Source organism: Cupressus sempervirens, chromosome 10, assembly GCF_028749045.1.
Source record: "Cupressus sempervirens isolate cs-2001-9-10 chromosome 10, ASM2874904v1, whole genome shotgun sequence".
In the NCBI taxonomy this organism is placed as follows: Eukaryota; Viridiplantae; Streptophyta; class Pinopsida; order Cupressales; family Cupressaceae; genus Cupressus; species Cupressus sempervirens.
The window spans coordinates 116,162,821-116,306,999 of NC_143127.1; positions in this window are offsets into that span (position 1 = coordinate 116,162,821).

A 144,179-nucleotide genomic window follows, 5' to 3' on the forward strand; every position below is an offset into this window, starting at 1 on the left:
TAAGAATAAGAGGTAATGTTTCTTAATTGGACCCTAAAAGGATGACATTTTTTGTTTCTAAAGTGGATAATAGTTGGTTATGGCATAAGAAATTTTTTCGTATTAATTTCAATCACCTTATGAAGGTGAATACAAAATTTTTAGTTAGAGATTTGTGTAAAATTGTGAAACCTTTTAGTGTGATTAGCCAAAAAAGTGTGTTGGTAAAGAAGATTAAAAGTCCATTTCCAAGAAAAATATTTACTACTACAATGAAGTTAGAGATTGTGCATATAGATCTTACTTTCCCTTAAAGAACAAGAGAATTTAATGGTTTAAGGTACTTTATTCTTCTTATTGATGATTTTACTAGAATGATGTCAGTAGAATTTGTTAGAGAGAAGTCTGAAGCTTTTTAGAAATTCAAGATACTCAAGATTAGATTTTAGAACAAATCTAGTTTGTGGTGCAGGGAGAATGGTAGGGTGAAGGTAGGGGGGTGCACCCTTTCCTATAGAATGGTTCCTACTACATTGAGTCAGTCATATGACATATGTACATAATAGGTTATAGAGAAGTGGTCAATGAATGAAGTTGGTGATTCATTCCTTCTGCATTCCAAGAAGTCGATGATTTCATTTTGCACTAGCACACCTTGTTTTTCCCTACTTGCATGTGAATGCATGTGCCCCTAAATAATTTCCAAAAAGAGAACTAGATATGTTATGTGGAGAAGAACTATCGTTTTGAACTATTGGCTAGCCCTTTGCACCACCAACAACCAACTCAATAGAGGTGGAGAATTTATTCCAAATTAACTTAACATCTTTTGTGAGGATAATGGTATTAGGAGACAACTTTCAAATCCTAAAACATTCAAAAAAAATGAGATAGAAGAAAGAAGGAAAGGATTAGTGACTGAAGTAGCTAGAGAAATGATGTTTAAGAATTATGTATTACATATCCTTTACTGAGAAGGATTTAGTACCATAGTATACACAGTGAAGATATTTAAGATTATAGAAGGTGCTAGAAGTTCTTATGAAAATAACACTAACTTGTATTTAGTAAATTACAAATGGAACCACAGGGAGAAAAACCAAGAGCTTAATCTAGATTAGGACTAAGTGAAGAAATCAAAATTGAGTAAAGAATGCCTAACATGAATGTTGCAAAGAACCAACTTGCAAATAAAATAATTGGGAGTTTGAACAAAGGAGTTATGACAAGAAATAAGGTTAGTGAGTAATTATGTTTGGTATCTCAAATTAAACCTAAGAATAATGATGAAGCTTATAGAGATTATTTTTGGATAAAATTTATGAATGGGGCATTAGAAAAAATTTTAAAAAATGAAACTTGGAAATTGGTTACTGTACCTAAAGACAAGAAGTTCATTAGAAGTAAGTGAGTATTAAGAAACAAAATGAAATGAAAAAAGTAAAGTGGTGTTAAACAAAGAAAAATTAGTTTTTAAAGGACATTTACAGCAAGGAGTTGATTTGAAGAAAATTTAGTACCTATTCTATATTAGAGCTAGCTAGAATACTTTTTTGCATATGTCACTGACACTAATTTCAAAGTTTATCAAATGGATATTATGTTATCTTTTATAAATAGAGAACTTGAAGAAGAGGTTTACATTTGACACCCTAATAACTGTCCTTTGATATAAGAAAATGATATGGGGTAGAAGCAAGGAGTTGGGTCTCAATTCCAAAGAAGTCTGTGCATTGAGATCGTACTCTTTTAGAAATGGGTACCTATTTTAGGCTCCCAAAATTTAAGAAATGGGCACCCATTTTTTTAAAAATTGGGTACCCGTTTTGAGTTTTCAAAAAATGGGTACTCGTTTTTGAAAACATAAAAAAATTGTATTTTTTAGAAACGGGTACCTATTTTTTACTTTTAAAAATCAGGTACCCATTTCTAAAAATTTAAAATTTTGCTTTTTGGGGGGGATTTTGTATGTCAATTCGACTTTTTCAAAATGGGTACCCATTTTTTGAATTTAAATAATGGGTACCCATTTCTTACAACATTGGGCGGGATCGTTTTCTCCTACCTTCGATTTTGGTTTGGGATAAGCTTGGTGAGACCAAGCCTATGCCTTGACCTCTCAAGATTTGGCTAAGACATTGAAGAAGTTGGGTCTCACTTTTCGACAAAAAGTGGAAGTGTTTTTCGTATTTTTGAAATTTCTTGTCAATTGATGTCAAAATTTGAGGCATTTAGAGATTGAATATAAAAAAACTTTAGAAACAAAAAATTTTGTGTTCAGAATCTAGTTTTTGAATATGTAATTTATTTGTATACCCATATGATAGATTTTGTTTTTGGTATGGATCTTTAAAAACCACTTTTTCAAAATGCTTGTTTTAGGACCATACCACACTCATGTACGGACACCATAATTTGACACAAATAAATGATTTCTCATAAATCCTTTTAAAGGGAGTTACCTAATACATGTAAGATTGATGAAAATATTTTTCCTTAATTTTTAATTGAATAATTTTATTATTATTAATTATTAATAATAATGATGACTTAATGATGTCCCTTACAAACTAATAATATTTTTCTTCAATCCACTAATTAATGATGACTCAAGAAAAGACAAGATCCTCTAACTATACTAAACCAAGCCATAAGTAAACCTAGAAAGTGGAAATTAAATAAACACTCACATTAAATACACCTTTAAGCCACAAGTCAACTTGGCAAAAGACATTAAATAGGAAATCATTAAATACTAGGAAAAGCCCCAAGTCTACAATGCATAACTAACTCAAAAGGCCACATAAGAATCTAGGCTCTTAGGAATAGGTCCAGGTGCCATCGAACCATCCAAATCTAAGAGTGCACATACTAGATCCCTCAGATCAAAGCTCACAAAAACAATATCTAGAGTCTTCTAGTAAATTACAAAGACATGACCAATAGTCACTAAAGTGAATCTAACTCCTAGACTATAACTTCAATCCTTATGTGTACACTTAGGAAAATGTTTCCCACTATGTCTCAAACATACTCCTAATTGTGCAGATCATAACTCCAAAAAATTGAGGTTGAAGCCCCTCCATAAAATATTTCTAACTTCCCTACGATGTTGCTACATTAGGATAAACATTTCCTCAATTTAAAATTTGTAAAAGGTAATATGGATGCTAATTTATACTAGAGAAAGAATGAAATTGACTTTCTAACTGTTGTAGTAGTTATGGATGACAATATTTTTAATGGAAATGATTAAATTAACAAGAACATTTTAGAAGACATAAGGAAAATATTTGAGATGAGTATGATTGGTGGGATGAAATAATTCTTTGGATTGTAGATTGTTCAAAATTGAAGGATGGAATTTTCATATCATAAGATAAGTATCCTAAAGACTTGTTTAAAATATTTGAACTGAAAAAGTGTAAGCCTGTTGGAACACCTGTGGTGGTTGGATGTAAGTTATCAAGAAAAAATGAATCCCTTATTGAGGAATAAACAAGATAAGGATCTATTATTGGAGGATTATCATGATTGAGACAAACTAGAACTTATATAACTAATGCAGTTCAAATTTTGATGATATTTCAAAAAGATGCTAAAGAGACACATATTTCAATAGTAATATGATATTTAATTTATTTATTTAAAAGGAACTCAAAATTATGGATTATGGAATGGCATATCACAAGATTTCACACTATGTGGATATACTTATAGATGATATAAAAAAACACTAGTTATAGAGCATTCTTCTTGGTACAAAGATTGGTATCCTGGATAAAAAAGAAATGGAATTTCATTTCATATAGTACAACTGAGACACAATATGCAGCAGAAAGAAATAATTCTTATAAGATAATTTGGATAAAGAAAATGTTGAAGGATATTGGAAATAAGTTTATATAGCCTATTATGCTACATTTTGATGCAGGAGCATCCTAGGGTAATTGACTATCATGCATGATTAAGAGATATTGATGGGGTTGAGTGGACCTATTTGGGTCTCCCATAATTAATTTCAATGTATTTAATAAGTATTGTAAGCCTTCAAAGGCATTTGGTATTTAATTTCTATTGGAGGCTGGCCTTTGACTCTTCAAGTAGTTAATGTAAGGGATATTTATTTTGTTGCTTACTAGGTTGGCTCGTGGCTTAGTTGGGTATAAGTAGGGGTTGTGGTGAAGTCTTTATTCATTATTCATCCATCTTGGAGAAGAGGAGATGGTAGAGGCGAGAATTTTGAGAAAGGCTAGTAGCTGAGGCTTAGGAAACAAGGAGATTGTTTGGTGGGCTTGCAAGTACCAGTTGGATTTTCCTTGGAGGATTCTACCAAATTATGGATTAGGGCTAGCTAGGGTTTGGATTGGATCTTGAGGGATCCTACAAAACTATTAATTTCTTTATATTTGGCCATAACCAAGAAGGACATACAACCCAACACATTGCATGCAATTAGTTATATGTATGACAAAATTATTGTGACTTGGCTTCAAATCTTGCATTGTTAATTAACTTTCATTATGTAATTATTTTCTTGAGGCTAGAAAATCTCCTTTGGGGATTCTCCTACCTTGCACTGCATCAAGTGGTATCAAAGTGAAGGTTGTTCCTGAGTGTGTAGACCAAGCACTAAAGTTGAGGCTATTTGCATGAGGGTCTTGTGAATTGGGTTTATTAGGGTTTGAAAAAAAAATTCTAGGAAGATGCCTCTGAAAATATTGGACCCTAGGATGATTGATCATCTTAATGATGGTGCACAAGAAAGGATTTTAGAGAAACTTAAATCACATTTTAGATATGAAATAGAGAAGGTTAAAGCTAGTTTTAGATCTAAGATGGCATTGATGAAAATTGATATGATCGCTGAGATCATAAGTGCATATAAGAGGTCTACCTTGACATGTGGGTATTGAAGGTGGTTATGAGGAAGCTACTGAAGACTTTAAAGTTGCTTGATCAAGCAGTGAGGCTAGGACTAATCATGTGGAGAGACCTATGGGAAATAAGGTTGGTCAATTTGCTAGACTTGGATCTTAGTTGAAGTTGAAGCATAAGATGGAGGTTTCTAATTTCTTAGGTACTTTAAATTATGAAGACCTGATTAATTGAATTGGTGAATTTGAAGACTACTTTGAGATTGAGGATGTTGACAATCCACTCAAAATGAGGTTGGCACAAACTAAGCTGAAGGGACATGATGCTCTTTGGTAGAAAGAACTACAAAGAGATAGAGATGAAAAAGGTGAAATCAAGATCACTCGATGGAGATTGATGGTGATTAAATTGAAGGCTATTCATAGTGATTATGAGCTTGAGTTGTTTAAGAGGTTGTAGAATTTGAAGTAGAAGGATATGATTGTGAAAAAATATATTGAGGAGTTAAACTATTTGGTTTGGGCATAAAGAATTGTCAAAGGAGAAGGTAGCTTGGTACATTAATGGTTTGAGATTCAATATTCATGATGAGGTTTGTATGTTGAAAATTTTATTAGTTGAGGATGCTTATTAGTATGCTTTGAGAGAAAAATAAAAGATGAAGACGAGGCATGAAGGAAGTTTGAGAGGGAAGGAGAAGCAACACTACATTGCAAAGGCTAAACTGAGCATAGAAAATGAACCAAAACCTATTGATAAGAAGAGAAGAATAGGTAGAGGTGAGTTTAAGGGTACTTGTTTCAAATGTCATGAAGAAGGACATAGACCATTTGAGTTTCCATAGAAGGCTAGTGACAAAAGAGCTAATGTTGCAAATTAAGTTGAAGATAATGAACCTAAGAAAGGAGAGAGTTTGCTAGCTTGACAAGTACTTTTTGGTCAAAGGATAGATAAATCTAGTCAAAGGAGTAATTTCTTTAGGACTCATTCTAAGTCTAGTGGTAAAGTCTACAATGTGATTATAGATGGTGGTGGTATTGATCACATTGTTACTAAGGAGATGGTTTAAAAACTTTCTTTGAAGAGAGTGAGACATCCTTATCCTTATAGGATTTTTTGGTTGCAAGGTGAACATGCTTTGGAAGTGAGAAAGAAATACCCTGTTGATTTCTAGATTGGTGAGTATAAGGGTCAAGTGTTGTGTGATATTGTGGATGTGAATAGTTGTCATGTATTGATTGGTAGACCTCAGTAGTATGATTGCAAGGATGTGCATGATTGTATCAAGAATGTGTTTAGAATTAAGAAAGGTAGGAAGAAGCATTCTCTAATTCCTTTGTAGAATCAAGAGGTTGGTAGAAGGAACCTAACTATTGGTAGCCAAGTTGAGCTGGTAGATTCTAAAAAGGTTAGCAATCAATGTGGATAGAAAACTTGTGGAACACTAAGGATGGAGGTGAACCAACATAAAAAGAGAAAGGGAAAGAGTGTACATGTTGAAGACATGGGGAACATGTATATAAAGAACCAATTTAGGATTTGTGTGTTTAATCCTGGAAGATTCTCTTCTACGTACTGAGAACATCTTTTCACCCCTAGGTATTTTGATGTAGGAGAATCCTGGGGTAGTTGGCTAGATTACATAATTAAGGGATTTTGGTGGAGTTGAGTGGATTTATTTGGATATTGAATAATTAATTTTTATGTATTTAATAAGTATTGTAAGTGTTTAAAGGAATTTGGTATTTAATTTCTGTTGGGGTAGGCTTTTGGCTCTTCAAGTAGTTAATGTAAGGGATGTTTAATGTGTAGCTTATTGGGCCAACTTGTAGATTAATTCAGTATAAGTAGGGGTTGTGGTGAAGTCTTTGGTCATTACTCATCCATTTTAGAGAGGAGGTGGTGGTAGAGGAGAAAATTTTGAGAAAGGCTAGTAGCCAAGGCTTGGGAAACAAGGAGATTGTATAGTGGGCTTGCAAGTACTAGTTGGATCTCCCTCTAAGGTTTCTACCAAAGTGTAGATCTGGACTATCTAGGGTTTGAATTGGATCTTAAGGGACATTGCAAATCTATTATTTTCATTTTATTTGGTTGTAACCAAGAAGGAATTACAACCTAGTACATTGCATGTAATTAGTTATATCTATGAACAAATTATTATGATTTGGCTTCAAATCTTGCATTGTTACTTATCTTTTATTTTGTGATTATTTTCTAGTGGCTAGGACATCTCCTTTGGGGATTCTCCTACCTTGCACTACATCATATTGTGATAATAAAAGTACATTTAGCATATTAACTAATCTTTTTTTACATTTAAAGACAAAGAACATTTCAATTAAGTATCACATTTTGAGAGAAAAACTACCAAATAAAGAGATTAGATTAGAAAATGTTAGCATAAAGAAATAGATAGAAGATATTTACCAACACTTCAACCAAGGATATATTTGAGTATTTGAGATGTATGCTTGGGGTTACCTCCCAACCTTCATTAGATTAGTAGGTATAGATATTGTATCAATCTAATATGAATTAGAGCTCTACTCTTTTGTCTAGATTCGATGCTTTATGCTTCTCACGTAGGAGAGTATTTTTATTTGAGTTTATTCATTAAGGAATCTTGGTAGTGATATTCAATAGTGTTGTTGGAAACATGATCTTTTTGTAGATTACAATGGATATAATTTAACTTTGAGAATTGGCATAATAGTACCTTAGTGATTGATTTCAATGGGGGAGAGCCACTTACATAAAAATTAGTAATATGGGAGAGAGTAATACATAAAAAATATTGATTATTGATATCAATGAGGGAGAGAACCTTCTCATTGTATGTAGAGATTTACACATTTTATATGCATGGGAATAATATAGGAGGATTAGAATATGAAAAAACACTTTACATCCTTTCTAGGATAGAGATGCATGTTTACATTCATGAGGAGCATGAATGAGGGAGTAAAGGAAGACAAGGAAGAACTATATTTTGGTATTCATGATACATTGATATTTTTCATGATATGTTGTCATCAATGCTAGAGTGATATTTTAAAGAATGAATTCTTGATTCAATTATATGGAGGAGTTTATCGATATGTTAGAGATGATTGAGTACTTATGTATTACATTCATAATATTGTTTGTCATTGATTTGAACATATCAATTTTTTTGACAGTTCTACTTGAGTTGCTAAGGAAGATTCATTTGGCAAGGTTTACGGTTAGTGATTTACATTATTTTTACTTAGCAGAATATTAAGAAATGTTTTATGATAATATTCCTATGTATATAGAAATAGATATTTGTATTTGTGTATGTTATAGAAAGTTTTGTCAAGATTGATCTCAGAGAGGGTTTGTGGTTTGTAAATTATGTTAAATGTGTTGTATCCTTTTGATAAAAATGAAGATCATTCAATGCGATTAGATTATAGTAGAAGACATGTTTAAGATTCCATGGTTAGTTTGGAAGAAGTATATGTTCATTCTATGACGAATTATGAAGATTGTTTAGCATGTTGTTTTGAGGAAGAAGACTTGTTAATATCTTTATGGGAAATATTATTTGTAATGTAATGTGTAATTTAATATCTTAATGTGGTCCTATACTATTCATTTTAAATTCAGAGTTCCTCAATTCTAGCTCAATACCTATTTTAGGAATTGGTATAAAGGGATGTTTATTTCCTTTTTGTAATCACGTGTGAGATTGTATATGTGAGCTTGAATGGTAATTTGGTTGTGATCAGAGAATAGATTGATGTTGAGGTTGTACTATGAGCTTCAAAGTAATTTTATTGGTGAAGAATTTATATTCAATAAATTGGATATGTTATCATGAAGATTTTTTAGTAAAGATAGTCTGAGGTTATTTGAATAGTGGGTTTAGTTGTCCTCCTTTCAACTCCAAGTAGGGTTGGCACAACTCCTAACAGGATTGGAATCTCTTAATAGAGAATAAAAGTCTCCTAATAGAGACTCATATATACTAGTTTTATTTATTTTTGGCTTCTAGTAGAGTACAATATTTCACAAGGAACTTTTATATTAGTATATCATCTTGTTTTCATTGTCCCCACTAGGGTATTCCCTTTCATTAAAGGTTTCCTAGTTCAAAAATCTTTTATTATTATCCTTTGTTACCTTTCTATATTTGTTTCATCCTTTGATTATATATTTAAGGTTTTATAAATTTATTAAAAGATTTTTTTCAGAAAATAATTGATTCACCCCCCCCTTAGTTATCTTGGCAGACTTTTCTTTCTAATAGATTATCAAAAGAAGGTATGGGGTGAACTATTAACCAAGACTAAGATTATTTTGAAAGACATACAATGTAAAATCTATTCAATTTTCCTAGCAAAAAATAATTTTTTTTCCAAAATATAGTTCAATAAAAATCCTAAGTTACCCTATCACACACCCTCATCATGCCAAGCTTTCAAACCATAGATGATTATTATTCTACCACTAGTGGGTGTAAAATTCATGTACTTAAATAGCATCATGTGGTATCTTCTTCCTGAGAACAAACCTCATTTTTCTTTGTAACTAACATGATGCTTAATTTTATCTATTAGAAGAGAAATAAATTTAGTAAAAAATCTATAAACAACAATGTGTAAAGCTATTAGCCTAGAATATTTAAATCCTTCTAGGTGATCTACCTTAGGTATAATAGTAGTGAGGGAACCATTATATTTTTTAGAATAGTGTAACTCCTAGACTATTTAAGAGCCAATGAAATATCATTACCAACAAAATCATAATACTTCTAAGAGAATAAAATTACAAACCCATATAGATCAAAAGCCTTGTCATGTAGAATAGAGCACACAATCTCTTTCAATTCTTGTAAAGATAATTTAGCCATCAACATGCAATTGTACATCTATGAAACACAAGTTCTAATAACATCCATGATCAAACTCCCAATTTTAGCAGACATAGATCTTAATTATTGGAAACTATAATTGGAACAATTTTTATGTCTTCATTGATGTCAAACTTAATGGAGAGATATCTATGAACAATGAAAAGCTCCATATCTATTGATTGTTGGAGAGGATTCAAAAATAGAAGATAACTAGATGAACTAGTAAAGTTTTTGACTATAGAGAAGAATATATATTGGAATTAAAATGGGAACTTGATCAATTAGTCTCTAACAAGATAATGTGTTGTTTAATCATTATATGAAGTGAACTAGATAGTTGAGTTGAAGTGTAGAACAGAAAACCAGAAGTTGAAAAAATAACTAAGTTTGATCGAGTGAGAGTTTTACTAGACTAATGAAGAAAAAGATTTAGGAACTTGAGAGTTATCCAAGTAAATAGTATTAACCCAGTGATATTTATGTCCAACAAAGATGAAGATGAAATTATAGTAGCAACCAAGAATAGTCAAGAGCAAGCAAGCTAGTAAAGAACACACTAATGACAAAGTGTTAGAAAATTAACAGTTTGTGAAGAATCAAGTTTGAGGACAACATAGTTAAATTTTTGGATTAGTCAAAATATGTAGATGACAAGGATTGATGAGCTAGCATATCTAATAAAAAAATTAAGTTTTTTATGTACTCAATGATGAGGATTAAGTCAAAGTTTCTAGATGTACCAAGAAAGGAGTAGAAGGAAAAATGATTGATAGAGTCGTTGAATCTTATCCAACCCTAAGATTTGCAGTGTTTCTTAGGAGACACAATATCATAGATACATATTTAAGGAGGCATAAGAGATATTTTCTAAGGCTAGTTCATTGTTCATAATAAATATAGTGCATAACTTATGAAGAATAGAGTGTAGAGGAATAGTGAGATGTAATGACCTGTACCAATAGGCCACTAAACAAACCCTAAATTTAATACACTTCTAAAACATATAACTGAAATAAAAGAAATAATAGTGCCAATGTATTCATTCAATGAAAACCAAATGTTTTTACAAATGATATGGAAAATTTCAGCACGAAAACATTATGACATAGCACATTACAGAGAAACCCTAACTGGCTGTATACAATTGAGAACTTGTTGCAACTACATATTGAAATGAAGAACCTGGATTGATCAAATGGTAGAGACTGAATGTTGAAGATGATATGATGAAAGTGAAACTCCAACTAAAACTCCAAACCAGAAATTAAGCACAAGTGAAAGGACTGAAATATCCTTCCCACAGCTGCAATAATTCAGGTGATCTTTCACACCCTCAAAATTGCATACCAATTGAGAGTTTTCATTGTCAATGGCCAATTATGACTACTTGCAGAAACCCTAGGCTCCACAATGCACATCAGAAAAAAGAAATAATAAATCTCAATGATAGGCAATGAGCCCTCAATGCCTATTTATTCTTTTTTCCTTGATAGGTCAGCCTCCTTTTTAATTTTTTCTCCACTTCTTCCAGCAACCTCTAGAAGATTTTTTTATTTAATTTATGAAGTTACCTTGTAATATATTTTTTTAAATTGATAACTTTATAATTAACTCCTCCAAAAAAAATGGGACATTACAGGTCCACCCCTCCTAAAATTGTTTGGCCTCAAGCAATATTAATGCTGGATGCTGTAAAATCACTTCTCCCTCCCAAGGAGCATCTTCAATAGGTAAATCTTTCCACTTAACTAGATACTCTCTGATTACTCTCCTGTGAAGCTACTTCTCTCTACTATCCAGAATGGATTCTAGCACTAAGATCAGTTTCCCCTCATCATCCAAGGGGGGTAATACAATAGAAGGCATCACATTCTGAACCAACACCTTTTTGAGGCATGATACATGAAACACATTGTGCACTCTACTGTCTGTGGGAAGCTCCAACTCATAAGCCACCTCACCAACTCATTTGATGATCCTAAATGGTCCATAATAGTGTGGCTTGAGTTTCTCTACACTACTCTTCTTGAGAGTGGATTGCTTATATGGCTGCAACATGAGGTAAACCATATCATTTACTTCAAAACTACGCTCAGTCCTCTTCTTGTCTGCATACTACTTTTGTTGATTATGAGCTCTAGCAATGTTGTCTCTGAGAGTAGCAACTATAGCCTTACTTTCCTATAATAGTTCACCTGCATAGGGTACTCGACTGTCTCCCAACAACAAATCTAAGAAACTAGGTGCCTCATGACCGTAAAGTGCCATGAAGGGTGTCATTTGTATAGTCATATGATATGTAGTATTGTAACAATACTCACAGAGATATATCCATCTAACCCAAGATCGTTGTTGATTTGCCACATAATTCCTTAAATACCCTTCCACCCATTTGTTTACAATCTCTATTTGACCATCAGTCTGTGGGTGATAACTAGTACTAGGTGTAATCTTAGTACCACACAACCGAAATATCTCCTGCCAAAAGTGACTCATGAAGCGATTGTCTGTGTCACTCACAATGCTCCGAGGAAAACTGTGTAATCTAAAAATCTCCCTGAAGAAAATCTCTACCACCTGAGTTGCTGAGTATGTAGTAGTGATAGGGAAGAAGTGAGCATATTTTGTTAGCCTATCCACCACCACATAGATGCAATTGTGCCCCTAGGCCCTGAGCAAGCCCGTAATAAAATCCATAGAGATGCACTGCCACTTCCTATTAGGAATAGGAAGTGGTTATAGGAGCCCTGCTAGATAAGTGTGCTCTTGTTTATTCTGCTAGAAAACATGAAACTCTTGCACATACTGAGAAACATCAGCCTTAAGTCCCTTCCAAGTGAACCGTTCCCACACTAACCTGTAAGTCTCGAAATACCCAAGATGGCCTGCTATAGGTGAATTATGGAATGCTCTCAAAATCAACTACTTCACTTTTGATCCTGGGACTAAGTAAATCATGTTCTTGTAAATGATCAAATTATCTATGAGAGTGTATCTGGTGTCAATTATTTTTCCCTCCACTATAGCAGAGGCCCAAGTGTCTTTGGCATATTCTGCTACAATCAAGTGTCGCCAATCCTCTGATATCCAAATCATAGAAGTGAGGTGTGGCCTATGGGATGAAGCATCTACAACAATATTTTGTGTCCCCTTAACATATGTGATATCAAAATCATATGCATGTAACTTACTCACCCACTTTTGTTGATGATCATTCAGGTCCCGCTATCCCAAAAAGCCCCTCAAACTATTATGATAAGTTTTAATACAAAATTTGTTACACACAAGATACTGCCTAAATTTGGCCAAGGCATGCATGATGGCCAGCATCTCCTTATCATATATGCTAAATGATGTCTTAGCCCCTCTAAGTTTCCTACTCTCATAAGCTATACTATGCTTGTCTTGCATGAGTACAACACCAACTCCCTCTCTAGAAGCATCACATTAAAACTCAAATGGCTTTGTAAAATTAGGTGATGCTAATACTGGGCATGTAGTCATTATTTCCTTGAACCACATAAAACACTCCTATGCCTCCTGAGTCCATAAAAATTCCCCTTTCTTCAATAAATCTATCATGAATGCTGCATGTCATGAGTAGCCACTAACAAACCTATGATAGAATCCACATAGACCAAGGAACCCTCTTAACTGTGTAAGGTTCTCTAGTGGTGGTCAATCAACAATAGCACAAATCTTTTCAAGATCCATTCACACTCCTTCTGCACTGATGATGTGTCCAAGATACAACAATTTTGTCATCTCCAAATCACATTTGGACTCCTTGGCATACAAGGACTCACTCTGCAAAATTCTTAATACTATCTCCAAGTGCTCTAAATGTTCCTGCCATGTCCTGCTATAGATCAAAATATCATCAAAGAACACTAGCACAGATTTCCTCAACTGATGGTGGAAGACCTTGTTCATAGTGGACTGAAAAGTGGCAGGGTGCATTAGTCAAACCAAAAGGCATCACTACAAACTCGAAATGCCTGTAATGACATCTAAAAGTAGTTTTTTCAATATCCTGCTCTCAAACTCTCATCTGGTGATAGCCTGATCTCAAATAATCTTTTGTGAAATAACAAGCCCCATCCAATTCATCTATCATCTCATCAATGTGTGGGATGGGATATTTGTTCTTTATAGTTCTCTTATTCAACACCCTATAATCAATACACATTCATAGAGTACCATCCTTCTTTTTGACCAAAACAATAGAAGATGCAAAGGGTGACTTACTTGGTCTAATGTGTCCCATTGCTAGCAACTCATTGATGGTCCTCTCAATCTCATCTTTGAGTCATTTTGGGTGCCAGTATGGTGTGATCATGATAGGCTTAGCACCTTCCTCCAACTCGATAATGTGCTCAATACCTCTATCTAGTGGCCTGCCTGGTGGAATCTCACTGAATACCGTCCCATGCTTGATTCTCAATTTCTAAATATCTAGATGATATTTAGTCTTGTTTTGCCCCTCCTAGGTAGGCATCAAAGCACATATTGCTGCCCACTCTATATTATTATGTTTGGCTAATCTCTCCAACTGCCTAAATGAGATAGTCCTAACATCACCATTACAGATAGCCTTTAGTACATGAGTCCTGCCATCCACCACAAATCGTATCTCCATATCCTCCAATCTCAAGGTAACCTCATTCAAAGAATGTAACCATTGCATCCCAAGTACTACGCCCATGTCACCCATGTTGACCACATGATAGTCCACCTTAAACTCATAGTTGTTCAAGTGCAAAGCTAGATCTTGCACCATCATATCATAAAGAAGAGTATATCCATTAGCTACCTTAACTCTCAGTCCCTCGAACTCCCTAGTAATGAGTCCATGCCTCTCCACAAATTGTGCATCAATGAAATTATGCGTGGTACCTATATCCAATAGAGTAATAATCTTTTGTCTTACCAAGACTCCCTAAAACCTAAAAGATCCCTCTCTTTGAATACTAGATAGACGTGCCTCCTGTAAATGTATCTCTGGAGCCTCTTTTTTCTCAGCACTATCTACCTCTTGGTCAGCCTCTACCTCATCAGGATCGTCATCATGGTGCTCTAAGATGTCTAAATCTGAACCTTGGTAATAAGCCCACATCACCCAGTTAGCCTTCCCCTTAGGCTTCATAGAACAATCATGACCAAACTCATAGGGACCTTTGTAAAAGAAGCATAGCTTCTTCCTACATAGGTCATTAAGTGTTTCCTTATCCCAAGGTGCAGCTAGCTTGTCTTTTGAGTCACTAACCTTCTCTTTACCCTTGCTGAATTCCCCTTTGTTATCTCTAAATGATGAAGAACTCTTTGAACTAAACTGGTTTACTGGAGCTGCAAGTTCCATACTGCCAGCTTTCTTCATGGCTTCCTATAATGTAGGAGGATCAAAGGCCTTTACCCACTCCTTGAGTGGTTCAATTAATCTCTCTTTGAATAAAATGACTAGCCTCCTTTCTGAAATGTCAGGCACCATCACTGCAAGCTTCTGGAAGTCATTGATAAATTATTCGAAGCCTCCTGATAGTCTCAACTAGGCTAACTCTCAGAAATAAACTTTAGGATTTTTTTTATCAAACCTTTCTATCAATCTATCCACAAACTCCTGATAAGTGGTTACCTAATTGTGTTGGAATGTGATCATGCCATGTGTCCACCAATCATGTGCTGCCGCATCGAAGTGTAAAGTGGCATACTGGAGTGCTTCAAATTCTGTCACCATCTTCAAAAATAGGAAAGTATCCACCTTATGAATCCAAGCACGAGCATTCATTTTTTCCCTACCATCCAATGTGGGTAATACCAACTTGGTGGTGACCTGTTGCAACTCACTATGTTTATCTACTTTCTTCTGCCTGGCAACTCTATAGTTCACGTACCTGTCAAATGTCCATCCATCTTGTACATATTCTGGTAATGAATCCCACTCATTCCTCACTTGTAGGAGTTCATCCACAATATCTGTTACCATAGCATCAGGTGTGTGTGCTGGAGTTTCTATTCTGAATGTAGGACATGTGGGACTGTCAACTATTCTAGACCATGTCCTATGTTGTGATCTTGCTATGCTCCTGTCATCCTAGTCATTATTATGATTATTCATCCTATTTTCCCCAATCAAATGTTGCATCATAACCATCATTTCTTGTGTACTTGCCTCTATTTACTATAGAAGCCTCTCCTATTGCTGTAAAGTCTCATCATCTTGCACACTTCTAGATGGGCCTTGAGAATGTCTCTTAGCCATATTCTCAGTTACGTTGGTTCTTTTGTAAACTAAATTAAATGGTGGCTGAGTAACCCTATCAGGCTGGCAAGAAACCGCTCTGATACCATTATAATGACCCATACCAATAGGCCACTAAACAAACCTTAAATTTAATACACTGCTAAAAGATATCGCTGAAATAAAAGAAATAATAGTGCCAATGTATTCATTCAATGAAAACCAAATGTTTTTACAAATGATATGGAAAATTTCAGCATGAAAACATTATGACATAGCACATTACAGAGAAACCCTAACTGGCTATATACAATTGAGAACTTGTTGCAACTATAGATTGAAATGAAGAACCTAGATTGATCAAATGGTGGAGACTGAATGCTGAAGATGATATGATGAAAGTGTAACTCCAACTGAAACTCCAAACCAGCAATTAAGCACAAGTGAAAGGACTGAAATATCCTTCCCATAGCTACAATAATTCAAGTGATCTTTCACACCTTCAAAATTGCATACCAATTGAGAGTTTTCATTCTCAATGGCCAATTGTGACTACTTGTAGAAACCCTAGGCTCCACAACGCACATCAGCAAAAAGAAATAATAAATCTCGATGATAGGCAATGAGCCCTCAATGCCTATTTATTCCTTTTTCCTTGATATGTCAGCCTCCTTTTTAATTTTTTCTCTACTTCTTCCAACAACCTCTAGAAGATTTTTTTATTTAATTTATAAAGTTACCTTGTAATATTTTTTTTAAAATTGATAACTTTTTAATTAACTCCAAAAAAAATGGGACATTACATGAGAACATTGGTGAAGTGTGATTGCTTGAAAGGTTGTCAAGTACATTAGAGAAGGCGATGATAATGAAGTCTAGTCATTGAACCAGTAAATGAGCCAAATAGAGACCTAAATTCTCAAAGTGAGTTGTATCTAAATAGATGAAACCTAGTTGTTACTTTATAACCATTGTGGTAATAAAAATACTTTAAAATCAAGGTTAACCTAGCAGTCATTTTGTAAATCCTTTGTTCAAGGTGGAATTCTAATGGAATGGTCCAAATTCCTTTAACCAAGCCACTCCTACTAGGGTGATTAAATCTTTTAATAGGATAAGACCTAATAGTGTGTTTTGTAACCTTTAATAGGGTTCACTCTTTAGTGAGCTCACTTTAGAAGAGTAAAAATTGGTAGCATTATACTTTGTGATTTTTCTAAAATTGTGATGTAGTGAAATTTGTAGAGTACCCCTACTAGGGGTAATCTAGATTCCTACAAATAAAAATATAGCTGAAATACAACATCAAAGAAATATATGATACCAAATAACAGTACTTTATTAATAGGTATAACCAATTATATGCAATATTTTTGATTGTAAGGCCTTTCGGGTTAAGGATAAATACAACAACAATTAAAATAATAGTTCTTCAAGATCCCTCATGGTCCAATCAAAACACTAATCTCAGCTAGCCCAAATCTATATTATAGATGAAAAACCCAAGGAAATCTTAAATTGTGCTCTTAATCCCATCAATCAATTTCCTGGTTTTCGAAGCCACAGATACTAGCCCTTCAAATTTCACATCCTCTTCTCCAAGATGGATGACCCTCCTAACTAAAATACTCCACAAGACCCCTTATTTATACCTAACTAAGCCACAAGTTAGACTAGTTCATTACAAATTAAATTAAAACCCGTACATTAAATATATGTTGAGCCAAAATTTAGCTACAACATAAATTAAATACCTCGAACTCGACTACAACATGCATTAAATACCCAAATTTGGCTAACTGACAACACAACACCTACAGGAGTGAAGGTTAGACCCTAGGATGCTAAAAAACCCAAAATTTTCTTTATAATACCTCCAACATGTAGGATTGCTAAAAAATGCTAGGATGCTCATGAATCAGACACCCTAGGTTCAAAAACATGTTCTTAGTAGCTAGAGGAAAATCTTCTAGGATTGAACAGATAAATCCCAAAGTGGTCCTTCACATACATGTCCTCCAAGGCATCAAATTCCACACACTTTACCTTCTTCTTCTTCCACTTCATCACATCCATCCTTGGTGTGCTACACATTTTCTTTCCATGTTGATCTCCAACCTTCTTAGAATCCTTCAAATCAACTCAATTACCAATACTTAGGTTCTTCTTGATGAGCTCATCATTCTACAAAAGAACTAGGAAAGGTTTCCTATTATCTTTCACAATTGTAAACACATTCTTTAGACAATTATGCATAGCCCTGCAATCATACTACCAAGTTATACCGAGCAACACATGACAACTATTCATATTTACAATATCACATAACACTTGATCCTTATACTTTGCAATCTAAAAATCAACAAGGAATTAATTCCTCACCTCCAAAGCATGCTTACCTTGCAATTAGCTAATCCTATAAGGATGAGGATGTCTCACTCTCTTCAAATCAATTTTTTCAACCATCTCCTTAGCAACAAGGTTATCACGACTACCACCATCCATAATCACCTTGCAAACTTTACCACTATACTTACAACAAATCCTAAAAAAATTAGTCTTCTGACAAAATTCTAGTGTCCTCTAACCAATCAAAACTTGGGAAGCCAATAAATTATCTCCTTGATTAGGTTGACTCTTTTGGATTTCAACTTTATTTAGGACACTAACTCTGCTAACATGAGGACATTCAAAATATCCATGCCCTTCTTCACTAAATTTGAAATAATTACATCTAAACTCATGATGCAGGAGCATCTTGGTTTTTCTTGGTGGCTACTTTGGATTTCATGGGAGGAGGCTCAGTAGTTTCTTTGGTGCATGCTTGGACTGGTACTCAGTTGAAGAAGGAATTGGTGCTTGGCATGTTCTTGAGACTCGCCATGGTCCTTGGTTTCTCAGCATGGTCTATGGTTGCTCAGCATGGTCTTGGGACTCAGCATGGTCCTTGGTTTCTTGGCATAGTCTATGGTTTCTTGGCATGGTCTTGGGACTTGGCATGGTCTTTGGTCACTCGGCATGGTCTTTGGTTACTCGGCATGGTCTGAGAGGAGCTTGGCTTTGCTTAGGAATTTGGTTCCTATTGTATGACGTGTATCTAATTATCTAAAATTAGTTAGAGGATTAAAATTTCAAGGATGGAAGAAGGCCTAGACTTCTACCTATGTTTTGAAGCTTGAGTTCTAATTCATTTGGAGCTAGGAGATATCACTATTTCACCAAGACATCAATTTTGGGAATTTAATTGTTGTATGAGGCCGACTTTGGAATTTAATTTATGTATTTGTATTTAGTTTGTGTTCTGGGCTGACCTGTGGCTTAGATTGGTATAAATAGGAGTTTTTGGAAAGTCTTTAGGCATTATTCATCCATGGAGGAGAAGTAGAGGAGCTTGGAAGAGTGAATTTTGAGAAGGGCTAGTAGTTGTGGCTTGGGAAATAAGGAGATTTCTTGGTGGGCTTGTGAGCACAAGTTTAGATCTTCCTTGGAGGTTTCTACCAGAGTGTAATCTAGACTAGCTTGGCTTTGGATTGGATCTTGAGGGATCTTGTAGAACTATTACTTTCTTTGTATTTGGTCGTAATCGGGAAGGCCTTATAGCCTGGCACATTGCATGTAATTAGTTATATTTTATGAATATATTATTATGATTTGGTATCAAATCTAGCATTGTTGCTTCTTGTTATTATCTTTCTACTATATGGTTGTATAGCTAGGGGATAGGACATCTCCTTTGGGGATTCTCCTGCCTTGTACTGTGTTAGGTGGTATTAGAGCGAAGGTTGTTCCTGAGTGTGTGGACAGATCGCTGAAGTTGAGGCAGTTTGCACCAAGACTTGGGTTGGAGAAGTAGATCTGAGTTGATCTTGATTTGGTGGTGGATTTTCTTTCTAGAGTCCTAGATCTCTTGGTTGTGAGGTGGCAGATTTTGTTTCTGGCTTGCAATTGCAGAGGGCTTATAGATGGGTCGATGGATGCAAAGATGAATGAATAATCTTGTTGAGGCATGATCGTAGAGAATTTTGGATTGCAAATCCATGGTCCTAGACTTGTGATGTAGTTCTTTATTGTTCATGCAAGGTGGAAGGTTGTGATCTAACTTGTAAAAAATTCAAGGTTGTCACAAGGAGCGTGGGAAGGATGTGTTGCAAAGGGTTTTTGAAGATCTTGGGAGATGGCTCTGAGAGGATTGGATCCTGAGATGATTGCAAAACTCCATGATATAGTGGAGAGGAATTTTTCTAAGATGTTTTCTCGGTTGGATGCTAGATTGGCTGATCAAGGTGGTAGAGTTTGGTTTTGTTGATCAGTTTATGGAGTCTGATATAGAACCTGCAGAATAGCTAAAAGTTGTTGCCCAAGATATTCCTAACCTTGTTGATGCTGGGATGGACATTGGTTTTCATGATCAGTTGGATGAGTATAACATGGAAATTACAGAGCACTTGCTCGTGGATGGTCTGGTTGTTGTTGGTGGTGAGTTGTGTGCTATAGAGCATCTTGTTATAAGCAATGAGATGGTTGGTGTTGAGAGTTTGGCATGTGTTGATGGAGATCTTCATGTTGCTACTGATGTGGATTTTGTGGCTGATATGGAGTTCCTTGTTGCTAGTGTGAATTCACTATTTATTGTTGTGGATTAGGATTTGATGTCGAAGCATTATGTTCATTTTTTCTTGGGAGTGAGCATTCTAATTAGATGGTTGAGATTCTAGTGTTTGACATAATGATGTGGATGTGGACGATGTGCAGATTGGTTTTCTTATCCCTGTTGGAGTGGAAGACTTTGGTGAAGATGAAGTTGGTTGTTGCTCTTTTTTTGGGCATCAAAGTGTGGGACACACTTTTCTATTTACCTAGGGAGTCTGATGCAGGAGCATCTTGGTTTTACTTGGTGGCTACTTTGGAGTTCATGGGAGGAGGCTCGGTAGTTGCTTTGGTGGATGCTTGGACTGGTACTCGGTTGAAGAAGGAATTTGCTGCTCGACATGGTCTTGGGACTCGGCATGGTCCTTGGTTGCTCGGCATGGTCTATGGTTGCTCGGCATGGTCTTGGGACTCAGCATGGTCCTTGGTTTCTCAACATGGTCTATGGTTGCTCGACATGGTCTTGGGACTCGGCATGGTCTTTGGTCACTCGGCATGGTCTTTGGTTACTCGGCATGGTCTGAGAGGAGGTCGACTTTGCTTAGGAATTTGTTTCTTGTTGTAGGAAGTGTATCTAATTTTTGAAAATGAGTTAGAGGATGAAAATTTTAGGGATGGGAGAGGGCCTAGACTTCTTCTACAGTTCAAAGATTGAGTTCTAATTCATTCGGAGCTAGGAGATATCCCTATTTTATCAAGACATTGATTTTGGGAATTTAATTGCTGTGGGAGGCCGACTTTGCATTTAATTTATGTATTTGTATTTAATTTGTGTTCCAGGCCAACCTGTGGCTTAGATTGGTATAAGTAGGAGTTGTGGGAAAGTCTTTAGGCATTATTCATCCATGGAGGAGAAGTAGAGGAGCTTGGAAGAGCAAATTTTGAGAAGGGCTAGTAGCTGGGGCTTGGGAAATAAGGAGATTGCTTGGTGGGCTTGTGAACACAAGTTTAGATCTCCCTTGGAGGTTTCTACCAGAGTGTAATTTGGACTAGCTTGGGTTTGGATTGGATCTTGAGGGATCTTGCAAAACTGTTACTTGCTTTATATTTGGCCATAATTGGGAAGGCCTTACAGCCCGGTACATTACATGTAATTAGTTATATTTTATGAATATATTATTATGATTTGGTATTAGATCTTACATTGTTGCTTCTTTTTATTATCTTTTTGCTACATGGTTGTATAGCTGGGGGCTAGGACATCTCCTTTGGGGATTCTTCTGCCTTGCACTATGTCAACTCATCTTAACCTTTCCTCCTTTTCTAACCAATAGATTTTGGTTCACCTTCTACACTTGGTTTATCTTTTTCCAAGTTATCCTACCTCTCTCTTCCTCTAGAATCACCTTGACATTTCTTCTTCAACTTATCTTCTACCTTTAGGGCATACTGGTAATCATCCTCAATCAAAGAAATACTCAACATAACAAACTCATCTTGAATATTGAATCTCAAGCCATTATTGTATCAAACTTGTTGGATACAATTAAGTAATTGTGTATTGTCTTTGATGTTACACAAATGCCATATCAGTTATCAGACAGAGTCTACCGAGTTCTATCGGTCAGGAAAATAGTTTACAGAGTCTACCGAGCTCAGTCGGTTAGTAAAGCCTTTTGCAGTGTATACCGAGCGTTCCTGTATGTCACATGGTGAGTTAGTGATAACCGAGTTCGCACGGTAAGCTAAGGAAAGTTTAGTTCTTACCGAGATCACTCGGGTATCAAAGGATTTTGTATCGAACGGTTAGTGTTAACCGAGTTCGCACGGTAAGCTAAGGAAAGCTTAGTTTTCACCGATCTCACTCGGTAATTGAAGACAGCTTTTACCGAGTCTAGTCGGTTTCCAAAGGAAGTGGCAGGTTTACCGAATTCCCCGGTAACTGTAGTTTTTACCGAGTTCTACCGGTTAACACATGAAGCAGTTTTTTTTTTAGCAGAGTCGGCCAGTGAAGAATTTTGTTTTGATTATTAGTTCAAGCTAACTTTTGGAATATGTTTTGTCAAATTGGTTGGGCCGACCTGGTATCATGTATAGTATATAAAGAGAGGCTCAAGATGCAGAAAAGTGTGGAGGAAGAGTGTATACGAATAGTGCAAGGAAATGCAATGAAGAGACTTGTGTGTGCCTAAGTAGAGTTGAGCAGAAGGAAATCTTGGAGCTGTAAAGATATATTTAATTAGTAAGGATCTTGTGGAGCTAAACTGAGATCTATATTCAGCAAGATAAGTTGCATGTATTTTCAGATCATTCATTGTTTCTTTCTAACCATTGTAACAGTGATTCCAAAATCTCCTAACAGAGTTGGTTTAATAGCCATTCCATAAATCCTTTAACAGGGTGGCAATTCAGTTGAATTGTTCTAAAGACCTCTTACAAGGCCACTCCTAACAGGGTGATTAAATCCTCTAACAGGGTCACACCTAACAGTGTGTTTTGTAACCTTTAACAGGGTTGGCTCCTAACAGGGCTCACTTCAAAAGAGTGAAAATTGGTAACTAGTTGCTAGTGGTTTTTCCCATATTGGGTTTCCACGTAAATTTGGTGTCTACTGTGTTCATGATTACTTTCTTTTGCATGGTTTCTTATTACATTAAATGCTTAATAAATTAACTAAATATCTATCAAGTTTTAAGCAGTAATTTATGTGTTTACCTAGTAGCAGCAACAACTAAGTTTAAGGCATCTTTGGGACTGTTGAATATGTTTTTGGGGTAACTGATTCACCCCTCCCCTCTTAGTTATCCCATCTTCATTTTCCAACAATTGGTATCAGAGCTTTTGGTGCTTGCAGGAGGAGATTTCAAAGATCTAAGCCAAAGATCAAGATGTCTTACAAGAGGGAAATCTCAAGGCTTAACCGAAACAACTTCTCAGCATGGCAGGGATTAATGAGACTTCATCTAGCTTCCATTGATGACACTGGTCTAAAATATCTTGATGAGAAATATGTAGAACCATAAGGTATATTATTAGTCAATGACATTGCTATAAAGAAAACTCATAACATTATGATGATTGATATTGCATCTGCCTTGAGTTATGAAGAGTTTGATGATGTCAAGGACTGCACTACTACCTATGAAATGTGGGAAAGACTGAAAGAGATCTATGGTGGAGATGAAAATGTCAGAAGAGCCAAAGCTGAAAGTCTAAGAGGACAGTTCGATCAGATGAAAATGAAAGAAGATGAAAACATTGCCAAATATGTTGAAAGAATTAAAGCATGTGTCAGTGCTATCAAAGCTTCTGGAGGAAGTATTAGTGAAGAGACAGTCATAAGTAAAGTTCTTAGAACTCTACTTCCAGTTTATGCCATCAGGGTATCAGCCATTCAAGAAAGAAGGTGTGAGGCCAATCACAAGATAAACCTAGAGGCCATAGTTGGAAGATTGACAGCATTTGAACTAGATAATTTTGATAATCATGTTCTAGCTGCAAATAACATTGAGTCTGCATTTGAAGCCAAGCTTTCACTCAAGGACAAAGGCAAGAAGAAGAAGGAATCTCAGTCAGAGAGTGAAGATCAATCAGATCAGAGTTCTGACAGCGACCTTGAAGTAATTGAAGCTCTACTTGCAAGGAAATATTCAAAAAGAAGAGGCAAATACAGAGGTAAAGTACCCCTAATCTGCTTTTTATGTGAAAAAGTCGGTCATATTGCTGCAAGGTGTCCAAAAAAGAAAGATAAAGATGAAAAGAAAGATAATAAATGGAACAGTAAGAAAGATCTCAAATCATTTAAGGATAAAAGTAAGAAATCATGTTTTATGGCTAAAGATTCTAATGATTCTAATGATGAAGAAGAGGATGAGATTGTTTACATTGCTGTAAAAGATGAATCTGACAATGAAGAAATGGCACTCATCTCTCACATAAGTAAGAATGATACATGGATCATTGATAGTGGCTGCTCACATCATATGACTGGAGATAAAACAAAGTTTGATCAATTTGAAGAGTATGATGGTGGCAGTGTAAGATTTGGAAACAATGAACCTTGTTGCATCAAAGGAAAAAGAAGAATCACTCTAACCCAGGAACTTGTATGTGATAATACTTATTGGTTAGAAGGCCTAAAGCACAATTTGTTGAGTGTGGCACAACAATGGACTCAAAGTAGAATTCATCCAAGGCAAAGCAAGACTGCTGAACGGTAAAGGAAAGCTGATTGGATCTGGTACTCAAACTAAAGGTAACTTGTTCTATCTTGAACTTGATGAACATTCATGTTTTATTGCTCAAGTAGAAGAGAGTTGGTTATGGCATAAAAGGTTGTGTCATGTGAATTTTGACAATCTGGTAAAGATAAGCAAATTCAAGAAAGTGAGAGGCATTCCTGATTTAAAGAAACCAGAGGTCGGTTTATGCAAGAATTGTCAAATTGGAAAGATGGGTAAGTCTAGTTTCAAAAGCAAAAATTATCAGTCTGAAGATTTATTAGAAATTGTGCATACTAACTTATGTGGACCTATTGAAACTGAAAGCTATACTGGTGAAAAATATTTAATTCTTTTTGTTGATGATTATTCAAGAATGATGACTGTCATGTACCTAAGGAACAAATCAGAAGCATTTGAAAAGTTCAAATGGTATTTGGCAAGAGTAGAAAAAGAAACATGGAAAAGATTGAAATGCCTAAGGTCAGACAGAGGTGGTGAATTTATTTCACATGAATTCAATAACTTTTGTATTGAAAGAGGAATCAAAAGACAGGTTTCAGCACCAGGTACTCTTGAACAAAATGGCATAGCTGGAAGAAGGAACAGATCCATCATGGATTGTGCAAGAACCTTGATGATAGAAAAGAATGTTGCTATCAAATACTAGAAGGAGGCTATCAGTACAGCAGTTCATACCTTAAACCAAGTATAGTTAAAAAAACACTCATTCAAAACTCCCTATGAAATATGGTATGGCTATAAACCCAATGTAAGTTATCTGAAAGTATTTGGAAGCAAATGTTATATCTTGAAAGAATCTAGAAAAGGTAAATTTGATGTAAAAGGTGATGAAGGTATATTTCTTAGATACTCATGCAAGAGTAAAGCATATAGATGCTTGAACTTATCTACTCACAAAGTCATAGAAAGTATACATGTGAAAGTTGATGAGTTTGCAGAAAAGACTGAAGAAGAAAGCAGAAAAGAACCAGAAGATTACAAAAGATTCGTCTTCAGTGATCCGGATATAATATCAACTGCATCTGAGAATTAGAAACCTTCTTCTACCGAGTCATCACTAACCGAGTTGCAGGAAACATCTACCGAGCCAACGTCTACCGAGTCAAAAAATACCGAGTTAGAGATTACCGAGCCAGAGGTAACCGAGCATGTGCATACCGAGCCAGTTGATACCGAGCCAGACCAAACCGAGCATGAAGGAGAAATGCAAGAAGATAACGACAAGATTCATCCAAAAGGAAAAGAACCTGTTCTAGCAAAATATGTCAGAAGACATCATTCAGCAGATTAGATCATTGGAAATAAATCTGAAGGAACCATCACAAGAAGTAAGTTGAAAGGTACTTGTTTACTTGCTGATTTTGAACCTAGAACTGTCAAAGATGCATTAGAAAATGATAATTGGATTGAAGCAATGAATGAAGAAATAGAGAAGATAGAGAAAAACAAAACATGGACTCTTGTACCCAGGCCTAAAGACAAAAATGTAATCGGTACAAAGTGATTTTTCAGAAATAAGTTGGATGAAAATGGTAAAGTATCAAGAAAGAAAGCTAGATTAGTGTGCAAAGGATATTCTCAAGAGGAAGGCATAGATTATGGAGAAACTTTTGCTCCCATTTCTAGATTGGAAGGTGTTAAAACCTTATTAGCATATGCTGCTTACAAAGGATTTAAAGTTTATCAGATGGATGTCAAGTCAGCATTTCTAAATGGTATACTGGATGAAGAGGTCTACATTGAACAACCTGAAGGTTTTATAGATCCAGATAAAAAGAACATGGTTTGCAAATTGCACAAGACATTGTATGGTCTAAAACAAGCCCCTAGAGCATGGTATGAAAGATTGCATAGCCATCTTATTCAAATTGGATTTCAAAGAAATAATGATAACAGTAGTTTGTATATCAAGGAAGGACCAAAAAATAAGATTGTCCTGGCAGAAATATTTGTAGATGATACTATTTTCACAGGGAATGATGATCTTTGCAAAGAATTTTTAGAACAAATGAGCAAGGAATTTGAAATGTCAATGTTCAGTGAAATCAAATTCTTTGTTGGACTTCAAATTCAGCAGAACAAGAATGGCATCTATATCACTCAAGCAAAATACATCAAAGAGATATTGAAAAAGTTTGGTATGGAAGACTGTAAACTAGTTGGAACTCCCATGTGTACTGGACTAAAACTTACCAAAGAAGATGATTCAAAGGAAATAGACCAGACATTGTACAGATCTATGATTGGAAAGTTGCAATATGTAGTTCATACTAGGCCAGATATTGCTCTCGCAGTTGGAATTGTGGCAAGATTTTCAGCCAAACCAAGAAAAAATCACATGATGGCAATCAAGAGAATAATGAGATATCTGAAAGGAACTGAAGATTATGGATTATGGTATAAATTTGGAGGAAACCTAGACTTAAAAGTGTTTACTGATGCTGATTAGGCAAGAAACCTTGACGACAGAAAAAGCACAAGTGGAGGTGCATTCTTTCTTGGAAAGAGGTTGGTTTCTTGGACAAGCAAAAAGCAAAATTGTACAACTCAATCAATAGCAGAGGCAGAGTATGTTGCTGCAGCAGTAAACTGTTCTAATATTGTTTGGTTCAAGCAATTGCTACAAGGCATGAATATGGAAATCAAGGAACTAGTCATCATGATTTGTGATAATACAAGTGCAATCAACATATCTAAAAATCCAGTAATGCATTCTAAGACTAAGCACATTGCAATCAAGTATCACTTTGTCAGAGAATTGGTGCAGGACAAGGAAATCAGATTGGAATATGTCCATACAAAGGAACAGATTGCTGACATATTCACAAAGCCTTTACCTAAGGATGCATTTTTATATCTCAGAGGTAAGTTAGGGGTTATTCCCCTATCTGAAGTTCACTAAAAATAAGTTTTAGTGATGCATCAGCTCTTACAAATTGAACAATCATCAGTTGATGCAAAAAATCAAGGAAATATTGCATATGAATCAGTACTAAAGGTACAATGAAATTCATTGAAATTGGATTGTCTTTGGCATGTGTTGTCAAAGAGGGAGAATTTTACTATCATATCTTTTTTGAAATTTGATTATGTAATTTCTTCACAGAGGGAGATTACTGTAAGAGGGAGAGTTCTCTATCTTAGAGGGAGAATTGTTAATTGTGTTGTGTTGCTGTAGACTTGCTTTCAAATTTCATTTCTGCTATGACATGTTGTGTTGCCATCAATGCCAAAGAGGGAGATTGTTGGATACAATTAAGTAATTGTGTATTGTCTTTGATGTTACACAAATGCCATATCAGTTATCAGACAGAGTCTACCGAGTTCTATCGGTCAGGAAAATAGTTTACAGAGTCTACCGAGCTCAGTCGGTCAGTAAAGCCTTTTGCAGTGTATACCGAGCGTTCCTGTATGTCACACGGTGAGTTAGTGATAATCGAGTTCGCATGGTAAGCTAACGAAAGTTTAATTCTTACTGAGATCACTCGGGTATCAAAGGATTTTGTAGCGAACGGTTAGTGTTAACTGAGTTCGCATGGTAAGCTAAGGAAAGCTTAGTTTTCACCGATCTCACTCGGTAATCGAAGACAGCTTTTACTGAGTCTAGTCGGTTTCCAAAGGAAGTGGCAGGTTTACCGAATTCCCTGGTAACTATAGTTTTTACTGAGTTCTACCGGTTAACACAGGAAGTAGTTTTTTTTTTAGCAGAGTCGGCCAGTGAAGAATTTTGTTTTGATTATTAGTTCAAGCCGACTTTTGGAATATATTTTGTCAAGTTGGTTGGGCTGACCTGGTATCATGTATAGTATATAAAGAGAGGCTCAAGATGCGGAAAAGTGTGGAGGAAGAGTGTATACGAATAGTGCAAGGAAATGCAATGAAGAGACTTGTGTGTGCTTAAGCAGAGTTGAGCAGAAGGAAATCTTGGAGCTGTAAAGATATATTTAATCAGTAAGGATCTTGTGGAGCTAAACTAAGATCTGTATTCAGCAAGATAAGTTGCATGTATTTTCAGATCATTCATTGTTGCTTTCTAACCATTGTAACAGTGATTCTGAAATCTCCTAATAGAGTTGGTTTAACAGCCATTCCATAAATCCTTTAACAGGGTGGCAATTTAGTTGAATTGTTCTAAAGACCTCTTACAAGGCCACTCCTAATAGGGTGATTAAATCTTCTAACAGGGTCACACCTAATAGTGTGTTTTGTAACCTTTAACAGGGTTGGCTCCTAATAGGGCTCACTTTAGAAGAGTGAAAATTGGTGACTAGTTGCTGGTGGTTTTTCCCATATTGGGTTTCCACGTAAATTTGGTGTCTACTGTGTTCATGATTACTTTCTTTTGCATGGTCGCTTATTTCAGTAAATGCTTAATAAATTAACTAAATATCTATCAAGTTTTAAGCAGTAATTTATGTGTTTACCCAGTAGCAGCAACAACTAAGTTTAAGGCATCTTTGGGACTGTTGAATATGTTTTTGGGGTAACTGATTCACCCCTCCCCTCTCAGTTATCCCATCTTCATTTTCCAACAAAACTACCTTTTCCTTTGACAATTCTCTATGTGTAGACTAAATTGTCAAGTACTAGAATTTCTCATTATAATATTTCATAGTCATATCCTTCAAATTTTACAACGTCTTAAACAACTCAAGTTCATAATCAGCAGGAATGAAGTCATCCTTGATCTTAGTTACATCAACCTCCATCTAGTGATCTTCATTTCACCTTCCTCTTCTCTATCACTTTATAGTTCTTTCCCCCAAAGAGTAGCATGCCCTTTCAGCTTAGATTGTTCCAACCTCGCTTTGAGTAGATCCCCAATTAACCAACCCAATCAATTAGGTATTGAGGAGTCAAAGTACAAGAGAAATTAAAAAACTCCATCTTATGCTTCAACTTCAATTGAGATCCAAGTCTAGCAAACTGACCAATTCTAGTTTGAATAGGTCTCTCCACACAACCAGATCTATCCTTTCCACTCAATATAACAATTTCAAAGTACTTAGCAACTTCCTCATAACCATCTTCATTACCCACATGCCAAGGTACACCCCCTAATGCACTCCTAATTTTAAAAATCACATCACTCTTCATGAGCACCATCTCAAATATGAAGCTGGCTTTAACCTCCTTTTTTTCATATTTAAAATCTACTTTAACCTTCTCTAAGACCCATTCCCACATTCCTAGGCACTCCCCCTAAAGCACTCACAATTTCAAAAGTCATGTCATTCTTCATGAGCACAATCTCAGATCTAAAACTAGCTTTAATCTCGTCCATTTCATATTTAAAATCTATTTTAACCTTCTCTAAGACTCATTCTTCCACAAAATCACTAAGATCATCTATTACCCTGGGGTCTAATCTTCTTAGAGGCATCTTCCAAGATTTATGGTAACCCTCTACAATAGATTCACAAATCTAGAACATTAATCAACTCCACTAGATCAACTTTCACTTCCAACCTTGACCCAAGTCCTATTGTAAACTACCTTAACTTTGGCACTTAGTTTACACACTCAGGAAAACCTTCACTCTCATACAACCTCATACAATAAGAATCCAAGGGTACCTCTACTATAGCTAATCTAGATTCCTAAAAAATAGCCATATAGTGAAATCACAAAAACAAAACAAGATCTGATACCAAATCAAAATACTTTATTCATAGATATAACTATTTATGTGCAAAATGCCTAGTTGTAAGGCCTTTTAGGTTAGGGCCAAATAAAAAAAATTACCATAACAATTCTATAAGATCCCTAAATATCCAATCTAAACATTGATCCTAGCTAGCATAGATCTACACTTTGGACAAAAACCCCAAGGAAATATTAACTTGTGCTCACAAACCCACCAAGAAATCTCCTAATTTTCTAAATTACAGCTAGCAGCCCTTCGTAAATAACATCCTCTTCTCCAAAATGGATTCGTTTCTTGACTAAAAGACTGCACAAGCCCCCTTACTTATACCCAACTAAGAAACAAGTCCTCCTAGTTCATTACAAATTAAATTAAAATCTATACATTAAATATATGTTAAGGCATAAGCTAGATAGAACAAAAGTTAAATATCCCAAAGTCGGCTACAAAATGAATTAAATACCTAAAGTTGGCTTACTCACAACTCAACACCTACAAGAACCAAGACCAGATTGGGTGTTAGGAAAACCAAGCCAAGAATTAGTGAATCCACAAGCATTGTTGAGCTCCTAGTGCATGCCATGCTCCAATGCATGACAAGTACTATAATGAATATCGAGCAACCCATACATGTCAAGAAACAAACACTCGCTAAGAACTAGAAGATTTCAAGCTCCAAAAATGATTGAGCCTCCTTTAATGACCAAGCTCCTTGAACACAACTACACACTTTAGCAATTGAGCACTAGTGCTTGGTGGCCAAATCCATAACTTCTAGTCAGAATACCCTGAAGATGTAGGATTTCTCATAAACCATAAAATGCTCCAGCATTAGACACCCCATACTCAAAAAATGTTCTCAATAGATGGAAGAACTTCTTCTTAGATTTAGCACATAAATCCAAAATTGGTTCTTCACATACATATCCTCTAAGTCTTCAAATTGGACATTTCCACACTTGTTCCCTTGTTCTTCCTCTACTTCTTCACATATATCCTCACGATGCTACAACTCTTCTTTCCATGTTGATCTCCAACCTTCTTAGAATCCTTCAACTCAACTTAGCTGCCAATACTAATGTTCCTCCTACTGAGATTGTCACTCTATAAAGGAATTAGGGAATGCTTCATGTGACCTTTCACAATTATAAACACATTCTTGACACAATCATGCATAAACCTACAATGATATTACCAAGGTCCATGTAGCACATGACAAGTGTTCATGTCTAGAATATCACACAACATGTGAGCCTTATACTAGCCAATCTAAAAATCAACAAGGCATTGTTCCCTCACCTTGAAAGCATGCTCTCCTTCCAACAAGCCAATCCTATAAGGATAAGGATGTCTCACTCTCTTGATTCAAAGTTTTTGAACCATCACCTAAGCAACAAGGTTAACAATACTACCACCATCCAAAATCACCTTGCAAAATTTACCACCAAACTTACAACAAGTCCTAGAAAATTAGTCCCCTAACAAGATTCTAGTGTCCTCTAACCAATTAGTACTCACTAAGTGAGTAAAGTCTCTTCTTGCTCAAGCTCTCTATCTTGGACTTCAACCTCATTCACAATAATAGAAGCTCTCCTACAATGATAACATTCAAAATATCTATGCCCTTCTTCAATACATCCAAAACAATTACCTCTAAACTCACCTCAATCGATCCTCCTTTTTTTTCTCAACAAGTTTTGGCTCACCTTCTGCACTCAGCTTAGCTTTTGTCAATCTATCTTGCTTCTCCTTTCCTCTAGCATTACCTTGACTTTTTATCTCCAACTTATTTTATTCCTTCAGGTCATATTAATAAGCATCCTCAACTAAATATATACTTAACATACCAATCTTGTCTTGGATATTGATTCTCAAACCATTAATGTACCGAGCTACCTTTTCCTTTGACAATTCTCGATGCCTAGACTAAATATTTAACATTGTTGAATTCCTTGCTATCATATTTCACAATCATATCCTTTTGTTTCAAATTTTGCAACCTCTTAAATAACTCAAGCTCATAATCAATGGAATGAACTTAGACTTCAACTTTGTTACCATCAATGTCCATATAGTGATCTTTATTTCACCTTCCCCCCCTCTCTCCCTCCCCCCCCCCCTGCCCCACCCTCTCTCTCTCTAGTTCTTTGCAGAAAATAATAGCACAAGCTTTCAGCTTAGTTTTTTCCAACCTTGCTCTGAGTTGATCCCCAATATCATCAAGATCAATGTAGTCTTCTAATTCACCAAATGAAGAGAGAAGTTCTTCAGGAGTCAAAGTACCTAAGAAATTAGAAACCTCCATCTTATGCTTAAGCTTCAACTAAGATCTAGGTCTAGTAAACTAACCAAGCCTAGTTCTAATAAGTCTGTCCACATGATCAATTCTATCCCCACCACTTGAATTAGAAATTTCAAAGTCTTTAACAACTTCCTCATAACCATATTAAGTACCCACGTGCTTAGGTACACCACCTAAAGCACTCACAATTTCAGCAATCATATCACTCTTCTTTAGTGCCATCTCATATCTAAAACTAGCTTTCACCTCCTCCATTTTGGATCTAAAATCTTCTTTAACTATTTATAAGATGATTTCTTCCACAACATCACCAAGATCATCAATTTCCCTAGAATCAAAAATTCTTGGAGGCACCTTTTACCATTTTTACAAACCCTCTATAATAGATTCACAAATCTAGAAGATTTGAATAACTCTACTAGATCAACCTTCACTTCCAGCCTTCACCCAAGTCCTGGGGCAAACTACCTTAACTTTGGCTCTTGGTTTACACACTTAGGAACACCTTTTCTTGATACCACCTAATGCAACAAGAATTTGTAGGTACCCCTATTAGATGTAATTTAGATTGTTGAAAATAACTACATAATGGAAACACAAAAATAAAAAGAAAAATCTGATACCAAATCACAATACTTTATTCATAGATATAAGAATTTACCTGCAATATGCCTTCCTAGAAGGCCTTCCAAGTTACGGCCAAATACATCAAAAATTACAATAATAGTTCTAAAAAATCCCTCAAGACCCAATCCATAAACTAATCCTAGCTAGCCAAGATCTACATTGTGAAAGAAAACCCCAAGGAAATCTTAACTTGTGCTTGTAAGCCCACCAAGAAATTTCCTTGTTTTACAAGCCACAACTACTACTCCTTCAAATTTCACATTCTTTTCTCCAAGATATGTGACCTTCCTAAATAAAAGACTCCACAAGACCCCTTACTTATACCTAAATAAGCCACAAGTTAGCCCAATTCACTACAAATTAAATTATAACAACTACATTAAACATATGTTGAGCCACAAGTTAGCTACAACACAAATTAAATACCCCAAAGTCAACTACAACATGAATTAAACACCCAAATTCAGCTCACTGACAACTTGGCACTTACAAGAGCCAAGACTAGACCAAGTGTTAGGAAAACCAAGCTAAGCATTAGCCAATCCACAATCATTACTAAGATCCCTTTGCATGATGAGCTCCCAGTGCATGTCAAGCACTGCAGTGAATGTCAAGTAGGCCATAAATGTTGAGCAACCAATATCTGCCAAGAAAAAAAAGATTCTAAGCTCCAACAGTTACCTAGCCTCCTTCAATGTTTGAGCTCCTCGGACACAACAACACCCTTCAGCAATTGAGCACCACTATTTGGTAATCAAGTCCACAAATCCTAGCCAAAATAGCTCAAACATGTAGGATTTCTAAAAAACCCTAGGATGCTCCTACATAAAATTGGGTTTCCACATTTGATCCTCATATCATAAATGTGTGATGCATGTTATGTATTGTTATTTATTTACTATTAGCCAACATATATTAAATAGAGATCAAAGTGATGAATAAATATGTTAAGTTTCTCAAGTGTTTCTATATGGACCAAGTGGTTTTTTAAGTTTTAATATGTTGTTTGAAGTTAGTAAAAATTAAATTGGTATATTTGGACCCAAGGATAATTGATTCACAACCTTCTCAATTATTTTGAATATTCTTACAATTATTATTAAAACATTTTTGCTTGTAAGAAAAGTTTGAAGGCCTTAAGCTAAAGACCAATATGTACAAGAGTGAGCTACCTAAGGTTAACAAGGAGAACTTTCTCGCATGGCTACAATTGATGAAATTACATTTATGTTGAGTTGGAGATTATGCATTATATTGCCTAGAAATTGAATACATTAAAGTTACTAGACCCATGATTATTGAATAAATGATGATAGATATAGAATTTTCCATGAGTTATGTTGAATCAGATGATGTGAAGGAATGTGCAATTATAAAGAAAATGTGGTAGAATTTGGCACACATATTTGGATGAGACAAAAATCTATTGAGTGCTAAAGCTGAAAATTTAAGAGGCAAATTTGATGACATGAGAATGAAAGAAGGTGAGAATGATGCACAATATTGTGGCTAAAACAAGTAGGTTGTGAATTGTATACGAGGATCTAGAGGCATCATATCTAACAAGACTATAATAAGTAAGGTATTGAGGACTTTAGCTCTTATCTATGCAATTAGAGTATCTACAGTTCAAGATTAAGATGTACATCTAATATTGATTTAACCTTGTAGAGCCTAATTGGTAGACTCATTACATTTGAATTGAATTTTTTTTATAACTATACAAGTCTCATATAATCCTTGGCAGCTCTAAAAGAAAGGAGAGAAGACATATGGATAGTGATAGTGATAGTTAATGAGAGGATGATCTTGAAGCATTATTGGCAAGAAGGCTACAAAGAGAAAGAGGAAAATACAAAGGTAAAATCCCTATTATCTATTTTACGTATAAAAAATTTAGTCATATTGCTATAAGATATCCCAAAAGAGATGAGAAGAAAGAAAGGAAGGAAAAAATGTATCAAGGAAACAAAGATAGCAAAGACAACCAAGGTAACAAAGAGAAAAAAGGAAAAAGCTGTGAAGTCATGTTATATTACTAGAGGAGATGGTTCTAATAGTGATGTTGATGAAAATGATGAAGAATTTTTTTATGCTACAATGAAAGATGAATCTGATGAAGATGAGAAAGCTACATTGGTTTCACATTTGAATAAGAACAATAGATGGATAATTGATAGTGGTTGTTCACATGATATGAATAAGAACAATGGAATCCCTAGTATAGTAAAAAATTGTATAAAAAAATTTATTTTTGGACACTGTACCTTTTGGAAAAAAATTGGCCTCCCAAAAGGTGGTATGGATGTGAATTTTCAAAAAAAATCAAAAAAGGGCATTTTTTTGCCCTTCCACCGAGCAACCACCTAGGTGCCACCCCATCACCACTAGAGCACCACCTATGCTCAACCAATGCTCTATCCTAGTTAGTGCACCACTCGTGTATGGCCCATGCCCCATCACCATCAACAAACTATCCTCTAGTTACCTCCATCAGTGCAATGCCACCCAACGAAAACCACCAATAGTGCTGCTCTACCTAGTTGTTGCTCAATTGTTGACATGGGATATTGGTGAGCTAAAATTACCTTTGTGATAGGTGACATCAATTTTCCATCAATGACATAATTTTTATGCCATCGATGTCATCATTTTGGCCAGTAACTTCTGCCCCTACAGACATCATTTTTTGATCTAATGATGTCATATTCTAGCTGCTGATGTCATTTTTTAGTAGTCAAATTCTTTTTTTCTGACAAAGGGCTATTGATGGCCATACAGATGTCAAATTTTTTCCCATTACTATATTTTTCCAGTGAGCTCAATTTTTAAGGAGCAATTCATTTTTTGGCCATAACTTAAGTATACAAAGGTCCATTCTTGATCTAAAAGAAGTGTCAAAAATTTGGTTCCAAGATAGAGATGATGATGTAGGTTTCATTTTGTTCTAAGTCCATTTGAGCTCCCATTTTTGGTGTTGAAGTAGAGTCTTCAGTTTCCTCCCTCTTTACACCTGGCATCCAAGTTTTTTACTTAGTTTTTGTGCTTTTAGTAGTTGTTTCTTTGGTTTTTGAGGGATACATTTATATGTTGTAGAGGGCAGAATTTTCTTTTCTATAATTTACTTCAGAATTGACCCTTCTACTTCTATCTTCTTCTCTCAATGTCAGACCCCTTTGTGGCTTGGCTAATGCCACACAACTATCACAATTGGAAAGCACACATGACATGGCTTCTTATGTCATGTGGCTTATGGTCATGTCTAGATGAGAAACAACCTATATTGTATTGCCCTTTTGAGGTTCTTTATCTCAGGAACAAAATGGATGAAGCCATGAGCTTGACTGCACTGAGTATTTCAGTTAGTCTCATGTTTCACTTGGATAGTTTGACCACTCCTCAGGTTATTTGGACAAAGTTTCACAACTTGTTTGGTACAATGAATGACTTTTGGGTACTTTAGCTTGATGTAGAGTTGAATCCTTTAATACCTACTAGCTTCCCCATGATTGAGGATTTCTTGATGAAGTTCAAATCTCTGCGTATAGTTTTGCAAGGATGTGGGAAAATAAAAATAGATGATGAGTGTATTTATTGATACTCTTAAAGTTGTGAGGATAGTATTGGATCCTTTCTTCCACTTTCTACTCCACTATGGATGCTTTGGGTAATAGACATTAGATGCCTTCTTTTGAGATATTTTATGATTGGTTGAGATGGGAATAGGATATGATCTAGAAGGTGGATACCTCTAGCTCTTCCAACCAAGCATTGGTTGCTCAAACTTCTCAGGGGAAACCAACACATAAATCCAAACTAAAGAAAGTTACACCAAAAATTGATTCCAAACCTCTAGCTAACCCTTCCAAGGGTAAATTTGCTTTGAAGTCTACGGAGTCTACCTCCAAGACTAAGAATAAATTAACTAAGACCTAAAATTTTTGTGGAAAGAATGTACATCCCATTTCTAGGTGATGGAAATGTTTGGAGGCTTTAGAGGAAGCCATGTATGAGCATCACATTTTAGCTCCTAAATCTTCATCCCCCCTATAGGGAAACATCACACTCTTTCTCCATGAGCTATTACTTTTGGGCCTACCTAAATTCTTGATTCTTGTGCCTCTCACCATATGACAAACACTTAGTAGCTAGTCTCCTCACTTGCTCCTTGTGCTACTTCATAGATTGTTGTTGGGAACTCATCACATCTTTTAGTCATGGGTTCTAGTTCTATTGCATTAACTGGGGTTCCTCTTCAAGATGTTCTTTTTGTCCCTAACATCTTGATGAACCTATTGTCTATTTATCAAATTTTCCACTCTAGCTCTAGTAAGATAGTTATGTTCTCACCACATGATGTGGTTATTCGGGACTTACTCAATTCTAAGTTGATTGTGGCTACTAGGAGTGTTGACTTTGCATCTCACCTCTATAGATTTGATGGATTTGAGTCTTCTAATGATACATGTTCTTGTCTTATACCACATGTAGATTCAGTAAGAAGACTTTGCCATAAGTGTTTAGGTCTTGTCAATTATAGATATCTTTAGCATATGAGCACATAGGCACTTTTTCTTAGGCTTCACTAGATTTCCGCACAAAGGGTGTTTGTCAGGGTTTTGCTCTTGGAAAAGAACATAGGGATCCTTTTCCACATGGATGAGACACTCATGCTTTGGAAGCATTGGAGTTGATTAATAGTGACCTCATGTCATTTTCCACTCCTTTTTCTAGTGCTAGATGTGTGCTTACTTTCATTGATGACTTCTCCAGATGCACATGGGTGTACTTTTTGAAGTACAAGTTTGATGTCTTTGATTCATTTCAAGTCTTCAAGACATTTGTAGAGAACTGATATGGTCTTTTCATTTAGAAAATATGCACAAATAATGGGGGGGGGGTATGTGGACCAATCTTTTAGGGATTTTTTCTCTAAACATGGTCTTTAACATTAGTTTTTAGTGCCCTACACCCCTCAACAGAATGGTGTGGAAGAGAGAAAGAACAAAATAATTTGAGAGATGGCTAATTGTATGATATAGTTCAATTCCATGGATTTGTCTTTTTGGGTAGAGGTAGTCAATTGTGCCAACTATATTTAGAATCAAATTCCCATGCATCATATGTTGAATGACCTTGTGAAGCATCTGATTCTAAATATAGTTGATGATCGAAAGTCTACTTCTAGCTCTGTTTTTTGTCTTGGATCTAGTCCTATCACATGGTCATGCAAGAAGCAGCATTCTCATGCACTTTTATCTATAGAGGTTGAGTATAGAGTAACAATGCTTACTAGTTAGGAGATTTTATGGCCTTGGCAGTTGATGACTAAGTTTGGTTTTCCTCCTAATCATCCCACTATTTTTCTAGTGTGATAATTAGAGTGCTATTCATATTTCTCACAACCTAGTGGATCATCAACACACTAAACAGATTGAGTTTCATATGCTTTACATCTATCAACTGATCTACAATGGTGTTCTCTCTTTGGAGTATATTCCTACTAATGCCAAAGATGCCAAGATCTTCACCAAGTCATTTGCATCACGTTGCTAACTTTAGTTATGATCTATGATTGGTGTAATGAAATTTTTCCTTGGGGAGTCTTGTTGAGACCTTCCTTCCTTCATGTTTGTTCTATCTCTTTTTGGAGTGGGGTTTTTCCCACTGGGTTTTTTCCTTTGTCGCCAATTTACAAAGATTTCCTTGTTTTTGGCTACTTGATCAGGCCTTGTTGCCAAGACTCATTTTCCTACTTACATAGCTTTGCTAGGTTAGCTTACTTCCTGAGCTTTGCTTAAGTAGGGGTGTTAGAGTAATTACTTATTTATTTTTATTAATTAGATTGTGTTGATTTAATTAAGTTAGGTATTACTCTAGACTACCTAAGCTTTCTCTTAGGTGAATATAATTAATATTTTCTATTAACTATAATATGCAAACCTAGTTTTCTTTCCATTTAGGGTTTCATTCACCTTTAAGGTTGAACTTTTACTCTTCTTTTTTTTTCATAACTTGGAATACAATTTTGCTTTCACACTATTGATATTTTCCAAGCTCTACTTTTTCCTTTTCTAGTTTCTCTTTAGCACAAGTTATTTGCATGCAGGTGTTCTTGGCGATCTGTAAAGTTGGATTTCATAACTTCTACAGCTTTATCTAAATCTATGAAGGAGAATATAGTACTTTACCTAAACTAAAGAAATAGGGTATCGAGCATCACCAACCACACATTATTTAGGTTTAGTAGAAAAGCTCTACCAAGCATCAGGCTATAGGAGTCAAGTCACATACATAAGAATCCAAACATATGAGAGTGGTAACTAATCACCAGATAAACCATGTTGAGTCACAACCATAGATACCTAAAGGATATGAACAAGAAATAAAAAGTTAGATAAATGAAGAAGAAAGAAGACCTAAATCTATCTTAGAAAACTACATAAAGAGGATTCATACAACTAAACAAATCATTGGAAGAAAATATTTAGGAATCATGAAAATAATTAAGTTGAATAATGATATATGTTTACTAGGTGAGGTGAAACCTAAGTTAGATTAAGATTCTTTAGAGAATAAAGACTTGATTAAGGTAATAAATAGAAACTAATCAAATAGAGAAGAAAAAGACATGGACATTGGTACCAGGGCCAAAAAATCAAAATGTAATTAGGCCCAAGTGGGTATTTAGAAGAAAGATGAATGACAAAACTGAAGTCAATAGAAACAAGGAAATACTAGTTTGCAAGTGATATCCACCAGAGGAAGGAGTTGACTATGGAGAGATATTTTCCCTAGTTACAAAGTTGAAAGGAATGAGAATTTAGGTTACATATATTTCTTGCAAAGGTTTCAAGGTTTACCAAATGGATGTAAAATTTGCATTTCTAAATAGAAACTTAGGAGATAAAGTCTACGTTGATCAACCTGAAGGATTTTTTGATCCTCTCAAGAAGAATATGGTATGATAATTGCACATTTGAAGTATCATATGGTTTAAAATAAGCCCGTAGAGCTTGGAATGATAGGATGCATAAGTTTTTGGTAAAAAATGGTTTTACAAGAACTAATGACAATAGCAATTTGTAATAGAAAAGTGAATCTGGGAACAAGATACTACTAGCTGAAATTTTTGTTGATGGTATCATATTTGGAGGACATGATGTGTTACATTAATCACTTTCTAATGAGATGAAGAAATCATTTGATATGTCAATGTTTAGACAGATCAAGTTCTTTTTTGGTTTGTAAGGTTATTAGATGGAGAATGATATTTACATTAATCAATCAATGTACATCAAGGAGACATTGAAAGACCTATGGAATGGAAGACTCAAGGCTAGTTGGAACACTTATGGCTAATAGTTATAAAATCTCAAAGAATGATGATTCTGTTGAAGTGAGTGAAATATTTTATTGGTCAGTGATTGGAAAATTACAATATTTTTTACATACTAGGCTTCACATTGCATTAGTAGCCAGTATTTTTACTATATTTTCTACTAATCCTAGTGAAAATCATATGATGGCTATGGAAAGGGTACTAATATATCTGAAAGGAACATAATAATATGCATTATGGTACAAAAAGAGTGAAAAATTTGAGCTAAAATTTTATAGAGATAGTGACTAGGAAGGAAACATTGATGATATAAAGAGTACAAGTGGAGGCACTTCCTTTCTAGAACAAAGATAGATTCATATCCATAAAACCATATTATGCATTTATCCATTAGATCATCCAATACCTTCATCTAGTAGGTCACTTTCCTTGGTCAAAAAATCTTTGCAAAAATCTAAACATGAAATACTAAAAACTCATTCACAATATCTGATACAAGGATTTTATGTGGAAACCAAATTTGGGAAAACTACCAAGAACATGCTACCCAATTTTACTCTTTTGAAGTGATGTGTCCTTAAAGGCCAACCTTGTTAACGGTTACAATACATAGGATTAAATGTGGTATGGTTAAAGGATTTTAGTCACCCTATTACGAGTGAGCCTTGTTAGAAGACTTTAAAATATTCCATTAGAATTTCACCTGGTTAAAGGATTTACAAATGATTGTTAGGTCAAACTTAATCCAAAATATTTATCCAAAATGATATAATTAGTAGAGAGTAACAACAAGAGTTGATCTGATAATAAAATATAACTCACTTGCAGATTACAAATCTCTAGTTTAGTCCTCCATTCTTTTTGGTATTCATACATTTCATCTCTGATGGCTTCTTCACCCTTCAAGAATTGAACCCCTTAAGCATTTTTCCTTTGTATGTAAATTAAAATCTCTTCTATTTGGCCACTATATGAAGCAACACCCTAGACTTCTTATCTTACTTAGGTTCTTACACATGACAACCTTTGCTTCTAGCCCTCTAGCTCTATAAATAGAGAATTTAGGTTTTTTTTCGTTTAATCAAAATCTCCCATTTTAGTCTTAGGTAAGATTCAATGAATCTACCCATTTTTCCATTTTAGTCCCTCTAGTAACTTCTTCTACAATCTTCCTTGAATTCTCCTAAAAAAGGTTTACCTTGAATGTTGTACCACAATACCATCATACTTATCTTCCACACACTTCACATAATTCAATAAATAAAATTAGTCAGCTCAAATTTGTAAAATATTTGATTTAACACTTTTTCTTGTCACTCATCATCTACATTGTTCACTCGACAATAACAATCTTCTAATGCCCGGCCAACACTAGGTTGCTTGGAACCAACTATGTATTCTTAGCTTGGTCACCATTTTTATTTCTCTAATATTTGACACTTACTAAATTTTACTGACACTCAACATATACTAACTTTTTGCTTGACCTGAACTAGAATTTGCTTGGCTTATATATTTTTTTAGGACCAGGCTTAGAATACACTTTTAATGAAAATACTTCTTCTTGGCTTAGCTAAAGTAACCATTTACTTTATCCTTATGTAGATCAAAAATACATAATATCATCAATATCTCACTATATCTTAGTCCTCCTTTTATACACTCAATAACTTAACCTTTCTATAGGTTGTATTATTATCTTTTGTTTTCAAATCCTCTTCATTAATCAAACAAATGATAACATTTAGACCAAAAAGGAATTTTCTAACTAGTAAGTAATAGATTTGACATCATTGAGAAAATAATGATTATTTTATGATAAGTTCTATACTTCAAATAATTTCTTTTCAATAATCTCCCTCTTTGGCATTGATGGCAAACCAATACAAACAACAATCCCAAAAAAGAACATTAATATCTTTGAAATTTCTCCCTTTATTAGTATATGTGACCCTCTTTTTTTTTGTTTTCTTTTGATATCTCCCTTCACCTTATATCTCCTTCTTTGATCTCTCTCTACTATCTCCCTCTTCCTTATATCTTCTTCTTTGACAACAATGCCAAAAACTTGATATCTTTTCATGGAGATATAATCAATTTAGGTTCTTCCTCTATCACCTTGCATGTGACTACAAATCTTTTGTTCAGCTCCTTCATTACTTTAGGCAACTCTTAAAGTAAGATTCAATAAACAAAATCCTAAAATATGACATTCAACTTATTTGATGCAGGACACTGCTCTTTCTTCTTAAGTAGCTTTGGATAGGGGTATTAGCCCTAGTTTACCTCTAAGATATTCATTGGCATCCTTAGGTAAAGATTTTGTGAATATATACCCTATCTATTATTTTGTATTCCCATATTCCATTCTCACTTCCTTGTCTTGAACCAACTCTCTAAAGTAGTGATACCTAATTGCAATGTATTTTTTCTCTGTTTGCATTACATGGTTCTTGGATATGCTTATAACACTTGTAATATCACAATAAAGAAACACAAGCTCAATAATTTTTTCCTTCATTCCTTTGAAAGATTGTTTGATCCATACCACATTTGCACATAACATTTCAGCAACCACATATTCATCTTAAGAAGTAGATTGAGATATAAAATTTTGTTTCTTACCAGTCTAGGTAACCAATCTCTTTCCTAAGAAAAATACTCCATCACTTGTACTCTTTTTGTCATCAATGTTTCTAGTTCAATCAACATCTATATAGGCTCTTAATTAAAACTTATTGTTCTTCTTTTAGTATAGACCATAGTCATATATTCCTTTCAATTATCTCATGATCATTTTAACAACCATCAAATGATTCTCCTTATGATTTGTAGAAAAGCTTGCAACAATCCCATAAGATAATGAAATGTTAGGTCTGTTATGTACTATATATTTTAATTTACCAATCATAGACTTGTAAAATGTTTGATTTACTTTAGCAGAATCATCAGTTTGGGATAGTTTGTGTCCTATCACCATAGGATTACTAACAGGTTTTGAATCATCCTTACCAAAAGTTTAAATATTCCTTTACATAATTAGATTGAGTGATGCAAATACCATATTTCATGTGATATACTTGCAAACTAACAAATAACTTTAACTCTCCAAACATAGATATCTCAAATTCTACAATAAGATAAGTAGCATCATTCATGCCAAGGTAAAATAGATTAACTCTAGTCTTATCTCCATTTTCAATTAGTTTTCCATTAGTTTCATAGATCTTTTATTTCTTGTTATGAAATTCAACTTTTCAACCTAAACTTTTCAATTGTGATACACTCAACAAGTTATATTTAAGTCCTTCTACATAGTAAGAATTATCACACATGATCTTTTCTATCAGTTTGAATAATTATTTTCCTTTTATTAGATAGGGCACATCATTGCCAAATCTAAACCTCTTTCCATTTTGATACACAAGGGTAATGAACTTACTTTTATCTCTAGTCATGTGATGTGAACATCCACTATCAATGATCCAACTATCACTTTTGATCACATAAGATATCAATGCAATTTCCCCATCTTCATCAAAATCATCTTTCATAGCAACATACACAACTTCATCATCATGGTTATCAGATCCATGTTTTGTTTCCTCTTATGTAATGAGGAAAAACTTATTTCCATTCTCTTTATAGTATTTGTTGTTCTCACCTCTTTTACCTCTTTATTTATCTCCACTTCTATCGTTCTTCATCTTTGGCTACCTAGCAACAATATGACCAAACTCATTACAATAGAAACATATGATACACAAATTACCTTTGTATTTCCTTTGCCTCTATGAAATCTTCTAGCCAAAAATGCTTCAAGCTCTTCTACATCATATTCATCTAGATCACCATCACTAGAAACATGCTTGACCTTTTTCCTCTTCCCTTTATGTTCTTTCAATGTTAATTTAGATTTGAAATTAGATTCAACATTTTTTCAATTTTGAAATTATCAAAATTAAAAAGTTGAAAAGAAGTGAGTCTACCCATCAGTCCTTCAAGGGTTAGATTACTACCAAGAGCACACCTTAGTTCTTGTATGGAAGAGACTCATATAATATAGATAGACAACATGGTTCTCAATATTTTTCTAATCACACTCTCGTTTTCAATAACACCATTTTCTCCTGTAATAGCATTCACAACATCTTTGATTCTTTTACAATACTAGACTATAGTCTCACCTTCTTACATTCTCATGTCATCAAACTTTCCTCATAGACTTTCATCTTTGTCTCTTAGAAAATTCTTATCTCCTCCATAGATAATCTCTATAGCATCTCATATCTTCTTAGGAGAATTACACCCTTTGATATCATCAAACTCTAATTAGCTTAGGGAAGAGGAAAGATCTAACATTGTTTGATTGTGTTCTTTCTTCTCTTTTAGCTCATCAGCAGCAGGGTCTTCGGTAGGGTCAACATTCTCAGTGTTAATGGTAAATTGTACATAATCTCTAAGACTTCATAGATGTAGCTTCAAACTTTTCCATGTAGGAAATTTTTCCTTATTCAATTTGGGCACCTCCTTTTTGTACATCATGATATTTAATTTTAAGTAGCTTCAAACTATTTCCTTACAACCACAAAAGCTCTTATACCAATTGTTGGAATTCTTTCAAATAACTAAGAGGGGAGTGAATTAGTTATCTGAGGTCCAAATGTACAAGTAAAATATTTCAGTCCTTAACAAATTCATATCCATAAAACCATAACATGAATGCATCCTTTTCATCATCCAATACCTTAACTTAGTAGGTCAGTATCCTAGGTCAAAATAACTTTTCACAAATGTAAACATGAAATATTACAAATTCATTCACAATATTTGATACAAGGATTCTACATGGAAACCTGATTTGGGAAAACTACCAAGAACATACTATCCAATTTCACTCTTCTGAAGTGATGTGTTGTTAAAGGCCAACCTGTTAAAAGTTACAATACACACTATTTCACCTGGTTAAAGGATGTACAAATGATTTTTAAGTCAACCTTAATCCAAAGGATTTATCTAGACTGATACAGTTGTTAAAAAGTAACAAAAGGACTTGATCTAGTAATAAAATATAACCCACTTGCAGATTAAAGATCTCTAGTTTAGTCATCCATTTTGTTTGGCATTAATATTCTTCATCTTTGAAAACTTGTTCATGCTTCAAGCATTCAATCTCTTAAGCCATCTTTCTTTTTATACCAATTGTGATCTCTTCTATTTAGCCACCATATGAGGCAACACCCTAGAGTTCTTGTCTTCCTTAGATTCTCACACATCCCAACCTTTTCTTCTGCCCTGCTATCTCAACAAATCAATAATTTAGGTCTTTTTTTGTTTAAACACAATTGTCCATTTTAGGGTTAGGTATGCTTCAATGAACCTACCCAGTTTTAAATTTTTGTCCCTCTAGAAACTTCTTCTACAATCTTTCCTGAATTCACTTGAAAATGATTTATCTTGAATTCTATGCCACTAGATCATCATACTTATCTTCCACATGCTTCACATAATTTAAGAATACTCTATTAATTTTAGTCAAATCTTTGATTTAAAACTTTTTCTATCACTCGATATCTACATTGATCACTCGTCAATAATAGTCTTCTGGTGCTTAGCCAGAATTAGGTTGCTTGGCATGAACTATGTCTTCTAAGCTCAATCACCACTATTATTTCCTCAATGCTTGGTACTTACTAAATTTTACTGAGACTCAACATTTACTAACTTTATTGTTAGCCTAAACTAGAACTTTCTTGGCTTACACACCTTGCTCGACTAGGCTTGGTAGACACTTTTTATGAAAACCCTTCTTCTTGGCTTAGCTTTTAAGTAATCATTTATTTTTTCCTTAAGTATATCTTATGTAGGAGTATCTTTCATTTGCTCAATGACTACTTTGGAGTTCATGAGAGGAGGCTCAATAGTTGGTTTGGAGGGTGCTTCGACTGATACTTAGCTGAAGAAGGATTGGTGCTTGGCATGCTTTGGAAGCTTGGCATGGTTTGGGAGCTCGGTATGGTTTGGGAGCTCAGCATGGTCTAGGAGCTTGATATGGTTTGAGAGCTCAGCATGGTCTAGGAGCTCAGCATGGTTTATGGAGCTCATCTTTGCTTTTGAATTTACTGGTGCATAGCTTGCTCTTGGTTTCTATTGGTGTCAAGTTGTCTGTGAGCCTACTTTTTGCATTTAATTTATGTATGGTTATTTAATTCAGTGTTGTAGTTGACTTGTGGCTCAACATATATTTAATATGATGGGTTTATTTGTTAGGAATAAGGTGTCTCAACCTTGTATAATTCCTATTCTTATTATTATTTGTTTTCTAAAATGTATTTTTGCAAATAATATGTAAATGTGAGTGTACATGTCTAGTTGGCATGTTGATCACTTACATGTGTCAGCATCTTGAAGTGTGTGGAGGAGATCATGGCTGAAATGGTTATGACAGATTCCTATGACGCTTAAGAGCTATTTAAGGAATGAGCTATGACAAGTGTAAGAGCATCTTATGACATGAGGCCTATTTGGGTGCCCAAGAATGAGTGGTTGGTGTTTGTAAGAGAATATGCCAAAAATAGGTTGGTATGATGGATTCCCTTGTAGTTCTCTTGTGACTGCTATTTTTGGCAGATTCTATTACAAGTTGTCATTGTCTATTCAAGGGATGGATGCCCTTTTCTTGGTATTGGATGTACATGTGGCATTGTGCATGTTTCTTGGTGGTTGAGCCATGAAAAATGCCCAACTCCTTTGTGGGCATTTTGTTGGGTCTAAAGATGTTCATAAAATATGTATTGCATGTTGAAATGCAATAGTGTGATAGATGAAAGTTTGCAGGTACTGAGGTGCTGCTGGAATCTTCTATTGTTGATGTTGAACTTGCATTGCAAGTGTATTGTAATCTTGTGTTGAAGATAATACATTGTGCAGGTTCTGGAGGGGTGGGGTTGTTTTACCGAAAGGCTTTTCCCCACCGACAAATCTTTGTGTTATGTGTTTCTTTCTTTGTCTATTTTTTGTATACATGGTTGGTTGCTATATTTTTGTTTACATGATATTGAATTTGTAAGTGTAGAATATTTTAAAAGGATTTGCACCATACTTTCCTTATGAGATTAGTGTAGGAAGCTATTTCCACACCTGAGTTTCCTTACATTATTTTAGTTTTTAATTGCTAGGCTGACTTATGGCTTAGTTGGGTATAAGTAGGGGGTCTTGTGGAGTCTTTTAAGCATTGATTCAGGGAGTGATTCATTCATTCAGGGAAGGAGTGAGTGTGGAGAGTAGCTAAAGAGAGAGTTTTTTTGCTTAGTCTATGAATAGAGCATTGAATTTGAAGTAGTTTATAGCAAGATTGTGGTGGAGATGTGAGTGTGTGGATAGAGTACTAAATGTGAGGCAGTTTACATTTGGATCTTGGAACAAGTTTGAGAAGGGCTAGTAGCTGCAGCTTGGAAAAAAAAGAGATTGCTTGGTGGGCTTGTGAGCACAAGTTTAGATCTTCCTTGGAGGTTTCTACTAGAGTTTGATCTAGGATAGCTAGGCTTTGGATTGGATCTCAAGGGATCTTGCAGAACTATTATTGTAATTGCTTTGTATTTAGCCATAACTGTGAAGGCCTTACAACCTTACACATAACATGTAATAGTTATTTTATGAATAAATTATTGTAATTTGGTATTATGTTTTACATTTTTATTCTATTTCCACTATGTGGTTATTGCTGGTGGCTAGGACATATCCTTTGGGGACTCTCCTTCCTTGCACTGCATTAGATGGTATTGGAGCAAAGCTTGTTCCTGAATGTGTAGATAGATCACTAAAATTGTGGTAGTTTGCACAAGGACTTGTGTTGGAGAAGTAGATCTGAGAAGATTTTGATCTGGTGATGGATTTTCTTTTTGGAGTCCTAGATCTCTTCATTGTGAGGTGGTAGATTGTAGTTTTGACTTACAATTGTAGAGGGCTTGCAAATGGATTGATGGACGTGAAGATGGAAGACTGATCTTCTTGAGAAATGACCATAAGGACTTTGTAGATTACAGATCTGTGGTCGTAGACTTGTGATTTGGTTCCTAACTGTTCATGTGAGGTAGCACATTGTGACATGACTTGCAAACAATTTAGTTTTGTTAGAAGGAGCAAAGGAAGGATTTATTGCAGAGGGTTTATGAAAATATTGAGAGATGGCTCTGAGAGGATTGGACCCTGAGAGGATTATGAATCTCCATAAAGTGGTGGAGAGGAGGTTTTTTGAGATGTCTACTTTGTTTGAAGCTAGTTTGGCTGATCGAGTTAAGGATAGGTCAAGGAAGGCATTCCATGGATGTTTTTGGAGTTAAAGTCTACTAATATGAAACATATTTATCTTGATGGTTAGGAGACTTGGTCATGAGAGAGGATGGCATGGAAAGGGCGAGGTGGAAGAGGTTGGTTTTGTTGATCAGTTTGTGGAGTCTAATATAGAACCTGTAGAGTAACCTAAGGTTGTTGCTGAGCATATTCCTAACCTTGTTGATGCCGGGATGGAGATTGTAGAGCACTTGGTCATGGATGATCTGGTTGGTATTGGTGAAGACTAGTATGTTGTAGAGCATCTTGTTGTGAGTAATGAATATATTGGTGTTGTGAGGTTGGCATGTGTTGATGGAGATTTACATATTGCTACTGACGTGGACTTTGTTGTTGCTCATGTGGATCCACTAGTTGCTAATGTGGATGCTAATTTTTTATTGAACCATTTTGTTTAGTTTATTCTTGGGAGTGAGCATGCTGATTGGATAGTTGATATTTTAGTGTTTGATAGAATGATGCAGATGTGGATGATGTGTAGATTGGTTTTCTTGTCCCTATTAGAGTGGAAGCCTTTGGTGAAGATGAAGATAATTGTTGATCCTTCTTTTGGCATCAAAGTGTGGGACACACTTTTCTATTTACTTGGGGAATCTGACACAGGAGCATCTTGGGTTTGCTTGGTCACTACTTTGGAGTTGATGGGAGGAGGCTCAATAGTTTCTTTGGAGGGTGCTTGGACTGGTACTTGATCGAAAAAGTATTAGAGTATTTTTTCATTTATACTTATTAATTAAATCATATTGATTTAATTATATAAGTTTCTATTACTCTAGTTACTTAAGCTTCATTTAGGTGCATTATTAATTAATTATTAATTAATAATCTTCAACCTAGCTTTTTAGTTTAGGGTTTCTGTCTCACCTTTATAAGGTTGAGCATTGTACTTTTTTCATTATCTCTTATGCATTTTTCACATTTGAGAGAAACTTTTCTTCTATCTCCATTCTTCTTCTTTTGTGACAAGTTATTGGCTAACAGGTTCTTCTTAGGTTGTGTAGAATTGACATTAATCAATTCTTTCATGGTATCAGAGCTCAGATCTGTGGCTGCTTGTTCTTGATTTAAAGAATTTTCTAGAGGTTCAAGAGTTTGATCTTTCAGAAGTTTTTTTTTTGGTTGGATCTGGGGATACACTTTTGTTGGAGGCCTCTTGAGCAAAAATAGACCTCACCAATGGATTCAGAGGATCGATCCGGAGAATTTTGATATAAAATTTGACCTATTTTAGTTACCGGAGCGATCTGTACAAAAAATTGGCCATTGACACGAATTCCGAGAGGGTACCCTACGTAGGCAGTATGCGTCAGCGCAGTAGCTCTACGCTTATGTCAGCGTCAGTGTACTCCAAGGTACGCATGTCAAGTTTTTGGCATTTTTAAAAAAAAAAAAATTAATTAAACATCTCTTCCTTCTTCCGCCATTTTTGGCGAGAACTTTGGTGAAATCCGCCATTTTTGGAGATTTTTTGGTGAGATCCACCATTTTTGGCAATTTTTTTGGACATCCGCCAAGTTTGGCAAAAAAATTTGGCAGCTTTTTGGGCACGCATTTCAAGGTGCCACATCAGCGCACAGTCAGCCTGTGACATTAGCACCAGTCAACTTTGACATCAGCGACCAGTCAACCAGTGACATCAGCATCCAATCAACTTCCACATCAATGTACTATCAGAAATGATGTCATAAAAATGTCATATGACAGCTGTACGGCCTTCAAAATTTTTTTTGGGTCTGTAATTTTCCAGAGAGCTCCTTTTTTGGACCTACAGTTGGTTTTTTGGCGATAACTTGGGCATACAGAGGTCTTTTTGAGATCCGAAAGAAGTGCTGGAAAGCTGGTTCAGAGACGGAGACATTGGTACTAATTTTATTTGATTTGGAGTTCTTTTGAGCTTCCAATTTTAGCATTTAAGTAGAGGCTTCTGTTTCCCTCTTCTTTGCATCTGCAATCCAGGTTCCTTTCTCAGTTTTTATGCTTCTTATAGTTGTTTTCTTTGGTATTTGAAGGATTTCATTATCTATTGTTGGGGGTGCATTTTTTTTCTATACTTTAATTCAGAGTAAGACCCTTCTTCTTCTGTCTTCTTCTCTTAATGGCGGACTCTTATGTCGCCTGCCTTACACCACACAACTACCATACTTGGAAAGGACAAATGACTAGATTGCTTATGGAAAAGGGGTTATGGTCATGTCTCGATGTGGCTCAACCAGTTCTACAGAGGCCTTATGAGCTTCTTATGCAGCGCAATAAAATGGATGAGGCAATGGGTCTCATTGCAATGAATATTTCAGATGGGTTATTGTTTCACCTGGATGGTTTGAATACACCCAGGGCTATGTGGGACAAGTTTTCAACCTTATTTGGCACAATGAATCAATTCAAGATTCTACAGATAGATGCGAAGTTTACCTCCTTGATTCCTGAATCATTTGCCAGCATTGAGGATTTCTTGATGAAATTCAAGTCTCTTCGATCTATGTTACAGGTTGCTGGAAAGACAAAATCTGATAATGAGTGTATCTTCCTGATACTGTCAAAGCTTCGAGGACCTTATCAAATTTTCACTTCTACCTTCTACTCCACTATGGATGCTCTAGGTGCACGACATGTTATGCCCTCTTTCGAGACCTTTTGTGACCGGTTGACTCGTGAGCAATCAAAGCTCACTCAGATGGATTCTCTTACAGGTTCACAGTCACAGGCATTGCTTGCCAAGCCACCTCAGAGCACACAGAAGCCAAAGCAGATATCAGATTCCTCTTCTTAACAATCTACTGGCCCACCATCTTCTTCTAAGAAGGAGAAACAGAAGACTAAAAGGCCTACATGTTCCTATTGTCAGAAGGGAACACATGATGAGTCACTTTGCTATCAGAAGAAGTTTGATGGTTACGAGAAACAAATAGTGGATTTGCAAGCTCTTCTTCAGAAGAGCAATCTTTCCTCTCCATCCTCTTCTGGCTCATAGGGGTCTTCTTATCAGTCTTCTTCTATCAATCCTACAGCTAGACAGGATCTTGGAAAGGGTCATGCATTACGGGCTTCTTTCACATCCCCTTCACAGGTCCCTTGGATACTGGATTCAGGTGCTTCTCACCATATGGCATCTTCTCGAGAGATCTTCTCTTCTTTTGGGGCTTCTCCTATTCCCCATATTATCATTGGAATAACACTGTTATGACAGTCTGTGGGAAAGGCACTATATGCATTCAGGATGGCACATTCAATGATGTATTGTATGTTCCATCTCTATCTACAAACCTTCTCTCGGTTTATCAGATTTCTCACAGTGGGTCCGGGAAGACAGTTGAGTTCACTCCAAATTCAGTTTTCATCTAGGATAGTATGACATGAGGTATTGTTGCTACAGGGAAAGCTGATCTTTCCACCCGTCTCTACTCCTTTTCACACTTTGGTCCAATTTTTCCAGAGCATGACTCTCCTCCTTTGAGAGAGCACCATGTGGTACAGTTAGATTTCTTGAACCTCTGTGTGGTTCCTGAGACTACTGTTGTGACTACCTTGTCATCTCCTCTTGAGCTTTTTTTTGTTTAGCAGAGTTCTTTTTCAGCACTACTTGATCCTCCAGCTCCATTCATCGAGCCACCAGGTGCAGTTGTTGAGGATTCTACAGAGGATATTCATCTCCTCTTTGATGACAGTGTCAGCACACCTGTCATACCACTTACATTGGGGATTCCCTTTTAGGATCCTCATGTCTACTCCTTTGAGCATCAGCTCGGCCTTTCAGTGACACCTTAGCTTTCGAGGTTCCTTCTATAGTGTCCACTACCTTTCACTCCTCTGCACTGGAGTCATAGTGGTTTGTTCATTGATCCAGGGGTTCTTTCATTCTGGGGGGGCTTTAGAGCTTCGACCCTCTCTCATGGGGGGGGGGGGGGGGGGGGGGGGGTTAAAGTCACGCATTATACTTATGGATTTGAGAGAGTCTCTTGAAGTCATTATATCTCTTTTTGGAGAGGGTTTTTTCCCACTGGGTTTTCTCCTTTACTCTAGTTTATAGAGATTTCCTTGTATTGGGTACTTGATTAGGCCTTGTTGCCGGTACCCACCTATTTTTTGCTTTCATAGCTTTTCTTTGCTAGGTAAGCTTACTCCTTGCTTTCAGCTTAAGTGGGGGTATTAGAGTATTTTTTCATTTATACTTATTAATTAAATCATATTGATTTCATTATATAAGTTTCTATTACTCTAGTTACTTAAGCTTCATTTAGGTGCATTATTAATTAATTATTAATTAATAATGTGCAACCTAGCTTTTTAGTTTAGGGTTTCTATCTCACCTTTATAAGGTTGAGCATTGTACTTTTTTCATTATCTCTTATGCATTTTTCACATTTGAGAGCAACTTTTCTTCTATCTCCATTCTTCTTCTTTTGTGACAGGTTATTGGCTAACAGGTTCTTCTTGGGTTGTGTAGAATTGACATTAATCAATTCTTTCAAAAAGGACTAGTGCTTGGCATGCTCTAGGAGCTTGGCATGGTCTGGCACCTCGATATGCTCTAAGAGCTTGGTATGGTCTTGGAGCTTGATATGGTCTAGGAGCTCGACATGGTCTGGGAGCTCAACATAGTGTGGGAGCTTGGCATTTTCTGGGATGGTTTGTGGTTGCCCAAATTTTCTTGGGAATTTACGGGTGCACAGCTTGGTCTTGGTTTCTATTAGTGCTGAAATTTTTGTGAGCAGACTTTTGACATTTAATTTATGTATGGGTATTTAATTTAGTGAACTATGTCTAACTTGTGGCTCAACATATATTCAATATGAGGGGTTTATTTTAATTTGTAATTGCTAGGCTAACTTGTGGCTTAGTTGGGTATAAGGAGGGGATCTTGCAGAGTCTGTTAGCCATTGATACAGGGAGTGATTCATTCATTTAGAGGAGAAGTGAGTGTGGAGAGTAGGTGGAGAGCAAGGTTTTTTCTAAGTTTTTGGATAAAGCACTAAATGTGAGGTAGTTTATAGAAGGATTTGTGTGGAGTTGTGAGTGTGTGGACAGAGCACCAAATGTGAGGCAGTTTACACTCGGATCTTGGATCAAGTTTGAGAAGGGCTAGTAGCTATGGCTTGAAAAACAAGGAGATTTCTGTCATGTCCCCTTTTCAAATAATTAAAAAAAAATAATCTTTGCTAAGGCAGGCAGGCCCAAGAAAGTGAAGTTTCAGAAAAAGGGGGTTAATCTTTGGAAACCGTTGGACTAATAAATAAAAATTATTATTAAAATATGTTTCATTAACCTCTCTTGGATGTGAGTTACAGTTATGCCCTCTTTTAAGGGGTTTGGAGGCATTTTGGGCGGATTCCAGAACTTGATTTTCGCTCATTCTTTGTTATTCTTCAGAGGCTGTGAAACTTGTGGAGAAGGAGACCCAAGAACGAGAGTTTGCAGGTTTCCAGGGAGACCCAAGAACAAGAGTTTGCAGGTTTCCAAGAAGGCTAAGGACAGGGGTTTGAAGCCATTCCATGTGCATGCTCATACAGAGTTTGCTTTTGTGCTGAACAGTGTAGATTTGTGAGTTTTTGGGTGTGTTTTTTGCATGAGTTTGGTGTTTTCAGTTGAGCATTTCATATCAGTTTTGGTTGCTGCTGTATTTCAGACTTTAAGCTATTAAAATAGAGTTGAATATATGTATTGGGACATGATCAAACTTTTGAGATAGTTTATTAGTGTTTTTGTGGTGTTTCCGAGCATTTTTGTGTTAAGTTCGGGAGCCCGATGAGCATAGTTTTTGTCCTACATTTGTGAGCTGTTGTGTAAAGGCTATATAGATCTGGAAATGTCATTTTGTAGGCTGTTATGCTGCTGAAATTTCTGTAAAAATTTCCATTTTCAGATTTATTAATAATAGGTGAAGCTGTGAAGCTTTTGGCACCATTTCTGGCATACCCGATTTGGGGTTTCTTGAGAAATTTGGAGGATCTTTGTGATAATAGTTGTTTGATCTTAAAGATCTGATTAAAGGTTGGAAATATCATACAAAATCAGAAAAGGGACATTTCAGTGGTATCAAAGCCATGATCTTGCCAGCCTGAGGGTTTGTAGAAGTTTGCAGGTCATTTTTGACAACTACCCAGATCTTGCATTTCAGTTTTGAGAACTACCCAAATCTTGCATGTCATAATTTATGGTTGCATGTTGCTTCTAATCAGCTACATGTTAAAATTTATGGTTGCATGCTACTTCTAATAATTTTCATGTTAGTTCTTAGTGAATTTGGTGGTTGTAGAAGTTTGCATGTCAGTTTTGACAACTACCCAGATCTTGCATGTCATAATTTATGATTGCATGTTGCTTCCAATCAGTTGCATGTCAAAATTTATGGTTGCATGCTACTTCTAATCATTTGCATGTTAGTTCTTGGTGAATTTGGTGGTTGCATGTTGCTTCTAATCAGTTGCATGTCAAAATCTATGGTTGCATGCTACTTCTAATCATTTGCATGTTAGTTCTTGGTGTTTGAAGAAGTTATATCCTATTGGGGTTACACTCTACTTTATCCAGAATGGACAGGTATAGTACAGAGTCTCAAAGGACATGATCTTGGACAATTGATAACCAGAGTCAAAACAGTAGAAAGGATGGTTATTTAGACATTCAAGATAAACTTATGAAAATAAGCCATGACATGTCTGAACAGTTGATTGAGCACCATCGTATAATGAATGACATGTTGTCTGACCCAGCTAAGGTGGATAAGTTGACTGGATTTCTATTTGGCAGATTTTCTCATAAGATAGATGACACAATTCCCAAGAACTTGCATGAGGAGTTTGAGAAACTAGCTGATAGCCAGGTAGAGGTCTTAGATTCTACTCTACCACAGGAGGTGGTTTGAAAGGATATTACACTGATTGATAGTAATGGTCAACTTGATACTCAAATTGAGATAATTGTTTACAAGTCGTCAAAGGGTGATGCCACAGGTATTCAGGATGGTATAGTTACAACAGGCAGTGACTACAGTGTAGTGGGTTCAGATGATGATTATGAGGATGTTGTTGTGCAGGATGGTGAGATACCTGGTAGAGATGAGCAGACATTGAGCATTCATGACTTTGTTGAGAAAGAGTACCAGGCACAGTTAGATGCTTCATCACATGAGGTTGAGGCTGGTAGTACTTCACATGATTTGTCCAGCCAGCTGAAGGTGAACAAAGATAGTATTGTGACTTCATTATCTCATCATGACAGGTATGTGGAGTTAGTTGGTATTGGTCATATTACTCAGGTGAGGATTTTTCTTGAGTTACTAGTTGATTCTAGTTTACGGATATGGACTCGGGATTGTTATATTGGCGTTTGGGATTTAGTTGACTGGAGATCTTTAACACTTTTTGGTAGCAGTGTTTGTTTGGGTGCTATCATGGATTTGATTAGCAGACTACATGGTGTTTTCTTTTCTTGTGCCAGTATCTTGTCTGATGTTGGTATTAGTTTTTATACACTAATGTTGGGCTTTGTTCATATATCCAATCGACCATACTTGCTGGAATGTGTTGATGATATTTCATATTTGGCAGTGTGTATAGATGAGTCCCAGGATCATATTGGCATTGATGACATCCAGGAGGATGTAGTGGGCAGTTTTGAAGACTTAGTTTCCTTGGGTATAGAGGAGTTGGACAACAATGCTAATGTTTTTGATACTCTTTATGTTGATATGAGCTTTAGATTTGATTCACAGGATATGGATGGTAATACTCTAGAGACTAGTAACTTTGAGGATACTCCTTTAGATAGTGCATCAGAGGAGATTTGTAGGAGACAGTCAAGCCAGTGCTATCATGTGTCTAATCAGTTGAGAGTTAGTGACCGAGACATTGCTATCACTTCCCAGCATTTCGATGTTTCTCATTAGTTGTTAGCAGTTTATGGATGGTGTTCTCCTACTAGTGATGAGCAGGGAGGCAGTTATCTTTCCTTGACAGAGTTCCACTCTTTATGGGAGGCTATTCGGATTTTGAGATAGAATTATATGCAGTTGGTAGCTGACAGAGATTATCTTATGGAGTGGGGCAGTACAGCATATGATGCATTGTTGACCAAGGAAGATGAGGTGAGTGAGCTTACTGAGCAGCTTGAGGTGACTTTTGAGATTCTTGAGAGTACACAGTTGGCTTTCAAGGAGTCACAGTTTCATTTGGCTAAGGTGACCATCGAGTTAGAACGAGTATAGTCTTTACTTGATTCTATACAGTCACAAGCTATGGTGTTTGGTGATCCAAGGATGTCCATGGCTGAGATTGTCGGAGACAATGGAAATGGGGATGCATACATCTTTTATACTAACATTGGCATATCAGGTTCATTCTCACTAGAGTCAGGTTCAGTTGAGTTGGGTGTTGTAGCAAATTGTTGTATGCCTGACATGATGGTGGCCTCTAGTACTGATGGCATGAAGACTAGAGATGTATCAAAGATCATGTGTGATGTTGGTGAGTTGGCAATTGGCATGGTTCCTGCTAGTAATACTACTCCCTTGGTGATATCTTCGGAGGTAGTAGTTAGTTCCGACATGGTTAATGATCAATTGCAGATAGTTTCATTTGGATTACAGTCTCAGCCACTGACTGAGATTGGCGCATTCTATCGGCATTACACTATGAGGTACGCTCATTCATTTACCTTTGATGGCCATGTTGATGAGATGATGATACAAAGATGTACTTTGGTTCCTAGTGCTTGTCATCAGTTATGGGATAGTTTGACATCTCAGGATGAGAGTTGTGATGGGCATGACATGGTGATAGGTTCTACAGTTGATAGCTTGATAATACATGACTCAGAGCAGGAGTTTCAAAGTGATGCTTCAGCAGTTGTTGTTATTGATTCTACTCCTTTGGCTATGACATCTCCTGACTTAGCTGGTAATCAGTCATAGTGGGTTGTATCACTTCTTCATGGTGAGCTGTTGAATCAGGTTGGTTTTTTTAATCAACTTTATATTGCAAGGTATGTACATCAGTTAGCATTTTATCCTTGTGTTGAGGAGTTGATGGTAGGAAAATTTGGTTTGGGTTCTAATTCTTGCTATTTATCTTGTGATGGCTTTTCACCATCAGGGGTGCATGGTAGTTATGGTTATGAGATAGTGGTTGGTGATCTACAGAGTTGTGTTGACTGCAGGCATTGTATAGTGTGTGGATTCTCCATACTTGGTATAGTTTCATTTGGGAGCATTCACCATTGTTGCAGAGTTGGACTGTACATTCCGTATAGGCCAGTGGAATGCATTGATGGTATTTACTGCGTTGGTAGTCCACTTTACTTGGATTTTGATGTTCTAAGAGTTTGTGTCTCATGAGTTTCTAACTATGGAAGTTGTGATTTTGGAGTTTGGTTGAGCTATAATTGCCAGTTTGATTATGAATTCCTCTTGGTCATATTGCAGAGGATATTGCAGGAGCCTGTGTTAATTGGTAGTAGTATAGTTCATGACTACATTTGGGATCTAGGTGGATTGATTGGTTTATTGTTCAGCCATTGCTTGAGGACAAGAAATGTTTGGGAGGGGCGGACTTTCCATGTCCCCTTTTCAAATAATTAAAAAATAATAATCTTTGCTAAGGCAGGCAGGCCCAAGAAAGTGAAGTTTCAGAAAAAGGGGGTTAATCTTTGGAAACCGTTGGACTAATAAATGAAAATTATTATTAAAATATGTTTCATTAACCTCTCTTGGACGTGAGTTACAGTTATGCCCTCTTTTAAGGGGTTTGGAGGCATTTTGGGCGGATTCCAGAACTTGATTTTCGCTCATTCTTTGTTATTCTTCAGAGGCTGCCAAACCTGTGGAGAAGGAGACCCAAGAACGGGAATTTGCAAGTTTCCAGGGAGACCCAAGAACGGGAGTTTGCAAGTTTCTAGGAAGGCTAAGGATGGGAGTTTGAAGCCATTCCATTTGCATGCTCATACAGAGTTTGCCTTTGTGCTGAACAGTGTAGATTTGTGGGTTTTTGGGTGTGTTTTTTGCATGAGTTTGGTGTTTTCAGTTGAGCATTTCATATCAGTTTTGGTTGCTGCTGTATTTCAGACTTTAAGCTGTTAAAATAGAGCTGAATATATGTATTGGGACATGATTAAACTTTTGAGATAGTTTATTAGTGTTTTTGTGGTGTTTCCGGGCATTTTTGTGTTAAGTTCGGGAGCCCGATGAGCATAGTTTTTGTCCTACATTTGTGAGCTGTTGTGTAAAGGCTATATAGATCTGGAAATGTCATTTTGTAGGCTATTATGCTGCTGAAATTTCTGTAAAAATTTCCATTTTCAGATTTATTAATAATAGGTGAAGCTGTGAAGCTTTTGGCACCATTTCTGGCATACCCGATTTGGGGTTTCTTGAGAAATTTGGAGGATCTTTGTGATAATAGTTGTTTGATCTTAAAGATCTGATTAAAGGTTGGAAATATCATACAAAATTAGAAAAGGGACATTTCAATTGCTTAGTGAGCTTGTGAGCACAAGTTCCTTGGAGGTTTCTACTAGAGTGTGATCTAGACTAGCTAGGATTCAAATTGGATCTCAAGAGATCTTGTAGGACTTTTTTTGTAATTTCTTTTTATTTGGTTGTAATCAAGGAGGCCTTACAACCTAGCACATTACATGTAACAGTTATTTTATGAATAAATTATTGTAATTTGGTATCAGAACTTGTATTTTTATTTTGTCCTTCAGGGACTCTCCTACCTTACACTGCATCAAGATCAACAATACATAATATCATCAATGTATTACTTGGTCTTAGTGATCCTTTTATACACTAAATAACTCAACATTTCTCTAGGTTCTCTTGTTATCTTCTCTTTTCAAATCCTTTTCATCAATCAAAGAAATGATAGCATTCAAACCAAAATGCAATTGTCTCACTAGTATAGTAGGTTTTATATTATTGAAAAAATAATGATTGTTCTATGATAGGTTCTACACTTGAAACAATCTCTTTTCAACAAAAAAATAGTTGAGTTCATGTATAGAAAAGAAAACAAGAAGTTGAGTAAAATACTAAGCTTGACTGAGTGATAGATTTACTAGGCTAATAAAGGAAAAGATTAAGGAACTAAAGAGTTAGCCTAGTAAATATTATTAGTCACGTGATTGTTATGGCCAAGAAAGATGAAGAAGAAAATATAGTAGCAACCAAGCATAGTGAAGAATGAGTGAGCCAGTTGAAGATGAGTGAGAGAGAACAGTTGTGTTGAGCTACATAGTGATGACCGAGCACATGAACAATGTCATGATCGAGTGTCAACAAATTAACAGTGTGTGAGGAATTGAGTTTGAGGGCACAATAGTTGAATTTTTAGATTAGTCAAAAAACATGGATGATAAGGATTGATGAGATAGTGTATTTAATGCACAAACTAATTTTGTTATGCAATTAAATGAAAATATTTAAGGAGAAGTGTTCATAAGTATCAAGAAAGGAGTAGAAAAAAAATGATGGATAGATTCATTGAATCTTCTAAAACCCTAAGATCTATGATAACTCTTAAGCAACAAAAGATCATAGATACCTATTTTAGGAGGTATAGGAGATGTTTCCTAAGGTTGGTTCATTTTTTATTGGTGAATTTGTTGACATGTGAAGAACATAGTAGAAGAGTAAAAGTGAGAAGATTGGTGAAGTGTGACTTCTTAAAGGGTTGACAAGTAGATCAAAGAAAGATATGATAATGAAGTCCAATCCATGAATTAACAAATAAGCTAAATGGGGATCTAAATTTACAAAGTGAGTTGTATCTGAACAAATGAAACCTACTTGTCACTTTCTTACCATTATGGGAATCAAAATTCTTTAATCAAGGTTGACCTAAGAGTCATTTTTTAAAGTTCTTTTATCAAGGTGATGTTCTAATGGAATGATCCAAAGTCCTCTAACCAGGAAATTCCTAACATGGTGATTAAATCCATTAACAAGGTCACACCTAGTAGTGTATTTTTTACCTTTAATAGGGTTGGCTCTTAACTGAGATCACTTCAAAAGAGTGAAATGTGGTAGCATGTTACTTTTTGATTTTTCTAAAATTGAGTTTTTCACATAAAATCCTAATGTCATATATGTGTGAATGTTACATGTGTGATGCATGCTATTCACTATTGTTTATTTACTATTAGTTCACATATACTAAATAGAGTGTTAAGTGATGAATGAACATGTTAAGTTCTTGATGAGTTTCTATGTGGACTAAGTGGGTTTATGAGTTTGAATATGTTGTTTGAAGTTAGTAAAAGTTGAATTGGTACATTTGGACTTACGAATAACCAATTCATGCCCCCTCCCCTCAAAGTTAGTCTGAATATTCTAACATTTGCAAGGATAAAAAAAATATAACTAATATAAAGGTAATTACATATGAATCATCAAATATATATCCATCCTCATATCTAATAGAACCAATTTCATTCTTTTCACTCCACATTTTGAGAAGAGCATAATTTTTTTTTTTAATCTTATCACCATCACATAACCAAGTTGTGTGAAATTACTTCTTCCATTAATTCTCCTCTTGATGTAACTCTTCATTTAACTCACCTTTAAGACCCTTTTTCATAATCAAAGGATCATTTAATGTATCTCCACTAATTAGTTTCTCACATTAACAAGTACAATTTATTAATCAACTCTAGAATTTTTAGAGAAAATGTACTTAATATGAACTTTATCTTTATTTTTTAGTTCAAAAATCAGAACTTTTTGCAAATCAGATACATGTGTTACCCTAAAAAGGAGGTCTTATTTAGCCACTAATTATTAACATTCAAGTAAACATGTTTGATCCATAATCACACAGGATTCAAACTTTAACGATGACTTACTAGGAACCCTTGCTTCCAACGTTTCAAAGAGTACATGAAAATGGTGAGATCTACCTAATGACAAATTATTTGAGAAAATATCATTATCAAATTCAGAAAAGCTTTGGAAATTAAAAACTAATAAATTCTTTCCACAATATTACATAAATATTTTTTCCTATTGGTCCACGTATACTTATTATATTTTGGAAGAGAGCCAATCAATTCATTAACAATAATATTTTTTTGGAAATCTAAAGTTTTTTATATCTCCCATTTCTAATTGTTATTAAGAATAGAATTTATGTCATTGAGCAAGACAACCACATCACCTCAAATAGACCTAAAAATTTCAAATAAATATTCCCAAAGATGAAGCACACCCTTGATATTAGTGGGTACAAACACATTGATTAACCAAACTTGTAAGAGGAAAATATTTTGTCAGCCATTTCCATGGAAAGCTTTCTCTCTTCAGACAAAACAACATAAAACAATATCAATCATAACCCTCTAAAGCTCTTTCTTTTAAAGATTTTTTTTGGGATTAACCTTAATGCCAACAAACTCTTTCTATAGGCAACTCTTAGTAGCTAAGGATGTAGTTATATGACAATTGAACATCACAAATGTCCCTTTTATAACATATGAAATACATTGATTGAATAGTTGAATCAATTTTATGTGGAGTTTTCAAGCTCATTGATTTTCTTCCTCAACATTTCCCCTAGGAAAATAGACAAGGAGTGGAAGGAGGAGTCCGGTAAATGAGTCAATTGTTCTTATCCTTGCAAGTTTCATTCAAACCATTGTAGACTTGATATCTTCTTGAGGGGAAAGGGACACTTTCAAAGATCATATACTAAGGTAGAAATTAATTTTGGAAAAATAAGTCAACTATGACTATTTAACACTTTTAGTCTAGGAATCAAGCCTTATATGTAATGTTTAAGCCATTCAAGATAAAATCCTAAAATGAATTAGGAGATATTGGAAATGAATGTCTCTTTCTAAAGAGAGACTAAATCGGTATCAATAGGCTAAATCACTCTATCAGTAACATAAGAGATTTGTATGTTATGTTTTATATCTTATTAATCAACTCTTCATCAGGAGCAATATTTTTATTTTTATTTTTGGTTATAAAGAGAAATTTTATATAACATCAACTTTGAACCTTCATGAGGGACAACCTATTGGAAGTCTTAACTTCTCGTTCAATGGGATCTTAATGTGTCATAGCTTGATACAAAGGTTTTGTGCATCCGAATTGTTAACCGCGTAATCTCCAATGAAGGAGATGTTTGAATATTCAGGATAGAATCTGATGAAATATTAACACATCCTAGTGAGGCAGAAGAAGGCAGGCTAAGAACATAACAAGTGCCTTTCATAGAGAGACCTAACCAAATAGAAACCGACAGGGACCTATCATAAGCCTTGGTGAATAATTTTGATTTATTATTAACAATAGTCGTGTCGTCCAAATCATCGACAGTATCCATATTTTGAGGTAAACAATCGAAAGGATTAACAGGAGGAACAATCAATCCATGAATTAGAGTAGCAAGATTATCATTAATAGAATTGATAATGGAAACTTAAGCCACATTAACCTATTCAGTATCCAGATTCATATCAGTTTGTGATTGATTCCGGTCAGTACGACCAAATGTAGCACAAGTTTTATTACTAGAGTTAAGAAAAGACTGCATGTCATCTCGAGACATAAACTCGAATATCATTTGCCTTAAATATTTACTAGCTAAGTTAGGAACAGGGCATGCCCTTTGTAGAGTATGGTCATTTAAATAAGGAATGGGTGCAAGATAATTGATCTGACCACCTTCCTTAAACAACACATCAATCTTACGCAACTCATCATGCTGTAGAACCTTAGATGATTTGCCACGACAGGTCTTGATTTGTAAAGTTTGACAAATAAGGGTGCATCGACGGAGACCTTAGTTTTTGAAAACCAGACAGACTACTTTACTAATTGTTGTTTCCAAATTCCATCACTTGATTTTAAATTGGTTTAATCGAAGCACAAATTTTAAATTTACAGAGACCATCCTGAAAACACAAATGGGATAGAAGAAATTCCCCAAAACGATTGTCATATATACTCTAGGATATTGAAAATTAAAACTATAAAGAAACATGGTAACAGCAGATAACAAAATTATTTCATTGATCTAGTTGCACACCAACAACCAATTACATAACCTCTATAAATAGAGGACTTCCAACTGTTTAGAGCTTACATGTGGATCATCTAATTTGACAGCACTAACACTTCACTTAACAACCTTGCCATGTGTTTGGAGACAAATTCAATTGTGCATACATGTGGTGGAGTTAACTATAGTCCTACAAAACTGATGGCTAGAGAATAGGGAGCAGCAGTCAACTGTTAAACATAATAGCAGATTTGGTGCAACAAACTAGTGACTTATTCCAACATCCTCCCTTAATTTCTACCACTAAAGACTCTTTCAGTGGGAGAAATTACAATAAAAAATTTAAACATGATGGGTCCCCGCATAAAGCCTTTTGAGGTACTCATTTACAATATAGAAATTTTTAGTTTCCCCTATCACTATCACTATGGAAAATTCATTTTTCTTGTTAAGTGGTTTTAGCTTACCACAAACTCTTTTGGAAAAAAATGCTTTAGGATCTTTTACCCAAACAAGTGGTTTTGGTTTACCACAAACTCTTCAAGGCTTTTAGGTTTTTCACCTAAATAAGTGGTTTTGGCTTACCACAAACCGTTCAATAGATTTACTTCAACAAGTGGTTTTGGATTACCACAAACCCTTCAAACTTCACAAAACCATTGATCCAATGATAGGTAAACCAACTCTAAACTTTTCTCTAGCATACTAATATTGAGTCCATATGAAAAATAATCCATCTATCGAGTCACATGGGTACCCAACCGCTGTGCTTGCTAGTTCTCTAGGAATATTTTTCAGATACATGGTTCATCAATATAGTAAAAACTTTTGAGGTGTCGGGTACAACGGATAATGCACCTCTTGCTACAACCATCACTATTTTGATCTTCATATTGCAAACATTGACTTCAATGAGCAGCCTTTCTTTTCATTTGACAACAACATATCTTCTAAAACACATTTAAAACAACAGCTTCTTAAAAAATCACAGCCCAAAATTGCAAACACACCATTTCCAACAATATATTTTCCTTCAACAAAATCCTCTAGCAATATTTCTAGCTGAACTTCTAAATGAATCTCCAGCTGAACTTAGCTAAACTAGGCTCTGATACCATATTGAAAATTAAAACTATAAAGAAACATGGTGACAGCAGATAACAAAATTATTTCATTGATCTGGCTGCACACCAACAACCAATTACATAACCTCTATAAATAGAGGACTTCCAGCTGTTTAGAGCTTACATGTGGATCATCTAATGTGACAGCACTAACACTTCACATAACAACCTTGCCATGTGTTTGGAGACAAATTCAATTGTGCATACATGTGGTGGAGTTAACTACAGTCCTACAAAACTGATGGCTAGAGAATAGGGAGCAACAGTCAACTGTTAAACAGAATAGCAGATTTGGTGCAACAAACTAGTGACTTATTCCAACATAGGAACCCTGCATTAGAGAACTCAAAAGGCAAATCAGACAGATGAAACCATGTCGACGACTGATCGATTACGCATTGAGAAGGGGAAAAAGGGACTTTTGATCTCAATCCAAAAAATCACAAAATTAAAAAATAAATGTAGAAGAATTTAGTAAAGAACTCAAAACATCAAACTGCAAAATCATACCATTAAACTGCAAAACTGCCTCAACGGGAATCAAAGCAGCCAAGGGAAAATCCCTTCAGATTCGTGTTTTCTGATGCTATAACTGATGCTATAACTAATTTTAATTCAACAATTTTATTTTATAAAAGCCATAATAGAAAGAATACAATGATACAGAAATTTCAGCAAGGTAAATTAGTTATTGCAAATTCCTTCAAGTAGCTGACCGTAGATCTCCAATGGGTATCGAGTGCTTTGCTTTTCATTCAATACATATGTACTAATTAGTTTTGCGGTGACCTTCCTCTTCAGTCAATGAATCACTTGTATTACATATATGCTTAACCTATCACATCCAACGTCCAGCTATAACACTTGCATCAAACTCAACGATAGTCGCTTTCAGATAAATGTACAAGTCATCAATTGAACAGAAATAAATCCATCATAGCCAATCCTTTACTCAAGAAATCAACATGAAATTTGGATCCTATTACGTGTGATTATAATAGTTTATTGAGGTTTTCCTCCTTAAACGATGTCTCTCGTGAATGAAATAACCGAAACATCTCACCACAAATATTATTGTATACGCAGAGGCAGAAGATATCATGCCTTATATCGCATTAGGTATGAATCTGATAATATAACAAAGTCAATAGACATCGCATGTTTATTGCTTACTAAAATATAAAAATTCAATAAACATTGCATTGTGCTGCTCGCTAGAATACGACCTGGTCAAGAGACATGGCACGATAAAAACAAGAATTTGGTGTAAAATTTATTAAACCTAAACCACAAGGTGTTCTTACCATGGGTGTGTCCGATCTTGACTGGAAATAAAAGATGGAATCTAAGCAAATAAAAGGTTTTCTTTGTCTCAAGCACTGATGGAATCTAAGGTCTCTTGTGAGTGAATGGGTTTCTCAATCTCTAAATCTTCATAGAATCTCTATTTCATTCTTTGATTTTTGGTGGATTCTTAATGAGTCATTCAACTTTATCAGTAGCCCCAGGACCTTTCCACATCACTCTCCTTTGATTTTGTAGATGTAATAAAAATTTTATCCTATAAAATATAGAAAAACATATAGATTAGAATTAAGACTAAAGAAAAATCATCTCAATCAAATTAATTTCAATTAAATTTTGTACCTCTTGCTTTAGGAGCACTCCGTTATGGTTGTGGTAAATTTGATTGATAATTGATGCTAGTTGCTCATTCTTCTTTCTAAAAAGTCTTAATTTACCAAAACAAACTTGAAAATAAATTGACCAATTCAAACAATTGAGGAAAATCTAATCTCAAAATAAAAAGAGTTCAAATGACTACTTTATCTCAGACCATAGAAAAGGAATGTTTTCTTCCTTTAGGAATCTTTATCATGGGAATCTTAATAGCCTATTGGTCCTCTAGAGGAGCTGAAAGTTTTTAAACGAGTTTACTAAGACTCTGATATGATAAGGTTGGGGTCTAGATCCTTCATAGGAATTTTTTTTAGGTAGTTTCTATCAAGTTGGTAAAATATTTCTATGGTGATCTTCGTTGATTGGTAGCTGACAAACTTTGTAGATCTCAATGAAGGGCTCCCAAATTTGAACCTTTTATTAAAAATGTAAACCCTCTACTAAAAAAGTAAACCCTAAAATAATATTAAAAAAGGGATAGAGTCAAAATTTGTGTATTATAGGAGAAGATAGTCGATACATATAGAAGCAAATGGATGTTTATTCAACAATGAATGTGTAGACATGAGTTGACTTGAATCTGAAGGAGCTGGATGGAGTGGATCAAAGAAAAACACCAACTAAAAGATAAGCATTGAATTCTATATGTAAAATACAAAGACTATCACAATGTGCTACAACACTTCATACATAACTAAAATCTATTGCAAGTCCTTAGAATGCTACAACATTCTATCCACTCATGATCCACAACAAGAAACCCAAAATGGGCTCTACAGATCATAGGCCTAGTTCATTGTATTCATAGAAAATACATAGTAAATGCTATCTTGACTATGCATGGAGTTAGCTATTACAATTATTATTGGATAGTGTGGCTGGTGTGTTGGACGATGCTAGGATGGCTCATTGTTTGCTACTTTTGGCTATTTGTCTGTGGTTGTGGATGGCAGGTAGGTGGGAGAAATTGCTCTGCCAACACTCCCCCTTAATTTCTTCCATTAATGCTACTACATTTATATTTTTTTCCCTTGTCATAATTACTTCGAGTTTTATGGCTTAACCCTTACAAATGGAATACAAATGGTTCCTAGTTGCCCAAAAACTTTACATTTGAATGGTTTCGACTAACCAAAAACCTCACAAAATAGTCGTTATAATTGACCGCCAAACATCACAAAAATGGTTTCAAATTACCACTAACTCACATGATGGGAAAAATATCATCACTTTGGCTTTTCTCCTTCTTGACCTACATCAGACTAATTATTGAGTCCATATAAAAAGAAATCCATCTACCAAGATACATGGGTGTTGAGCCACTGTACTCGCCAGTTCTATAGGAATCCTTTTTGAGTACATGGTTCATCAATATGTCAAACCAAACTCTAGGGTGTCAGATACAACCAATAATGCACCCCTTGCAATAGCTCAATAAAAAAAAATTCTAATTCAATCTCCATCACTTGATTGGGGGATATCTATGTGGAAAACTTCTATTACATTGACTACTATCAAAAACAACATAGCCTTCACAATTGATTAAACATTTTCTCACGTCTAATCCTAGCACTTTTATCCAATTAGCACACACGTAGACCTTTGCATCATTACATACCTTGGAATTTCTTTGAATCATGACAACCACCTCACCACCAGTCCAAACTACTTTCCCTTTCTATTCTATAACATCAAACAAATATACTTCAAATACGAAGACATAATAAACATTTTCATGATCAATATCTTCCATGTCATGTGTATGCATTCTCTTGTACTCCCACTTGTATAGAGATGCTCCACATGCTTCTAATCTATGAATAATAGTGTCACACAATGTTAACTCAAACACACTTCAACTTTGGCTTCCTTCTTTTCATGGCTTTTTTGTTTCTCATAGCAGTCTCTTGATTTGTTCTTCTCTTTATTCTTGCAAAAAATAATTTCAAATGCCATTTCCTATTGGGCTACGATGCCACAACACTCTTCACCAGTTCTAAACTCTTTGACCTCTCCACAATATCGAGGATCATCTCCCATTAGCTCTGATACCACTTGAAGGAGGTGGATAGAGTGGATAGAATGTTGTAGCATTCTAAAGACTTCCAATAGATTTTAGTTATGTATGAAGTGTTGTAGCACATTGTGATAGTCTTTGTATTTTACATATAGAACTAAATGCTTATCTTTTAGTTGGTGTTTTTCTTTGATCCACTCCATCCACCTCCTTCAAGTGGTCTCAGAGCTAATGGGAGCTGATTTTAGATATTGTGGAGAGGTCAACGAGTTTAGAACTGGTGAAGAGTGTTATGGCATTGTACCCCAATAGGAAATGACATTTGAAGTTATCTTCTGCAAGAATAAAGAGAAGAACAAATCAAGAGACTGCTATGAGAAACAGAGAAGCCATGAAAAGAAAGAAGCCAAAGTTGAAGTGTGTTTGAGTTAGCATTGTGTGACACTGTTATTCATAGGTTAGAAGCATGTGGAGCATCTCTATGCAAGTGGGAGTACAAGAGAATGCATACACATGCTTCTAATCTATGAATAATAGTGTCACACAACACTAACTCAAACACACTTCTACTTTGGCTTCCTTCTTTTCATGGCTTCTTTTTTTCTCATAGCAATCTCTTGATTTGTTCTTCTCTTTATTCTTGTAGAAGATAACTTCAAATTCCATTTCCTATTGGGCTACGATGCCACAACACTCTTCACCAATTCTAAACTAGTTGACCTCTCCACAATATCTAGGATCATCTCCAATTAGCTCTGATACCATTTGACATAGGTGGATAGAGTAGATCAAAGACAAACACGAATGCAACGATAAACATTCAAATCAATAAGCAAAACACAAAGACATCAAGTTGTGCTATAGCACTTCATACTTATTAAAATAACTAAAATATATTACAAATCTTTAGAATGCTACAACATTCTATCCACTCATGATCCACAATGAGAAACCCAAAATGGGCTTTGCTGAGCACAGGGCTAGCTTATTCTATTTATAAGAAAATGCATATTAAATGCTATAGGAAAGAGTTGGCAATACAATTAATGCTCGAGGTTGAGGTTGGTGTGTTGGCTAGTGCTTGGACGGCTGAGGACTGCTACTAATGGCTGTTTGTCTGCCACTTTTGGCTGTTTGTTTGTGGTTGTGGATGCTACGTAGGTGGGAGAAATTACTCCGCCAACATAATCTACCCACATTTAAGATCGAGAGAGATAGACTAACTTAAACTTCATAGTAAACCGAAATGTGGCCAATCTGATGTATGGTTAATAATCTATTGAAGTAGTTGCGACAATTCCATAAAGACGTCATAACGCAAGCATCAAAGTTGAATACCGTCCATTACATGACAAGGTTTTAGAATTTATATGCGTTTTTGGCCGTCCTTACATTTTTTGTGTTATTGTAATAAGTATAAGCAAATGGTAGGGAATATGTTGGGGTTCATTCCCCTTACATGCAGTTCCATAAATGGGGAATGACAGAAATTTGTGCCTCGTTTTGAGTTGAACCGACCAATTTTCATATTAAGCCTGAAACAACCTCTATAATAATTCACTTCCTCGTCAAATGTGAAATATCCATAATCAATTCAGAAGTTAAAAAATTAGGTTAATGATAAGGAAGCTGTTTAATATAAGATGCAGAGCATTATAATATGTATTTTAAGGTTCATTGGATATGTTAATATATTTGAAGGAAAAATTAAATGTGTTGAAGGGATTCTAAAATTTGCATAAATAAATATATCACATCAATAGCTATAAATAAATATGTCACATCTTTCTATGATAAATTGAGAACTTAAAAAATAGTTGATAAATATTTTTTTTGGTCATAATAACAGTGAAATATAGATATTCTAATTTGTAAATCAATAAGAAATAATGCATTAAAAATGTATATTTTGAAAGATAAGAAAAATCCTATAGAAACAACTAAAGAATACTTTGAGCATGTACAAACAAAATCATCAAATAACAAACATCCAACTAGTTACTAAAAATTAAGATTTTGATAAAAACTAACTATAAGGAAAACCTACCAACACAATAACATAAAAGAAAGGAAAAATGGATTATACAGGAAGATGTAACTTTCTTATTTATGAAACTATCTAAGTATCATCCTCCATTGATATAAAGTGTAAGAGACATGAGGATATATATATATATATATATATATATATATATATATAACATAAAAGAAACAAAAAATGGATTATATAGGAAGATGTAACTTTCTTATTTGTGAAACTATCCGAGAAGTATCATCCTCCCTTGATATAAAGTGTATAGAGACACGAGGACAAACCATCATATATATATATATGGTGGTAGTGTCACGACGAGTGAGTCCCAAGGATTAACTTTTATAATTTATTATTTAATATAATTTTATTTCATTATATAGAATCGGTCTCTATCAATTAAAATTCATTTTCATCATATGATAAAATTTTGTTTATGGGTAGGATGCAATAGGATATTTTTAAAATGTTATATTTGGATTAATGGTTATATTTGGAATATAATTTGTCCAAATACTAAATAATGGAAAGATTAGACTTCATTTTTTAATTTTCATTTAGGTTACAATATGATATTTTTTAAGGTTATATTTGGGTTGATGGTTAGGTTTAGGTTATAATTTGACTTACTATTCAAATATGAACAGGGTTAGACTTTATTTTCTTCTAACTTTCTCTATTTCTCCCCCTTTCTAACATCTTTTCTCCTTTATGACTAATTATCTCTACCATATGCCTATCACCTTGTCCCTTTTCTCAAACTCTTTGTTGTGCATTTGTTTCCATAATCTCTCTCTCTCTCTCTCTCTCTCTCTCTCTCACACACACACACACACACACACACACACACACACACACACACACTTCCCCCATTAACATTTGTCCCATTTAATTGACTCGTATCTCTACCTGGTGACCTAATTACCCTTATATTCAATTTCCAACACATCTCTTTCCCTCTTCTCCTAATCTCTCTCTTCATCTCCTCTACATTTCTATAGGTTTAATGTACCTTTCTATTGGAAATGGAAAGGATTAACTGAGAGGGGTGGGCTGAATCAATTACTAAAAAAATAATTCCAAAAGTCCCTTTTAAGATGTTAACACAATATACAACTAAATCTTGTTCTAATCTAGTTAACACTAAATATTTCGTAGTAACTCAGTTAACACTGAATATACTACTTCCACTCGGTAAGCATAGACACATTAAGATATTAATATAATTATCCTTTATTAAATTAGTTGCAAAAACATAAAGGAAATAAAATAAACACAAGAGATGCCAAGATTTAACGTGGAAACCCAATTTGGAAAAACTACCAATCGTAACTAGTTACTATTTTTCACACTTCTGAAGTGTACCTTATTAGGAACCTACCCTATTTAAGGTTACAAAACACACTATTAAGTGTGACCCTATTAGAGGATTTAATTCACCCTTTTAGGAGTGGCCTTGTTAGAGGTTTGTAGACACTTCAATCTACAAAAACCACCTTGTTATAGGATTTGTTAAGTCACTATTAGGATAACTCTATTAAGAGATTTGATTCACTATTACAATTATTAGAGAATGACAATGACTTGACATAGATGAATTAGTACATAGCGCTCTATAACTTCTTCATACATTCCCTCCCACTTGATTGGTAATTTAAATTTTGATACTTGAGGGTTGCCCCCAAGGGTTGGGGTTGGTCTTGGATTCTTGCCCAGACCTACAACTTGTCCTGATTGCATCTGGGGTAACCTAGAAAAATGTGAAATTCATTTGCCATGATGGTGGAGTGCCAATGGAGTCAACGATGGTACCAATGGTAGGCCATAAGGATTCAGGGAGCCATACAGTGGCTCTAGGATGGAAGGAAGCAGTCCTTGGAGAGAAGGTGACTCATTACCCATTAGAAGCACCCAATATGATTAGTGGTGATGAGGGGGTGGAAATTGTTGTTCCAAATAGCTTAGTTGACAATGTGTCAGCCAACCTGAAGCTCTGCCTAATTGGTAGGTTTGTTTCCTTTCACCCATCAATTGAGATGGTCAGGAAGTGGGTTAGTCAGAAATGGAAGTTTAAGGGGAGTGTGATAGTTTTAGCCATGGTAGGGGGTCCATTCTAGTTTAATTTCGAAACTGCTGAAGATATGACAATGGTAATGGTCAAGTCTTAGTCTTATGGGAAACATAGCCTGGTGGTGGCTAAGTGTCACCCAACACTGGATCTAGCAAAAAGAGTTGAGCAAGATGGCACTAGTCTGGGTCAGGCTTTCAAAACCCCCACTTGAGTTCTGGGATGAAAGGATCCTTCAAACATTTTGTTGCTACAAATATAGTCACTATAAAGAGTTCTAGGTTAGTATATGTGAGATTCAATGTGAATGTGGTTGTAGGTACTTCCTTACCTAAGTCTATTACTCAAAGTTTGGAGTAGGAAAAAAATGTACAACCCATCATTTACAAAAATATTGGGTTGTTCTACTAGAAATGCTTGTCATTTGGGCATTTGATTGTGGATTTTAAAATAATCAATAAGTTAGTAGAGGTGGTGATAGCAAGGAAAAAGGAAGTGGAGGTGGCTCCTCTGGACACAAAGGAAGAGAGAGATGTGCTTCTAGTTAAAGGAGATAAAGAGCTGGAAGAGAAGGGAAAGACTTCTTTACCCAGCAAGGTGCTAGAAGATAAGAACATTAACCGTCAAGTAGAGATGGTGAAGGTTAGGAAAGACGCTTTGGAGCCCCACTAGAGTCAGGGAGAGTCCTATAGGATAAAGGTCTCTTAGAAGCCTTGTGTACTGGAAGGACTATTGGGTGGGTTAGAGGAAGGGGAGATTTCCTTAGAAGAAGAGATCCTACCCTCTTTGCAGAGACCCTACCCTCTCTACAAGGTATTGAAGAGCTCCTAAGTACTCATTAGAGAAACTTGGTGATTGGGGAGGTTCTTGTGGAGGAGAGAGATAAATGAAAGCTGAAAGACTTGGTAGAAATGGGATAGGTGGCTAGAGTTCTTTGCTAGAGTAAAGAGGTTTTTCCATGTCCCAAGAGGGTGGATTATTTGGCCTCATTGGAGGATGGGGAAGGGAAGTGGCAAACTCAAAGAAGGCAAACTAGAGTCTTAAAGAAATCTAAGGTGCTAGTGGTGTTAAAGATGGATGTAGGGAAGTCTAGGAAATAGAGTAGAAGAATGAAGAAGATGGCAAGGGATGTGGCCAGTTGTAGGCAGCCCACGTTGGAGTCCCTAACAAAAGGTAGAAAATGATTATTCTATCATGAAATGTGAGGGGGTTGAATAGCCCTCAAAAGTAGTTTTCTCTCGAGTAGCTAGTGTCTAATCTAAATATTGATATCCTTTTGATCCAGGAAGTTAAAATAACCATGTCTAATTTGAAAAGTATTGCTAGTTATCCATGGCTAGGGGCTGATTTTTGCTATAGTGAAGTGGAGGGGGCATTAGGAGGTTTGGATATTTTTTGAAGCTTAAGTGCTAGTAAAGGAAGTTTACTTCACAATTCTAGATACTATCCTATTATTTAACATAAAAAGGGTGATAAGAAATGGAATATTGTCAATGTGTATGCTCCTAATACTAGGCAAGGAAGAGTTTGTCTTTGGCAGGAGCTATCTATGTTTCTCTCTCTCAAAAAAGAAAAAAAATTGTATGGGAGATTTCAACTCACCTTAGTACCCTTCAAAGAAGGCTAGCGAAATGGTAGATTTTAATGATAGCATGAAGGATTTGACTAAATTCATTAATAAAAATGATTTAATGGATGTGGAGATGCATGGAGTGAAGTTTACATGGTCAAACAATAGGAAGAGAGCTGACCTTATCCAAGTCAAACTTGATAGACTTTTGGTTCCAACTAGTTGGGAGGGCCTAACTTCCTCCTCTCTCATGGGATTATCCAGGACTATCTCAGATCATGCTCCCATCTTTTTTAATTGGAAAGAAGACTCCCAAGGTTTCCCAAGACCTTTTAGATATGAAATTATGTGGCAATCCCATCCTAATTTTAGGGCTAGGGTGGTGGAGTGGTGGGGGATTTGTGTGGAAGGGACTATTATGTATAGACTTTCTACTAAGCTAGAGAATGTTAGAAGGAATGTGTAGCCCTAGAAGAAGAGATATACAAGGGAAAAATTAGAATTATATCATTTATGTTGTATTAAATATATTTGTGATACAGGTGATATTAATATATACATAGCCTAATCTTTAATCTCTCACTATAGCCTCTTGAGAGGATAGGATCTTTAGGACTAAGGTGGTGGTGGAAGAAAAGTTAGAAGATTTTTAGAAATCTATGGGGGAGGGTCTCGCCATAGAAAATATTATTTAGGAAGAGGGAAAATGTAGAAAGGTCTAGAAAGATACAATGATCATGGAGGAGACCTTTTGGTAGCAAAGATCCAGGGTATCATGGCTCAAGGTTGGAAATAGAAATACTGTGTTTTTTCATGGATCAACCTCAATTCATAAAAGGAGGAATGCTATTAATAATATCAAAGATAAAAATAATGTAAAGCATACAAAAACTAAAGAAATGGGAAACTGGGTGACTATTTATTTCAAGAATTCTTGTTTGAAAGAGCAAAGAAATATTAGGGAAGAGGATAGAAAATGGTTGATTAATTCCATGCCCATGGTGATCTCGGCTAAAGAAAATGAGGAACTTTCACAAATGGTCAGTAATGAGGAAGTTCACAGAGCTGTCTTTTCTACGAAAGCCTATAAGTCCCTGGGACCTGATAGTTTCCCCTAACATTCTTGTAGCACTTTTGGGATGTTATTAAACTAGATCTTCTCCGAGCAGCTCATGACTTCTTTAGAACTAAGAAACTTCTCAAACAACTTAATAAAAAAAAAATTGTCCTAATCCTAAAGGTTAAAGACTCATAGGTCCTATCCAATTTTAGGCCAATCAACCTCTACAGCACTACTTATAAGATTTTAACAAAAATATTGGTGAAGAAATTAAAACCAATGCTGCATAAATTCATTGGGAAAACCTAGAATGGGTTTGTCCTAGGTTGTCAAATCCTGGATACTATCATAGCAACTCATGAAGTTTTGCACTCAATGGAGAAAAGTGGTAATCTAGGTATGGCTTTGAAACTTGATATCTCTAAATCTTATATTAGGATTAATTGAGTTTTCCTATATGAAGTTATGGCTGAAAGTGGTTTTAGTCAAAAAATTATAAGGATGGTGGAAATGGTCAACTACGTAGTGATGGTAAATGGTTCATCTTGAGGGGATTTTTGCAAGGAAAGGGGACTAAGATAGGGTGACTATATCTCTCCCTATTCTTTTTATCATGGTTTCTGAATTTTTGAGTAGGGAATTCTTGAGAAAGATGGAAGGGGGTGATTAAAGGCATTAGACTTGCATCCATGCTTCCACCCAAGGTGATACAACAGTTTGTGGATGACACCTTCCTAAGTGGGGAGTCCTCGGTGGGAGAAGCAAGAGCTTGGAAGTCAGTATTGGAGATATATGCTACTACAACAACTCATGAACTTGTCTATTCAACTCTTTACTTTCTACTAGTGTCATTTTGTGCACTATATTGTCTAGAAAACCATCTCCTAGAACCAAATCCATCTGGTGACTGAACTTCCTCATTGGGGCCAATCCATTAGGTACAAATCTAATACAATATCAAAAAACTCTCCCAATATATCTGCAACTTTTGTAGTTACCTCCTCTACTTCTTCTTTACTATCTTTTGGAATTATATAAAAATACATAGGCTCATGCTCCATACCTTTGAGAAACTCTTTTCCATCAATAAAACATATTATAATAGCACTACATACCTTTTCTTCTCTCTCCTTCAATGAATTCATCTTACGTTTCACTCCATCCTTGGTCAAAGTGTAGTTATTTTCTTGCCCGTTGTGTATAGCTTTCATATCAAATTTTCACAATCTACCCAACAATATGTGACATATGTCCATAGGTATGATATCACATAGTACCTCATCCTGATAGCTTCCAATCTTGAACCTCACTAAGCACTGCTCATTGACCATGACCTTGTGGTCATCTTGCACCCAAGCAATATAGTGTGGATGTAGGTGTTTCTATCTCTTCATATTTAACTTTGAGACCATCATTTTTGACACCAAATTTGTAATGCTTCCACCATTAATGATCACATCACAACACTTATCTTCACATTTGCACCTTGTACAAAACAATCTCTTTCATTGATCAAGTTCATTCTTACCACTTAGTAGGACTCTTCTATTAACTAGGACTTCTCCCTTTTTAGCATCTTTAGAATGTGATGATCTAGCATCTTCATCAACATGTGCAACTCTGGCTTAGCCTTCTATTCCTTGATCTATCCTTCCTTGGCACTAGGTACACTCAATTGCTCTATGCCCTTCTTCTTTTTAGTGAAAACATTTCCCACATAAGCCTCCTCTTCTAGATCCTTGTCCTCTACCTCTTCATCTCTGATCTTTATTTTTTTTATCATGGAAATGATTGGAATTATTTTGCATTTACTTTTGACTACTACTTCCAACCTCATCCTTGTTCTTTTGAACATCATTACAACCACCATACGACCATCTACTAGATATTCCACCACAATCTCTTCCATTATTCTTACTATCAAACTTCTTGCTTAGTTTTTGGTCAACTCTTAGGGAAAACTAGTATGCCTCATCAATACTATTTATTAAAATTAGACTCAACTCATCCTGAATACTTGGCCTTAACCCATTAAGATAACTAGTCACTTTCTCCTTTTCAGCTTCTGCATGGCTAGTACTAATGACAACTCAGTACAACTCTTTAGTATGCTCTTGAAATTTTTTTCCTACTTGCTTCATCCCTTGCATTTTCTTCAACAAATCAAGCTCATAATCTATGAGAATGAATTGTCACATTATTTTAGCTGTAATCTGATCCCATTTGGTGATTTTATCCTTTCCCATTCTATTTCACTCCAACTGAACCTCCTACCACCAGATCTTTGCATGTCCCTTCATTTTTTCCTTCACAGACTTGACTCTATCAAGATCATCAATATCTTCATACTCAAAGTACTCCTCTATACCACTTGATGAAGGGTGGTGATGAAGATGAAGTTGCAAAAATGCAATGGGGTAGTCCAACAACTAGTTTTCCTATAAAGGAGATTGAGGAGATATTGGATAATTGTGTTGGAAAAAATTACTAGGAACAGAGCTTATGAGGAATATCTAGTCAAAAGTAAAGGGATGCCAATAGAGGATTCATCATGGCTAGTAAGGGAGGAGGTTAACCATATTGGTTTTCTTCTAGACACCTGAGACATGACTGAGACACTTCTCCAATTACAATAGGTGCCTGATGTAGGAGCATCTTGGGCTTAAGAGTAATCTTGCATCAACCAAAAATATTTTCTTCTCAATCTTTTCTATTTTAATAAGGACTAGTAGAAATGGTGGCTACTATTTATGAGAACTTGCATTATTTTTAGTAAGTTTGTCATATGAGCTTAGAATGTTCTCATTTTCCACACGATGGTTCATTTTGGAATTATAAGCCTACCATAAAAATCTCATTGCTCTAGCTTAAGTCTTAGAGAAGTTATTGTGGATTTTTAGTGGAAAATTTTGTAGAAAAATCTTCAAGCTCACTATTGGAGGGCTTAGAGTGCCTTGATGAGGTCCAAAAGCTCAACAAAAGCTTGCTTACACAATTTCAATCTAATAGATTAGTTGTTGGTGTTTTTTAAAAGTGGTTATAATAGCCAATCTAAGCAGTTGTTCAAGAGTTATGGCCTTCCGAAGTTGTGCTACCCAAAATATCTAAAATAGTTGTCAAAGATGTATTTGGCTAACTCTATATGTATTGTTAGGTTTAGTCAGTCCTAGGTATTAAGTTTAAATGTCTAGAACTTTCTCTTGCAGTATAAAATTGTCTATTTAACAAAAGCCCCAATATTATATAGAATAGTTCTAGGTGAGAGTTTATAGCTTATCTTGCAAATCACTATAATGAAGGCACCCATGTGGGTTAGTATATTGTACTTGTGAATTCTATAATTCCACATTTGTGGCCCAAATAAGGAGTCCATATTTTGTTGTCGCATTTGTTGTTGTTTCTTTGTTTCTATTATAGTGTATGGTATTTAGGGGAGCACTCTTCATCAAGGTTCATTGATCCAATCGATTAGCTCCTCTAGTTTAAGATTTCCCAAAAATGTGGGAACTTCAAACTTAGGCCTTCTTCCAATCTTGGAGATGTCCCTAAAATGCCTCTCTTGCTTTGCATTTAGAACTGCTTCTGCTTCAGCATTTTCTTCTACTTTTTCCTCATCCTTGCTTTCATCTCTTATATGAAGATTTATTCCTCTACGCATTTGTTCTTCCAATGCTTTCATTTGTTTTTGGAGGGATCAAAAACTCTCAGGTGTAACACCTATAGCTCTTTCACCATGCTCTCTTTGTGGAAACATTTTTTGTGCTTTTGCTAAAACACTAGTGCAAGCTACCTCATAATCAATTATTTGTTGAAATGCTCAATCCAAACATGGTTCTAGTGTAAACTACCTCACAATTGACAATTTTTCTACACACTCAAGAACTCTAATTCTAATACGACTTGATGAAGTGTGCTCCCCTGAATACCATAAACCATGACAAAAACAAAGAAACAACAACAAATGTGAGAAAAAAAATGGACTTCTTATTTGCTCTACAAATGCAAAGTTAGAGAATTCACAAGTAGAATTTGCTAACCCACATGAGTGCCTTAATTATAGTAATCTGCAAGAGAAGCTACAAACTCTCACCTAGAACTATTCTAGACAATGTTCGTGCCTTTTCTAAATAGGTAATTTTACACCATTTGGGAATGTTCTAGACAATCAAATGTAATACTTAGGACCAAAAAACCTTAACAATACATATAGAGTCGACCAAATACATCTTTGCCAATTATTTTAGATATTTCGAGTAGCCCAACTTCAAAAGCCCATAACTCTCAAATTGTTGCTCCAATTAGCTATTGTAACCACATTTTGGAAATTCTAGCTCCTGATCTACAGGCTTGAAACCAAACAAGTGGCCTTGTGTGGAGTTTATGGAACTCATCAAGGCACTCTAAGGCCTCCTACAGTGAGACTAAAGATTTTTCTACAAAATTTTCCACCAAAAATCCTCAATAACTTCTCTGATACTTAAGATGGAGCAATGAAATTTTTATGGTAGGCTTATAATTCCAAAATGAACCTTCATGTAGAAAAAGGGAACATTTCAAGCTTGTATGACAAACTTACTAAAATAGGAAGTTCATATAAATAATAACCACCCTATCTACTAGTCCTTATTAAAATAGAATAGATAGGAAAGAAAATATTTTTGAGTGATGCAAGATTGCTCTTATGCCAAAGATTCTCCTACATCATAACACCTATCAAGAACTAGATGATTACAAGCTCCAAAAATGACCAAGCCTTCTTTAATGATAGAGCTCCTTAGCCACAACTACATCCTTCAACAACTGAGCACCACTATTTGGTGGTTGAGTCCACAACTCCAAGTCAAAATACCTCTAAGATATAGGATTACTAAAAAACCATAGAATGCTCCTACATTAGACATCCCATGTTCATAAAGATATTCTTAGTAGATGGAAGAACTTCTTTTTGGATTTAGCACATAAATCTAAAACTGGATCTTCACATACATATCCTCCAAGTCTTTAACTTGCACACTTGCACACTTGATCCCTTATTCTTCCTCTACTTCTTCACATATATCCTTGTTGTGCTATAGGTTTTCTTTCAATGCTGATCTCCAACCTTCTCAAAATCCTTCAACTCAACTCAGCTTCTAGTACTCACGTTACTCCTAACAAGCTTGTCATTTTGTAGAGAAATTAGGGAATGCTTCCTACCACCTTTCATAATTGTAAACACATTCTTGACATAATGATGCACAACATTGCAATGATACTAGCAAGGTCCATGTTACACATTACAAGTGTTCATGTCTAGAATATCACACAACAAGTGATCCTTATACTTTCCAATCTAAAAACCAATAAGGCAGTGTTCCCTTACTTCAGAGCATGCTCACCCTCCAACCATCCAATTCTATAAGGATAAAGATCTCTCACTCTCTTCAAATAATGCTTTTGAACCATCTCTTGAGTAACAAGGTTATCAATACTACCACTATCCATAATAAACTTGCATACTTTACCACTAGACTTATGAAAAGTCCTAAACAAATTAGTTCCCTAACAAGATTCTAGTGTCCTCTGACTAACTAGTACTCAATGAGGGAGTAAACACTCTCCTTTCTTAGGCTATCTATCTTGTACTTCAATCTCATTCACATTAATAGAATCTCTCATATAATGAGGAAATTCAAAATATCTATGCCCTTCTTTACTACATTTGAAACAATTACTACTAAACTCACCTCCACCTATCCTCCCTTTTTGATCAAAGTGTTTTGGTTCACCTTTTGCACTTGGTTTAGCTTTTGTCAATCTATCTTGCTTCTCCTCTCCTCTAGCATTACCTTGACTTTTTCTCTTCAACTTATTTTATGCCTTTAGGGCATACTAATAAGCATCCTTAACTAAATATATTCTCAGCATACACACCTTGTCTTGGATATTGAATCTTAAACCATTAATGTACCTGGCTACTTTTTCCTTTGATAATTATCTATGCCCATATTGAATATTTAACTTGTAGAATTCCTTGGTATCATCTTTCATAGTCATGTCCTTCTATTTCAAATTTTGCAACCCTTTAAAAATAATCAAGCTCATAGAAATAGGAATGAACTTAGGCTTCAACTTAGTTACCATCAATCTTTGTCTAGTTATCTCTCTCTCTCTCTCTCTCTCTCTCTCTCTCTCTCTCTCTCTCTCCAGTTCTTTGTACCAAAGAGCAGCATGACCTTTCAACTTAGCTTTTTCCAACCTCACTCTAAGTAGATCCCTAATATCATCAAGCTCAAAGTAGTCTTCCAATTCACTAATCGAATCAAGGTCTTTAGGAGTCAAAGTACCTGAGAAATTAGAAACCTCCATCTTATGCTTCAACTTCAACCAAGATCTAGGTCTAGAAAATTGACGAACCCTAGTTCCAATAGATCTCTCCACATGATCATTTTTGTCCTCACCATTTGGTCCAAAAATTTTAAAGTCTTCAACAACTTCCTCATAACCATCTTCAGTACCCATGTGGCAAGATACACCAACTAAAGCACTCACAATTTCAGCAATCATGTCACTCTTCATCAGCACCATCTCAGATCTAAAACTAGCTTTAACCTCCTTCATCTCAGATCTAAAATTTTCTTTAGCTATCTCTGGGATCCTTTCTTCCAGATCATCACCAAGATCATCAATATCACTAGGATCAAATATTCTTTGAGGCATCTTTTAATATTTTTGAAAACACTCTACAATATATTCACAAATCTAGATGATCAATGAATTCTACTATATCAAACTTTACTTCTAACCTTCACGCAAGTCTTAGAGAAAATTGTGTTAGCTTTGGCTCTTGATTTACACACTTTGGAACACCTTTTCTTTGATACCACCTGATGCAACAAGAATCCATGGGTACCCCTATTAGAGGTAATCCAAATTGTTACAAATAACCACATAGTGGAAACACAACAAAAAGCAAGATCTCATACCAAATCACAATACTTTATTCATAGATTTAAGAGTTTACGTGCAATATGCTTGCCTATAAGGCCTTCTACATTAGGGAAAAATACAATAGAAATTATAATAATCCCTCAAGATCTAATCCAAACACTAATCCTAGCTAGCCAAGATTTATACTCTAGAAGAAAACCCTAAGGAAATATTAACTTCTGCTCATAAGCCCAGGAAGAAATCTCCTATTTTTCTAAGCCACAACTACTACCCCTTCAAAGTTCACATCCTCTTCTCCAAGATGGATGACCTTCTTGAATAAAAGACTCCACAAGACCCTTGCTTATACCTACTTAAGCCACAAGTTAGCCCAATTCATTAGAAATTAAATTAAAACCCTTACATTAAGTATATGTTGAGCCACAAGTTGGCTACAACACAAATTAAATACCCAAATTCAGCTCACTAACAACTCAGCACCTGCAGGAGACAAGAGTAGACTGAGTGTTAGGAAAATCAAGTCGGGCATCGGCCTGTTGGTGTTTAAAACTACTAAACAACAAAATGTTCAATACCAAAGTAATCATACTCACATAACCTAAGGATTAGCCACTTCCTATTAACAATTACATGTGCGAACCATTTAGATTCAACTTCAACAAAACTAAGGATGCTTTTCTACTCTTTAGGCTCTATAGAACCAAGGTGGGTATACCTAAGGGATGATTCAAATGCATACTATTATATGAGAATTATATTAGTTTCATTTTGATTCTCATCTTCTATCTCTAACCACATACACAATTTATCCATTACTTGACATTCTCAAATTCACATGCATCCCTCATAAGCAAATTTAGTCTTAATTCTCCTTGGGTTTACAAAAATTTCTGGAAATAGCAGCTACCTAAGACTTAGAAATTAGATATAAATGAGTGCTGACTAGCATTTATAACCTTGAAAAAAATGGAATGAAAATGATTTTGAATTTATAATTGATTTGATAAGTAGTGGTAGAACTTACTCTTACTCACTTCTGACTTATGTGACTAGTGCCTTATCCATTAGGAAAAAAGTTAACTATTGGCAAGAGATCTACTTCAAATAACTTGTGAATGAATCTATAAATTGTAATCACCTGTTTCCATTCTTATGAAATATACATTTCATAAATGCATAAACTCTACTCATTTACTAAAGCATTTACATAATCCCTTGAATTAAAAGCAACAATAGAACTAGTATACAACCCATCTAGACTAAATTCAATCAATTTAACCTTATTAAAATGACTTCAAATTAAATAAACTCATGAAATGGAGATAGAAATTGGTGACATAGATATAATCTAAGTACCCCTTTGACTAATATAATAATCAATAGAAACTCAATGACAAGCCCAGAATATCTTGTTGATTATGTCATTTCAAAATATTATCAAAGAGTACACCATTGAAAGTAAACTTAAAACAACTACATGCAACTGGACTGATTGTACTTTTCTTTGAAAGAAAACTAAATTATACAAGAAATTCAGATCCATCACAATGCATTGAAAACTCATTTATATAAGCATGAGTTGCAACAAGCAAAGGGAAAATGTGACTGATAGGTGTCCTTTTATAGGAGATATCTACATTTTGCTAATAGTCACAAAAGACAAAAACTTTGTGTAACAGAGAGATAATACATCAAGTAATTCTTTGGTGGGTTCCATTTTTGTTACACCTTCACAAGCTATTAGTTCTTTGGTTGACCACTACTATTCTAAATCTTCAGCATATGTAGCTACTATAGTGGCCAATGATGAATCTTGTTGTAGCACTTGCAAATGAGTTTCTACCTGAGGGTTTTCACTATTTTCATCTTGAATTGACAAGACTACTTTTACTTTTCTTTGTTCCTCTGTCATGTCCACATCTTGGGCCTCTGAGCTTGTAACTAAAATTGATTGCTAACCTTTATCTTCATCCTCTTTCTGATCTAGTGCTATCATATCAAAAATCTGTATTTCATCTTCCTGTACCTCATCATCATCTATTTTAGCTTCTTCCAACTGTTCATTAGGAGCAATAACTGCCATCCTTTAATTTGTTGTTAAAAAAAAATCTAATGAAAAACTAGCCATTAATGATCTTAATTTCATCTGAAAACATAATTCTACACGTTTCACTATGAAGCCCACAAAATCACAAATTCACCTGTAGTTGATTCTAGCAAATACCTGCACAAGATATTATTGCAAAAATGGATAGTTCGTTCCTTGCTGATTCCAATGGTATGCTACACTGCATATTTTGGATGAAATTTGTGCCCTTGAGACTGAATTGAAAATTTGGCTCTTGGACTATGAATAGTCATAGAAGATTGAAAAAATTAAAATATCATATAGTTAAAACTATATAACATCTTAAAATAATTTAGCTTTTTCATTTTTGAAATTTTGTGCATTGAATTCTTTATGAATTTTGATTATTATTACTTTTTCACTCTCCCTCCAATTTGGAGATGCCACATGTCCATCTCTAATTTGTTGATTGTACCTAGGTAGGCTCCACATAACACCAAATAGTTGAAATATATGAGACTTTGGAATATATGCATTTTCATAATGTCATAGTAATGAATTTTTCTTTCCACTAACTTCAAGTTCTAAAATATTATGATGAACTCTTCATTTGTCATACCATCACAACGCTCTCAAATTAAATCTCTAATCTCACAATTAACTATAAAGTCGGGCCTCTTTATTCTCTCACCCATGATTTCTTGGCAATAGGCTCATTGTAGCATCGAGGACCTTTGAAAACTAGCTCCCAACCATATGGCAAACATATCATTTTTCAAGTATTCCAAGGCTTCAATTTTGGCCATCTGACCCTATGATTAGTCATAACATTAAGGAACTTCAAGTTTTGCTTGGCGATCCTATGATTGGTCATAAGATCATAGATCCTCCTCATTAGCTTCTCTGATTATACAATGAGCATCCTGCTGACCTTACAACAAGGATAAATTCATAACATCACAAGCCCTTAAATTTCACCTTGCAATCTCATGATCGATCATAATATTTCACACCTTTTCTTTGAGTTGCTTGATCTTATGATGTGTCTCCCAGAGCTTCCATGTAGCACTCCTCCATTTGAATGGTCCTCTAACCATACTATGGGCTCATAATCATACTATATCATTCCACGATCCTACAAAACTCATAGGATCATAAGCTTCTAAATTCCCTCTTCCAATCTCATGATGACCCCATTTTTGAAATTCCAATGAATTGCATAATGATGCCATGTGGTGCCTTTGGCTTGCATCGATTACCAAAATCCACTCTTTATCCTCTACCAGTTATCTCTACACTGAGCCTTGTAGTATCATTATAAGCCACTTTTCTTTAACCTACATTCACACAATCACAGTCAAGCTCACATCTCATAACATTGTGTTAGATTCCTTTTTGTTTCTATAATGTTATAACGATCTTGAAATTTTATATTGCATCATCAGAAGTTTATGATTTTTCTTGTGTGATCTTATAATCAAGCCCTAGTCATGACATCAAAGAACCTCTTTCATAACTCTAAGCTCTCACGATGAAGGATTCATCATAAGGTTAGAGACCATAATTTGCTGCCCAAATTAAACCTTTTCTAGTCCCACTAATTCTAACATCAAACACACCTGACACTTGTACACTTGTTCTATCCAATCAGGAAGCAAATGCTTGTCTAACAACTCATCACTTTATTCACCTTTATCACCTTTATGATCCTACAATAATACAATATCATGTCATTGTAATGCCTTCATATTTATTTTATGATCCCACGATGAACACATTGGCACAGGATTGTAGATGCCCCTTTTACTACTCACGACACAATGATAAACGTATCATCATAACATTGGAGAATGCAACATGCAAACACTCAAAATGTTACACAATCATATGATACAAAGGATATTGTATGATCGGGGAAACTCAAAATTATGTCCATGATAATATGGCATAATAACAATCACGAGATCAGAAAAGGCTAAAACCCTTGCTTGCGATACTCGGCTAACCCTCCATCATAACATCTTAAGAAATAATGTATTTAAAGAAAAGGAAATTGGTTCATTCAAATGGCCTAGGGTTATAGTTAGGGCTTGAATCAATCCATCAGGTTTATGTAAAAACTAGGGTTTAACATGTTTTTCAAAGGTTATTAAAATGCAAGGCCAAAGAACCAAAAACATTAATAGGGAAACAATGAATTCAATTGTAATATTTAACCTAATATTTGGAAAAATTTATTTTGTAAAAATTAGACCAACAGTGGCTCTTCCTGGGGATGATAGACTACTTGAGTCTATGCAAGACTATAGAATCTATGGTTGAGTAGACAACAAGCCTGACTTTACTTAGAACCTAACAAAACTGAGAGAACAATAACCATAAGGAAAAACTATGTACAAGAAACTACACAAAGACCAAAGGATTTACAAATGTATAGAAAAATCCTAGAGTACTATTGATGGAAGAAACAAGCATTTTTTAGGAAAAATACCTCTTCAAGAACTGTCCATGAATGTTGCCTAAAAAATACTTGAGAATATAAGAGTCTTCTCCCCACATATTTTCAATCAGATAGGGGCCTAACTATATGGGATCTAACTTACCATGTTTTCTTTTATCTTCCACCCTAGCATTCCACATCAATACCATATCACCTAATTCAAATTTTCTGTCAATGGCCCTCTTGTCATATAAATGCTTCAATTTTTACTATAACATGGCATTCTGCATAGAAGAATCTCTTCTTGTTTCTTCCAATTGTAGGATATCATCCATTCTGAGCTACATCTCATCAATGACATCATCTTCATAAAGTTGAACAAATTTATACATTTCCTTTAGATTATTCTATGGAAGTCTAGCTTGTACACCATAGACCAAATCAAAAAGAGCACATCCAATGGCCTTTTTCATAGTAACCCTATTAGCCCACAAAACTAATGGAAATGTTGAATCCTATGCCTTCTTTTTCTCTCCTAAAATTCTCTTGATAATCTTCAATATACTTTTATTGCTTGATTCTTCTTGACCATTTTCTTGGGGGTGATAAGGTGATGATGTCCATTATGTTATGTCGTACTTCTTACAAAAAAAATTATATTCCTCAGATCTGAAACACATAGCATTATCAGTTACAATCTTTTGTGGGCATCCAAACCTAGTTTCAATATTATTTAGAATTAAATTTATCACTACTTTACTTATTGCATTCTTAGTAGGAATTGTTTCAACCCATTTAGTGAAGTAATTAGTAGCCACTAGGATCCAGTAATGTCCACCACTAGATTTGTTAGAAATCTCACCTATGAAGTCAATTCCCCATTGTTGAAATTGTGCTTGCACTTCAATAGGTCTTAATGGTAAATTCTCAGAAAATTTTAACTTTCCACTAAACCTTTGCCAAGCATCACATGTTTTCACAAATTCATGACCATCTCTGAAAAGTGTTGGATACCAAAAACCAGTCCCCAGAACTTCATGTGTAGTGGTTTTAACCGTATATTGACCACCACATACACCTTCATGCATATCCCTTAAGATCCTTTTAGATTCAATTTCATCTACACATTTCAAAAGGACCCCTTCCATATTCCTGCACCACAATTGCCCTTGTACTATAACATACCTTATAGCCTACAACTTTAGAGATCTTTTTTGGTTGTCTATTAATCCTGGTGGGGATTTCATGTTCTGCAAGTAATAAATCACATCTTTATACCAGTCGTAAGTATCCATATCACAAAGATCATCCCTACAACTATCATCAAGTTGATTAATTTTGTTTGACCCTAAATTGGCTTCTATCATCAATTTGGCCAAACCTTGACCCCTAACTAGTTTGGTGATCTGAATATCAATGTTAAATTCTTATATTCTGTTAATCCACCTACATCTTTTGCCACATACCTCTTGTTGTGAAAAGATATCCTTTAAAGCAGCAGTAGGGTCAAATGCAATGATAGTAGCCCCTATTAGGTAACATCTAAAAGCCTTCATCCTTTTCACCAGTGCATATGCCTGTTTTTCATTTATATCATACTTGAGTTTTGTTGGTTGTAATGATTTGCTGAAGAATACAATTGACTTCTCATAACCTTCCTCATTTTTGTATAACAATACTGCAACAATAGTGTGAAATGAAGCAAAAGAAAATATATGCATTGGCTTATCATAATTAGGTGCCCTAAGAATATGACCATCTTTAATAGGTTGCTTGATCTTCTAAAATGCAATGGTAGGCTCCCCATCTCATTTTATCTCAAATCCTTTCTTTAAAATCCTTGAAATAGGCCTACTAATCACTACAAAATTAGTCACATATCTTCTGAGAAACTTAATCTGCCCAAAAAATGACTGAACTCCCTTAACACTTTTAGGCTTCTGAATTTGGTCTATTTCTTCTACCCTTTTAGGGTCAATCCTCACTCCATTCTTACCAACTAGACACCCTAACAACTTTAATTCAATAACACCAAAATTGCATTTCCTTGGATTTAAAGAGATACCATACTTAAGGGCTCTAATAAATACCTTGTCTAGATGCATGCAATGATCATTCTCATCCTTGGAATAAGCAGTTAGATCATCCTGATATACAACCAAAAATTTATCAATAATATCACTAAAAGCCACATCTATAGCCCTTTGAAAAGTAGCCCCACCATTAGTAAGCCCAAAAGGCATCTTGACATACACATAAGTACCCCGTGGAGTAGAAACAATAGTCTTAAACTATTCTAATTCCTTAACAACCACTTGATTATAACCCAAAAATCCATCCATCATGGACATAAGTTCAGAACCAGTGACCCTTTGCAACATAGCTTCCATATTTGGCAATCCATAATTATCCTTTAATGAGGATATATTAAGATTCTTGAAGTCAACACACAATCTTATGTCTCCATTTTTCTTCTTAACAGGGACTAAATTAGACACCCAAGAGGAGCATCTAATAGGCTTTACAGTCCCTGCATCTCTTAACTTGATTAGTTCCTCTTGCATTTTGGGACCCAAAGTTGGATTTATTAGCATTTTTTTTTGCATAAAAGGTTTAGCATATGGTTTCAAAGGGATTTCATGCTGAAAAAGATCTTCTCTGTAAGCTTTTGGGTCATCATATGACTATGCAAACACATGTCTATATTTCCTTAACAAATCTATCAAGTCTTGCCTAATTTTAGGAGAAAATTTCTTACCAATATATATCTTCTTAGGTGTTTCCTCAGTTCCCAAATTTACATCCTCTAGATCTTTAGCATCATACTTACTAGCATCAACATATGACCTATCTTGGTTGTCAAAAACAATTTCTAAAACAACTAAACCCTTTAGGATTTTGTTTTTCTTCAATTGTACAACTTCTTGCCCAAAAATAGTATCTTTTCCATTTATATTTTCTACATAAGCTACATAGTCAATTTCTTATTATGACAACATATTCTCACAATTCAAAAATCTCAAAATATCCTTATCATCTTCAAATACTTGCCAATTCTAGACATTATTAGGAGTAGAGGGTCTAGTTTGAGTCTCAATTTTAGATATACTAGCAAATGTAATGTCATCAAGTTTTATTGCTATATTTGCTAGAAAATCTAGCATCTTGTTATTATTCCTATCTTTCCAAACCATCCCAAATGCATCAAAATATTCAATCATGTCCCATACAGCATTCCCGTGTTGTTTTAATCTTTTTTTTTGACACATAAACATTCCTTACTTGGAATAAAACCAATTCAAAATCTCCTATAACATGCAAACATTTTATCCCATGCTTATGAGCTAATCTAAGGCCTAGTTACAAGGCCTCATATTCTGTTATATTCTTGGTACAAGGGAAACTCAATGTAAAAGAAAATTTGTATGTTACCCTTGCAGGAGATATCAACAAAATACCTACACCAGATCCATCCTTATGACAAGCACCATAAAAGAACATAGCCCATAGATCACCTTTATCTATCTTTATGTCAACTTTTATTTCCATCTGAGATTTATACTTGGAATTCTTCAATGTCAAAACCTCAGTTCGGAATGCATTGATATTTGTATGCACAAATTTTTTCATATCATTCTCTATCTCCTCTTCTATCATATATATAGTTTTAGGCTCACTATTTACTTTTACCAAATTCCCCTCAATGTTGAAAGTAGAAAATGATAAATTGCATTGTAGACTCCCTCCCATGGCAACACTCTACTTTTTAGATAATAACATGCCATACTGGGGTGGAATATCAAAAACCAACGCACTCATAGTAAGCTCTTTGTAAAAACAAGTTGTCAATCTATACAGTAAAGCATTAATAGTACCTATAACTGTCACTTCTCTTTTATCCATAGCATAGCATCTTCCCTAAGTAGTATCAACCTTTAGGCCCAATTCCTTCTCTATTTTAAAAGGCATCACAGTATTGGAAGCACCAGAGTCAATCATGCAATTTTTTAATGTTTTTCCATTTACTAAAATACTCAAAAAGAATGGCTCAACATTTCCCAAACATTGATTTATAGAGTTATCCAAAAACATTTGGGGAATTTGAGACGCAACTACTTTAGCTTCTCTTTACTGCTTTCTTTGGGATTGTTATTTTCATTACAATTCATGTCTTACCTTTATATTAGTATCTCCCATCCATGCTATGGCTTTATTTATGTGTTCAAGGATTCTTAATAATCCAAAAAAAGGAACTTTGACAGTGATTTGTGATAACACAGAAGTCATATCTATAGAAGAATCAGATGGGCTATCAATAACCATACCCATTTTTTCATGATGTTTATCCAAAATATATACAACACCTTGTTGATTTTTTGTCACTTATAGTGATTTTTGTTGGTATCTTCTCATCTAACTTCTTGGGAGCATTATTTGGGGACTAAAAAACCTTGGGATTATCCACCTTCTTTGGTTCCCATTTTTTATTGGTAATTTTAACCTTCATAGCATGGATTTCTTTAGGCTTCATAACTTCCCCTTTTTTAAGATTAACTCCTTTTATAAACATACTAGACACATTGTCATTACCCTCTTTCTGAGCCATGTTTGTAGTCTACACTTGAGCTATCATGCTGGCAGTAATTTGATTAATCTCTTCAATAGTAGGCTTCCTTAATGTCACTTCTTCTTTAGCATTTACCACATTACACATATTATCTTTAGCATCATCCTCATCAGAAAATACTTACTATTGTATTCCATTCTAAAATTTTGTTTTCTCATTTACATCTCTATTATAATCTTCAAAATTAGAATAATCATAATGTGACTCAAACTTATTACATCCTACATCATCATTATTTTCTTTGTGTTCTTGACACTCATCTACTACAATCTAATTTCTAGGGAAGGACAAGGCTATTGTACAAGATTCAGGGGCATGGGGTAATTGACACACAAAGAACCATGTAGGCTCAATAGTGAACTTAGGATCATCCACCAAAGTTACAGAGTTTTTGGATAAGGCATCAAGGGTGACCTTGTTGTTGGAATTCTTGGGGGGAGGGACACTAGGCTGACCATCTTTCCAAGTGGTGTTATAGGAGAAATTTTGTAACCTATTCTGTCCATTGAAATTTGATTGGTAAGGGACCCTATTTTCAGTGAGACTCCTATCATTCTTTACTTGAGGAAGATTTGGGCTCTTTATAGCATTTAGAACTTGACTTATCTCACTAGGCTCTTACTTTTTTCCACCTACACTATTGTGGTATGCCTTTCTATTTCCCTTATTCCCAAAGAACCTAGGATCATCTCTTTTACTTTCTAACCTCCTTAAAATTCTCAAGTTATTCTCTACATTTATAGCAATTCTGAAAGCATCTCTTAAAGTCCTAGGTTCTTTATCCCTAAGTCGGTATGCCATTTTGCCATCAAAAGCATTCAAGTAGGTAATCAGACATATCTTTTCTTTAACTCGCATGGCTTGCATGAGCTTATACATCCTTTTTTGAAATCTATTATTGAATCTAGTGATAGACTCATTAGGTAACCTCTTAATGTTACTAAATTCACTTAGGATATAGCTTTGATTCTACTTGTCACCATATTGCTCTTTGAAATAGTACTCAAGATCCTTCCAATCAATAATAGATAATTTAGGGAGTCTCTTGAACCATTCTCTAGCATCTTTAGTTAATGACTAAATAAATAATTTCATAACAACATCTTTAGCCTCAACCTCATAATCACTCATCATATCAAGAAAACTCCTCAAATGGTCCTCACAAGTGATATCATTGTTCCCAGCAAATTTAGGCAACCTTTTCCTTATTTCTTGTGGGATGGGGTTAGGAAAACCAGGGATTCAATCAAAACATATTTTCCTATAACCCTCTAACTAGATAGGTCTCCTTTGTAAATAAATCTTTGGATGATGGGCGATATCTCTCTTAGTATTATCCATGGTATTACTAGTGCTAGCATCACCAACATATTTGTTAAGATCTACTTTCTGTGAAAATGAAGATAAGAAAGAAGTAGGTACCCTAGTAATATTTTGATTTGTATCATTAGATGCACCATCATCTTTAGGCATAATTGCAGACTGTCTCCTAGCATTTTCCAAGAACTTAATCTTCTTGTTTATCTCAGCTATAGCTGCTTCATTTTTTGAAATTTCCAATCTCTTAACCAAACCATCATTTTCTTTCCTTTTCTTTTCCAACTCAATATCAGAAGGTGACATGGAATCATGGATCTGGACAATCTTTGTTGGTTCCTTAATCTTAACACCAATCTCCTTTTGGTTTCCTTTATCCTTAGCATCAACAGCACACTGTACATCTTTTTCTTTATTGTCATTGACTTCTAGAGCACTATAGTTCTTAATCTATTGTATTACAGGTCCTTCTACGTTCATATTCTGAGTTGCCAACAAATTTTTCTCTTGTGTCTTAAGCTATTAAGCTTGACCTATAATCTCTGGTTGCCAAGTACTAGTAGCTATCTCATTTTTCTTCTTTAGGGCAGCAATTCACCTAAGTAGTGTCTGCTTTTCTTCAAAATCTTTTATAATATTTTCTTCCCTCTCCTTTTGCAATTTCTTATTTATGACTTCTTTCTCAACAAGCTACACTTTCAAGATCTCAATCTCATCAAGATCAGGGATAGTAAACTCAGAACTAGTAGTTTTCTCATAATTAAAATCCTCAAGATCTAACTATTTTTGTCCTATTTCTTCTTGAGAAAAATTAGATAGGAAAGGTTTCATAATTCATTGAAAAAGATTAGTACTATTTCTTTTGTCTAGATTGGGTGCATTTTGTTGCCTAACAATTTCCTGACATATTACTTTGGTAGTGCTAAAAAAGTCACCACTTGATAGTCTGAAATGGAATCTTGAACTTTGGCAAGATGATTCCCTTTCCACAGTAGAAAAATGAACATTCTCTCCCCTTATTAATTGCTCCTAGAGTGATCTTCTCTATGCATCTGAGACCTTTTCATAGCCCAGTTCTGTCTTCCCCTAGGAGGGAGATCAGTTTGTAATTTAATTCCTGTGTTTTTTTTCACACTTTCCTGTGTATTCTTATTCTCCATAATTTGAGACAACAAATTTCTAAATATTGACACTAGTTAAAACCTTTTGAATTGTCACCCACCTTATCACAATGGGAATAGTTGTTCAATAGATCACAATTAAATCACCTATAATCTTGGATAAAATGCAAATAACCCTCAAAACCATAGAAAAGTTCACGTGAAAATCCCTACCTCAAACTCTACCCAAGGGAAACACATATCTCAAATGATATAATACTTTATGTCAACATAAAGTTTTATTCCCCAATAGGGTCACCATTTTGTTGGTGTTTAAAACTACTGAACAAAAAAATGCTCAATACCAAAGTGATCATACTCACATAAACTAAGGATTAGCCACTTCCTATTAACAATTACATGTGCAAACCACTTGGATCCAACTTCAACAAAACCAAGGATGGCTTTCTACTCTTTAGGTTCTATATGACCAAGGTGGGTATATCTAAGCGATGATTCAAATGCATACTATTGTATGAGAATTATATTAGTTTCATTCTGATTCTCATCTTCTATCTCTAACCACATACACAATTTATCCATTACTTGACATTCTCAAATTCACATGCATGCCTCATAAATAGATTTGGTCATAATTCTCCTCGGGTTTAAAATATTTCTTGAAATAGAAGCTACCTAAGACTCAGAAATTAGATATAAATTAATGTTGACCAGAATTTATAACCTTGAACAAAATGGAATGAAAATGATTTTAAATTTATAATTGATTTGATATGTAGTGGTAGAATATACTCTTACTCACTTTTGACTTATGTGACAAGTGCCTTACCCATTGGGCAAAAGGTTAACTATTGGTAGGAGATTTGGTTCAAATAACCTGTAAATGAATCTATCAATTGTAATCACCCATTTCCATTCTTATCAAATATCCATTTCATAAACTCATAAACTCTATTGATTTACTGAAGCATTTACATAATCCCTTTAATTACAAGCAACAATAGAACTAGTATACAACCCATCTAGACTGCATTCAATCAATTAAACCTTGTTCAAATGACTTCAAACTAAACAAACTCATAAAATGGAGATAGAAATTGGTGACACACATATAATGTAAATACCCCTTTGTAATATCCTTACAGATGACTAATACAATAACCAATAGAAACTCAATGACAAGCCCAGAATATCTTGTTGATTCTATCATTTCTAAATATTATCAAAGACTAAACCATTGAAAGTAAACTCAAAACAACTACATACAATTGGATCAAGTGTACTCTTCTTTGAAAGAAAACTAAATTATACAAGCCATTCAGACCCATCACAATGCCTTGAAAACTCATTTATATAAGCATGAGTTGCAACAAGCAAAGGGAAAATATGACTGGCAAGTGTCCTTTTATAGAAGATATCTACATTTTTCTAACAATCACAAAGGAAAAAAAATTTGTGTAACAAAATGTTAATACATCAAGTAATTCTTTGGTGGTTTCCATTTCTGTTACACCTTCACAAGCTATTGGTTCTTTAGTTGGTTGCTACTATTATGAATCATTGGCATATGCAGCTACTATACTGGCCAATGATGAATCATGTTGTAGCACTTGAAAATCAATTTCTACTCGAGGGTTTTCACTATTTTCATCCTGAACTAACAAAACAACTTTTACTCTTGTTTGTTCCTCTATCATGTCCACATCCTGGGCCTCTGAGCCTATAGCTGAAATTGATTGCTAACCTTTATCTTGATCCTCTTTTTGATCTAGTGTTGTCATATCAATAGTATTTATTTAATCTTCCTGCACCTCATCGTCATCTGTTTCAACTTCTTCCAATTGTTCATCGGGAGCAATAACTGCCATCCTTTAATTTCCTAATAAAAACAAATCTGATTAAAAACTAGCCATATATGATCTTAATTTCATCTGAAAACATAATTCTACACTTTTCACTAAGAAGCCCCCAAAGTCACAAATTTTCCTGTAGTTTCTTCTAGCATATACCTGCACAAGATCTAACTACAAAAATGGATAGTTTGTCCCTTGTTGATTCCAATGGAATGCTACACTGCACATTTTGGATGAAATTCATGCCTTTGAGACTGAATTGAAAATCTGGCTCCTAGACTTGAACAGTCATATAAGATTGATAAAATTAAAATATCATATAGTTAAAACTAAATAACATCTTAAAATTATTCAACTTTTTCATTTTTTAAATTCTTCTTGTTGAATTCTTTAGGAATTTTGATTTTTTTTACTTTTTCACTCTCCCTCCAATTTGCAGATGCCACATGTCCATCTCTGATTTGCTGATTGTACCCGACGAGCTCCACATAACACCAAGTATTTGAAATATATGAGACTTTGGAATATATGATTTTTTGTAATATCATAGTAATGAATTATTTTTTCCATGAACTTCCCCTTCTATGATATTACAATGAGCTCTTCATTTTTCATAGCATCACAAAGCTCTCAAATTCAATCTCCAATCTCACAATTTGGCATAAAGTCAGGCCTCTTTATTCACTCATCCATAATCTCCTAGAAATAGGCCCATCATAGCATTGAGGACCTTTGAAAACTGGCTCCCAACCATATGGCAAACATATCATTTTCATAGCATTGCAGGGCTTCAATTTTGGCCATCCGACCCTATGATTAGTTGTAACATCATGGCACTTCAAATTTTTCTTAGTAATCCTATGATTGGTCATAACATCATAGATCCTCCTCATTAGCTTCTCCAATGATACGATGAGCATCCTCCAGACCTTACAAAAAAGACAAATTCATAACATCGTAGGTCCTTGAATTTCACCTTGCAATCTCATAATTGATTGTAATATTGCACACCTTTACTTTAAGATGCAAGATCTAACGATGTGCCTCCCAGAGCTACCACATGGCACTCCTCTGTTTGAATGGTCATCTGACCATACGATTGGATTATAATTGTACTATCTCATTCCATGATCCTACGAAACTCGTAGGATCGTAAGCCTTCAAAATTCCCTCTTCCAATCTCGTGATGACCCCATTTTTGAAATTATGTGACCTACATAATGATGCCACGTAGCACCTTTGGCTTGTGTTGATTATCAAAATCTACTCTTTATCCTTTGCCAGATGTCTCCACACTAGCCCCCATCATATCATCATAAGCTACTTTTCTTTAACCTACAATCATATGATCACAATCAAGCTCACATCTCTTAACATTGTGTTAGATTCTATTTCTCTTCTATGATATTATGGCAACCTTGAAACTTTATATTGCATCATTGATAGTTTATGATTTTTCTTCTGTGATCTTATGATCAAGCACTAGTCATGACATTGAAGAGCCTCTTTCATAACCCTAAGATCTCATGATGAATGATTCATCATAAGATCAGAGACCATAATTCATTGTCAAATGTAAACCTTTTCTAGTCCCACTAATTCTAATTTCAAAAACACTTGGCACTTGTACACTTGTTCTGTCCAATTAGGAAATAGATGCTTGTCTAAAAACTCATCACTTTATTCGCCTTTATCACCTCTATGATCCTATGATAACACAATATCGTGTCATCGCAACACCTTCATATTTCTTTTATGATCCCATGATGAATACCTTGTCACAAGATCATAGATGCCCCTTTTACTACTCATGACACCATGATAAACCTTTTATCATAACATCGAAGGAGGCAATATAAAAACACTCAAAATGGTATACGATCATACGATATAAAGGATATCGTATGATCGGGAAAAAGTTAAAATTTTGTCCACGATAATACGACACAATAAAAATTATGAGATCGAAAAAGGCTAAATCCCTTGCTTGTGATACTCTACTAACCCTCCATCATAACATCATAAGAAACAATGTATTTAAATAAAAGGAAACCCATTCATTCAAATGGCTTAGGATTACTGTTAGGGCTTGAATCAATCCATCTAGTTTATGTAAAAACTAGGGTTTAACAAGTGTTTCAAAGGTTATTAAAATGCAAGGCCAAAGAACCAAAAATCCTAGAAGGAAAATAATGAATTCAATTCTGATTTTTAGCCTAAGATTTGGAAAAAATTATTTTGGCAAAATCAGACCAACACAGCCAATCCACAATCATTGTCGAGCTCCCTTTGCATGCTAAGCTCCCAGTTCATGTCGAGCATTGTAGTGAATATTTTGAGCTCCAACAATTACCCAGCCTCCTTCAATGTTTGAGCTCCTTAGCCACAACTACATCCTTTAGTGACTAAGAACCCCTATTTGGTGACCTAGTCCACAACTCCTAGCCAAAATACCTCCAACATGTAGGATTTCTGAAAAACCCTAGGATGCTCCTCCATCAATTTGGGTTTCCATGTTCAATATTGTTATCATATTTGTGTGATGAATTCTATGTATTTTTATTTATTTATTATTAACCAACACATATTGAATAGAGAGCTAACTGATGAATGAATATGTCAAGTTTCTCACAAGTTTCTATATGGACCAAGTGGTTTTCTAAGTTTGAATATGTTTTTTGAAGTTAGTAAAAGGTAAATTGGTATATTTAGACCCAAAGATAATTGATTCAATCCCCTATAAATTATTTTGAATATTCTTGCAATTATTATCAAATCATTTGTTCTTGTAAGAGAAATTTGAAGGCATTAAGCTAAAGATCAAGATGTACAAGAGTGAGGTACCTAAGTTGAACAAGGAGAACTTTCCAACATAGCCACAATTGATGAAATTACATCTATCTGGAGTTGGAGATTATGCATTATATTACATGAAAACTGAATACATTAAAGTTCCTAGAACAATTATTGTTGAATAAATGAAAGAAAAGTAGGAGCATCATAAAATGATGATAGATCTAACAATTTCCACAAGTTATGTCGAATCTAATAATGTGAAGGAAAGTGTGATTAGAAAGAAAAGGTGGTACACATTGGCACAAATCTTTGGACAAGAAAAAAATCTATTGATAGCTAAAACTAAAAATTTAAGAGGAAAATGTGATGACATAAGAATGAAAGAAGGTGAGAATGTTGCACAGTATTGTGGCCAAAAAAAGAAGGTTTTGAATGCTATAAGAGGATCTAGAGGTATCATATCTAATGAGACTATAATAAGTAAGGTATTGAGGACTTTACCTCCTATCTACACAATTAGAGTATCTACAATTCAAGAACTAAGATGTACAACTAGTAATGATTTAACCTTGTAGAGTCTAATTGGTAGTCTTATTACATTTGAATTGTCAAATTTTTATAACTATACAAGTCTCATCTAGCCCTTGGCTGGTCTAAAATAAAGAAAGAGAGAAAACATATGGGTAGTGATAGTGAATGAGATGATGATCTTGATAATCTTGAAGTATTACTAGCAAAAAGACTACTAAGAGAAAGAGGAAAATGTAATGGTAAAATCCCTATTGTTTATTTTACATGTAACAAAGTTGGTCATATTGCTGTATAAGATATCCTAAAAGAGATGAGAAGGAAGAAAGGAAGGAAAAAATGTATCAAGGAAAGAGAGATAGCAAAGACAACCAAGGTAACACATACCAAAAAGGAAAAAGGTATCAAATCATGTTATATTGCTAACGGAGATGATTCTAATAGTGATGTTGATGATAATGATGAAGAATTTGTTTATGTTGCAATGAAAGATGAATTTGATGAAGATGATAAAGTTAGATTGATTTCACATGTGAATAAGAATGACAGATGGATAATTGATTTTGGTTGTTCACATCATATGATTGGTGTGTTAGAATATATAGTGCACCAATATAACTGAGAGGGTGGGGGGGTTTGAATTAGTTATTCAACTAATATCATAATTATAAACTTTAAACAATCTTAACCATATGAATAGTATAATTAGAAACCACAACAACATACTCATATACAATAACACTAGATATGTTAACTAGGGAAACTCTTGATCAGAGGGAAAACCTTGGTGGGGATGGTACCCACAAGATGATGTACTAATATAAATATTCCATGTTAGAGGATGGACCTTGTTAGAAGTATATGAATACATTCAATACCTATGATTCCCTATTAGGAGACTTTCAATCCATATTAGGAGATTCCAACCCTATTAGGAGTTGTGGAAGATAGTTGGATGCACTGCTTGAATAGATTCAAGGTTAAGACCAATGAATGCACTATCCAGATGACCTCTGCTACTTTTGATCTTGTAATTAGATTAAAAAAACTCATACCCAATAATCCCTTGGATCTCTTACTCACATTTAGTAAACACTCTACTCATTTTCACCCTTCACACTTCATATAACAATGCATACTTCTTAAAAAGAAGGAAAACATCTTTCCTTTAAACCATATCTTCAAAATAAATCCTTTAGTTAGCCTTGGGGCTTCTCCAATTAATTATAATAAAATAATTAATTAATTACAATTACAATAGCACTTTGGGCTCACATTCTATTGAAAACTTCATGTCTAATACTAGAGCTTGCACATTTTTTGACATTGCCAATGGACCATACTCTCTCATTGGCTAGCTACACATCTCTTCATTGCATCTTAGATGTAAGATAGTGAACAAACATTAGGAACTACTTTCCTAATACTTTGTTTTTGTACTGTGAGATTTGTAAATGAGGTACAACTTTTGTACATCTTCAACTTACATGTTGCACATTGAACCACATCATCAAGACACTATACTGAACATGCTAATGGATGCACATCACTAGATAATCAAAACATTGTTCATACAACCAATCTCTTTGTATACTACTTTGGCAATCTTCATAGACTTATTGCTATGTTGACATCAATGACAAACACACTCAAGAATGCAACATATCAATACTTTCCAATGCTTCAGATGTTCCCCCAAATTAGTACCATCAGTATTCATTCTAACATGGTGATACAAGTAACTTAAAAAAGTTATAACATTATAATGAAAGTAGTGATAAGTTTGGTAATGATGCGCCATGTTATGTGAAAGGTAAAGGATCAATTATACTAAATGATAAGATTAGATGTAACAATTCATGTTGTGTTGATGGTATGAAATATAACTTGTTGAGTGTGGAATAGCTGAATAGTTTAGACCGATTTGAGTTCCAAAAAAAAGGAAAATATCTTTGATGGTATTAGTGAACTAATTGGAAGTGGTGATCAAATAAGAGGTAACCTATTCTATCTAGACCCCTGCAAAGATAATTCTCTATTTTCACAATTTGAAGATATTTTGGTATGGCATAAGAGGTTAAATGTCATGTTAACTTTGATAATTTGGTAAGCATAATTAGGTGAAAAAAGTAATAGGATTACCAAGACTAAACAAACATGATAAAGTGATGTGCAAACAATGTCAAATGGGAAAAATGATGAAGTCTAGTTTCAAGAGCAAGACCTATTCTTCTAATGATATTTTGGAGTTAGTTCATACCAATTTATGTAGTTGTATTATAATGAAAAACTATTATGGTGATAAATATTTTATTCTATGTGTTTATGATTTCTCTAAACTGATGGTTATGATGGTTCTTAAAGAAAAATATGATACATTTCTAATGATTGAGTCTTATTTCCCTAGGGTTGAAAAATAAATAGCACAGAGTCAAAAGTACTTGAGATCATATCCAGAAGGTGAATTCAAATCAAATGAGTCCAATGTATTCTAAAATGACAAAGGAATCAAGAGATAAATGAGTGCACCAAACACTCCACCACAAAATGGGATTGATGAAAGAGGAAATATATCAATCATGAACTTTGCAACAACATTTACTTTGTAAGGACACTGATGATGGAGAAGAATATTTCAAAAAAGTAGTGTAGAGAAGTTGTAAGTATTAGGGTCTATGCTTTGCACCAAGTTCAAGTTAGGAAATATTTGATGAATTTGAAAAAATATTGAACTGGAATGCAATAAAGATCCAAAAGACTACATAAGCCTTATCTACATCTATGAAGGAGAACCTATTACTTTACCTAAACCAAAGAAATAGAGCACCAAGCATCACTGACTACACACTATTGAGGTTTAGTAGAACATCTCTAAACTGAGCATTAAGCTATAAGAGTCAATTCACATATAGAAGAAGCCAAACATAAGAGAGAGATAACTAATCACTAGATAGACCATGTTGAGTCACAACCATAGATACCTGAAGGATAGGAACAAGAAATACAAAGTGAGATAAATAAAGAAGATAGAAGACCTGAATCTATCTTAGAAAAGTATGTAAAGAGGAATTATACACCTAAACAAATCATTGGAAGCAAATATTTAGGAGTAACAAAAAGAAGTAAGTCAAAGAATGATAAATGTTTACTATGTGAGGTGAAACCTAAATTAGTTTAAGATTCTTTGGAGAATGAAGACTAGATTAAAGTAATAAATGAGGAAACTAATCAAATAGAGAAAAAAAAGACAGACATTGGTACCAAGGCCAAAAAACCAAAATGTGATTAAACCCATGTGGGTATTTAGAAAAAATATGAGTTACAAAGGTAAAGTCAATAGGAACAAGGAAAGGTATATAAGTTGCACCATAGATAGTGCCAAATCAACAAGGTGCAGACTTTTGTTAGAGTGTTATGGGGAGCGATGGAGTCTCTGAGAAGCGTTGGCTGTCGGCTGGGCTAGGGTTTTTCCCCTAGCCTGTTCTTGGTGTTTGATCTTTACTATTTTTTTGTTCTGTTTGGATTGTTAGCTACTGGACATAATTTGTGTTGGTGTTTTTGGAGATCTTCTGCAGTCAATTTTGGATTGGGGGTTTTATTGTTTGCATGGCAGGGCCTGGTATTTCTTCTCCGTTGGTGAGAACAGATGGTTCTTCTCCAATTATGTATGCAATGCGATCTGAATCGTTTTATTCAGGGGAGAGCTCCAAGCTGAAAAAAGTTAATGGTTGTCTTCCGCGTAGCCATGATCACCCTGTTCTAGTTATTCCTCCAATGGCTGTAATGGAGGACATTGATTATTGGACCAAGCATGCTTTGATATGCAAATTTCTTGGAATCCGAATTTCCCTATCCGCTCTTGAGGCATGGCTCCGCTGCTCTTGGCAGGTGGAAGGCGATATGGAGATTATGTTGGCAGGGAATAGTTATTTTTTTGTTGTATTCTCTTGCATGTCTGATCGTGATCATGTTTTTGAAGGAGGCCCTTATTTCTACAATAATGTGGGGTTATTTGTCAAACCTTGGCATTCAGGTTTTAATTATGCTGAGGATCTCCCTTCAACAGTGCCAGTTTGGGTTCACTTGCCTCGTCTTCCCTTGGAATTTTGGCGTGAAGACATCCTTCGACAAATTGCTGCTTTGTTGGGGAAGCCAGCTACGATCGCACATCAAACCCTCGATAAAAAGGTTATTTCTTTTGCTAGAATTTGTATTGAAATTAATTTGAATAACCCATTACCAGATTCTTTGGAAATTTTTTTGGGGGATTCTTCTTGGGTGCAGTAGTTAGATTATGAATCCCTCCCTTTCCGTTGCCAAATTTTTCATGAGTATGGTCATTTACTACGGCAGTGCCCCCGTAACTCGAGTTTCAAAGGAGTGGATCGGTCTATAGCTGGAAATGCTAGTGGTTTGGCAGATACTACAGGGAAAGGACAATCTCAAATGGTTAATACTACCAAGGGGATGAATCCACAAGATGCTACAGGTAAGGGTAAGGCTCCAATGTAGGATAAGGATGGATTTACCCCTGTTCATCCTCGAGCTAAGGGACGTGGTCAAAAGAGGCCTTTGAAAGAAAGATTATCTGATTCAGGTTTTAACCATTTTGAGGTGCTGGATAGTATGGTTCTAGAGGAGGGTATTCCTCCTCCTATCTCTTCTAATCCAGCTTGCCCAGATGAGAGATCTGTTCCTAATGATACTTGTGGGGCATCTCAAGTTATAGTATATCAGAATTGTGAGGTTCCTATAGCTCCTATGATAGCGGCTTTGGTGACTCCTGCAGTGTTGGAAGATGATGATGTTGTTTTGGCTGACTTGGTTAAGGATGTGCTACCATCAGGTAAGGGAAAGGGATCTCCTCTCCCCTTGGGGTTGCTGCCTCAACCCTTTAAGCGGGCTTCTTCTTCTCCCCCTCTAAGGAGTGGGCGCAAAATAGACCAAGAGAAGATTAAACTCACAGGAGATATATTGATTGAGTCTGGTTCAGTGAAACCTTTGGATTCTCATTTTCTCAAATCTACCCAATGATGATTATTCTCTCATGGAATGTAAGGGGGTTGAATAGCATCCCTAGACAAAAGGCTATTCATAACTTGGTGGTTGATCATAGTCCTGATGTTTTTTGTATCCAAGAGACTAAGCTCTCTATGGAGTCTATGGTCCAACATGCCTCTAGTATTTGGTCTCGTGGCCAATGCTAGTGTGTTGGGGCAACAGGCAGTGCTGGTGGTTTAGCTATATTTTGGGATCCTCAAAAAATTTCTCCTCTTGGCTGGATGTCTTCTCGCTCAGCTCTCTCTATGGTAGCTTCTGCTCTAGACTCAGGAGAGGTAATCATGGTTACTAATGTGTATGCACCTGTTGATCTTGTGGGAAAGGAGGAACTTTGGGAACATATTCAATATGTTAGAAATTGTCATCCTTATCATCCTTGGGTGTTAGCAGGGGACTTCAATTTAGTTTTAAGTCTGGAAGAGAAGCATGGTGGTTTGGCTAGATTGGGGCCTTCTTCTGCTCTTCTTCAGCAACACATATCTCTTTTGCATCTCTCTGATGTTAAGCCTTCTAATGGCCTCTATACCTGGAATAATTGCAGGACTGGTGTTGCTGCTATCTCAGAACGCCTGGATAGATTTCTTGTTTCTTGCTTCTGGCTTAGTGGCACCCTTACTATCTCTTCCAAAATCCTTGATTGGAGGGGTTCAGATCATTGGCCAATCAAATTTTCTGCTATAGGGGCTTATGTTCTGAAGCATCCTCCTTTTAAGTTCCAGTTGATGTGGCTTCATGACTCCTCTCTTCATGATTTTTTTTTTTGTTGGTCGAAAGATGGTGCCCTTGCATATGGTACTGCAATGTTCTCATTTTCTAAAGGCTTCAATATGTTAAAAGGCAACTCAAGATATGGAATAGGGAATGCTTTGGGAGTCTTCACTTTATGAAGAGGCTTGCTCAAGAAAATCTTGATGTCATCACAAGGGAGATTAGAGATCGAGGTTTCTCAGAGGATCTTGGCCAGGCTGAATCCCTTGCTTCTAGAGCTCTAGAAGAATGGGAACTTCGAGAGGAAATTTTTTGGAAGCAAAAGGCTCGAGTTGATTAGCTCCAGGAAGGTGATCGAAACACTGCCTTTTTCCATAAAACAGTGCAATCTCGCCGGAATCAGAGCACTATCTCTTCTTTGGTTAATTCTCAAGGTATCCAACTGAATTCCTTTCCAGCGTTGTTCCAGGAGGCTATTTCGTACTTCTCTACCCTCTTCTCTAAGGACTCTCCTCCTGCTGATAATGAAGAAAATATTATTTTGTCCTGTATTCCTTCCCTTATCACTCAGGAAATGAATGATTATCTCATGCGTCCTATCTCTTTGGAAGAGCTGGAGGCGGTGGTCTTTGGCATGCCTAAGGGGAAGGCTCCTAGTCCTGATGGTTTTCCAGTTGAATTCTTTCAAGAATTTTGGGACATCATTAATCATGATTTTTTGGAGGTGGTTAAAGAATCCTATGCTAGCAAGCAGATGCTTCGAGCTTTGAACTCTACATTCTTGACTCTTATTCCTAAGAGAGAGGGTGCTAATCAATTGGAGTATTTTAGACCAATTTCCTTATGTAATGTGGTCTACAAAGTTATTACTAAGCTGATTGCTGAGAGACTGAAAAGGTGGCTTCCCATTATTATCTCAGAAGAACAAGGTGGTTTTGTTGCTTGAAGACAAATTTTGGATGGGGTGGTTATTGCTACTGAGGCTATTCACTCTATGGCTACTTCAAGGGAGAGAGCCATGTTTGTTAAGCTGGATATGGCTAATGCCTACGATAGAGTTAAATGGAGCTTCCTAAGGAGTATTCTTCTTTCTTTTGGATTTAGCTCTGAATCGGTGAGTTGGATTATGAGTTGCGTTACTTCTGCCTCTTTTTCTATTCTTATTAATGGTCAACCTTCACAACTATTTTATGCTTCTAGAGGCCTCCGCCAGGGTGACCCTCTCTCCCCATATCTATTCATCATCATGGCTGAAGGCTTGGGCAGATTCATTAAGCATCAGGTGTCCCAGAATTCTATTCAAGGCTAGTGGTGGGGTAATGGCTTACCTTCTCTTTCCCATCTTCAATTTGTTGATGATTCTGCTCTTGCCGGTCTTGCTAGGATCAAGGAAGCTGAAGCCTTTCAACATGCTTTGGACGTTTATTTGGAAGCTTCAGGCCAGAAAGTTAATGAGCACAAATCTTTCATTTACTTTTTTAACACTCCTGATTCTATTCAGCACAGGATTGTTGGTATCCTACGGTTTCAGATAGGTTCACTTCCTTTGACTTATCTTGGCATTCCTATTGCTGTTTCCAGGCAGCCACATCTCTTCTGGCAAAATTTGATTACCAAGCTTCAGGATAAGGTAAATCATTGGACTCATAGATGGCTTTCTACTGCTGCCCGGGTTACTCTTCTTCAAGCTGTTATCCAAGCTCTTCCTACTTATAGAAGCATGGTTCATGCTGCACCTATTTACTTTCTCAAGGAGTTTGATGCTCTTTCTTGAAAATTCCTTTGGAGTGGTAATTTGCATAGTACTAAATGGAGCTTGGTTAATTGGGCAACTTTTTGTAGGCCTAAAAAGGAGGGTGGTCTTGGTCTTCGTTCTGCTCTATTGAGTAGACAAGCTTTGGCTGCTAAACTTTATTGGCGATGGTGCTCTGGACAACATCAACTTTGGGCTCGTATTATCACTCATAAATATTTTCATGTTGCTAATCCTTGCTCTGTTTTTGCACTTCCTCTTGAAGGTCGTGGCTCAATGGTTTGGCATACTTTGAAGACAGGTGTGATGTTGGTGAAGATGGGTCTATTCTGGATATGTAAAGGAGGTTCTCAGGCTTTGTTTTGGTTTGATGCTTGGGATGGATTCCGTTCCATTTTATCCATATACCCTCATCTTCAGCCTCTTTGTGACTCTTTTCTTGCCATTGGATGGGATAAAGTGGCTCATTACAAGACTCCTTATCAATTGGGACCTGTTGTTGGTTATAGATGGAAGCATTCCTATGATTGGCCTCCTAGAGGTACAGACATGGATCGTCAGGAGCTTTCTCAAATTCTGGCCTCTAGAGAGTGTTCCTCTTTGCTTGGTCCAGATGTATTGGCTTGGGGCGGTACCTTGTCTGGTAAATATCATGTCTCTGCTGGGTATCAGGAGATAACTAGACAATTATTTGGGGATGCTGAGGTCCCTTGGTGGAAGCAAGTCTGGAATAAAGTTTCTTGGTCCAAGTGCAATTTTTTCATGTGGCTAGTGGCTCACAACCGTTGTCTTACCTAGGATAATCTTTGTAAACGTGGATTTCAGGGCCCCTCTTATTGTGTTTTGTGTGGTAATGGAGAGGAGTTTGTCTCCCATTTGTTCTTCTATTGCTCCTATTCTACTCAGATATGGCACCTTTGGTGGAGCGCTTGGGGTTGCTCTTGTCGGCATGCTTCCTCTTTGCCTGAGTTCTGGGCTCGCTTGGGTAGTGCTCCCTCCAAGTCTTCTTCTCTCCATGCTGCTTGGCTTGCTGGCCCATCTTTCATGCTTTGGCATATCTGGTTGGAGAGGAATCGTCGCATATTCCAAGATGTTCGGCTTGGTGTTTTGCATCTTTGATGGAAAATATCACATTCTCTCCAAGAAACTATTCTTGTGAAGTGTGAGCTTGATGGGGGTATGGATCCAGTTGATCTTGCTATCTGTAATTGCCTCAATTTTCATCTGCAGGATGGGGTTGCGGCTCATAGATTTCCTTCTATGTCCAGGCAACTTCACCATCAGAGGAAGGGTCGGGTTAACTGGGATGGGCACTGGATTCCTCCTGCCTATGGAGTTCTGAAAATTAACACTGATGGTTCTTCTCCGTGGAATCCTGGTCCGGCTGGTATTGGCAGAGTGGCTCGTTGTAGTTCTGGGAATGTTAAATTTTTCTTCTCAATTCATAAGGGTGATTATACTAACAATCTCATGGAAGCTCAGGCTATTTTATATGCTGTGGAATAGTGTTGCTTGTGGGGATGGAGTAAGATTATTTGTGAGTCTGATTCCCAGGTGGTGGTGAACATGCTTTCTTCGCAAGAGCTTGAGGATGTTAGTTGGCAGTTGGCCACTGTTGTTAAGCAGATTCTTTTCTTCTCTTCCTCTTTTCAGTTCATTAGGTTCAAGTATATTCCGCGAGAATGGAATAGACCTGCTGATTGTTTAGCCAAATGGGCTTCTAGTCATGATCCGGGTTGGAATATTAGGGATAGGGGGCAACTATCCTTTGAGATGGTGCAAGAATTTGATGATCTTGTTGCTCAGGATCGAGCTCCTTGTTGAGCTCTCCTTGTTGTATTCCTTTCTGTCTTAATAAATTTTTACCCCTCTTTTTTCCAATAGGAACAAGGAAATACTAGTTTGCAAGGGATATTTGGAAGAGGAAGGAGTTGACTATGGAGAGATATTTTCCCTATTACAAAGTTGAAAGGAATGGGAACTTAGATTGCATATGTTTCTTACAAATGTTTTAAGGTTTACAAAATGAATGTAAAATTTGCATTTCTAAATAGAATCCTAGAAGATGAATATGGCTACTAGTATCAAATCTAAAACAATGATGATTCTATTGAAGTGAGTCAAATATTTTACTGTCAATGATTGGAAAATTATAAGATTTTGCAAATAGCAGGCCTGACATTGCATTAGTAGCCAATATTGTTGATAGATTTTCTACCAATCCTAGAGAAAATTATATGATGGCTATGAAATAGATACTGATATATCTGAAAGGAACATAATAATATGCATTATGGTACAAGAAGAGTGAAAATTTTGAGCTAAATGTTTATAAAGATTGTGATTAGGAAGGAAACATTGATGATAAAAAGAATACAAGTGGGGGCACTTTCTTTCTAGAAAGGAGAGTGATTTGATGGACAAGCATGAAGAAAAATTATATTTCTCAATCCATACTAGAGCATGAGTATGATATTGCAAAATTTAATTGTTCAAACATTGTATGGATCAAAAAATTGTTCAAGGGTATGAAGGAAGATATTACTAAACCTATTGTGATCTATTGTGCTATCACAAGTTAGATAAAGTTGAATTGGTACATTTGGACTTGCAGATAACTGATTCACCCCTCCCCCAATTTATTATAAATACTCTAACAGTAGCAAGGATAAATAAAATATAACTAATATAAAGGTAATTAGATCTAAATTGTATAATATATTTCCATCCTAATATTTAATAGAACTAATTTCATTATTTTTCCACCTCACTTTAGTGGAAGCATAAAAAAAATTGTTATCTTATTTTTGTCCAATAAACAAGCTTTGTGAGATTAGTTCTTTTATTAAATCTCCTCTGGATGCAACTCTTCATTTAACTCACCTTTAAGATAATTTTCCATAAAAAAAATTTGAGTGTGGCATAGTTGAAGAGTTTAGGCTACTTAGTTGAATTCCAAAAAAGGAAGGAAAACATTTATGATACTACTAATGAACTAATTAGAAGTGGTGATAAAACAAGAGGTAACTTGCTCTATCTAGACCTTTCTTAAGATACTTGTCTATTTTCACAATTTAAAGATGCTTTGGTATAGCATAAGAGGCTATGTCATGTTAACTTTGATAATTTGGTAAGCATTAGTCAGGTGAAAAGAGCAAGAGGATTACCAATATTGAGAAAACCTGATAAAGTGATGTGAAAACTATGTCAAATGGAAAAAATGATGAAGTCTAGTTTCAAGAGCAATACTTATTCTTTTGATGAAATTTTGGAGTTGGTTCATACTGATTTATGTGGTCCTATTACAGTGTAAACTACTATGGTGATAAATATTTCATTCAATTTGTTGATTATTTCTCTAGAATGATGGTTGTGATCTTTCTTAAAGAAGAAAATGATGCATTTCAAATGTTTAAGTGGTATTTGGCTAGAGTTGAACAAGAAATAGGAAAGAGTATGAACTACTTGAGATTAGATAGAGGAGTTGAATTCATATAAGATGAGTTCAACATATTCTCCAATGATAAAGGAATCAAGAGATAAATGAGTGCACCAAAAACTCCACCACAAAATGGGATAGATGAAAGAAGAAATATATTAATCATGGACTATGCAAGGACACTGATGATGGAGAAGAATGATTAAAAAAATTATTAGAGAGAAGTTGTAAGTATTGCAGTTTATACTCTAAAATGAGTTCAACTTAAGAAAGATATGATGAAGATGTAGAAAAGATTGAAGTGGAATGCAATCAAGAGAAAAAAGAATGCATCATCTTTGTTTACATCTATGAAGGAGAACCTAGTGCTTTACCTAAACTAGAGATGAAGAAAGAATTTGAGATGTAAATGTTTGGAGAGATCAACATCGTTTTTCATTTACAAGTTTATTAGATGGAGAAGGGTATTTACATTACTCAATAAAAGTATATCAAGGAGATATCGATGACCTTTGGAATGGAAGATCCTTTCGAATGGAAGACTCAAGACTAGTTTGAACAATTATGGTTACTAGTTATGATAATTCAAATGATAATGATTTTGTTGAAGTGAATCAAACATTGTACAAATCAATGATTCTAAAGTTACTATATTTGGTACATAATAGGCCTAAAATTGCATTAGTAGTTGGTATTGTTGCTAGATTTTTTGTGAATCCTAGAAAAAAGCATATTATGACTATGAAAATTATACTGAGATATCTGAAAGGGACATAAGACTATGCATTATGGAACAAGAAGAGTGACAAGTTTGAGCTAATATTTTTTAGAGATGGTAATTAGGAAAGAAACATTGATGATAGAAAGAGTACAAGTGGAGGCATCTTATTTCATTGAAGGAGACTAACTTCATGGACAAGAAAAAAGAAAAACTGTGTTTGTCAATCAATAGTAGATTCTAAGTATGTTGTTGTGGAAGTCAATTGTTTAAACTTGTGTGGATCAAGAAATTGTTGAAAAAGATGAAGAAAGATACTACTAAACCTATTTTGATCTATTATGATAACACAAGTGCTATAAAATATATCAAAGAATCCTATGATGGACACAAAGACCAATTTCATTTCTATCAAGTATCATTATGTGATAGATTTTGTATAAGACAAAGAAGTGATACTAGAGTATATGAACATAAAGGAGTAGATAGCTGATATATTCACCAAGGCATTACCTAAGGACTCTTTTTAGTATCTAAGTGATAATTTAGGGGTCATTCCCTTATCTGAAGCAAGTTGAGAAGTGATGCAATATTTAGTCAAATGTTACGATTAGAATATCCTTCGCATTGATGCAAGAGGTCACACTTTAGAAGATTCCTAAAGATTGTAAAAAGACATAATGAAGCATGAGTAGATGAGAATATAAGGAGTCAATTGAAACATGAAATAAAAAGTGACTATTGAAATATTAGTCAGACAATGACATAGAGAGGATGTTGTGCATGTGAATGGATGATGTGTTTGCAATTTCTATCAAAGAGGGAGAAGGTGTATGTGGTTACCATACAAGCTGCATATAAAGAGGAAGAATATCTATAGTTACCATCAATCCAATGACAAAAGGAGAATCTAAATTACAAGAAGAAATATGAAATAGTAAGCTAATTCAATTGGTAAGAATTCAAGAAACTACAATTGGTATCATTGAGGGAGAAGTGTAAGTGAATGCAATATGAGAATCAAAATGAAACTAAGTATATCAATGAACTAGATCTACACCAAATCATAGAGGGAGCTACTAATGATAAATTATGTGAAGAAATTTTCATTTGTATGGTAACTAGAGGTGTTTCCATCAATCCTAAAGAGGGAGATTATTAGAAACTATAATTGGAACAATTATTCTATTGTTATTGATGTCAAACCTATTATAGAGACATTTACTAACAACATAGAGTTCAATATCTATTGATTGATGAAGAGGATTTGAAAAGATAAGATAACTAGATGAACAAGTTAAGTTATTAAGTAAATAGAAGAAAGTATGTGGAATTTCAATGAGAGCTTGATCAATCGGTCTTTGACAACATAATCTGTTGTTTAATAATTATATGAAGTGAAGCAAATGTTGGAATTCTTCATAATAACTAAGAGGGGCTGAATCAGTTACCCAAGGTCCAAATATACAAATAAAACTTTCCAATGCTTAACAGATTCCTATCCACAAAACCATATCATGTATGCATCCATTAGATCATCTAATACCTTAACTTAGTAGGTCATTGTTCTAGGTCAAAATAAATTTAAATAAATGTAAAAATGAAATACTACAAACTCATTCACACAATTTGACACAAGGATTTTACGTAGAAACCTAATTTCAAAAAAATCATTAGTATCATGCTACCTAATTTCACTCTTCCAAAGTGATACCCTCTTAAAGGCCAACTCTGTTAAAGGTTACAATACACACTGTTAAATGCAACCTGGTTAAAGGATTTCAATTAAACTATTAGGAGTGAGCCTTGTTAGAGGTCTTTAGAACATTCCATTAGAATTTCACTTGGTTGAATGATATACAAATGATTATTAGGTCAACCTTAATCCAAAAGATTTATTTGGACTAATATAGTTGTTAGAAAGTAACAACAAGAGTAGACCTAATAATAATATACAACTCACTTGCAAATTACAAATCTCTGGTCCATTCCTCCATTTTTCTTTGCATTCATACTCTTCATCTCTGAGGGCTTTTCCACCCTTCAAGAATTGAATCTCTTAAGCCTTCTTTCTTTGTATGCCAATTGTAGTTTCTTCTATTGAACCACTATATGAAGCAACACCCTAGACTTCTTTTCCTCCTTAGGTTATCCCACATGACAACCTTTTCTTTTTGCCTTCTATCTCTATAAATAGAAAATTTAGGCCTTTTGTCACTTAACCACAATCGTCCATTTTACTCTTAGGTGAGATTCAATGAATCTACCCACTTTTCCATTTTAGTCCTTCTAGAAACTTCTTCTACTATCTTCCTATAATTCTCATCAAAAAGGTTTATCTTGAATTATGTGCCACTAGATCATCATACTTATCTTCAACACACTTCACATAATTCCAAAAATCAAATTAGTCAACTCAAATTTGTCAAATCTTTGATTTAACACTTTTTGTTATCACTTCGCATCTACATTGCTCACTCAACAATAACAATCTTTTGATGCTAGACCAACACTGGGTTGCTTAGCACCAACTATGTCCTTTTATCTTGGTCAACATTTTAATTTCTTTAATGCTTGGCACATACTAAATTTTACCAACACTTAGCATATACTAACTTTTTTCTTGACTTGAACTAGAATTTGCTTGGCTTATACTTTTTTCTTAACCAAGCTTGCCATACACTTTTAATGAAAATACTTCTTCTTTTCTTATCTAAAGTAACCATTTACTTTAGCCTTAAGTAGATCAATAATACATAATATCATCAATATCTTACTTGTTCTTAGTGTTCCTTCTATACACTAAATAACTCAACCTTTCCTAGGTTCTCTTATTATCTTATGCTTTCAAATTCTCTTCATTACTCAAACAAATGATAGCATTTAGACCAAAAAGGAATTGTATCACTAGTAAGTAATAGGTTTGAAATCATTGACAAAATAATGATTTTTCTATGATATGTTCTATACTTCAAACAATCTATTTTCAACAATCTCCCTCGTTGGCATAGATGGAAAACCAATACGAACAAAAATACCGAAAAGAAACTTAATATCTTTGAAATTTCTCCCCTTACTAGTATATGTGCCTCCTTTGTTTTTTATTTTCCCTTGGTATCTTCATTAACCTTATATATCCTTCTTTGATCTCTCTCTACTATCTCCCTCTTTCTTATATCTTCCTCTTTGACAACAATGCGAAAGGCTTGCCATCTTTTCATGGAGATACAATCAATTCATATTCTCCCTTTGTCACCTTACATGTGACTACAAATATTTTGATTCAGCTCCTTCATTACTTTAGGAAAATCCTAAATTAAGATTCACTACACCAAGTTCTAAAATATTACATTCAACTTAGTTGATGTAGGACATTACTCTTGCTTCTTAATTAGCTTTGGATAGTAGTATCACCCCTAGTTTACCTCTAAGATATTCATGGGCATCCTTAGGTAAATATTTTGTGAATGTATCAACTATCTATTCCTTTGTGTTCACATATTCCATTCTCACTTCTTTGTCTTGAACAAACTCTCTGAAGTAATCATACTTGATTGCAATGTGCTTTATCTTGGTTTGCATTACAAGGTTCCTGGATATGTTTATAACACTTGTATTATCACAATAATGCACCACAGGTTTATTAATTTCTTCTTTCATTCCTTTGAGTACCTGTTTGATCCATACCACATTTGTACAATTTATTTCAACAACCACATATTTAGCTTCAATAATAGATTGAGATATACAATTTTGTTTCTTTGTGATATTGCTTTAGGATTTAACTGTGTAGTTTTTGAGTCAAACTCATTGACTCATGTTTCATGAGTAGTGATTCACATGAATCAATCTCTCATGCCAATAAATGGAATACATAGCACTCATTGGACCTAGGTGATGCTCACAAAGGTGAAGCAATAGGACTTCCTAGGAGGTCACCCATCCCAGCACTACTCCATCTCAAGCGCACTTAACTACAGAGTTTCCTTCATAGTTAAACCCACTCTACTTGAAACCATATTTGCAAAACCTTCACCAAGTGTTGTGCCTTATGAACCATTCATTAGAAAGCCCCTTAAGATCATCAATTAATAAGTTGGAGATATTTTTCCACAAAAAGTCAAGTTGTGATATTGCTATCAAGATTTAACTGTGTAGTTTTTGAGTCAAACTCATTGACTCATGTTTCATGAGTAGTGATTCACATGAATCCATCTCTCATGACAATAAATGGAACACTTAGCACTCATTGGATCTAGGTGATGCTCACAAAGGTGAAGCACTGGGACTTCATGGGGGGACACCCATCCCAATACTACTCTAGCTCAAGCACACTTAACTAAGGAGTTTTCTCCATAGTTAAACCCACTCTGCTTGCAACCCCATTTGCAAAACCTTCGCCCAAGTGTTGTGCCTTATGAACCATTCATTTAGAAATCACCTTAAGCTCATCAATGAATAAGTTGGAAATATTTTTCCACAACAAGTCAAATTGTGATATTGCTATCAAGATTTAACTGTGTAGTTTTTTGAGTCAACCTCATAGACTCATGGAGGGTCTTGGAGGGTGATTACATGAGTTTTTAATGAAAAATCGGGTTCTCCAAGGTATATTACATGTAACATTCATTATTGAAAGTGCATTTACATGCAACTACATTTTTCAAATATGCATTTACATGTTTAAAATCAGACTCTAAATATGCATTTGCATATTTACATGTTTTAGTGAAAATCACACTCTAGAAAGGCATTTACATGTGAAGCCTTGGCTAGAAATTCCTTTTACATGTAAATTGGACTCTAGGAATGCATTTACATGTTTTAAAAGCTCACTTTTTATTTGCATAAGTCCATAAATTGCATTTCTAGTGCAAATTAGACTCTCACGATGTTATTAAATGTAAAGTGATTTGCATGTAAAGGAGAGTTTTCATGTAAAGTGGACTCTAGGAAGTCCATTACATACTTAAAATATGCATTTTCAAGCCAACATCGGACTCTAGCAATGTATTTGCATGTAAACATGTAAAAGACATGTTATCAAGTTTGCACAACTGAAGTGGCCAATTAAGCACATGTCTAATTGATTTTCGAGTTAATATCACTTGATTGGGTCAAAAATAACATTTACACTATATAATTTAGACATCATGTGCACATATTATTCAAAAAGCAATTTTTAACTTAGATATTTTAAAATAAAAAATAACGTAAAACTCAACATTAAATTAGAACTATATACTGATAAAGTCACATAAGTGAAAAATGAAAAAGCAACTAAACATGAAGATATAACATAAAGTGCACTATAGTCACTTAAGTGATAAATTTAAGTGATGAAGTAACTTAAAAACATAACATAAAGCCAATTTGTGGTATATTTTTCAAAAAGTGAATGTGAATTTTGTTTCTTACTGGTCTAGGTGATCAATCTCTTTCATAAGAAAAATGATCCACCACTTGTACTTTTTTTATCGTTAATGTTTCTAGCCCAATCAACATCTTTATAGGTTCTTAATTCAAGCTCATCATTCTCCTTGTAGTATAGACCATAGTCTTATCTGTATTAGATAATGTCCTTGATAGATTGCCCCCAGTGAGGAAGATCAGTCATTAGATGGATTTGGTTCTAGGAGCTAGTTTTCTAGACAACACAGTGCATAGAATGACACCAATAGAAAGTGAAGACTTGAACAAGCAAGTTCATGAGTTGTTGCAGCCACATATATCTCCAACACTAACTTCTTAGCACTAACTTCCAAGAGGAAAAGTGAGAAGATTGGTGAAGTGTGACTTCTTGAAGTATTGCCAAGTAGATTAGAGAGAAAAGATAATGAAATCTAGTCCATGAATTAACAAGTAGGCTAAATGGAAATTTGAATTTACAAAGTGAGTTGTATCTGAATAGATGAAACCTAGTTGTCACTTTCTAACCATTATGGCAATCAAAATCGTTTAACAAGGTCACACCTAGCAATGTAATTTTTCACCTTCAATAGGGTTGGCTCTTAACCAAGCCCACTTTAGAAGAGTGAAAAGTGGTAGCATGTTACTTTGTGATTTTTCTAATACTAGGTTTCCACATTAATCCTAGTGTCATACATGTGTGAATGTTAGATGTGGGTTGCATGTTCTTTACTATTAGTTGACATATACTAAATAGAGAATTAAGCGATGAATGAATATGTTAAGTTGTTGATGAGTTTCTATATCGATAGAGAGGGTTTATGAGTTTGAATATGTTGTTTGAGGTTAGCAAAAGTTGAATTGGTACATTTGGACTTACCGATAATTGATTCACCCCCCCATCACCTCATAGTTATTCTAAATATTCTAACATTAGCAAGGATAAATAAAATATAACTAATATAATGATAATTAAATATGAATCATCAAATATATTTCCATCCTCATATTTAATAGAACCAATTTCATTCTTTTCACTCCACACTTTGATAAGAGCATAAAAATATTTTGTTATCTTATCACCATCACATAACCAATTTCTATGAGATCACTTCTTCCATTAATTCTCCTCTCGATGTAACTCTTCATTTAACTCACCTTTAAGATCCTTTTCCATAATAAAAGGATCATTTAACATATCTCCACTAATTAGTTCCTCACAAATTAAAAAGTACAATTTATTAATTTACTCTAGATTTTTTTGAGAAAATATACTTAATATGAACTTTATTCTAAATCTTTATATTTTAGTTTAAAAATTAGAACATTTTGCAAATTGGATACATGTGTCATCCTGAAAAGAAGGGCTTATTTAGCCTCTAATGATTAAAATTGAAGTGAATAGGTTTGATCCATAACCACGCGGGATTCAAAATTTAATGATGACTTACTCGGAGGATAAGTGCAAGAAGTTGGGTCTTGCTTTTGGGCAAAAAGTGGATGTGTTTTTCCTATTTTTGAAATTTCTTGTCAATTGATGTCAAAATTTGAGGCATTTAGAGATTGAATATTAAAAGACTTTAGAAATAAACATTTTAGCGCTTGGAAACTAGTTTTTGAATATGTAATTTATTTGTATACCCATATGATAGATTTTATTTTTGGTATGGATCTTTGAAAACCATTTTTCCAAAATGCCTATCTCAGGACCATACCACATTCGTGTACGGACACCATAATTTGACACAAATAAATGAATTTTCATAAATCCTTTTAAACAGAGTTACCTAATACACCTAAGATTGATGACAATATTTTTCATTAATTTTTATTGAATAATTTTATTATTATTAATTTTTAATTGGCTATAAAGCTGAATTTTAAAACCTCTCATGTATGGACACCATAATTTGATCAAAAATTTTCTTTATTCAAAAATTTATTATTTTAACCTCAAAATAATTGTATGTAGATTGATGACATATAAATTAATTTTAAAAAAATTATAAAATAAAAAGTTATTAAAGTTTTAGTGAAGTTCACTATTTTACATTTAGGCACCACCTTTCATTAAAAAATAATGAAAAAACAGTAAATAAAATCATATCGCTATAAAGTTTATATTTCTAAAATCAAGACAGTGAGAGCTCTAATTGGTTTTTTTTTCATAAAAAAATTGGATGAGGAAGACCCTCTAAAAATTATGGCAAGGTGTGAATTTGTCAATTCAATGCCTTAGCCAAATCTTGAGAGGTCAAGGCATAGGCTTGGTCTCACAAAGCCTATCTCGAACCAAAATCCAAGGTGGGAGGAAAGAATCTTGCCCAATGTTGTAAGAAATGGGCACCCATTATTTGAAATTCAAAAAATGGGCACGTATTTTGAAAAACTCAAATCAGCATATAAAATCCCTCCCAAATAACAAAATTTTAAATTTTTAGAAATGGGTACCTATTTCTAAAATATGCAAATTTTTATGTTTTCAAAACTGGGTACCCTTTTTTTATTTTTCAAAAATAGGTACCTATTTTTAAAAAATACATTTTTTTTTAATGTTTTTTTAAATAAAAAATGGGTACCCATTTTTAAAATTTTGAATTGGGTACTCAAGCCTAAAATAGGTACCCATTTTTAAAAAATGGGTACCCATTTCTAAAAGAGCATGATCTCAATTTGCAAACTTTCGTAGAATAGAGACCCAATTCCTTGCTTCTACCTAGGAGCCCTTGCTTCCAATGCTTCAAAGAATACATGAAAATGGTGAGATCCACCTAATGACAAATTATTTGAGAAAGTGTCATTATCCAAGTTCAAAAAAGCTTTGGAGATTAAAAAGTGATAAATTCATTCCACAATATTACATAAATATTTTTTCCTATTAGTCCATGTATACTTACTATATTTTAGAAGAGAGCTAATCAATTCATTAACAATAATATTTTTTTGTAAATCTAAAGTTGTTTATACCTCCCATTTCTAATTGTTATTAAGAATAGAATTTAAGTCCCTACCCAAGACAACCACACCCCCTTGAATAGACCTAAAAATCTCAAATAAATATTTCCAAAGACCAAGAACACCCTTGATATTAGTGGGTATAAACACATTGATTAACCAAATTTGTAAATTCAAATATTTACTCTTCACTAGTACCACCATAACAGACTATATAGAAGATACCAACTCCACCTCTCCACTATGATCATTCCATTGGATTTCTAACCCACCCAAATCCCTAATTACCTTACCTAAAAATAACTTACCAATATTCCAAGAAGAAAATATTATGTCAGCCACTTCCATGGAAAGCGTTCTCTCTTCGGGAAAAACACCATAAAACAATATCAATCATAGCACTCAGAGCCCTTCTTTTGAAGATTTTTTTGGGATTAACCTTAATGCCAACAAACTCTTTCTATAGGCACCTCTAAGTAGCTAAGGATGTAGTTATACGACAACTAAACTTCACAAATGTCTCTTTTATAACATAGGAAACACATTTAGATTGAATACTAGAATCAATTTTATGTAGAGTTTTAAAGCTCTTTGATTTTCTTCCCGGACATTTCCTCTAGGAAAATAGACAAGGAGGCAAAGGAGGAGTCTTGTAAATGAGTTAATTGTTCTTGTCCTTGCAAATTTCATTCAAACCATCATAGACTTGATATCTTCTCAAGGGGAAAGGGACACTCTTAAACATCACAAACAAAAGCAGAAATAAACTTTGGAAAAATAAGTCAACTATGACTATTTAACACTTTTAGTTTAGGAATCAGGCCCCAGTATGTGATGTTTAAGCCATCCAAGAGAAAACACCTAAAATGAATTAGGAGATATTGAAAATGAATGTCTCTTTCTAAGAGAGTCTAAATTGGTATCAATAGGCTCAATCACTCTATCAGTAACAGCATGTTATGTTTTATATCTCATTAATCAACTCTTGATCAGGATCAATAAGTTTTTTTTGGGGTTATGAAGAGAACTTTTATATGATCACAATCGTTTATAAAGAGAAATTTGGATCCTATTACGTGTGATTACAATCGTTTATTGAGGTTTTCCTCCTTAAACGATGTCTCTCGTGAATGAAATAACCGAAACATCTCACCACAAATATTATTGTATACGCAGAGGCAGAAGATAGGATGCCTTATATCGCATTAGGTATGAATCTGATAATATAACAAAGTCAATAGGCATCGCATGTTTATTGCTTACAAAAATATAACAAAGTCAATAAACATTGCATTTTGCTGCTCACTAGAATACGACCTGGTCAAGAGACGTGGCATGATAACAACAACACTTTGGTGTAATATTTATTAAACCTAAAACATAAGATATTCTTACCATAGGTGTGTCCGATCTTGACTGGAAATATAAGGATTTCTTTGTTTGAACCACTGAAGGAATCAGTGAATGGGTTTCTCAATCTCTAAAAGTTTCATTCTTTGATTTCTAATGGGTTCTTTGTGAGTCATTCAACTTCATCAGTAGAAGGAAGACCTTTAGACGTCACTCTCTTTTTGATTTTGAAGATGTAATGAATATTTTATCATATAAAATATTAAAAAAAAAAAGATTAGAATTAAGCCATAGAGAAAAATTGTCTCAATCAAATTAATTTCAATTAAATTTTGTACCTCTTGCTTTAGGAGCACTCCATTATAGATTGATAATTGATGTGAGTTGCTGATTCTTCTTTCTAAGAAGTCTTAATTTACCAAAACAAACTTGAAAATAAATTACACCCAGACCAATTCAAACAATTGAGGAAAATTCAAACTCAAGATAAACATAGTTAGAATCACTACTTTGTGGGAGCCCATATTAAAGGAGCATTTTCTCCCTTCAGAAATCTTTGTCATGGGAATCTTCATAGCCTATTGGTCTTCTGGGGAAGCTGAAAGATTTTTAATGAGTTTACTAAGATTCTGACATCACAAGGATGAGGTCTGGATCTACCCAAGGAAATTTTGTAGGTGGTTCCTATCAAGTTGTTATAATATTTTTGTGGTGGTCTTGGGTGGTTGGTAGCTGACAGACTTTGTATGGCTCAGTGAAGACGTCCCAAATCTGAACCAAAAAAAAGGGTAGAAGTCAAAATTTGTGTATTATATGAAAAGAGAGGCGATACATATAGAAGCAAATGGATGTTTATTCAACGGTGAATGTGTAGACAGGAGTTGACTTGAATCTACCCACATTTAAGATCGAGAGAGATAGACTGATCTAAACTTCATAGTAAATCGCGATGTGGCCAATCTGATGTATGGTTAATAATCTATTAAAGTAGTTGCGACAATTCCATAAAGACGTCATAACGCGAGCATCGAAGTTGAATTCCCTCCATTACACGACAAGGTTTCAGAGTTCAAATACGCGTTTTCAGCCGTCCTAACATTTTTTGTGTTATTGTAATAAGTATAAGCAAATGGCAGGGAATATGTTGGGGTTCATTCCCCTTACATGCAGTTCCATAAATGGGAAACGACAGAAATTTGCTCCTCGTTTTGAGTTGAACTGACCAATGTTCGTATTAAGTGAAACAACCTCTATAATAATTCGCTTCCTCGTCAAATGTGAAATATCCATAGTCAATCCAGAAGTTAAATAATTAGGTTAATGATAAGGAACCTGTTTAATATAAGATGCAGAGCTTTATAATGTGTATTTTAAGGTTCATTGGATATGTTAATACGTTTGAAGGAAAAATTAAATGTTTTGAGGGATTTTAAAATTCGCATAAATAAATATAAATAAATATGTCACATCCTTCTATAGGAGATTGAGAACTTAAAAAAAAATTAATAATTTTTATTTTTCAATTTTGTCATAGTAATAGTTATTTATAGATATTTTAATTTTGCAAATCAATAGGAAACTATGCATTAAAAATGTATGTTTTGAAGGTTAATGAAAATCTTATAGAAACGACTAAAGAATACTTTGAACATATATATACACAACATAAAAAAATAACAAACATCTAACTAGTCACTAAAAGCTAAGATTTTGATAAAAAAATAACAATAACGAATCTCCTACCAACACAATAACATAAAAGAAGGGGAAAATGGATTATATAGGAAGATGTAACTTTCTTATTTGTGAAACTATCCATGAAGTATCATCCTCCATTGATATAAAGCATACAAAGAGACGAGGACAAACCATCATATATATATATATATAAAGAGAGAGAGAGAGAGAGAGAGAGAGAGAGAGAGAGAGAGAGAGAGAGAAACTCGAGATGGAGGCTTTAATATTTAAATTTTGAAATAGTTCTCTAAAGTAAATTAAAGCCTCTCTCTCTCTCTCTCTCTCTCTCTCTCTCTCTCTATACATACATGCATACATACATACATACATACATACATACATATATATATGTATGTGTATATGTATATATATATATATAACACACATATATCTATGTATGTATGTATGTATGTATATATGTATATATGTATGTATGTATGTATATATATATACATATATATATACATACATACATATATACATAGATATGTATGTATTTATGTAGGTATGTATGTATATATATATATATATAGTAGTGTCATGATAGGTGAGTCCCAAGGATTAAATTTCATAATTTATTGTTTAATATAATTTTATTTTATTATATAGCATCGGTTTGTATCAATTAAATTCATTTCCATCATATGATACAATTTTGTTTATGGCTAGGATGTAATAGGATTTCTTTTAATGTTATATTTGGATTGATGGTTAGGTTTGGGATATAATTTGTCTTAATGTTGAATTGTGAAAAGATTAGACTTGACTTTTCATTTTCATGTTCATGTTATTATAAGATTTGGTTTTGTTTTATTATTTAATTATGAATAGGGTTAGACATCATTTTCTTCTCAGTCACTATTTCTCCCCCTCTCTCACCATTTTTTCTCTAGGGTATGACTATTTATCTCTACCATATCCCTATCACCTTCTCTCTCTCTCTCTCTCTCTCTCTCTCTCTCTCTCTCTCTCTCTCTCTCACACACACACACACACACACACACATTTCTCCCATTAAAGTGTGTCCCCTTTAATCAACACTTATCTCTACCTCATATGCTAATTATATAAGGAAATAATTAGGAAAGTTTAATCAACTATACTTCTTAGGAAATAAGTAAACACTTAGAAAATAAACTTACTTCTTAGGAAAGTTTAATCAACTATACTTCTTAGGAAATATTTATCTTTGCATACTTCAAGATAGTATGAAGGAAAGTCTTTTTTGAGATAGTGTTTATCAAGTTGGGTCAACTAATGAAGTATTTTCCTATATCAGCAGATTGGATATAACAATTTTTTTAGTTAGTTCTAGCTGACTCAAGGGATGAATATTATCTATTTGAAAGTGTATTCAAGCCGACTTGACAAGATAAATTATACAAATATAAGGTCAAGTTGGGGATTGAATTATTAAGCAGGGAATTGAAGAAGATAAATAAAGGAAGTGAATTTGAAGGATAATAGAGTATCTAGGCTTGACTGAATTGCAAAGATAAATATGATCCGGGAGGATCAAGTATTCAACCCCGAACTAAGATATGCAATTAACAAATTCAGTTGCATCATCGATTAGGTCAAATCATTATTTCTCTTTAATAATTGTAGCAGTGAATCAAATATCTTAGCAAAGTTACCCTAAGATCTATTTTCTAAATCCTCTAACAAGGTGGCATTTCTAGATTAAAGTATCTAGGGAATTCTAACATAGGCACTCCTAATAGGGTGAATTAAATTCTTTAATAGTGTTAGACCTAACAGTGTATTTTGTAACCTTTAATAGGGTTGGCTCGTAATAAAGCTCACTTCAAATGAGTGAAAACTAGTAAATATTTTCTATTGGTGGTTTTCTCAAATTCAATTTCCACATTAAATCTTGGTGTTTCTTGTGTTCATGTTATTTGACTTATTTTTATACAAATAAGTTAATTAGGGTTAAAAAACTAAACATTTTGAGAAGTGATTATTTCAATGTTTACCGAGTGATAGTATTTCTTAGTGTAAACTGAGTGTTCCTTTGTTAACCAAGTTACACCAGTATTTTATTTTCAGGAAAGTTTGGTTTTGTATTGTATTGAAATCTTAAGGGATCTTGGATTTTTTTTTGTGGTAACTGATTCACCACTCCCTTCTTATTTACACCTCTTATATTTTCAACAATTGGTATCAAAGCTTTTAGTGCCTATAGAGAAGGTTTCAAGGACCTAAGCTAAAGATCAAGAATATCTTACAGAAGGGAGATTCCTAAACTAAACAAAGGTTACTCCAAGCATGAAAGGAACTCATGAAGCTCCATTTGGAAACCATTGGTGACTAAGCCTAAAATATATGGAGAATAGATATGTGGTACCTACTCAAACTTTGACTATGGATCAAATTGTGGAAAAGAAGAATCATAACATAATGATGATTGACATTGCTTCTACTCTTAAATATGTTGAATTTGATGAAGTCAAATATTGTGTTGTTGCTCATTAAATGTGGAACAAGGTGAAAGGTATCTATGGAAGTGATAGCAATGTAAGGAGACTTAAGGGAAAAATTCTTAGAGGTCAATTTCATCAAATGAAGATGAAAGAGGATGAGAATATTGCATAATATAATGAAAGAGTCAAAGCTAGTGTGAGTGCAATCAGAGACTCAATTGGAAAATTTGATCATGTAATAGTAGTCAACAAGGTACTCAAAACTCTTCTTCCTATTTATAAATTAGAGTTTTAGATATTCAAGAAATGATATGTGATCCTAAGAATGATATAATGTTGGATGGACTAGTGGAAAGGTTGACAACCTTTGAGCTATATAACTTTGATAATTATGTTCCTAACTTTGGAAACATTGACTCTATATTTCAAGCTAAACTATTACTCAAAAGTGATAGCTACAAAATTTAAAAGAAAGAAATATGATAGTGAATATGAAGGTGGTTCTCATGATGATCTTGAAGTCATTGAAGCATTGATTGCAAGAAGATTTCCCAAAGTCAAATGAAAGTATAAAGGAAAAATAGCTTTGATCTATTTTTTTGGAAAAGAAGTTGGTCACATTGCTACAAGGTGTCCAAACAAAGAAGGTAAAGAAGAAAAAAAGCATGAAAAGTATAAAGGCTAGAAAAATTTCAAAAGCTACAAAGACTATAAAGATAAAGGTAATAAATCTTGTTACATGGCTAAAGATTTTGATAGTATTGATGAAGATGACATGGTTTGCATTGCTATTAAGGATAAATTAGATGATGAAATTGAGCAGATGGCCCTCGTTTCTCATGTTAGAAAGAATGACATATGAATTATAGATAGTGGTTGTTCCCACCACATGACTAGTGATAAATATAAATTTGAGCACTTGGAACACTATGATGGACTAACCAAAAATCTTAGATGTGAGAATTCTTATTAGGTTAAATGACTGAAACATAATCTACTTAGTGTGGTATAGTTGAATAACATTGGATTCAAGGTAGAATCATGAATAGGAAAGCCAAGGTGCTAGATGGAAAATAAAATCTAGTCGAGACTAACAATCAAACAAGAGGTAATATATTTTACTTAGATCTAACTAAAAATTCATGTTTCATAGCTCAAGTAGAAGAAAGGTTTTTATGGCATAAATGGTTGTGTCATGTGAATTTTGATAACCTAGTCAACATAAGAAAGAATAAAAGGGTTAGTGGCATTCCAAGCCCAAAGAAACCTGATATGGGCATGTGCAAAAATTGTCAAATTGGAAAGATGGGAAAGACAAGTTTCAAAAGCAAGAATTGTCGTTCTCTAGAAGTTTAAGAGTTGGTTCATATAGACCTTTGTGGACCCATTGGCATACAAAGCTACTATGGAGATAAGTACTTTATTTTGTTGTTGATGATTATTCTAGGATGATGACAATTATCTATTTAAAGGATAAATAAGAAGCTCTTCAAAAGTTTAAGTGGTATCTAGCTAGAGTTGAGAAAGAAACATGAAAGAAAATAATATGTGTAAGTTTAGATAGAGGAGGTGAATTCATCCCAAATGAATTCAATGAATTTTACAATAAAAGAGGAATCAGAAGACAAGTATCTACACTTGGTACACCTCAGTAGAATGGCATAGTAGAGAGAAGGAATGGATCAATTATGGATTATGCAAGGACACCAATGATAGAGAAGAATGCAACTATCAAATATGAGAAGGAAGCAATCAACACAATAGCTCATACATTGAACCGAGTTTAGTTGAAGAACTCAAATCAAACACCTTATTAATTATGGTATTACTATAAACCTAATATTTTTTATTTCAAAGTATTTGGAAGAAAATGTTATATCTTGAAAGAGTCAAGAAAAAGAAAATTTGATGTGAAAAATAATGAAGGCATATTCCTAGGGTGCTCCAATAATAGCAAAGCATACAAATATTTGAATATATCTACTCACAAAATCATAGAAAGTACACATGAAAAGATCAATGAATTTGTAGAAGAGTGTGAAGAGAAAAACATAAAGGAACGTAAAAATGATAGAAACTCTGGCTATTGTGAACCTGATACCTTATAAGATGTTCACGCCAATAAAATTGGAAATCAACAGTCTTCACCATCTAAGTCCCATAAATCCTTAGTTCAACCCGAGTTGTAGCTAGTGCAACCTGAGTCTCAATGAGAAGGACCCAAATTTTAGCCAGTGCAAACCAAGTCATCCAATGAACCTGAGTCATAGATAGTGGGACCCATGCATGATTCTAAAGATCATTTTAAGCAAGCTAGACCAAGTGAAACAAGTCCAAAATCCAAAATGAAGTAACCTAGACTTGTTGGATATGTCAGAAGACATCATGCACCTAAGAAAATTGTTGGAGATAAGTTAGAAAGTATAATGGAAAGGAACAAATTAAAAGGTACATGTTTTCTTACTGAGTTTGAACCTAGAAATATTAAAGATGCATTTGAACCTAGCAATATTAAAGATGCATTAGAAAATAAAAGTAGGATTGAGGAAATGAACGAAGAGATTGATTAGATTGAAAGGAACAAAACATAGACTCTTGATCATAGACATAAGGATAAAAATTTAATTGGCACAAAATGGGTATTCAAAAATAAGCTGAATGGAAATGGAGAAGTTTCAAGAAACAAAGAAAGGTTAGTACACAAAGCTTATATTCAAGAAGAAGGTATTGGTTAAGGAGAAAATTTTTCTTTTGTTGCAAGACTAGGAGTTAGAACACTACTTGCATATGTAGCACACAAAGGATTCAAAATATATTAGATGGATTTAAAATGAACATTCTTGAATGGAATCTTAGAAGAGGAAGTGTACATTGAGAAATGAGAAGGTTTCATAGATCCTATCCAAAGGAAATGGTTTGCAAATTATGCAAAGATTTGTATGGTCTCAAAAAAGCCCAAAAAGCCTCGTATGAAAGATTACATAATTATCTCATAAAGATTGGTTTTCAAAGGACTAATGATAAAAACAATCTTTACATCAAAGAAGAAACAAGTAAGAAGATAGTGTTGGTAGAAATCTTTGTGGATGATACATTATTTAATGGAAATGATGACTTGTGTAAATCATTTTTTATGAAAATGGATAAAGAATTTGAAATGTCAATGTTTGGAGAGATTAAATTCTTTTTTGGCTTGCATATTCAACAGATGGAGGATGGTATCTACATTACTCAATCAAAATAGATCAAAGAGATATTGATGAAATTTGGAATGGAAGATTCTAGACTAGTTGGAACACCTATGTCTACTAGACAAGCTTTCCAAAAATGATGATTCCAAGGAGGTAGACTAGACTACATATAGATAAATTATTAGAAAAATTTAGTATATAGTGTATACAAGACCTTATATTGTATTTGCATTTGGTATGGTGGCAAGATTCTTTATTAATCCTAAAGAAAATCATATGATGACAATAAAAAGAATCATGAGATATCTAAAAGGTACTAAATATTATGGTTAGTGGCATAAGAAAGGAGGAAACTTTAAATTGAAAGCATTCACTAATGTTGATTGGGTAGGAAGTGTAATGCCCCACCCAAAGATCCTTGAAAAAAGGATTCAATTCAAGCCAAGATATTTTTTTTTTACAAGTATGAATGCACATGACAACATCATACAAGAATCACATAGATTACAATGGAAGACTTCGCCACAATCTTGGCAACCAACAAATCTCTAAACATCACTACCAAATAGACACACACAAATAGAGGCCAACAAAAACCATGCACATGATGAGGGCTCAAAGAAATGACAACTCATCAACAAAACACCCAACTAGGGTATAAATGTAGAACCCTAAAATTTGGCTAAGTCTAAAATCCTGAAGCCCTAAAATTTCCTAGAATCTTTATCTTATCTCAGAGAGGTCTGAAACCTATCTCACAAGATTCCTCGCACATATTAAAATATATATTAAGTATAAGCACATCAAATTATACTTAAACGATATATTTTAAACCCATAAGAAAGACTATTTTGAACTAGAAAGGTGTGAAATCCAATAAGGTGTCCAAAACCAACTTTAGAAATCTCCTCAACCAAGCCTAACTGCTCCATGTTTCTTGCATGAGGAAGTGCGTTGGTCTCAAGTCTCATGAAAAATCTTGTAGCATTGCATGCAAGAAAAAGCATTTCTCCATGTGAGGATGTGCATGACTCCACATGAGGATTTGCACCGAATCGTGTGAGGATTCACACCAAGCCACGTGAACATTTGCTTCCCTCCTCAAAGAAGTACATTCTCATGTAAGGAAGTACCATGAATTGCATAAAATTTCACATTCTAGTACAAAGAAGTATACTTTTGCACAAGGAAACACATCAGCAAGCCAAAACACTTAAGGAAAACAACTTAGGAAATGAATTTCCTCCACATTGGGGAGTACCAAATCAATGTAAACCAAGGAACAATTACTCGAGTGCATAAAAAATAAGAAAGAGGAATATCTATCCATCTAAACCATACCAATAAAATAACATACTGAAAGCAACATCACAGTGTATAGAAATAACATTGCGATATACTAAATAACCAAATTAAGTACGCAGTTCCTCCCAGCCATCACTAACATCATAAGACCATCATGGATCCTAGCCATCCCCTATGAGTAACATCCCAAGTCACTGATTAGATCATCAGTACTATTATAATAGAGATGTCACTACTAAAACATGCTACAATATAAGCATAAGGAAATCTAACATGCTAGTAGTAAAGCATAAGATAATCCTTCAAGTAGATAACATCACCTTCACATGTTGATCATCATAATAAGGAAATCTAACATGCTAAACCAATAAGCAATAGACAATCCAATACAACATTTCACATCATCTAGTCATATGCTAAACATCATAATATGAGAATGCATCAAATAAACTAACATCATCTAAACATGATATCCAATGATTCCAATGAAAGCATAAATCACAAGAAAGCATACCCTAGAACCTGAAGCATCAAGTGAAAACATCCAGCAATGGTCGCACTAGGATAAAAGACCATCTTTGTACATCGGTCCCTAGTAGTGGTGTAGGTAGCTATACCTCCCAACCACGTGGCACCCATAGGTCCACACTCGTTGTGCTAATAGAGATAATAATCCAACCACAAACACACAAAAAGAACATCCATGGCTAACACTTATGCTAGACAGTATGATGGTTGTAACCAAGAACCTAAGACAATCCAAGGAGTATAGGTCCTGGTCAGACACTCAATAGGCTACTAAGTAGGGGCTGACATCATGGAGAGTCACTTGGCATCAACAAGCCCAAGATAGTATTGGTAGCATCAACTTACCAATGGAAGGTGCACAATTCCTCTTTTTAATTATCTTAAGTTTTATTACCAAACATACATTATATTTAGTTATCACTTATAAAACTTCCTCTACCAACTGGGAAATAGTCGTCAGGCTACGAGATAGAAGCCCCTCCATATGCTACCCTATCCTACCCATGCTTATCCTATGACAGGTGCCTATGGGCATGCATACTCCCATCCCAACCCTAATTATCATAACTTCCAAAAGTACCATGGAAGATCAGGCCTTACAAGTCACCCAACAAATGTACGCACACATACTCATGTGTGGCACACCACCATCACGAAGATCAAAACACAAGGACCAAATGAGAACACAATGCAAAGTGTCACTCAACCAAAACATAACTCATGAGGATGGATTCTACATGAATCCCAAAGTCAATAAAACCATACATCATGAAATCACTTAACTAGCCTCAATCTAGGAGCATCAATTCTACATGAATCCCAATGATGCAAGAAGACCAAACATCATGAAATCACTCAACTTGCCTCAATCTAAGAGCATGGATTTTGCACGAATCCTGGTGTCCATGAAACAATAACAAAGGTCCAAAAGAAACCATAACAAGTATAAAAATCACTCAACCGAACATAAAGTTGGGAGTACATATGTAAGATGCATCCCAATACAAACACAAAAGTGCAGCATAGGTCTGACTAATATCCAAATAGATAATCCAGGTCCACGACCCAACTCATGCCAAGAAAACCTAAGAAAATAGGGTGGCATGCAAAAGGAGGTAAAAACTCCCAAATTTTGGAAGAAATCAAAATTAAAACCCATTTTCCCTTTGGGTATAAAAACCCCAAAAATCTAAAAATAAATGAGTTCAAACACTGTATGCAAAAAATTGCCAACATAACAGTGCAAAACCCCAAACCCTCATCCCAAGAAATAGGGAAATGCTCATACCCAACCAACCGGGCAGAACCAACAAACAAAAACAAAGGGGAACACTAGTTCTCAACCTCCTAACATGTTGCTACAAGAAACACAAGCAAAAATGGAGCAGACATAATAAAATGGAGAGCCCTACCTCGCAGCCAAAAGGGCAAAACAAAAATCTAAACCAAAAAATAAAAACCTTGCAGAAGTGGCCAAAAATTGTTGCAATCCAAGGTCTCCCTGAGCTAGATCCAACCAACCCAACCTCGCAATGATCCCACGCCCATAGCTCCCACAATGAACAAAACAGTAATTCCTCATGAAGAGGATTTTGGGTTTTACTCTCCAACTTTCTACTTTGAAAGTGAGAAGTGAGGAATTAAATTCCTTTTTGGATACTTATTCACTTTTTGAGAGAATAATCGATTAGGAAAATTAACTAGCCAACCTAGTTAAACCCCGAATCAACCCAACCGAAAACAAGCTATTCTTATAAAATAGGAATTCATCTATGACAAAGCTACCAGAAATTAAAATAAATCAAATTAAAAAGTCTGAAAACCCAAAAACATAGAAATTTCCTTAATATCTTTCGTGACAATGCGAAACTCTAAATGCACAGACACACTCACTGGTCTAATCACATAATGCAAATGTATTTGAATTTAATAATCATAGAAAGGTTTAATTAAATAATTAAAATAAGGATACTTCAACCATACAAGGGTGACATTGGTAAAATATGAATAGTTTGATTACTAACTCCATATGACATTGTTAGGGATATAAATCTTGCACATTAAACAACAAAATCAAGTGCAATTGCATATAATAACATAGCCGAAGCAATAAATGCATTAAATCACCTAATTTAACCATTTATTTAATAATATCAAAATAATCTATTTACATCACTCACATTTGCATAAAGCATAAGAATGCAGGAATGAAGTAAATAACCATAGCATTAAATCCATCACCTAACATAATCAGTGATATGTCCAAATACTGAATAACCAGATATCATCATAAAACAGACTATCATCTCACAATGGCATCATCATGCAAATATGATCAAATGAACAACATATTAGTCCAAAATCTATTATACTAAAATCAAAATATAACATCTAACCCTCAGGTCATCTCAAATGTAAAACATTTAAAGGGTGAACCCACAATAGTGGGTTACATTCTTTTGGAGGAAGAAATTCCTCCAAAAAAGTGCGGAAGCCCAAAATCATCTAAGTAGTTTCGATCGAAACTAATTTTAAAAGTTCTGATCAAAAAACTCAAGTTTTAATCGAATGTTACTTTCGATTGAAACTCGCTTAATACAAAGGTTTTGATCAAAACTTGGAAGCATGGGCTTTTGCGCAGGTTTCAAATTTCAATCAAAACTTGACCAAAGTTTCGATCAAAACCCTAATCCTCTTGAATAAATAGGGGCACACCCAGTTGTCTTCTCATTATTTTGATCGAAAGTCAGAGAGAGACCGGCATCCGCCTCATCAACCATCTAGAAAAGGTATGAAACACTTTTTTTTCCCTTCCTATGTTGTTTTAGTTAAAATTTATGTGTTTTTAGTACATTTTATTGTTTTATTTGTATATTTTATTATTTTTCATATATGTTTTCTTGTATATTTTATTTTATTATTCATGCTTAAGCCTGTAATGTCATTGTGGATCTCTTAATGCACAAATAAGATATTTTTCATCCATATTAGATCTAAATATATACTATTATCTTTTAATAAAGTTTATTTAAGTACACTCTAACTGTTTTACCTAATCTAAACTCTAAAACTAGCCATAGTTCCATGACCTTTAAAAAAATCTCCAACATTAATTCTAACTTCAACTATAAGCTTTACTTCAATTTTAATCATAACTGAAATGCTAACCCTAATTTTTTAAAACCCCAATATAATTATTTCTCTAACCTAAGATGATGCTAAAATTAACTATATATCACTAATCCAAACCCTTACCATGTGATGTAAAACCTCAACCATAAATCCTAATGTTGACTCTAGCCATAACCCAAACATAAAACCTAGGTATGTCATTTTAACCCAAACCCTATTCATGACCAACCATGATGTAAACCCTAACTTTAACCTCAAATAATATTTTAAAACTATATCTAAACCTCAACCCAACCAAATTCTAATTCTCTCCCTAACTAAGAGATAATATAAACACTAATCGTAACCCTATCCCTAATCAAAGCCATAACTCTAACCCTACATGGTGCATTATATGAATCCTAACACTGGCCTTCATTATAGCCTTAACCATAAACCATGAACTTAACTACAATCTTAATCATAACCAAAGTTACACTAACAATAATCCTAAGAAAGTATTTCTCTAACCTAAGAATAATTCTAAACCTAACTATATCACTAATACAATTTAACCTAACCCAAACCTTAATCATGATGTTAAACCTGACCTTGATCCTAAAGCTTAATATTAGAAATAACACTTACGCTAGCCATCCCCAAACCTAAATATATTTTTATTCAAACTTTTAACTCTAATTTGCTAACCATGATTTAAACAACCACAACATTTAACCTCAATGTAAAACCCTAAACCTAAACTTTATCCTAGAGTGTGTATGTGTGTGTGTGTGTGTGTGTGTGTGTACATATATAGATCTATATATGCATATGTGTCATGATATGTATATTTCCACATATCATGTGCACATGTATGTATATATATGCACACATATGCACATATATACACACACATGATAGATATATGTGAAAATATACATATCATGTACATATACGCATATATCTATATATACATATATATGCACATATTTACTTCGTGGACCTAAATTACACTTGACAAGTTTATGTGCACACATATGTCTAAAAACTTTGAACATTCAATCTAACTTAGATACAAATATAACTTGCACACATGTAGTTCTTAAAAGGTCCTTGAGTTACAAACATTATATATAACAATATGTGTGTTTTAAAATTTAGTTTTTTTAAGGTATATGTTCATTTATGTTTTAGGACTTCTTTACATATGTACAAATGTACACATGTTTAATTTTATCAAAAAAATTTAGATACAAGTTTTTTAATTTGTCAAATTGTACATACATGTACATGTTGATATAAATTTCAAGTTTATTAAATGTCATACATTTTAATTTTAATTTTCAAGTTTACACATTATACACGCACCTACATACATTGACATGGCCGATTAACAGCCTTCTATCCCCCCTGAGCAGCCTGTCCCCCTTGAGCAGCCTATACTCGGGCCCGAGTAGCCTATCCATGATGCAGAGCCACACCTTGGAAAACTCAGTAGGAATCAGTCACTCAACTGAGTTGCTTCTTCTTTTCCCATCATTCCTCAGCTAGGTTATTTTCTTCTTATCTAGTTCTTGGACTTCTTCTCAGACTATTTCTCTCAATCTTTCACAATCACACAAACATATACACAACTACTTTTTCCCAAACCTTTTGTTGAGCTCTGATACCAAAAAATGATGCAGAGCCACACCTTGAAAAACTCAAGAGAATTTAGTCACTCAACTGAGTTTCTTCAAGGGGCATCTACAACCTTCAGGATCACACACTAAAATCAGATTCAATAAACAAAACTTTTGAAAATAAAATCCCCCAAAATATCTTCTTGCTGCCTTTGGATAGACCCACACTCAGACATGAATAACTTTTGAATCAAAAAATATTTACTCAATCAAACCGTTGATATTTGGCGTAACTAGGTTTCAAACAACATATAAAAATTTGAGAGAAATCCAACGGTTCAAACCCGACTTATTGACCACGCATCGGAGTACATTTTTCTGTAAAACATAACTTCTTGCTATCTCTAGATAGACCTATGAACAGACATGTATAACTTTTGAACTAGATCAAAGCTCTTCAATCGCTCTAGTGAAGATGGGTGTAATTAGGCCTATAATAACATATCCAAAGCTCATGAAAATCCAACAGTGCATTCGGGAGATATTACCCACGCACTGAGACTAAATTTCTGCAAACATACCAAATTTGACCCAAAACTAAAACTTTTTAATCTTCTGCAAACTATCAACTTGTTTCCAGTGAGAAGATAAGAAAAATCCGTTCAAAACTCAGACCATCGAAAAATTGCACAAAGACAAAATAAAAAAACATTCTATATCTCTCCAAATTCGATTTTTGTGTCTTACATAGCCGAGTGGCTCACCCTTAAAACTGACTTTCTTTTTTTTTATTAAAGGACGTGAAATGTTTTCTTCTTATTTTAGAAAAGAAGAATGTCTTCTATCCAAAAAAAGGATAAGAATCTGAAACATTTTTTCTACCAATATTAGACAGTCATTTTCTAAGTCAGGAATATTCCAAAAACTGCCAACTACCTATTATTGGATTCTAAAAATCATTAAACACTCCACCTACGAACTAAAAAAAACTATTCTAATTTAAGATCCACACACCTGGTCCTTGGTGGCTATATCTGGAGAGCTCATCGAACTGCTACTCTAGGTATGCCACCACATGTAGGACATTATTACAAACTTCAAAAACTAAAAGCATTTAAAACATAACATTAAATTTCCTATTACATTTTCAACAATGTTGCCTCCTATAACGTTTCTCTTCTCTACCACTGCAGCAATCCCGAGCCCTGAGCAATAGCCTATCCCCCCTGAGCAACATCATGTCCCCCATTATCAGCTACCTATCCCACCTCAGGAGCCCTATGATCACACTAACCAGGAGATTCATAGACTTTAGGAATCCTTGACTACTGGCACATGCTCTAGTGTTTATAGCGGTACATGCTAGAGTATCTTACGTAGCCTAAAATTTATTCAAGATGAGATTGATGGCACTGCCCCATATTCTGCACATACTATATAGACTTTCCTTGACAATAAGAGACGAGAGGTCTCCTCTAGTTTTTCACTCCAGGAGGTGGAGGGCTTGGTGCCCAAAGATGTCCTAAAGAGGGAATGTTTCCATCATTATCTTTCACAAAAGTATCTGAAGGGGTATTCTCCCCTTAACTATATAGATCCACAGATGGTTGCATTGATATAAACATGCTTCCTTGCTACCCATGGTCGTTATCCAAATAACCACCAAATTTCACTCTATTTTTCTCAATAGCTTTATGCAGAGGTTCGCTTACACAAGGTGATGAACTACACAGATTTACCAGGACATTTAGGATAGGTGCATGGTAGACTGGCTAATAGGCAGCCAAGTCATCCCCCACTGGCACATAGATCGATTGTTGGAGAGAGGGCACCTGCTATTTCCCTTGTGTTAGGTCCATCAGCTGATGAGGCCATGTGTAGAACTTAGTTACGTGGGGTCATTCAGGGAGTTGGAGAGATTGCAGCAGCTATTCGATCTATTTTGAGTGATGAGGTTGGTCAGTATTTGATGTCTTGTTGGCATTCCAGATCATCATCCTATGCTTCATCTTTAGGAGACTTCTACAGTGCAGCAGGCATCCCTTCAGTGGCTAGCTTAGAGGGTCTCACTGGAGTGTTGGCATGAGATACTATGATTGGTCTAGCTGAGGATCTATTAGATACATATAGATTTGTATCAGAGCATCTTGGAATACCCATATCAGATGTTCAAGGTCATGTCCATGGTAGTACTAGGACACATCCTCAGCCATATTCCTCTCATTGATCAGGTAGTGGTCATGGTGGTAGTGCGCATGATGATCCACCTACTAACCACTCTTTTTCTCTAGAGAGACATATACATACCATAGACCCTTCAACTAGTGTTACAGTGTAGGCTCAGAGTTCAGATGTGGGCCTTAATGATGTTGATTTGAGCTTGTCGACCACAGGATGGATGCACTTGTTGACACATTATGATTCTACTTCTATGCCATCTCATCTACATAATCCACTTGGCTCATCATTATTAGGACATGTGCCAGTCACCAGTCATGGGGCCCATGTAGATGCAAAGATTGACCTTGATACAACGTAGCAAAATTTGGATGCATTAGTGGATACGATCGATGCTAGGTAGTCTGAGTATTATCAGATGCCACCATCTACACAGGTAAATTTTTTTTGTTCATGTTAAAATTTCAATCATTTGAAACTAATTTAATTTAGACATGTACATGTGTGCACATCTATGTATATCATGCACGTAGATTCAAATGTAATCATGCAGAGAAATTTTAATTTGATGTGTTGCACGTACACATGTACAATGTAGGGGAACGTGCCTCTTTTTACTCCATCTTTGATGCCAGATCATGTATGTCGTCGAGAATCATTGGATGATGTCAGTAGTGGACAGGTAATGTTTTTTTATGTTTTGATTATGTGTATATGTATTTCAATATCACTTTCTCTTGATTAAATGTATGTATGTATTGATATCACTTTCTCTTGAATTTATATATAGGGGTCAACACATCCTAGTGAGCACCTTGATGCTAGTCAGTCTTCAGATGACGTTGTGAGGAGGTGTGGCGATGATAGTCCTACACCTGATGATCTATAGTTTTTTTTATCTAGATGATTTGTTCTACACTTTCATCCAGACAGACATTCATATATTAGATAGACACTTTATATACACACATGATGCATGTTATATTTATATTTGATTTGATATAGATGTACCTAGATCTACATGTCGACATGTGTGCATGCTATTTATATTTGATATTATCTTTTGATAGATCTCTAGATAGATACATGTTTTTGTTATTTGTTCTCAAGATGATTGATACATGTTACATTATGTTGTGGAATCTAATGTACATTATAGATCTAGATCTAGTATATTATAAATTATTTCTATCTAAGATATGTAAGTAATTTATTTAGATATGTACACATGTTTAATATATTGATTAAATGTATATATATATATATATATATATATATATAGTTCATGTGTAATTTAAATGTCTGGTAATATATCATGTATTAAATGTTCAAGTATCAGGTAATTAGTTGTACATAATTCCTAACTCGAGTAAATCTATAGAACTAATCCGTTTTATTTGTAAACATATCCTAGAATTTTATCCCCTCAAGCCCAATTTTCTAAAATTCAAGTCCAACTTAAAACATGTACATGTTCAAAATTTAGTTAAAAAATTGCAATTTGAACTTGAAAGCTCACATGTCATGTAATTAGTTAAATCGAAAGCTCACATGTCCTAATTAGTTAAATTGAAAGTGTACATGTGTTCTAAAATTGACAAGTTAAATGAAATAGAAAGTTTAATATAATAGAAAGTTAAATGGATTCAAGACATTGAGTTAAAAATGAAAGAGTAAAAGTTCAATTTAGAAAATTAGTTATTCCACCAAATTTCAGATTGATCAAATAATTGTTCAACCAAATTTGAAATAGTTTGAACCAAATTTCAAATTGTTCTTGAGTTACATTTCAAATTTTAATCATAATTAAATTTTAATTTGTACACATATTCTAGAATTTTATTGGGCCCTTAAGCCCAATGTTCTAACTCAAGTCCAACTTAAAACATGTACATGTTCAAAATTTAGTTAAACAAATTGCAATTTGAACTTGAAAGCTCACATGTCCTAAAATTGAAAGCTCACATGTCAGGTAATTAGTTAAATTGAAAGCTCACATGTCCTGAAATTGAAAGCACATGTCCTAATTAGTTAATTGAAAGCGTACATGTGTCCTAAAATTGACAAGTTAAGTGAAATAGAAAGTTCAATATAATTAATTTTACAGACTCCTAATTTCATCCACTTAAGACAAGTGGTGTTCAAATTTCTTTCCCTCAAGGTGCACATGTCAGGTAATTAGTGTACACACATACATATAAGTTCATAATTTCTATAATTAGTTACTTTATGAAAATTTAAATTCAAGACATCGAGTTAAAAATGAAAGAGTAAAAGTTCAATTTAGAAAATTAGTTATTCCATCAAATTTCAAATTGATCAAATGATTGTTCAACCAAATTTCAAATAGTTTGAACCAAATTTCAAATTGTTCTTGAATTACATTTCAAATTAGGAGTTGTTTCTATCTCATATCAAGTAGATCAGCTCGTTCTTCGATAAAATTTAATATTTTCTCATGATAATCAATATGGAGCCTCCACTTATGTATTCCAAGTCCTTTGACTAGATGAAGAGTTAGACCAGTGGCAATAACATGGTTACTATATTGATATAACTTATTGTTAGGTTGATAATCAGTGAAATGAATCCCATTTTTAAGTACTTTTATTTGCTTCAAATATGTTCCTTGTACAACAATAAAACCTGCACATGTAAACATTTAAAAAATACATCAATCTTGAATTTAAGTCAAAGAATTTGAATTCATTAAAAACATAGATACTTGACATACATATATACATAATTCAACTATATACTAACCTGTGGGAAAAATAGTTTCATCACTTATTTTAGTCTTTGTTAGCTTCTCCCTTTCCATGGTGCAACGTAATAAATAATAGCTAGCACCTTCTACATTTTTTGATTCTGCCATGACTGCAAAAACATTTCCTACACAAACTTATACATGTCAAAATTTTGGATACACATCATGTACATAAGTACATATATAATATAAATTAACCAAAATTATGAAAAATGTATACATGTACATGATCCAAGTATATATATAGTTCATATATACCAACTCTGATCAATCTTAAAATATGGTTATAATCACTAGAAATCAATGGAATATCATCATAGTTTTCATCCTCAAACTCATTCGTATTAATAACATCTAGTGGCACCAAAGTCCATTCACCCACATATCCACGTTCTTGATTAATGCAACCATCATAGTCTTCATCAATACAATTAGGACAAAAACATAAGTATTCTCTTGTGTACAATGACCACACATTACTATTTGTACTCATAACTAAATGCAAAGATCGTGTCTTCTCTACCCTCTTGCATGCATGCATTGATCTTCTATCAACACCTGAATGTACACAAGGTCCATAATTTAGTTAGAGATCATCTAAGGTAACATATTAAATATAAATTTAAGATTCAATTTAAAAATATGAACAAATTAATTTATATATACCTGATACCTCCCAAAACACTCTAAATGGTATGACTCGATCCACTTGTGATGATGTGTTATCTATATTTGTTGGCACCGAAAAATGTGTTTTGCACCACTCAACCACATCATGAGCATTATTAATGTGATATCCTTTATAGTCCATTTGATACTTTCTTAAAGCACATTTGATACAAGCTCCTACACCATCATGCTCACCCTTTCCATGTCCACTCTCAAAAAAACTCCAAATCTGTTGTATATTAAGGTATCAATGATATCTACATAATGCATAAAATGGTCTAGCTGATTTAAATTGTGTTGCACATCCATCTGACCATACAAAATGTTTTTCTATTTTAATTTTTTTGTTTTTCAAATATTCAAAAAATGTCTTAAAACAATGTTCCACAAAATGCGTGTCATGTTCTTTGTCATCACTAATATAAAAGTGATACTCTTTTTTAATGACTCGTGCTTCATCTGTACTTTCACACCATCCAGATTAATTTGTGCATGTCGATAAGACACTTGAACCATAATAGTAACTTGCTCTGTATAGTAGTATTCTACTTGAAGTTTTTTTTGAGATACAAAAGAGTAATTCTCTGCAAAGTCAACAATAGATAGAATTGCTTTGAGTGGGAAAGTTTCTCTTAGTTTTTGAAATTGTTATGCTTGCCACTTAGCAAAAAATGCACGGTGTATATATGGTTGAATCAATTTATGAAAATTTGACATAAATTCTCCAGCCGATATCTCATCCTCTACATATTTTAACCTTGTGGATTATTTTCCAGCTTTTGTTTCTGACTTTATGTACTTATATCTCTTACATTTTACCATCCTTTTCATATTAGTATCTTCTTCTCTCAAAGGAAATTTAGTCAAGTTACCACATGTTTCACAAGTTTCTCTTATGTAATATATTTCACCTATTCCACAATCATTTGGTTTGTCACATAAGATTGATGTTATGAATTGACTTAGTTGTTTAGGAAAAGTATTTTGAGAAGTTCCACCACTTTCTTCTATCATCTTTCGAAACCCTTCATAGTACAGATCAAATTCAACATGATATCGACAACAAAATGTTTCAAAAGATTTATTTATCTTCACAAAATAGGGCTTCAATCTTTCAAACATTGTTTGTCCAATCTTTATGTTAGGATTTAAATTACAAAATGAGAGATACAATTCATGTTGAGTGACATAGAACCAATGTTTTGCGTCTTGAATATATTTCTTAGGCCCAATCCTCTACTTGATGATATCTCTTCTATTTGATGAAGGATGAGTATTATCAATCCAAAATTGAATAACTAAGTTCTTAACTATTTCCCCAATCTTGTCAGATCAAGGAGATCTACACATTAGTGCCCAATTGCCTTCTAATGTACTATCATTCAAATTGTTTCTCCTTTTTAGATAATGTAGTACTGTCTTTCGACTATACCCGAAATGAGATGATAATGAAGAGATCTGTCTATTTTGGGATGTTTTCTTATCTAAAATAGATGTCAGTATCACTCTTCGTGCAATGGATTTATCTGCAGATCTAGTTTTTTTCTCAATGGAATGTAACCCTTCCTTAACACTTTCAACAATATCTTTTTCTAGTTTAGAAGTCCTCCTCTTTTTTATACTTGTATCTATACCCAATAGTCTTAGTGGCTCTTCTAATTCATCTTTAAGAAGTGAAATTTATAATAGTTGAGTTTTCTCCACTGTTGACAGATTCTCAAATTGTGCAATTATGTCTTTAGACTTTTTATTCAATTTCATCTTCGTAGTATGTGTAGGTTGATAAGCATATTCTCTCAATTTTTCGACATCCATTTCAATTAAATGATCTATGTTTCTATGATTAATTTTTCTCTTCAATCTTTGAGCTAAATTAACATTCTCATTTGTTATTTGATCTCGAGCTGCACAAGAAACAATGAAACAAAGTCTTAAGATACAATCTCTTTAGGGGACATATATGTATACATATATACATGTTTAACTTGAGTGAAATATTATGTACTTGATTAAATTATCTAACCTTCAGATGGTCCTTCGTCAATATCCATTGCTTCATCTTCAATTTCCTCATGTCCAACATTTTCATCACCTACTAGAGTTGCACGTGCACGATATAACAAATAAAATAAAGTAAGTTTATAAGGGGAAATATCACTCACTAAACTTAAAAATTAAAGATATAAAGTTTGATAGAGACCTAGAAATCTAAAGAGATCTATATTATATATTTGCAAGAGATGCACATGTACCTGTTTGAACTTGGGATGAACCTTCCCCAATGTTGGTAGGTTGTTCTGGTTGACTACGTCCTCAATAAATTCATTTATTTAAATTTAATCATAATCTAATAAACCTTAATGGACTATAAATTATTAACATAATTGAATAAACAAGGTAATTCCCATGCTAAATAAATTCATCATTTAAATTTATTCATAATGTAATATTTAACCTAAGGACTAAATATGGACATAATTGAATAAACCCTAATGGCCTAAATATGAACATAATTTCAAATAAACTCTTAATATTAAGTTAATCTAGTAATGCTAATTTAAGATAAATATCATATTCCTAATTGGATTTAAACCCTAATCCTAACTAAATAAACTAATTAAATACATTGGAAAAAAGATTGTGCATGTGTACCTAATCTAAGATAGTATCTTGCTAGTGTTTTTCGACGATTTTCATCTTCTTGTTCCTCAGTTCTTCTTCGTGCATATTTACTTGCTCTTTTATCTTTATTGCCCATGTCGTAAATTCTTCCTTCAAAATTTGAAAATAGGTTGAAGTTTGTCAAATATTTCTTTCTTCCCAATTCAAAAGACAATAAATTGATTTCACATAAATGCAAATTGTAAAAAATGAAACTCATATTTATATACAAATTTTTGTTTTTTTAAAAACCTCCTTGTTAGCTGACTAAGGAAAAACCCCAAGGAGCCGACTAGAGAAACACCACTACAGGCAGACTAGGCATGTTCCCACTTTCATAGTTTTGATCGAAACTATGAAAGTGGTTTGCTAACTACTCGTGCAAACCATGGATAGTTTCGATAGAAACTAAAGCATTTAGTTTCTATCAAAATTTTGCAAAAAAGTTTCGATAGAAACTAAATTTCTATCAAAACTGGCTAGATAGAAGCCCACATGAATAGTTTGAAGTTTTTTCAATGATTTCCTTTCTTCAGAGCTGAATTACCAGGTTCAAATGGAGCACTGAAGACCTAAAATTTTACATGATTGAAATACACTAAACTAGCTTTCTAATGACTATTAATTTAGTGCTTTTCAAATTTTTTAGGTTTATATTTTTTTAACATGAATTAAATATAGGTTTATTATAAAAAATATATTGAGATATTTGATGCTCATGGAAAAATAGTAAATATAAAATTTAAATTTTTGAAAAATAAGTACAGTCTCTGTATTTGAGTCACCTTTCAATGAAATTTTTCTTTCTAAAAATTGGGTAAATATATAATAAGTTACATGTGTCAAAAGTCATGTATGTCTAAATTAGTGTTATGCCAACTTTAAACTACAATACAATATGAAATACTAATGATAAAGATATAAGACAACCTCTAGTATTTATGTATGGATGTTAACAAACTAAATTTGAAAGAATCACATTGATATCTATTGTAGAAAAAAAGTTATGTGTGTCAAAAACAATGTCACTCTTTAAAAATCAGGTTTTTGATATCATACCAATTTTCGTAGGAGAAAAAATAATTCAATAAATTCAATTAAAAATAAAAATAAAAAATATATATTTAGAGTCTGGACACAAAATCCTAAAAGACTCTAGTTTACTTCATCTTCAAATTCCTAACCGTTAAATGGGAATTTGCATTTGAAAGTGAATGTTTTCTTGAAAATTCAAAGTTCAGTGTCAGTTTAGGCAAAAAAGTGTAACTCAATTAATATTGTTT